Raw genomic sequence first — 117,096 nt, 5'->3', positions numbered from 1 at the left:
TATTAAAAAATCCAATCAATAACAAATATCAGTAGAATAAAAACAAAACATCCCCACAAATTACAATACAACTACTGCCTACTAAATACTAAGTTACCCTATAATACAAAACAAACCCTACCACTGTGCAAAGCAACACCAAAAAAAAGAAAAGCAAAAAAAACAACAAATAAAAAACCACAAAATACAGAATAGCTATGCTCGGCACAAAGCTCCCAAACAAAGGAATGGAAGCACTGTATATATGCCCATAATAAAGCAGGAGACCCCCCCCAGGGCCTAGGGCTTGACAAATCTAACAACCTGGTTAGACAAACCGACAAATCTATATCCAAATAACTCAAGTAGGGCTGCCATGTCTTGTAAAGATGTTCTGTTGTGTGGTGCACCATGTTTGCAAAAAGGTCCAAGGGAATGTGCTCCATAATTAATTTCCGTCATCCCAGCAAGCCTGGCGGGTTCTCAGACACCCAATTAATCAGAATATCCTTCCGTGCACAATATGCAAGAATATTAAATAGTTTCTTCCCATGCCCATCTAAAGATGGTAAATTTGGTAGACCTAAGAGGAGAGATATCGGCTCTACTTTGACTTCAGTCCTCAATACCCTCGCTATCTCTCTCCCGCCACAGCATTCCAATAAACACGGAGCCTGTGGCATGTCCAGAAGCAATGGGTAAGAGTACCTACACTTATTTTACATTTGGGGCACACTGAAGATGCCCCTTTTTTAAACTTCGACAGACGGTCTGGTACCAAATGACCCATGTGCAGAACTTTTAACTGCCTAGCATATGTCCTATTACACATTGAGATCTTTTGAATATTCGCCCATATGTTCTCCCATGTTCTCCTAGCTCTTGCTCCCAGACCTCATATAACCGGTTAATACCCTGCCATGCCCTGTTACCCAGCAGGCGATAGAGGGCACTAACCGAAAGGGTGCTTGTGGAATGTAGCAACAACCTCTCTGCTTTTGCTTTTGCTAGACAAAGGCTGTTCGAATATGGGGATAGGCCAGGGAAGTATTTAGCGTACCTGACTAAGAAAAAGCGTGCTCCCCAATCCATTATGTACGATGCTAAAAAGATTAATGAGGCTTTTCGGAGCTTTTACTCTGAATTGTATTGGTATGAAGGTTGCGAAGACAGGAGGGCTAAAATGGAGATCTTTTTTAAGGGCTATCTACATGAAAGTGATTTTATATCCTGAAATAGCCCCAAATGAATTGATACATTGTATCAAATGGGGTACGGAGGTCATCGGGTTTGATAAAAACAGATGGACACCATCCGCATACAGTGTAATCTTGTGTGCCCTCGATCCCACTTCCGGAGCAGTTATGGCCTCTGCCAGCGGCTCTATCACCAATGTAAACAACAATGGTGAGAGGGGGCAGCCTTGCTGACTACCCCTACCAATCCTAAAATTCCCAGACTTCACCCAGTTGGTGATGACCGTGGCCAGAGGGTGGTGATATAAAACCTTCACCCACCTACCAAAGACTCCACCCAACCCAAACTGTTCTAAGACATAAAAAAAATGGCCATTCCACCTGGTCAAATGCTTTCTCTGCACCTAAGGAAATCACCAACCCCTGAATCGATCATTGTTGACAAACTTGCACCATATTCAGCAAACTTCTAATATTATTAGGGGATCTATGGCCCCTTATAAAGCCTGTCTGGTCCTCTTTAATTATATGGGGCAACACCTTTTCTAATCTCAGTGCCAGGATCTTAGAATCTTGAAATCTCATTTTAATAGAGAAATGGGTCTGTATGAGGCACAATCCTCAGGAACCTTCCCCTTCTTAAGAATTAAGGAAATATTAGCTTCTCTCAAAGATGGTGGTGGGCATTCATGCATACAGGAGTGATTGTACATCTCCAACATTGGCCCTGACAGAATCCCTTATAAAATTCACCCAGGAGACCATCAGGGCCAGGCGCTTTCCCACTCTGAAGTTGCCTAGCTGTCTCCTGTATTTCCTGAACTGTCAAGGAGCATTAAGGAGAGTGGACTGTTCCAAGGTTACCCCTGGGAGGTCCAGGTTCTTAAAAAAGGTCTCCATTTTACCCCTCCTGTCTTTGCAACCTTCATACCAATACAATTCAGAGCAAAAGCTCCGAAAAGTCTCATTAATCTTTTTAGCATCGTACGTAATGGATTGGGGAGCACGCTTTTTCTTAGTCAGGTACGCTAAATACTTCCCTGGCCTATCCCCATATTCGAACAGCCTTTGTCTAGCAAAAGAAAGTTCTTTCTTTGCGTCTTGTGTCAGTATTGAATTCAAGGCAGCCCGGAGGGCCGTGATCCGCTATAGCTTAGTCACCGAACGCTGCGCAAAATGTGCCACTTCGGCAGCTTTCAACCACATCTCAAGTAGACGTTGCTGTTCCTCCTTCTGTTGTTTCTGGGTAGCCGAATAGGAAATAGCTAATCTCCAAGCCAAGGCCTGAGCAGTCTCCCATAGCATGGATGGACTACTAGCCGTGCTCGAGTTGATAGTCAAGAATTCCTGAAACTCCTTCAAAATGTATTCCACAAATTTGGAATCCTTAAGGAGAAAAGGATCCAAACGCCAGTGCCGCAAACCTTGCCCTTCGCTCTTGGCCTTAACCTCCAAATATACTGCCGTGTGATCAGAGATAGCTATATTCCCAATTTTACAACCCATAATCAAATCCAGAAGGGCCAAGGGAGCCACAATCCTCGTGTGACATTTATGTGGGTTTGAAAAAAAAGGTGAAGACCCTGCCGGTAGGGTGAAGACATCTCCAAATATCCATCAGCCCCAACTCCTTGCGTAAGTCAACCACCTGCTTGGCCTGCAAAGAAATAGTTGGGGGCCCACAAGGCATCCTGTCCACTCTTGTATCCAAAAGACAATTAAAATTCCCCCCTATAATAATGTGCCATGTTCCAAAAGCACTCAACTTAGAGAAAGCACTAATCAAAAATTTGAGGGGACGCGCAAGAGGGTAGTAGACATTTAAAATGCCATATTCCTCCCATGTATTAGGGCTTTAAGTATCACAAACCGTCCCTGCTCATCTTTCACCTGCTCTAATAATGTGAACGGCAGAGTTTTCTGGATAAGTACAGCCACTCCCCTACTTTTAGTAGTAAAGGATGAAAAGAATACCTGGTCATAACCCCACTGTTGTAATTTCAGGTGTTCCCCATCATCAAGATGGGTTTCCTGCAACAAAGTGATATCAACCCTTTCCCTATTAAGGCTAGAAAACACTTTTTTCCTTTTAACAGGTGAATGACTCCCCTTAATGTTCCAGGTGCGCCATTTAATAAGACACTTAGCCATATCCTCTTTCAGAGATCCTTGAACCCCTCGGATGGAGAATCCTGCTTACAAAGTGCCGAGTATAAGTAAATAAAGACTCATAGAATCGAAAAACTATATGCACAAAAACTACTCTATCATAACTATAAACAACTATTACTACCAAAAAACTAAAAAGAAAACCAACTATAAAACCTTGAATGGAAGACTCATCCCCCTGTCACTTAGGGGGCAATCACCCCATGCATCCCCTCCTTCACAGCTCCTTTAAACCCGGACTGTGCCCCAGCCTTAGGCCAGAAAAAAAATCAAGGAGATGATCCTTAAATCAACAGAAAATGACAAAGTCAGGATGAGCACTCCACCCACCCCTGGCTTCATGTCACCCCTACTTGAGACTAAAGGAGAAACAGAACAAACGATAAAAAGGGAGAGACAACAAAGAACATTCACAAAATTGCCCATCAGAAAATCCAGTTATTAAAAAAAAGGAACTTATTCCAAGGTCTTTTCCCCCCTTTACAAAAAGGAAGTTATTAGACCAAAAGAAAGGAATTAAAAAAAGGAAAAGAGAACATGGGGAAAGATAGAAAAGAGAACAAACATTAACCGTATTCTTCAGGCCAATCCATCTATTTTAAAGTGTCAACAAAATTTTTGGTTTTATCCGCTGAGTCAAACATATAAATTGAGTCCTCATGGCTGAAACCAAGTACTGTATGTTATCTCATGGAGTACTGGATGTCCAAGTTCCTCAGCCTCTTTTTAACTTCATCGAAGGATTTCCTCTTTCGAATTATAGCTGCAGAGAAATCCTGGAAAAACATGATTTTTTGACCCCTTGTACAGCAGTGCCTGCAGATCTTTTCCCAGGGATCTGGAAGCTTCTATGACTTCTTGCTTGTCCTTATATGAGTAGAAGTGCACTAGGACCGGACCGGAGCGGAGCGCTGCACTGGGCCTGACCTGTGCACTGTAACCTGATAAACCCTTCCAATCTGTGGCCTGCTGGACTCGATGTGAAGTCCCAAAAACTTTGGCAGCCAGTTTTCAAAGAAGCTGACTGACTGCTCACCTTCCTCATCTTCAGGGAGCCCGACAATTTGGAGATTTATCCTCCGACTTTGATTTTCGAGGTCATCGATATGGTTTCGCAAGGCCCATACCTCTCGCTCCAGCACCTGGATCCTACAGGATGAGGACTCCATTGCAGCTTCTGAAACCCTGGACTTCCTGCTCATGCTTCTGCAGCATGGATGCAATAGGTTGGACCTGGGCACGAATCTCCCTACGGATCTCCTCAATCGCAGCCCCAACTTTCAAGGTAAGTCTCTCCATCGCTGCAGCCAATTCCTGAGAGTCTGTAGGATCGGGGGGGGGGGGGGGGGGGGGGGGGTTCAGGAGAGGCTGCTGTTGCTGCAGTCTCTGGTGTGGTAGATGCTGCAGGGGAGTGTCCTCCCTGCTGCTGTTTGCGCGCTCCTTTTCCCTTTGGCATCTTTTCCACTCCCAAATGTTAACAAATATGTGATCTGTAATGTTTTAAACTAATAATTCCACCACATAAGTTGGCCAGGGATGGCCAAAAAAAAACAGTATGGCTTGGTCGTTAGGCAGAGCTGTCCACAGCAATTCTACAGAATCGCCGCCATCTTGCAGAGTTGGAAAATATTTTTAATGAAAACTGTGTACTTAGCTTTTTACCTAAACCTTGGAACACCTGTCGAACAAATCTAAATTAAAACATTCACAACATAACCTTATTCAGTACAGGGACGTTTGAGTTGCTTCTACAACAATTGACCATCCTCTGGTACCAGCTGAAAACTTCAGATGAAATTGCTTATTTTGAATTTCTTTTCTTTTGAAACCAATTTCATTTTTATGAAAACATTCTATGAATGTCACCACTCACATTGAAAAGCTTAATCGTTTCCACATAAATACAAATATCTCAAATGTTTTACCAAATGCAAGCTTCATCCTTCAATTTAATCAGACCACACAGAATCACAGTGAAATCAATATGCACTTACTACTGTGATGTAAGTAAAGACAATTAATGGACAAATAATTCAAATGTAAATTCCTGAAGTAATTTTCAGTGATCGAAAGGAAAAATAAGTCTGATGCTGACACTGTACTGAGAACTGCTGCTTCACCGTCATAGGTTAAAAACAAATGGGGAGGCAACTGTGTGACAGCAAACAATGAGGATTACTAAGCTTTGAGCAATGTCTGGTGCATATCTGCTCTGAGCTTGAATATTTGCTGCTTAATATTGAAAAAACAGGAAAGTTGTGAGCTCCCTAGTTTTCACAATATCTGAAATATTGTAACCATACCATAAAGAACATTTACAATCAACTCAAACTAAATCACGGAAAAACAATATTGCAATAGGTTTGACAGCAGCAGTTTAATTCCAGTGCAGTATGGATTCTGACAACAGCACAGATTTTGTAAAGGTATTAAGAGCATAAAAGTCAGCGCTTATTGATGTTACACCTGTGAAACGGATAGAATTGGAATTGCCTAACTGAGGTATATGGCAGCGAGAAAAGTGAGGTCCATTTCCTGCCTTTGATTCTGACCATTTTGCCTTCAGGGTGGAAATCCCACTCAAATGTTGTTCCAGTGATCCACAGCCCCGCCTTGGGTGGTTTACCGAAACAGCCGCCAATCCTGGCACTGAGGCGAATAGAGTTGCTGTTCTCCAACTACTGGTTGTCCTCAGCGAGTAGGATTTCCAACCCCTAATGTTATGATGAATTCAACCCACGAGCCAACAGATGGAATCTTATAAGACCTTGGGGGTCTCAGCTGCCGGCTGAAAGTTCTTCTGTATTCAACAGATGACTTGGAACTCGGAGACTGCTGCTGCTGCAGCTGGTATACCACCCAGCCCAAGCCGAGCATTGACTCTGGATCTTAGACACAGGTTGTGATGGTGGGTGGAGTCATGGGGAAATGGAAGAGGGAGGTTGACAGCAAGATCAGGGGTTTGATCTCAGTGGTCCCCTCATCTTTGCTCCCTCAATCAGAAACTCTCAAACAAATAAACCAGGATGGTCCCGCAATAGAAACCCTTGCCTGCTGTGTGGTGGGAAGAGCCAACAAATCAGGCATTCTTTGCTCACAGGGTGTCAATAGCAGCAGGGCAGCATGATCATCCACTGGCCTTCCCATCCCAGATTTAATTAGGTGGAGGTCCGAACTCTCCAGCCCTATTAGATGCTGCCCACCACTAAACATGAGGAATAAGATTTCAGACAAAATGACAGGTGCAAATGTTCAGTGAAAAGTTTCACACTAGAGCAGCAGAGGGCAGTCTTAGTTGGACTAAGTTAAAAATCACACAACACCAGGTTATAGTCCAACAGGTTTAACTGGAAGCACACTAGCTTTCGGACTATAACCTGGTGTTGTGTGATTTTTAACTTTGTACACCCCAGTCCAACACCGGCATCTCCAAATCATTAGTTGGACTAAGCTGTTTTGTTGAAGGGAGCTTTAGTTTGCACCAGAAAGAGCTTGATGCTAATAAGAATACTGTGATGTTAGTTGGCAGAGGGAAAAAAGACATTACGTTTCTCCACATATGCTGCATATTACAAGATACAAATTTCAAATCAAAAAAAGCAACTTAATGAGGGGGGATTAGCACTAACTGCTTTAACTTAATCAAATATAATTGCTCTCAATGTAGCAGCTTTGCAAAAATATCATCACACTGTGACAAAATGCTGCATAAACAGCTTCTTTAATCATAGTATACCGAATAGATACTGCAAGCAACATCATCAAAAAGATAATAATTAAAATTGTTCCAATATTTCAAGTGTGCAATTTTGATACTAATCAAACCTGCATTTGCATCTCTTGCAACTGATATAACATTATTATTAGAGAAGTTGTTTTTATATCTGAAACTGGAATAGGCTTTAAATTCTAGATATGGCAATGTTAGCAAACTCAATCAGTTCTGTTTTAACATGTAAACATAAATGTAAATAAAATAAATTGCAAGTAAGTTTAAGGTGCTTACTGATACTTAAGACAATGTATTATTGTGTTTCTCTGATGTACAGTAAAGAAATTAAAGGACTAAATTTCAAAATAAATCTTCTCAATAAAGTTTTCTCTTCCAGCCAAGAATACTGTAGGTATGGAAGTATTAAACTTAAATCTGTCATGTGGTTTAAAGACTAGCTGTTGAAAATAAAAACGTTCTTCAAGGAATTATATCTTTGAGAGAACATATATCTTCTGATTCCCACTATGTGCCAACCTACCATACTTATGCAACACAATGTTTCCTGAGATTTGTACATTTATTCCGATTTGTGGGCATCTTGCGTTGTATACTGCATCAACATTTCAGTTGCATCATGATACAGGTTTGATGTAGAACTGAGCAAGACAAAAAATAACTAAGTTGGATAAACGGTGCATGATCTATTCATGTGCAATTTATTTGGAGTTTGGAATTTTGAATTTTAAAACAATAACTTTGCTGAGTCTGAAAGGTTTAATATTTAATTTTAAGTATTTCCGTAATCATAGTGATTCCTTTTAAAGTATTTTGTGAGAGCTATCCTTCCGAAATGAGATTTTTTTGTACTTTACACCAAACAAGGTAGCCAATTATGCATCAAGAACCTTCTTTTTTTAAAGATTGGGCAAACAATCATTACTTAAAGACAGAGACCGTTCCATTTTTATTCCAGTTTTTGATAGTTCTGAAGAAGCCCTTCAATGACAATGAATGTGTGAAGCTATGCTCCTGAGAAAGGGAGATTTGTTAACATCAGATTACCTTGGAATAAGGAATCAGTACTATATCCAGACCAGAAGTGTTTGGACAAAACTCTGAAGAGGATTCTGAAAGCTGAGTACTTCTCAGTTCAGGTGTTTGATAACAGCGATCTTGTCTGCACCAAAATTTTCTTCACATTACCAAGAATAGCTTGATGCTGAATCTGGCTGACTTCATTTCCTCACATGTTCTGTATGAGAATGAATCCCAACTTCAAATCAGGAAGAAAATTAATAAAGGAGAATGAATGAGTGAAAAATGTTCCCAATTAATTCACCTTGGAAAGGTTTTTTCCTGGAAGTGGAGGGAGGGCATGTGTCAGGAAGAAGCATAGTATGTGATGGTTGAATGGTGCATGAGACCCAAGGGATTGTGTGGGTGCATGAAATGTGTCTGAAAACTAAGATGTTAAATTGATTATAGCAACATTGCCTCATTTAAGTAAAATTTATCAGATTTTGCCAGGCACCAAGCCTGATTCACTTATTGGCCAGCATGCTGGATCTGGAAATTTTAAGAGGTGTCAGATGAAGGAAACTCCAAGGATCTTTGAGAGCATTCTTGCTTCTCCTAGACAGGAAAGGGTTTCAAAGGACGGACATTTCTTTAATGTTCCATGGTGTCTGCTGGCATGCCAGACCTTATACCATGAATCTACTGTAAAGTTCACAAAAGAGTGGATTCCCTGATGTGATGTGAATATCACATCTTCCTAAATGTCTAACGTTAAATATGATACTGACCTGCCCAAGGGATGAGACTTATTGATTTCATGATTAGCTGCACTAGAAAATACCAGAGTATGAGATAGCATTTTCCATTTTTAAGCCCTCCTATGCAGTGATCTCACTGGGCAAGGGTGGGAAGATGGAATTAAAATCCCACCCAAGCAATTTCATCCTTAATTAGAAAACCTACAACATTCCTAACTGCATATATTAATCTAATTGGACTGCTTTCACACAAATTATTTGTTTCCCTTGTAAAACATCTGTGCACCAATGGCTACTCTTCTGTTCTCCTACACACAATGAAGCTCTGAAATATAACATATACACATATATACAAATGTGGCAATTTGTTTCTTCAGAAACCGAGATCATATCCCTTTAGGTCATAATGTTTTGTCAGAATTAGTTGCAATAGACTGGGAATGGAGTTTAGCAACAAAAATGGTTTGAGGATCAATGGCAGAGTTTTAAGATAATAATTCATGATTTACAATAAACCACTGAGAAAGAAGGATTCTAGGAAGGGATGAGCCAATTGTAATTACGGATAGCATCAAATTCCAATAAAATAAACTGTACAATGTGGAAAGGAATTGTGTTAACCAAAGGATCACAGAGTTTTAACACCAATAAAAAGTGATATAAAGGGGTGAAAACAAATGTCATTGTTCTGATGTGATAGGCTGAACATTGATTTGTGTTGAAAGTTTCTAGGAATGACCCCATTCAATAACATGTTGATTACTATTCCAAGAGTTTTTGTAAAGTAAAAATGCACAAAATTGAATGAGATTCTACATATGGGTAACAAATTGATTGATAGTTACAACAATATCCTCATATTACACCGAGAATGATCTTTCAACATGAAAGGAAATCATGATCAATTGCGTAGGTGATGGACAGAAATAGGGAAATATTGGGCATTTTTATTCCAATGGAGCATTTCTCATTGGAGCAAAGGAGGAGGAGAGGTGACTTGATAAAGGTGTACAAGATGTTGAGAGGCAGAGGTAGAGTGGATAGTCAAAGACTTTTTCCCATGACGGAGATGTCTATCATGAGGGAGCATAACTTTAAGGTAATTGAAAGGAGGTCTAGGGGAGATGTCAGAGGTAGGTTCTTCACACATAGAATGGTGGATGCGTGGAATGCACTGCCAGCAGTGGTAGCACAGTCAGATGCATTAGGGACATTTAAGTGACTCTTGGATAGACACATGGAAGATTGTACAATGAAGGGTGTGTCGGTTAGTCTGATCTTAGAGTAGGATAAAAAACTGGCATAACATCAAGGGCCGAAGGGCCTGTACTGTGCTGTACTGCTCTTTGTTCAAATGAATATGCATTCAGTTGGATATTTGATTGTTGTATAAAACAATGATCACAAACAGCACAATTGATGAAGGCCACATTGACAGAAGAATGTTGTCAGTATATCTCTAATTTGTTTTACCAATGGTAAATAATCCCAAATTGTCTGACACAGACAATTCAATAGAGTCTGGTATGATTTCAAGCTTATACAGCACATGACAAAAAACAATCAATAGCTGCGCATCACAGAGAGTTTAATATTGTCCTTGGAATGAAGGTTTGGTGATGAAATGATATTAAAGTGCAGATAGGCTGAAATTGTTTCAAGTACACAGCTCAGAGTAATACAAAATGGATGTTTTTTTCAGATTTTAGGAATATAAGTAACGCTATTCATCAGGTGGATGTTAGAACTATTGCATTTCTCAATATAATAAGCAATGGCTCATTGCAAAGAGGACTATATGTGATCGGGAAGACCCAAGCAAGCTAATAAGTTAGGATAGTGAGAGTAAGCTCGCATTTATATATAAATAAGTAAAGTCACCATAGACCCTGTGAACCATTGGGGTTCCCTCTCATTAGAAACAGAAGACTCAAGGTGAGTTTAATCTGAAAGTCACCTCACCTCAGGCCAGGTTGAGAAGGTGGGACTTTTATGGTGACCTCAGACATCATGGGAATTAGACCCACACTTCAACTTCACTCTGTATTGCAAACCAGCTAACTAAGCTGGAGGTAGATTTCAGTTGAAGAAAGTAATTTTGGGAGGAGAAATTAAGAAGCAGCATATATACTAAATAATAAATTAGAAGAAGAAATGTCAGGGTTCAAAGAGAAATATTTTAAAACCAAAATAATAAATTGATGACAAGCGATTCTAAGTCTTATAAATAAGGGCACACAAATAAGCAGAAAAACAGAGCCATACTATTGAGTTACGCCAGGTTTACACTCCTGTCTTACTGTAGAAAAGATGTCTTGACAAGTTCATTATGATACCAAATGTTTTTGTAAATAACACAAACTTAGGCTCTTTTCATTACTATGAAGATTCAAAAAGTTGCAGTGCTAAAATACAAGGTTTGAAGAGGCACATTGAGAAAAATGATTTTTACTTGTCACAGTGGTAACCGGACTGTCAAAAAAAAAGTTAAAGGCAGGATTAAAAAATAGAAAAGTTTAATATTAATTAACATTTAATTTAAAGGTTGTAAGAACTTTCAAAAAAAGAGGCAGAAGCAGATTTCATAAATGGGAAGCAAATAGATATTTGAAAAAGGAAATTTTTCAAAGGAATGTAAAAGGTACTCAGGGAAATAGATAAAGAGTCATGATACCAAATGGCCATCTCTGTGCCATAAAATTCTGATTTACAAGTTTTGTGTATTTTGAAAATGAATTGATTAAATCATTTTCATCTTCCTATGCATTCTGGGAAAATCATTAGATTTGCAGAACTGACTTAGTGGTCATCTTCTGAATAACAGATATCATTCTGCCATGATAAGCATCAGAGAACTATCCCTTTTGCTCCAGTTAAGTCCTCACTGCAATATTAAAAAAAAAATCAACACTGGATTAAAAAAAAATAGTGCTAGTACAGTGAAAGCATTACTGGGGAGTGGGGTTGCAAGAACAATACTAAACTTGCATGTGTTATGAAGATGTGAATGTACTGTCCCTTTAAGAAAGTTAAAAGTGAGTAGAACTACCTGACAGCACCAAGTGTGTTCTCAACAAGCTATAATGTAGCATGTGGTCCAGCAGTGAGGGTAGCTGGTTGCCGAGAGACAAAAACAGATTTGAATTAGACCAGTTTAAATTATACCCCAAAAGAAATACCAAACTCCAATCCAGCTTGAATTGGGTATATTGAAAATCTTAAAAACCAATGACACAATCTGATGCTTTGGGTGAATAAGACAGGGGAGAATTGAACAGTTGAGAGAAGAACTGCCAAGGCACCAGCATGTAAAGACTGCCCAAAAAATAGCTCTCTTAAAAGTACTTTACAGAGACACGCACGAGAATTTCTAGAAGCATGGCATTCCAACTGGAACTCTATCAACAAACGCTTTGAGTTAGACCCCATCGACCACCCCCTCAGAAAAAGAACCAGAATGACATCACCACAGGAAATGACATCACCAACCCAAAGAAACCCAAACATACAAATAATAAGCAGGAATTATCAGCAGTGCTTCGCCTGGAGGCCTACTGAAGATGTTACCTAGTGTGGTTTCAAACGTCTGGAAATGAACCTTCCAGCTCAGTGAGCAAAACCTACATCCAAAGTTATTAATTTTTATTTTAAATAATTCTTGGCCTCTCGAATTTTCACAGATTACTGCACAGAATAAATTTTTTTCTGTGTCGCTGGTTTACATTAAGCGAGGGGATTTACCCCATGTCATAACAGTTTGGGGGCTTGTCATCGGGATTTGAACTGGTTTAGATACATTGGAATTGATTTGGGGGTATGAAAATTCCCAGATTTAAACATTTGCAGGTTAGTGTCCCAGATCTTTAAATAAAATGTAAGTGAGGCAATTAGTTTACTTTTGTTGACTTGTGATTGATTAAACTTAAAGTGAGAGAATTGGCTCTTAAAATTGCGAAACTGGTTCTGGGATTTGAAGATAATTGTCAAACTTGGAAATAAAAAGGCCATACTTTTCGAATGAGCAAATAAGTCAGATTTGTGTTTAACCAAGGATAAAAGTAAAGCTGAATTGTAAGGGAGGTACTCAAACACATTGGTGCGTCAGAGAAACAAATAAATGCAGTAGAGGTAGAAAAAAAAACTTAAGTTACAATTGAGGGAAATGGAGTTAGAACATAAACAAAGAGAGGAAAGAGAAAGGGAGAGAGAAAGAGAGAGAAGAAAGGAAAATGAGAGAGAGATGAAAAAGAGAGAAAAGGTTCTTGGCTGAGCAAAGAGAGACAAGAAAGGAAGAGAGAAAGAGTGAGAATTTGAGTTTAAAGAAGAATTGTAGCTCAGGTTGAGGTTCTGGGTGTAGCTTCGCTCATTGAGCTGGAAGGTTCATTTTCAGATGTTTCGTCCCCATACTAGCTAACATCTTCAGTGAGCCACTGGACAAAGCACTGCTCGTGTTTCCTGATTTCTATTCATACGTTTGGGTTTCCTTGGGTTGATGATGTAATTTCCTGTTCTTTTTCTCAGGGCATGGTAAATGGGGTCCAAACTCTATTTATAGAGTTCCGGTTGGACTGCCATGCTTCTAGGAATTCTCATGTGTGTCTCTGTTTGGCTTGTCCTAGGATGGCTCGTTGAAATAATAGGAGAAAGTGAGGACTGCAGATGCTGGAGATCAGAGCTGAAAAATGTGTTGCTGGAAAAGCACAGGTCAGGCAGCATCCAAGGAGGAGAATCGACGTTTCGGGCATAAGCCCTTCTTCCTGAAGAAGGGCTTATGCCTGACACGTCGATTCGCCTGCTCCTTGGATGCTGCCTGACCTGCTGCGCTTTTCCAGCAACACATTTTTCAGCTCGTTGAAATAATGTCCTGATGCAGCTTTGTTTATGGATGTTGGGATGATTGCTTCTGTAGTTCAATGTTTGGTCCATATGTGTTGTTTTCCTGCAGACACTGATTTGAAGTTCCCCATTGCCTGTTCGCTCTACTGTGACATCTAGGAATGGCAGCTGGTCGTTGTTTTCCTCATCTTTATTGAATTTTATGCCAGTAAGGGTAATGCAGAGACTCGAACAAGCTCTGCCTACCATCCAGCCCAAACTTTGGATCTGCTACGTGAATGACACCTTTGTCATCACTAAATGAAACAAATTAGAGGAAACCTTCAAGACCATTAATAAGACCCTTACTAGCATTAAAAGAAAAATCACTAAAGAGGAGGAAAACAACAACAAATCTACACCCAGAGAGAATTTGAACCGGAGAATTGCGACTTAGTCAGCAAAGTCAAGTTAACAGGATGGAGATTAAAAGAGAAGGTAGTGATATAAAAATATAACATACATATAAAATATTACACAAGTATGTCAAATCTCTGCCACATTTTGATGAGAAAGATGTTGAAGTCTTCTTTATTTCATTTGAAAAATTGGCTAGGATTGATGGGTAATGCTAGTTCAAACTAAACTGATAGGCAGTGCTGGTGATGGATTTACTGTGCTGTCAGATGAAGAGGTTAAACAGGCTAAATTGGTACCAGAAGCATACAGACAGCAGTTCAGAAATACAAAGAAAGAACTAGGTCACACATGTTGAGTTTGAAAGAATTAAACATAGTCATTTTGATTGATGGTTGCGTGCTTTGAAAATAGATAGGACCATTGAGGCTCGCAGAAAGATTGTTCTGCTGGCGGAATTTAAAAACTCACTCTAGTGATGGGAAGAATTCACGTGGAGGAACAGAAAGTTCAGGAAGTGAGAAGGGCAGCAGAATTAGCAGATGAGTACATGTTAGTGCATAAGACAAGCTTCTGACCAGAATTTCGTCCTGTGAGGATAGACTTTGGGAGATGGGGAGATCCTACATTACGAAACCAAGAGACCACTGGTATGAATTTACCACAGGATATAAAAGAAGCCCAAGAGGGTGGACAGAAGGTGAAAGGCCTCAGGTGCTTTCGCTGTAGTGGAGTGGGACACAGAAAATTACAGTGCCAGTGGTTTCAGAAGGGCACTGGGAAAAGGTGTTTTCACTGCCAGAAGGTGGGACACAAAGACATAGTGCTGGTGGTTAAAGAAAGGTACTGTGGGAAAAGATGTGGTAAAAGAAGCTAATCCAGTGGCATTTGTGAGGTAGTAAAGGAGACCCCAAGGAGAGCTGAGGAACAGCAGGAGAGTGCACAGCCTAGGCAGGGACTGGGTATGGAGTTAGTACCTGATCTCTACAAAGAATCTGCCTCTGTGAGTAAAGTTTACTCAGAAATAACAGGGGGAAAAGGACACAAAGTTATAATTTTGAGAGATACAGGATCTAACCAGTCACCGATAGTAAGGGATGAGCAAATGTGCACTGTTTCTGATCTATACCCAAGAATGTGGTAATTTGTGGGATAGATGAATAGAAATTTAGCATTCCCCTATGTAAGATCAGGTTGGACTGCCAATTTAAGACTGGGGAAGTCACAGTGGGAATGATTGACATAGTGTCAGTTCCAGGAATTCAGTTTGTTCTTTGGAATTACTTGGTAAGATTCAAGGTGGGAGTGACACCCCTTGTTGTGGAAAAGCTGAGGGAAAACCAAGAGACTGAGGAGTTAAAACAGAAATATCCTGGTATTTTCCAGGACTGTGTGGTAACCAGATCCCATTACCATAAGTGACTGCACAGAGCGAAAAGTAAAAAGAAAGATGAAGGTGTTGAGGTTCAGTTAGCAGATAACCTGTTTGACGTAATGGTGCAGGAAAAACCTGAACAGGCAGAGGATCAGACAGAAGTGTTCAGTCCTGAAAGGCTAAAAGACTTGCAACAGCAAGACAAGATGATAAAAGACATATATGTGGATGGGTACTCTGAAAAGAAGGCAGAGAATATTCCGGAGGGTTATTGTCTGAAAAATAGAATCCTAAGATGGAAATGGAGACCATGGCAAGTTAGTGCAGAGGAGAAATGGGCAGAAGTGCACCACTTTACGTTGCTGGTTGCATACAGACAGGTGTTACGAGTAGTACATGAACTACCTGTAGGTGGTCACCTATAGGTACGAAAGACTCAAGCTAAGGTGCAAACGTTTTCTTATTGGCTGGAATGCACAAAGATGTGGTTAACTTTTGCCATACATGCCAAATGGTAGGAAAGCCACAGGTGGTAATTAAACCAGCACCTTTGTTGCCAATTCCCGCATTTGAAGAACCTTTCACGCAGGTTATAATTGATTGCGTACGTCCCCTTCAGAGAACTAAAACTGGGAACCAGTACTTGTTAACCATAACGGAGGTGTCTACCAGATTTCTGGGGGCAATTCCTTTACGGAGTATCAAGGCAAAAAATGTGGTAGATGAGTTAGTAGCTTTCTTCACATGGTATGGGCTACTCATAGAGATTCAGTCAGACCAAGGGTCAAATTGACTGCGAGGCTGTTTAAAGTGGTTATGGGTCGCTCAGGTAGACAACACTTTAAATGCAGTGCATATCGTACTGAATCCGAGGGACCTTCAGAAAGGTGGTATCAGAACTTGAAGACCATGTTGACAGCACACTGTCAGGACTACCTGAATGACTGGGATAAAGTTATCACATTTGTACTGTTTGCGATTAGAGATGCCCCAAACTAGTCTACTCAGTTAGCTCCCTTTGAGTTAATATTTAGTCATGAAGTGAGAGGCCCTTTGAAATTAATTAAAGAAAAATTGACAGGACCAAAGTCGGCGATCTCACACTTAGATTAGGTATTGGAGGTGAGAGAGAGGTGAAATAGAGTAGGTGAGTTAGCTAAACAGCTCCTAAACAGGGCACAGTGTAGAATGAAGCAGGTGGCAGATAAAAGAGACACAGACATTTTCCCAAGGGGATGACATGTTAGTACTGTTACCAGTGACAGGAAATCCCTTCAAAGCCAGGTTTAGTGGTCCCTATCAAAGGGAGAAAAAGTTTAGTCAGGTTAACTATCTTGTAAAAACGCCAGATAGGAAAAAAAAGGTACCAGATATGTCATATGAACATGTTGAAACTGTATTATATAAGAGAGAGAGAGAACTGGAGAAACAGGTGTTAGTTACTGCCCTGAAGAGTGAGGAATCAAATCCAGATGATGTGGATTTGGATGTGCCTCAAAATAGATTAAGAAATGAAGAAGCCTTTGTGGAATGGGATAGGTTAGTAAGCTATCTGTCTCAGGAGTATAGAAAACAATTGTAAGATTAGTTACTGCAGTTTGAGGACACGTGTAAGAATCAGATGGGGAGGACTAATGCTATCGTACATGAAGTAGACGGAGAGAATACTGCTCCGATAAAATAACATCCCTATCGGCTTAATCTTTTCAAAACCAGACAGGTCCAGGTGGAGGTGGGGACATGCTCAACAAGGACATTATTGAATCAAGCCAGAGACGGTGGAGTTAGCTGATCGTCTTAGTTCCCAAATTGGACGGGACTCAAATTCTGTGTGGATTATCTGAAGGTCAACGCTGTTACAAAATTGGACTCATATCCAATTCCTAAGTTGGAGGACTGTATTGAGAAAGTCAGACAAGCCAGTTACATCACCAAGTTGGACTTAATGCGTGGTTACTGGCAAGTACCTTTATCAGAGTCGGTGAAAGAAATTGTATTTGTTACAGCAAATGGGCTATATTTAAAGTTTTGCCCTCTGGAATGAAGAAGGCACCTGCCACATTCCAAAGACTCATGAACAGAGTTGTGGCTGGGTTAACAAACTGTGCAGTCAATTTGGACGATGTTGTGATCTATAGTCAGTGCTGGAGAGATCACATGGTAAGTGGCAGAGCTCTTTGAATGACGTGAAGCAAATTAACTAAAACTGAATTCACAAAAGCAGACGTGATGTTCTTGGGAAATAACATTGGTCATGGAAGGTTGACCCCACGGAAAGCAAAGACAAAGGCCATCGAGGAATTTCCATGATCAATCTTGAAGAAAGAGGTGCTTCGATTCTTAGGACTTAGCGGATTCTATCGGAGATTTGTTCCAAACTTCAGCCGTGTCGGGGCACCGACAACTGATTTGCTGAGGAGGAACACAAAGTTTCAATGGACAGAACTATGCCAGGAGGCTTTGGATTATTTGAACTCAATATTAACTACCAAATCAGTTTTAGCTACGCCAAACTTTTCAAAACTTTTTGAAGTTGCCATCAATGCCAGTAATATTGGAGTTGGAGCTGTAATCCTACAGGGAAATAAGGATGCGATTGAACTGCCAGTTGGTTACTTCTTGAAGATCACCATCCAGCAAACAAAATATTCCATGATCGAAGAACTACTATCGAGTTTGGTACTGGCCTTACAACATTATAATGTGTATATCACAATGTGGCAGAGATAGTTGTGTATACGGATCACAATCCTCTTACATTCTTAGAACGCTTTAAAGTAAAGAATATGAGACTATTTCGTCGGAGTCTTTTGTTCCAGACTTTTAATATAAAAATCAGACATGTTGCGGGTCATAAGAATGTAATAGCAGATGCATTATCGTGGATTTAACTGATAAAGTTTATTTGAGATTTGTATTTATTTCATGTTGGGAAGAAATTAAGGTGAACTTATATTGAAGTTATCTGCATGTTAGGTAATGTGTTTAAAAAATAGCAAAAAAAAAACAAAACCACCTTTTCATTATGATGGTTCATTTTGTCTTAAAGGGGGAGGTGTTATGAAGATGTAGGTGTACTTTTAAGAAAGTTAAAGAGTGAGTAGAAGTACCTGACAGCACCAAGTGTTCTCAACAAGATATAATGTAGCATGTGGTCCAACAGTGAGGGTAGCTGGTTGCCTGGAGACAAAAACAAATTTGAATTAGGCCAATCAGTTTAAATTATACTGCAAAAGAAATACCAAAATCCAATCCAATTTGAATTTAGTATACTGACAATCTTAAAAACCAATGACACAATCTAATGCTTTGGGGAGTATAAGATCAGGGAAAATTGAACAGTTGGGAGGAGAACTGCCAAGGCACCAACTCGTAAAGACTGCCCAAAAAACAGCTCTCTTAAAGGTACCTTTATCAATCAGTAACCTGTGAAGCTGAATCCCCAAAAAGAAGAAGAAGAAGAAGAAGAAGAAGACAGGAATACAGAAAAGAACCAAAAGCTGCCTGGTTTTGAGATAACAAGTTTTATTTTGTAAGCCGTAATTGGGATTTTTATTGGACCAGTATTGTGTGGCGGGTGGGGGTACAAGATAGGTTAGAGGAAAGAGTTGTAAGTCATTGTTAGTTAATTATTCTCTGTTATACTTTAAGAAATAAAGTTGTTAATTTTTATTTTAAATTGTTCTTGGTCTCTTGCATTTTTACAGATTACTGCGTGGGATAAATCTTTTGTGTTGCTGGTTTACATGAAGCAGGAGGGTTTACCCTGTGTCATAACACATGATATTAAAGACTTCACCTGACAGAGGAGCAGTGCACAGAAAGCTTGTGATTTCAAACAAACCTGTTCTGACCATAACCTGGTGTTGTGTGACTTCTGACTTTGTCCACCGGTCCAATACCAGCACCTCCACATCATGGTATTAAATGACATTTTAAAAAGTTTCAAACTGTGTTGGCATGATTAAAACAATAATACTTTGACAAGCTCGAACTTGCTGATGTAGATTTTTGTTCTCGGTCCAGACCCTGCCATTGCGTGACTTTCCAAATCCCGACTCCATCATATCTGATGCACAATGTGATTTTTGAAGATTCGGCCGTTTAGTAAACAGAGTATGCACAAGATGTCAGCTAAACTCTGGAGGTGAAGGGCAATCTAGAGACCTTCCAGTAGTAACACATTGGAAGCTGCACCAAGGACAAACTTTCAGGTCATCATTGTTGAGAAACAACCTTCTGTCACTGGCCAATTGTGACAGCGGATGCCAAGTGTGTTCCCCAGTTTACCGTCATAAAGGCTGCTTTCAACTCTTAGCTTTTGCAGCCTCAGAAGGAAACCTGTGGGCAATAATGGGAGGCCAGCAAACTATGCATGTCCTCACCTGCCTCGCTCGCTTTTTCAAAATTCTACCATTATTTTAGAATGATTTATTTTTAATTTAGAAACAATTAAATGCTACAATTAAGCCACAAAGCTTACTTACCTTCACTTTTAATGGTTTCCCATTAATCTTACTGAAGTGCTGTATTAAGTCAAGAGTAAAGTTATTAATTAAGTCAAATTGTTGATAGATTGTGGCCACTAGATTCATCTGAGTAATTGGTGAACTTGGAAATCCTGATGCTGAAATAGAAAACGAAGCATTGTCTTGAATTCACCATGATATTTAGTAAGAATATCCATGTAAAGAGATTTTTTTTATATACTGCATGCCAAGAGCATGCTGATGGGCTGGCAACTATCGAAACGTTATGGCACAGAAAAACGGCACTGTTAGAGGTCAGTCATTTCAGCTTTCGGACATTTCTCCAGGAGGTTCTCAGGAAAGTCTCCTAGGCCCAACCATCTTCAGCTTCAATGACCTTCCCTCCATCATAAGGTCAGAAGTGGGAAAGTTCGCCAATGTTTGCACACTGTTCAACACCATTCCTGGTATCTTAGATACTGAAGCAGTCCATGTCCAAATGCAGCAAAATCTGGAATATATCCAGGCTTGGGCTGGTAAGTGGTAAGTAACATTTACACCACATTAATACCAGGCAATGACCATCTCCAATGTAATCACTGCCCATTGACATTCAATTGTGGTACTATCACATACCCCACGATCAAAATCCTGGGGTTAGCATTGACCAGCAACTCAACATAAATACAATGGCTACAAGGGCAGGTTAGAGATCAGGAATACTGCAGCGAGTAACTCATCTCTTGACTCCCCAAAACCTGCCCACATCTTCAAGACACAAATTGGGAGTGGGATGGCATACTCCCCATTTGCCTGGATGGATGCAGCTCCAACAAAACACAAGAAGCTTGGCACCATCTAGGACAAAGCAGCCCATTTGATTGACATCAGATCCAAAAACATCCACCCCCTCCACCACCAATGCTCAGTGACAACAGTGTGTACTATCTACAAGATACATTGCAGAAATTCACCAAAGATCCTCAGACAGCACTTTCCAAACCAAGGACCACTTTCATCTTGGACAAAGGCAGCAGACACATGGAAATACCACCACTTGCAGGTTCTTTCCAAGCCATTCACCATTCTGATTTGGAAATATATCACCCTTCCTTCACTGTCACTGGATCAAAGTCCCTAAGGGCATTGAGGGTCACCTTCCAGTCCAAGAATTTCGGATTAGTGGTGCTGGAAGAGCACAGCAGTTCAGGCAGCATCTGAGGAGCAGTAAAATCGACGTTTCGGGCAAAAGCCCTTCATTATTCCTGATGAAGGGCTTTTGCCCAAAACGTTGATTTTACTGCTCCTAGGATGCTGCCTGAACTGCTGTGCTCTTCCAGCACCACTAATCCAGAATCTGGTTTCCAGCATCTGCAGTCATTGTTTTTTCCTCCAGTCCAAGGCAGGTCACTACCATCTTCGCAAGGGCAAATAGGGACAGGCAATAAATGCTGGCTAGCCAGTGACGCCCACATCCCATTAATAAATAAAAAAAAGCCTTTCATGTATGCGCCTGATGAAAAATAAATCAGCCACTGGAAAGACTAAAGTCACAATTTATATTTTTAAAGGCTATATTTCATTTGAAATACAACTGGAAAATTGAAGTATTCCTGCTTTGTTGCAGAAGATGAACCACTTGTGCGTTTTATTAGAACTCAAAATTAAGTGAAACTGTACAATATTCTTTTGCAGAACCTGAATTTGATACCTCAGAGACATACTGGCATCAGGTGTCTTTGGAATAAAAACTGTTCAGCCACAGTTGTGGATTGGCTTGTGTACCATTTTTCACAGGCCCGAGGAACCACTGGAACTCAGAATGTCAAAAAAAAGACCAAGTACATAATATTGTACTATCTTCTTCAGTGGTGTTTCTTTTCCACTAACAAAGGCTTTGCAAATAAACAGCTGTTAATCTCAGCTAAGACCTTTATCCAATTGACCAGCCAATAAAAATGCCCACAGATGGTCCACAATACCCCAGCTAAGGTCTAACGTTGGTCTGAAGGTCTTATACAAATTCGACAGCATGCCATTGTTTTTGTACTTGATGCCTCTATCAATAAAGCAGTGAACACTGTAAGCTTTATGGACTGCTCTTTCCACCTGCCCTGCCACCTTCAATGAGTTGTGCACATATAAAAGCCCCCCTTCCTATATACTCTTCAGAATTATACATCCATTTTATATTGCCTTCCAATGTTCTTTTCAATAAAGTGCACCACTTCACATTTCTCTGCATTGAATCTCACTTGCCATCTATCTGTTTACTCCACCAACTTGTCAACATCCTTTTGGAGGTCCATATTGTTGTGGATGGACCAGCCATCTCTGGAATGACCTAAGAAGTTGTTTCTAGAGTCCTACATGTACCTCCTCTTCTCTATAGGTATCTGCTGGCATCATTTGGTTTCCCCGAAAGGATAGAGTACATGGAGTGAGACTGAGCTCCCTCATTTCCCCCTTGCAACTTGCCATTGATGTAGAGCAGCTGTGACTACAGCAATGGAGTATAGCTCTGTGCACATAAATGAGCAGACACCGAGTATGCTAGACTTTGCTTTCCATGGAAGTTGCCAATCTATCCTCGGAGGCCGCCACACACATGCATGGTGGAGCCAGCATAATACTGATAAGGTCAGTGAACTTGCCCATGCATTGATTCAGCTGAGTACCTCCAACAAATCTGCTCCGTATTCCTGTGAATACCTGTGTATTTCATTAAAATCTTTAAGGACCTAGACCAGGGGTTCATCCTCAGCCTAGACCTGATCAGGTGCCTGGTCTCTGGCACTTATCAGAGTTGGAGACCTAAGGCATTATCGACCAGCTGTGGAGACATGCTAGTGATGCGCTTACCAAATTATACTCAAACCTAACCTAGAAAGAAAATCACTGAAATAAAAGTCTCTGAGCTGGTGGCATTTGCCAATGCATCCTCTGACAATGTAATATTATAGAACTTTAATAACTGCTCATGGACTGTATGAATCAACAAAAGATAAACTATTACATACAGAAAGAAGCAGTAATAATTCTGTCTGGAATAAGCTGTTATGGGACAAGTTTTTATACAGGGACCAAAAGCAATTCGCCATGTCTTGGAAAGGAGGGAGTTGAAATTACAATGGTCAGTGCATTAAGTAATGGAGTTGGGAAATTATGTTATGGTTGTACAGGACATTGGGAGGTCATTTCTGGAATACTATGTCCAATTCTGGTCTCCCTGCTATAGGAAAGATGTCGTTCAACTTCTTAGGGTTCATTTCCAAGAATGTTGCTGGGATTGGAATGTTTGAGCTTTAGGGAGAAGCTGAACATACTGGGGCTATTTTTCCTGGAGCACTGGAGGCTGACTGTTGACCTTACAGAGAGGTATAAGATCATGAGGGGCATAGATAAGGTGAATAGGCAAGGTCATTTTCCCCAAGGTAGGGAAGTCCAAAACTGGAGGGCAGAGGTTTAAGGTGAGGGGGCGGGAAAGATTGAAAAGGGACCTAGGAGGCAACTTTTTCATGCAAAGGGTGGTGCATGTATAGAATGAGCAGCCACAGGTACTGATGGAGGCTGGTACAATTACAGCATTTAAAAAGTATCTGAATAGGTACATGAATATGAAGAGTTGAGAGGGATCTGGGCCAAATGTAGGCAAGTGGGACTAGATTTATTCAGATTTTTTGATTGGCATGGATGAGTTGTACCAAAAGAGTCTGTTTCCATTCTGTACATCTCTGACTCTACATTTGAAAAAAAAACTGCTTTGACACTTGCTTGATAAACTGAATACTTTATTGCCACAAAGGACAAGGATTGCCCTGCAGAAGAATTTAAGGAGTTAATCACAGAATGCTGTGTCTTCAAACAGACAGTTAAGGCTAAATGTAACAAGGAACAACAAAGTTGCTTCTGTTAAGCTGTAGTCTCAAGGACTCCAAGAGAATAATCACTATTTTGGACAGAAGAACTTTAAGATATCATCAATATATACCTCATAGTCCTGATGGATGAAAATTTGTATAAGCATCAAAATCAGAACTCCCATTTTACAGAACTCCAGAGAACAACTTTGCATAAGGATTGAACTCTGGATATTTCCAGACAAACCCCTGTTGGTAGAATCGTGGCCAAGTTCCACCATTAATTGGGTAATAACCAAGTTGGGTTGGAGGCTTAACTTGCTTCATTGAGGCGCCTTATTTTTGTTGCTATGTGCAATAAAGTTTAAGTAATTGTTTCAGTACTTAATTGTGAGATTTCTTAATAAGTAGCCAAAGTAAATGTAACTTGTGATTTAACCACAACAGTGGCTTCCTCCTCAAAGCAGAGGTGGAGTGGAAGGTCATCTGTGTTGATATCTCTGCAGAGATCTGCTATTCCCTGTCCGAGAAGAGAGAGAGAATTAGTTCTCTAAAATAAATAAAAGCAGTTTAAGAAGCCATTCACACTGATGTTAATAGGAGAGCAGTGAAGCACAACACAATGAAGCTTAATGGGTTAGTTTGCCATTGAGTATCCTGTCTCTACATAGAATCCCTACAGTGTGGAAAGAGGCCACTTAGCCCAAGTCTGCACCAACCCTCCGAGTAGCATCCTGTCCAGACCAAGTCTTCCCTACTCTATCCCTGTATCTCTGCATAGGCAGTCATAATCATCTTTGGCTAATTCAAGAATCTTTTCCTCATATGGAATGAAGGCCCTGATATCCACTATGGTTGTGAATCAATTTTCCCTGCAACGAGACAAAGAGTTTCAGAATGCTTGAGGTGGACAAAAGAAATTATTGGTGATGTAGGAGCAGGAGAGGTTGGGATTGCCCTCAGGAGTCAGGAGGAAACACCGAGGGCAGGAATGGTCATTAGGAGGTTCAGTTGGCCAAGAGACATTAACTGGACATGGTGCATGCAATTCTAAAAGTTGCAGTCTATGAGCTTTGGTGCAGTGGCTAGGCTGGAGGGAGTGCTGACCCTGTGAATGCGAAGAGATGATGGTAGTTACCCTGGCAGGAACAGATGATCATTAACCTTCTTCTTGTATTGATGCAAATCACGTTTCATTTGGGGTACTGCTTTGAACTGGGCTATTATTTGGTGACTCAGTCTGGTGGCATGGCCTCTTGCGGTAATCCACTCCACTAACCTGTTCATAAGTACCTTGAGGTCCCTATCTTTGAAGTAGAATGCAAAGTCTCGTTTCCTCTGGGTTGAGTACCATAATGTGAGAGCAAGTTCCTGATTTGTAGTGTCTGAAGTGGTGTGTAGCTGGTGCCAGTAATATATAGGAAGGGTCAGGCAGTGGTGGAGCACTTGCACTTCTCTTGCCATGTGATTGCCCTGGAACATCATCAAAGATCCTGGCTGCATAATTAATAAGGTGAAGAATAGAAGAATCAGACAACTCACTCCAAGCCTGGGATGCCAAGAGACATGAATCTCTCTCAATACAACTCTAACTGCAAATGGGAAAATTATAGCCTTTATTTCTAACTCCTTACCTTCATTACTCTTACTTTTTCATTCTTCCTGCTTTCAAGCCCAAGTTTGATATAACTTAATCAATATATCTTTTACCCAAGGTTTTAACATTTTGGACCTTCATATTTGTTTCTCAATAGCGTTATAGAAGCTTAATGGTAAAACAATGAAAAATCTTACTATGATATACAAGCTCTTTTAAATCAAACAGTCTGCAAATGTTGACAAAGGTTATAATTAAGGATATTTGTCTGTCAAAATAACAATGTAATAATGAAAGAAAGTCTAAGGACCAGAAAGCATTTTAAAAAGTCTTTCCAGTTTTATACATTTTAATAAATTTGAAAACAGTATAAGCTTTCTCCTGATCTTTGTGTTGTAATGAAATTGAAATTCACAATCTGGAGACAGCTCACCAAATGTAGCTTACACTATGATTTGCATTTGTGAGGGTTTATCACCGAAACACAAGTCTGTGTTGTTTTTGGCTGCGAAGTAATGCAGAGCATGCAAGCCTACAGTGACAAAGTGTTCATGTTCAGGAAGACACTGTGACCTGGCAGAGCAGGAAACATGTAAGCATTTTGACAGACAATTCTCATTAACTCTCTGACAATAAACATGGGAAGAATATTTAAACATAATCATCTCTCTTTTTGGTGTTTCAGAAGAATAATATTACAGTATCCAGTCCTGTGTGCTCGCATTATAGGGAAATTTTGCAAGCATAAACACACCTCATGTAATTTGAAACTGTGATAACATTAGAACAGATTTTTCAATATTCATTGTTTTTTACTTGCACATTACTGGAGAGAATCTTCTAGCATTTTAAACACTGACTCTCTCAATAAACAAATATACTAATCAATATAAATTTATAATGAGCATTTTTGTAAATTAAATATCTATATTTCTGTTTAGGTATTCAGATGAAAAGTTTATGATATTGAATTACACCACCTTGTATGATACTGCACTGAACATAGAAGGGAAAAAATGCATCACAATTCATTCCGAAAACACCAGAGTGCACCAATAAATAATGTGAATGAATTAATCAGGCTCACTGATGATGTTACCTAGTATGATGACAAAACGTCTGAAAAATGAACCTTCCAGCTCAGTGAGCAAACCTACATCCAGAGTAGAGTGTGGCTGGTCTTGTTGACTCTTGTGCATGAATAGTAGTCATTTGGCTGAGACTGGAGGATGACTCATTCCTGTGAATCAAACTCAGCAAGTAGTTTGAGGGAGGTTTGAGGGATGTGCGAAGTATAATTGGGTTCTGCAATGTTTTGACTACTGGATAACTGTTTTAATTTTGACTCCCATTATTTATTCAAATTATTTATTGGTGCACTCTGGTACTTTCACATTGAATTGTGATACATGTTTTGTCTTCTACATTCAATACAAGGTGGTGTATTGCATGTTATAACTTGTCATCTGAATACCTAAACAGAAATATAGTTATTTAATTTACAGAAATGCTCATTATAAATTTATATTGATTAGTTTTTTTTGCTTATTTAGAGAATCAGTGTTTAAAATGCTAGAAGATTCTCTCCAGCAATGTGCAAGGAAAAAAACCTTAAATATTGAAAAATCTGTTTTAATGTTATCACAGTGTTCAAATTACATGAGTTGCGTTTACGCTTCCAAAATGTCCCTACAATGCAAGCAAACACGACTGAATACTGTAATATTATTTTTCTGAAACACCCAAAAGAGAGATGCTTACTTTTAAATATTCTTCCCATGCTTATTGTCAGAGAGTTAATGAGAACTCTCTGTTAAAATGCTTACATGTTTGCTACCCTGCCAGGTCACAGTGTTTTTCTGAACATGAACACTTTGTAGGCTTGCATGCTCTGCATTACTTCACAACCAGAAACAAAACAGACTTGTGTTTCAGTGATAAACCCTCACAAATGCAAATCACAGTGTAAGCTGGTGAGCTGTCTCCAGAATGTGAATTTCAATTTCATTACAGCATAAAGGTCAGGGGAAAGCGAATACTGCTTTCAAATTTATTAAAATGTATAAAATTGGAAAGACTTTTAAAAATGATTTCTGGTCCTTAGACTTTCTTTTGTTATATTGTTATTTTGACAGACAAATATCCTTAATTATAACCTTTGTCAACATTTGTAGACTGTTTGATTTAAAAGAGCTTGCATATCACAGTAAGATTTTTCATTGTTTTACCATTAAGCTTCTATAACGCTATTGAGAAACAAATATGAAGGTCCAAAATGTTAAAACCTTGGGTTAAAGATATATTGATTAAGTGATATCAAACTTGGGCTTGAAAGCTGGAAGAATGAAAGAGTAATGAAGTTAAGGAATTAGAAATAAAGGCTATAATTTTCTCATTTGCAGTGAGAGTTGTATTGAGAGAGATTCACGTCTCTTGGCATCCCAGGCTTGAAGTGAGTTGTCTGATTCTTCTATTCTTCACCTTATTAATTATGCAGCCAGGATCTTTGATGTTGTTCCAGGGTAATCACGTGGCAAGAGAAGTGCAAGTGCTCCACCACTGCCTGACCCTTCCTATATATTACTGGCACCAGCTACACACCACTTCAGACACTACAAATCAGGAACTTGCCCTCACATTATGGTACTCAACTGAAAGCAACTCAGCAAAGACTGAAGAAGGTACCTACCAAGTTCCTAAGGCTTGAATAATCATTAAAGCCCAGTCATGTTTAAATCAACCAGCAGAAAAACAATAGTGTCCAAATAATATTCAGTACTTTTATTCCTTCTGAAGAGCATCCCACCCAGACCCACCTCCCCACCATATCCCTGAATTTCCTATGGTTAGTCCACCAAACTTATACATCCCTGCATACTATGATAAATTTCACATGGCTAGTCCACCTAACCTGCACTTCTTTGGGCTATGAGAGTGCTCCACAGCACTTGGGGGAAACCTACACAGACACAAGGAGAATGTCGCCCAAGGGTGGAATCAAATGCAAGTCCGTGGTGCTGTGAGGCAGCAGTGCTAACCACTGAGGCACCATGTAGCCCAAGGAAACTGTTAAGAACTCCAACTCAGACTGGTGAAAACTGAGAAGATATTAGACAAGCTTATAATAGGGTGAGAAAATTGAAGAAAAGTCATCAGGCAGCTGAAGGACTTTGAGCAGGTCTGACCCATAGCCATAATGCACTGTGGGTGGGGTAAATTAGTGGGTAATGAGACTTCAGGAGTCACACCTTCTGGAGCCACTGGCCATATTCAGCCATTGTACTCCTGGAAGCTGTAGCACAGTTCTATTGTGGGTGCTGTCAGAACTACAACTAGACCCAGCGACAACATCCAGTGGAATCCAGGACCCAGGCAAGTAAGGAGTATAGAATGGGGATGGCTTGATGACGTTAGGGAGCAGTTACCGGGAGGTAGAACTGTGCCCTTTGAAGTCCACGTGAAGAGGAAGAAGGCAGTACTGTCTTTTGGGACAGGGTGCTGCCAGGGTATAAAGGAAGGCCTTCAAAGTCAGTACTCATCTGCCTATGCCAAATGTATTAGGGTGTGGGCAGACTAACATTAGGGCAAACGGAGCTTAAGAGGTTCAATTGATACCTTCAATATTTATTTGCCTCTGGTGGGTGTGCTGCCAGTTTTGACACCTGCATTTTATGGGGGCGAGCTAATGAGTGTGTGGGAAGGTGCTAGCACCTATCCATCCATCACGCCCCATATCCTTTGAAAGTATAATTGAAATACCATGAAGTCTCACATCCCTTTATCAAAAATACCTTGAAATTTTTCACAATTAAATCATACGTCTTAAACTATCAACTTTCAATTAATGATGTTGTAAAAGTGTAACAGATGTCTCATCATCCAGGAGTGCTCACAGTATGCAAAATAAAGTTGCATATTCATAACATAATTGTTGCCTAAATCCAATGACAATGACTAATTTCCAAAGGAAGTGGAGTGAAACTCTGTGGAAGTAGATTTACCTTGCTTCACCTCAGAATTAGTTGGGTCATAATCCTAGACCTAGATTTCACAAGATTAGTTTTGGCACAAACAGAAAGGGCTTAATCTGTATTGTAAATGCACTCACACAGCATTAAATAAGCAATGCCTGTTGACTGGTGCAGTAAAGTGAATAAAGTAATTATTGTACCAGAAAGCAGGATCTCAAACTTTTTCCAAAGCTCCAAATAAATATATACTTAATTTGTAAGAAACTGTAACAGTACTTATGTCTCTTTCTCCTGAAATCTTTTATACCAACTACTTCTGCTTCACCTTCACCAGTGCTGCTATCAGTCAGCATACAGTTCAGATTTTCAGGTTGTTATAATAGACATCCCAGTGGAAGCATAGTGGAAATGGAATAACTATCAATAAACATATCATGACATTTACAATATAATGTTAGCTGCATTACTCTGCTAAATATACAGGAAAATAAAATCATTGCTCATAAAAGGATCACTCAGCTTTCTGGAGTCATTAAAGACATTTAATGCTCAATTTGGCCAGTTTCTGCCAGTGTACTACTTCCATCTTCCTTTATGCTTTAGTATTATATGGGGAGCATCGTGCACACTGGATTTTCCATTTTAGTAGCAGAAATCAAACATTAATAATTTTCTTCCTCCAGCTAATTAGGAATTGAACAATAGACTAACATTAAGGCTTCATAAACAATGAAAAATGAATTAATTACATCACTGTTGGTTTTCAACTTTTTATGTTTCAGAGGATATGAAGCAAGGAGAAAAAATTGTTCTCTCTATACACTAAACAATCATTTTATATTAAATTGAACTAGAGGTTTGTTGTGAAGATATTTTATATCAATTTTAGAAACAGCCATCAACAATAATATACTTACAATTCATCTGTGCATTTCAACAAAACAATAAATAAAATTTTAAAATGTGATTATGTTCGGGTAAACTTTGGATTATTGAAAAAACAGTGCACACCCACCTATACCACAGATAGAGGGAAAGAAACTGTCCTGAAATAAAAAAAATATACATGAACTGAAAAAATAAAGTTTCCCCTTCTTTAGAGTTCCCTTTTTATATATATAAAAATATAAAAACAGATTAAAGAAATTATTCAATTCTAACTTATACAGTTCGTAGGTAATAGTTTGCAAATTTAATGCCTGAAAATTATTATTCAAACGAGATGAAAGGGTTGGGTGGAATGGACTACAAACTTCATGTTTAAAAAAAATTTCAACCAATGTCACTAAAGTATCAATCACATTGTAGTTTACATCCAAGTATTTGGGATTATGTCACAAATAGTACATTATGCAAAACTGCAAGATGAGCAACTATGCAGAGGTTTATACAGTAGGGCAACAGGACACAACTGCCCTTTCAAAGCTATGGTTTGATTTTTGCAATCCATTCTTATGAGGCTGATGGAGATTTCTGTCAGTTCACTAGTTCCAGACTTCAGGCATTTGTTCATAATTAGGTTACTATGTTCAATTTTAACAGGCAGCATTTATTTAATCCATAGTACCTTAGTAGGCAGTACGTAGAAAAGAAATAAGTCTTGTGCTAATTTTATTTTAATATTAGAAAGATTACTTTTTCAAAAATGTTCTTCTTCAGGATCAAACAGCGAATTCTGCTCCTCCCTTCAGAGTTCTGGGAATGAGTCGTCTAATTCTAATGCCTGAGAAAGGATTAATCCACAGAAATGAGGGTTGCCCTCCAAAAACAGTCTTCATTCCCTCCCATCGTAACTTCCTTTCCCATGTCGGTTTTTCATTTTTTAGCCGTTCAATTTCCTGCATGATAAACATAAAAATACACTGATGAAGTGTGACCATTCAATAGATAAACACTTGAATTTACAAAGCAGGGGTGGCACAGTGGCTCCAGCGGTTAGCACTGCTGCTTCACAGCACCAGGGTCCCAGGTTCGATTCTCACCTCAGGTGACTGTTCTCCCAGTGTCTACGTGGGTTTCCTCCCACAGTCCAAAGATGCAAGGGTCAGGTGGATTGGCCATGCTAAATTGCCCATAATATTAGGTGCATTATTCAGAGGGAAATAGGTCTGGGTGGGTTACTCTTTGGAGGGTCGGTGTGGACTGGTTGGGCCGAAGGGCCCGTTTCCACACTGTAGGGAATCTAATCTAGCTATACATTTTGCTTTTTCACCACACCTCAGCCTGTAATCAACAGGAGTTTCAACCTAGTTGTTAACAATTAAGATGGAATATTTGAGTATTATTGTTATAATCTAAACTATCTTTGCTCCCATTGAAATAATGGACCCCAGTGAAAATTGGGCTTGAGAAAGATTCATAATCGAAACTGGATTCATTTGTCTTCTGCAATTTTTAATGATTCATATAATTGGATTAGTTTGCATTCTTCAGGAAGTACATTGACATTCTAGATTTACTTATAATTAATATTTGAAAAATAAATCACCTTCAAAACCTGTTTATTATGTTGTACAATTCATCTTCTCCATTCTGTACAATAGAAGTGTACTTAAGATCCATATTGCACCCTGTAGTCAACGTTAAACTTTAAAGTACGAAACATATGAGGATTGTACTATGACACAGCTCATTTACAATGTTAATTGGAATATGATCTACTGGAAATAGCCATGGAATGGATAGGTTCATTTTTATTTGTCCTAAGACTCTTTCTTATGAGGACAGCAGGGTGGGTGAGAAGACAAAAAAAAAATCTGGATTCTAACATGGCACATTTGCATTGCAACTAACCATTCTTATATTCAGAAATAATTTTCCTTTGTGTGTTATTCTGATAGGAAACCAATGCTGGTAAGACTGTTTTACTTGCTTAGGGCAAATCATAATCGCTCAAAACACTGTGCATATCTACCCAGTGGAATAATGTTTCCATCCTGACTTATGCAGTGGTAGAAGAAATTATGGCACAGCAATTTTTCCACCTGAATGAAACTGGAAAATGCTGATTAGGACATGAAATTCTGCATGTTTTGTTGCTCATAAGATCAGCAATGCTAAAGCTAATTGTGCTACCACTTGGTTAAGATCAGCTGCCTCAGCATAAATCGTGGATTACATCTAAGATCCTCTTATACTGTCTAGCTCAGTACTCACCATCTTTGCTGACTGCGGCTTCCTAAACAAGAATGTTTGACTGACAATTATAACATTCCTAGTGACAGTCCTTTATGATATTTGTTTAAGTCCAGTGACTAGTGAAGTTGGTCACTCTCAATAAATACTGTTAAAAAAACAAAATCCTGCAGTCTAGCATGAAGATAATAACCTGACAGTTTACTGAGATTGATTCTAATGGATGTAATACACGATTAAAAGCAAATCAGCTCATATTATCTTTTTGGGGAAGGTGGACAAATTTGTAAGGATTTTGTTTTATAAAAATAGTTGTAATTTACAATGCTTTTGTTTGTCACTATGCTTTGCAAAATTCAAAGGTTGTATTTGTTCTTTTCATTAATTTTAAAAATAAGCTTTGACATTCCAATTACATAATGCTATGTTTTTGAGTGTTTTTATTCATTATAGAGCTTTTGAGCTTAAAACATGTCAGCACATAACATTGTGGTGCAGCACAATAGTGAAACTCATCTCTTTGCTCACAAAGGCACTTCAGTTAGATATTGAATTGTGTTTAGTAAATTGTTTTCCTCTCAACTAAAATAAGGCCTCTAATGCTAATCATCCCTATTGTACTGACACAGGAGTTGACTGCTGACAAAAAGACTGAGATTATAACTTCCTGGACCAGTATTACAACAAATGTTAATGAATGCACAATGCTCAACACAATTTGCAAGCTCTCAGACAGTGAAGCAATCACTGGCCCAATGTAGCAAGACCTGGACAAGTGATAAGTAGCATTTGGATGACACAAGAAACAGGCAATGACCATCACTGAATTCCCCCATTATTAACATCCTGAGGTTACTATTGACCAGAAACTGAACCTAGACTAGCAATATGAATACCGTTGCTACAACAGCAAGAAAGAGGCTAGGAATTCTGTGAAAAGTAACTCATGACTCCCCAGTGCCTGCACACCATTACAAGGCAAAAGTCACGTATATGATGTAATACTTTCCAATGCAATACTTCACTGTCACTGGGTCAAAATCCAGGAACCAATTCTGAATAGCACTCTGGGACTGCAGTGGTTCAAGAAGGCAACTCACCACTTTTTCCAACGTGATTTGGGAAGTTAAAAATCACATAACACGAGGTTATAGCCAGGATACAGCAATACTATAACCTGGCGTTACGTGATTTTTAAACTTTGTACACCCCAGTCCAACACCGACATCTCCAAATCATGAAGTAATTTGGGAAGACAATGAATTGTGGCTCAGCCAGTAACGTCCACACTCCATCATCAAGTTTAAACATTACACATCAGAAAAGCATCAAATTATACTTGAACTGAAATTAAAATAGCAATGCTAAGGGTAAAACATATTGTGCATAAATATCATATGGTTAAAAAATAGTTTAGAAAGTACCACAAATTCTCTCTATTTTGATGCCTTAACTTGGATTTATTTATCTAACATATCTGCTAATACAAAAAAAACAATGTATGTCAAAACTTCTAAAACTATGAGAAAACATACCGTCTCATCATTGCATATTGAGTGAAGCTGAGTGCCAAACATTACTGAGGTGAATGTAAGAAACAGGAGTCCCTCAAGGCACAAGAAAATGATTAGGATTACAGTTACAGGAGGTGAGAAGCCACTGCATTCTGTGGAGGAAAACACCTTATTATTAAATCAGCCTACAAATGATGCAATAATAATGCAATTCAGTGTTATCACTTTGCTTTCACACATTTAAATCAGCAGTAATTCACAAAAGCTTTAATAAGGTTATAAAATCTAAGCGATTCTCAGCTGAGAACTTTGGATTCTCAGCAGACGATTCTTCTTGCTCAACGTACTTTTATTCCTAAACTATCAACCATAAAGTCAGATTAGGAGATTCTTTTATGTATTGAGTATGTATACCAATTTCTATACTTTTATTTTCTGAGACATTCTGAAATATCAGGTGGTCTTTGTAGTTAATGCTTGTAATATTCTTTTGTATTTAACAGCTAATGAAATATATCTCAAGAAAAATGCATTTTTGGTACATTTAAGAGATCATACAATGCCACTTTTTTTTCCTGAAGTTATGCCAAGATTAGTACCAGTATCAGTTGAGAACCAAAGATACATACAGAACTTTAAAGTTCTTCAAGATATTACAAAGTAGACACTTCTATCAACATAATAGAAGTCATGATTTGGAGGTGCTGGTGTTGGACTAATAAGGATTAATAAACCTGTTGGATTATAACCTGGTGTTTTGTGATTTTTAACTTTATAATAGAAGTGTTCACTTTGTAATAGCTTGAATAATTTTCAGGTTCTGTATATATCTTCAATACCAGTATCAGTTGAGAACTAATCATGGTAGAACTTCAAGACAAAAAGAGGTTTTATATGAACTCTTACATATCCCAAATATAAATTTATCTTGAGATATATTTAATTAGCTATGAAATACAAAAGAATATTGATTGAGTTTCAGGCTGATAATGGTTAAAAAAATCCCTGGGTTATCAAAAACAAATGCTTTGTTTTGTTCATTACTGCGTACTGAAGGGGACTTAGTGTGTCTGAATGACAGTTTATCAACTAGCTAACATTTGCTCCATTATATCCTTCTTTAAAGCTACAGTAGTCAGTATTTCAATATAGATGCTGAACTGATACTTAGATCGAGTTGGAGCATTTCTCAACTTGGTCTCCATGTTTCAATTTTAAACCATCAACATTATTTCATATAATGTGCATTATAAAAGACAAATATTTCTCTACAGAAAATGATTCATCAATTGATGATTTCCTCTAATGATGTAACTTTATTCTGAAAATAGTTGAGACATTGTTAAAACATATTTCTAAAAACGAAATTTTTAGATTAGATTACATTACAGTGTGGAAACAGGCCCTTCGGCCCAACAAGTCCACACCGACCCGCCGAAGCGCAACCCACCCATATCCCTACCCCTACATTTACATTTACCCCTTACCTAACACTACAGACAATTTAGTATGGCCAATTCACCTGACCTGCACATCTTTGGACTGTGGGAGGAAACCGGAGCACCCGGAGGAAACCCACGCAGACACGGGGAGAATGTGCAAACTCCACACAGTCAGTCGCCTGAGGCGGGAATTGAACCCGGGTCTCTGGCGCTGTGAGACAGCAGTGCTAACCACTGTGCCACCGTGCCGCCCACAAATGCTGGGGAAAACTGCCTAGAAATGAGAAAGAAAATCAAACCTTTTTTTCAAATAGCCTAAATATTTCAATCTAAAGGAGTATTTAAATAGGTTCATTTAATTAAAGTATCAGTCTGCATTCCAACTGAAGAACGCTCAAATTTATTATACAGTAGTCAAGAAACAGAAAACAACATTTATGGTTATTTGCCTTGAGAAAACTTGTTATTTTGCTGTTCCTAAAAATTTTTGGCCTCCAAGACTAATCCTCTGTTTCAACTTTAATGAAGAAACTGCAAATTAACAATGTCACAAAGTATTTTAAGTGTATCATACAACTACAAAATACAGAATACGGCAATGAAATTGGTTGAAGCCAGAAGTGCAAATGGGCTGATAGTGAAACTTTTCTTTCCATTTACATCTCAAAGCAAACAAAAATTGCTTCTCAGAGGGAATTACTCTTCTGTATTAACAAGGTACAAAAAAACTGAATGAATGGGCTAGAACTTGAACTATGGCATTTCTGTATCTTTCCTTTTTGTCTATTCCATCAAAGGTGACATCTAATCTTTGAGCTGCGTGAGTATCAATTTGATAAATAATCAGAATCTGGTCAAAGTTAACAGCATAAATTCAGGCAGATATTCAAAACTGGCTTAAAAATACAATGGAAGAAGGCTAAGTACAAACAGAAAACAAAGTTAAGAATTGGACAAGAAGTCAGAAGTAAATGCAGCCATTTGTAAAGCAAAAGTATAAAACAATTTGTTTATTATCCTTTAATTTGGTGTTATATCATATCAGTTTTCCTAGTCATGAAGAAGTTGGTTACTTACCACTCCACTGCTCTCTGATACAGAAGAAAAATTGGAAGCCACACAGTATCAGTGCATGGACTGAAATCAGTGCTATGTACATCTGAAAATGGATGGAGAAACATAACGCTGAGTCATAATCAATTTCATTCTCAAGCATAATATGCCAGCAAAAGATCAGATCGATTTATTTCACTCAAAGATCAAACTGAATTCACTTCCCCAAAGCCCTTATTTCATTCCCTAGCTGGTTTAGCAGTAACATATATATGGATTCATAAAAATTAACACACTCTAATTCATCAACAGGTTAGCCAGCTCTATTACAGTAAAAATGTTTACTTACAATAATTGTTAGAAAATGGTAAAAATGTTTCAAATGTGAAACATATTCTGCTTGGTGATCATTTCTCAGAACCCAAACTGGCCAATATCTGATTCTGGCATTACTGCTGTACTTTAAAGCAAAAACAACCACTGTTCAATTTGTAGGGATCAAATGGCATTGAGATAGAAAGGTTGATAAATGCTGAAGAATGCAACTTTTGTTGGACACAGTAATAACACTAAGAATTCAAGTTTAACTTTAAGGTGCGATTTTGCATGAGTGGAAATTGGAGTTGGGCCACAATGTCTTTTCTCTTCAAGCCTGTCTCCCGAACATCACGTGACACTGTAAATTACCCCTACCGTATCAGCAGATCTTTTTCACTGCCGTAAGCATGGGAGCATTATTTAACCAATGGCTTTCAAATAACACTTCTAAATGAGACTGTCCAATTGATACTTGACAAATTACTTTTCAAATGAAATAAACAAAACGACCTCTATTTTTGGATATGCAACTTAATTATTCTGAAGCGACAGAGATATATACTCTTAGTGTCATCAGTTCAAAGAATATGTTAAGATCCTTAAGCACATTTTGCTCAGGAGGCACCAATAGATGCAGTTTAGCCCCTGTTATACATCCAACTGACACAATTTGAGAGAAAGAAAAACTGTTATATGGATTATTCAATTATGCTCACTAGAATGAACAAAAAACTGTAATCACACTATGATTTCAATAAAACATTCTAAGTGCTTCACAGGAGCATTATAACATAAAAATCTATAAGAAGCTACATAGAGTAATAGAGATGTACAGCATGGAAGTAGACCCTATGGTCCAACTCATCCATGCTGACCAAAATATCCTAAACTAATTTAGTCCCATTTGCCAGCACTTGGCCCATATCCCTCTAAACCCTTCCTATTCATACTCACCTAGATGCCTTTTAAATGTTGAAATTTTACCAGGTTCCACACTATCTCTGGCAGCTCATTCCATACACACATCCTCTGTATGAAAAGGTTGCCCCTTACGTAAACTTTTCCCCTTTCACCCTAAAGATATGTCCCATAGTTCTTGACTTCCCCCACCCCAGGGAAAAGACCTTGTCTATTTACCCTTTCCATGCTCCTCATGATTTTATAAAGCTCCATAAGGTAACTCCTCAGCTTCCAATGCTCTATGGAAAACAGCCCCCACCTGTTCAGCCTCTTCCTATAGCTCAAATCCTCCAACTGTGGCAACAGCCTTGTAAATCTTTTCTGAACCCTTTCAGTTTCACAACATCCTTCCAATAGGAAGGAGATCAGAACTCACAATATTTAAAGAGGACATTAAAGGTTGGTCAAGAAACTAGGTTTTGAGGAGAATGTTCAGAGGATGAAAGTGAGATTAAGAGGAGAAAAAGGTTTTAAAAAGAAGTTCCAAATGTTAAGGTCCTGGTAGTGATTTGTCAGAGAGATCTTGGACTGAAAGAGATTAGAGATAGAGAAGGAGAGAGAGCATCGTGGCACTTGGAGACAGGGTGAGAATTTTAAAATCGACCCAATTTAACCAGAAGCTAAGGCAGGGAAGTGTGCCATGCGAATAGGACTTGGTAAGAGTTAGGGCAAGGATAGTGGAAGCTGGATGATGTCAAGTTTATGAAGGGAAAAATGTGGAAGGCTGGGCAAGACTGTGTTGAAGTAATTTAATGTAAAGATAGAAAGCTTGTTTTCTTGAAAGGCTCAGGAGGAACTTACACTTTTGAAGAAACAAGAGTCATTGATAGTTACCTCACAACCACTTTCGAAAACAAGAATCAAAGCATTTACAAAAGTCAATTGAGAACATATATAAACTTCCCATTACATTCAAGTTGTAAGATTACTCAGCATTTGATAACAAGAGGTTGCCCTGAAACTACCATTTAAAGGTTATTGGAGTTAAAGTTAATATTCACACCTGGATGGAATTTCTTGGACTAAATGATTAAACTTTAAATAATCGATATAAGTCTTTAAAGACTATGCAATTTACCTATCCCTACAAAAAAAAGATTAATTTAATGGTTTCTTGTTTGTAATGACATTTCCAAAGGACAAATATAGATTTACTCAAACTTTTGCTTTATTTTAAAACCATGTGCATTACTCTATATTGACATTCTTACAACTATAACTGAGAAGCAATCATGGGATTTATAGAAGCATGTGAAATCTGGTCAAGCGAGCATAATTACTATTATATCCCAAATCTCTCAGGTTACAATGTAAATATTCACAGGAAGGAAACATTCTGATCACTTTATTTTCTTAAAAAGTATTACTGTTGATTTATTCAAAGTCTGTTCTTTAGAAAACAGAAAAAAAATGTATTCTTAGGAGGTGCAATTCTAAAGTGGTGAGGAACAGAGACACAATGCAAAACCTAGGCAGTCTTAGACCACTACTTTAACTTAAACTGCAATGGCTTTTACGTTATGGTGTTCCTTCTCAATCATCCTAAGTAGTAATGAATTAAGTTTCTAACTGGTTATTTTAGCAGTTGCTCTTATTGTAAACAAGCATTTATCTTGACTGTCTTTGCCAGGATTGTTTATACCTGAGGTGCTGGATAAGTCAGTTTCATAAGTCAGTTTCCAGCAACTCCATCTCTTAGTAATAATACAACAAAAATGTAAATCCTGCACTATTCATGAACAGGATATGTTAGAATAAAACACAATGTCATATATTGCAGAAGTAATGCTATTTACTAGAAACAAAATCTTAGTTACTTAGATTGAAACAAGGAACTATTAATAATAACATGGCCTGATTTCAAAAAATTAATATGGTGGAATTGTAAATTGTTATGGTCTGATGTTAAATGCCCAAAGTCTGCAGGAAAACATATTTAAACTTACAGTAAAAAGTACAAAGAATTTTTGATTGTTCTCTCCAACGCAATTGTTCACCCAAGGACAATGGTGGTCCATCTTCCGGATGCACCTTTTACAAATACTGATTTTTGGGAAGAAAGAAAAAAAATTACATAATTTGCCAAGAAATGTTACATGAATTTTCAAGCAAGCATTCGTTTTCAGGGGTAATCATTCAGCTTAGTTATTTTTGAAACAGCAATCTTACATTCAGAAAAGTCTGTTACATTATCTCCATCCAGAGTCAATTTTTTAAACAAATTGATGTTTAACGACCTTTGTAATTGATTTTCTACATGTTATGGATGTCATCCATAAATGGCAAGGGTTTTATGTAATGATTAAGGTGCTACAAAACACAATTCTGATTACATTTGTAGATGACATCAGTCCCAATTCTTACATATCTCAGAGGTCAGAAATTATCAAAACAAATCTAAATGAGCAAAAGGATCGTTGGATCATCAAATCAACTCAATGAATTAATTAAAACATAGGACTGCATGAGTTTGCAACAGAGCTTCAGTAATTCAATATAAATTTATTGCTCACATGTTAAGCTTTCAGGTTTTACTTCTAAATCTGCAGCTAAGTTGCTAACCTCACTAACCACAGACCTCACACAGACATTTCTTGAGATTTCTTTGAATAACATTTTGAGTTTCAGGGGCCTAACTTTTGGTTTCAGGGGCTTCCTTTCCACGCCCACTAACTCTTTTATAAGGTGATGCAGTCATGTAGCAATACTGCCTTTTCTATTTGCATAGATGTATGGGTTATTTGAACTCACACCGAAGCAGAATTAGAAGAAATCATCAATATCCTTTTATTAAACTTATCCTTTTACCAACTTTTCATTAAAGATAAAGCTGCAACATTTAGAAGGTGGATCCATTTCTGAGACACCACTGTATTTAAGTTGGCAAGAACAATGGCTGTATCACCAAGGTTTTTTCACCAAAACAACAGGAATACACACACACAAAGCATCTCCCATAACACATATCCTGCAGACTGAAGAGACCATAAACTGACTCCCCATCACATATATACAAAAACTTGTAATATTTTACTTTTTATTGCATCGCACATCTTTATCCCAGACTTAAATTTAAAAACTAATTCAGAGGATAGAATTTTCACAGGTCCTGAGTGATCTGGACAACGGTAAATCAGTTGGGAAAATATCATGAGAATGGAAAAATGAAATTCCCAAATTTGAGGAAGAAAAGTCCGATTCTTTGTCAATTAAGAAACTCAAAAATGAGAAACACGTAGCCTATTCATACATTTTAGCATCACACTATTAACCTAATCTCCGCTCACTTAATTGAAGTTTGATATCTCTCCAGGCAATGGAGAGAAACTGGATGGCACCAATTCTTGACATGAAAGTCTGAGTGGTACTTGACAGCTGCAGCTCGGCAGCCCCTTCTCTGGGCATCCAGATTAGGCAGCATCCCCCAATACTGCAGGGCACTCTCCCTGGGCCAGCAAGTGGATGCATTCTTTGTCCCAGAGGCTGGCGCCTAACCAGCTCCAACCTCACCACACTGTAGTAACATGATGATGCAGTGACAAAGTTACCCACTGCAGGACTGCACTCTGAAGCTCATTGCAATGTGTTGTCAGGCCACGTTGTGTGCAGGGACAAGCACCCATCTCATACATCAGACCAGGATACAGCTCGGGGGTCTTAACTGAATTCTTCGCAGTCATTCCCTTTATGCCTCCTCATTTAGAAATTAAAGATTCTCAGTACTGCTGTCTTGCCTACCCTTTTAGTGCAGTCACAAAGCCAGACAACTTGTCATGCTTGTCAGCAATGAGCAGTGAAGGAGTTCCTGTACTGCACTGTGTTATGTCAATACCAACAGCATGGTGCCAGTAGCTTGTGTGGCAAATACCCTGAACTTGCTTCAATCAAATAGCTACTTCACAAAAACTAAGGGAGTAATTCCTTGGATAAGTTAATGAAACTGTCGTCAGTCGAGTTCTAACACAGTCAGTCAAGGGCATGAATCAACATCAGTTTAGAGGTTTGGACACAGTCAGTTGGCTGATATGAGCATTCACGGTCAGGAGCTCCAGGAAGTCTAGCATATGAGGAATGGCTGAGGATACTGGGATTGTATTCGTTGGAGTTTAGAAGATTAAGGGGAGACTTAATAGAGACGTACAAAATAATACATGGCTTGGAAAAGGTGGATGCTAGGAAATTGTTTCCGTTAGACGAGGAGACTAGGACCCGTGGACACAGCCTTAGAATTAGAGGGGGTCATTTCAGAACAGAAATGCGGAGACATTTCTTCAGCCAGAGAGTGGTGGGCCTGTGGAATTCATTGCCACGGAGTGCAGTGGAAGCCGGGACGCAAAATGTCTTCAAGGCCGAGATTGATAGATTCTTGTTGTCTAGAGGAATTAAGGGCTACGGGGAGAACGCTGGTAAGTGGAGCTGAAATGCGCATCAGCCATGATTGAATGGCGGAGTGGACTCGATGGGCCGAATGGCCTTACTTCCACTCCTATGTCTTATGGTCTTAAGTGGGCTATAGCCAATCCTGCAGGTCTGGTGTAGCCAACCTGAGGGTTACTGGTAAGCCCATTGGGAGCTGTACTCAGTCAGGGGAGGGAGGTGGGCCATGGTAAGCCCCAGGCGTGTTATTGCTGAAAGCAAAGTTGATTTATCAGGCCCGCTATTATGATGGGCAAGTTGGGGAGATCAATTGGGTGAACTGGAGGCAGCATGCCGGGATCAGAGAGGATTACAATTATGAAGAAGACCAAAGCAACATACAAGAGTAGGTGATGACACAGCATGGGTACTGTGGGAGAGGGGAGTCACGAACTGGCACCAAATATGACAGTGAGGCATTGAGAATAATATCTGATATAAGGACGTTTTAGGCCTGGGGCTTACAGGAGTACGTTGGATGTTGGAGAGTAAAAAAGACTTGGGTTGGAACAGGGGCAAAATAAAAGCCAATGGAGTGGAGAGAGATGACAAAACAGAATGGACCAAGCATAACATTAATTAGATACAAAGAGTACAGCTTCAGGGCATCTACTCTGGATGTAAACCTCATGCACCAACTTTCCACGCTGACTAAAGATCCTGGCCAAAAGTAATGTCATTAAGTATTACAAATTAATCCTGATTAAGGCTGTGAAGCAGAAGTAATATTAAGTCAGCTGTGAAGTTTTAGCAAAGTTCCACATTTTAAAGCATTATAGTTTGCTCAAAGTTCAGGAGCTACCCACTTCTCACCTTGGAGTACAAAGTGTATACACAATTATCTTATATGTCATGCTGTCTTTTCTGAGTAATACTTGAGGTAGGGGAGGGTGCTGGATTGAGGAATTTCCCTTGTTTTGTACAATGCTCTCAATCTATTACTGTACATGTGCCCAATGATTTGTGATGTGTACTTCTGAATTAGGTCTGTGATTTAAAAGGTCTATGTAGTAGGATCTCATTGCTCTCCTTGCTGTAGGCCTCTATGTTGCATCGTTTGGAGGATGATTATTTAAATATCACTTGTGTATGCAGTGATGGCTGAATGATCACACTAATGAGGAGCTGCTTCATTTCTAATCTTGTCTACATAGACTATTGGAACCATCCTCAGAAGTTATAATTGTCTATGCCCGCTGCACTACAAGCATCCACAGAAACCGAGGAACACATGCACTAAAGCTCAGTACCAAGAGTAACCAACAGTGGTCACGGACTATCCTCCTTATGTAGAGGTTCCAGGCAATGGCACCCTCATGATGAGATAAAAGTGCTAGAGACCCATTATCACACAATTTTCCATGGAATGCCAGGCACATAAGGGATGGGGTGCTTTGCTTTACTCTGCAGGGAGCTGGCAGTTAGAACATCATAACATTTTGTCCAGAGTATATGCAATGCAACACCTTCATCTACTGGGGCTAACAACGGTCATAAGATGTCTCTTCAACACAAGGCTCCGATGCTCACTCAGGTATGGTGGTTTGTAGCTGTTTAGTTCAGAGGGTGGTGCCTGATTGTTGGATGCTTTCTCAAGACAAGTGGACAATGTTAACCAAAAAGGAACAGCACCTTCAACATCCCGCAGTGCAATAGCCTTGGCTGCCGAGTCATTTATCACTGACTGTAAATGTTTTGATCCCCTGTTTAGTCTCAACTTTGAATGCAATTCAGAGAATTTTTATTTTACAAGAAAAGCAAAAGTATATTACTATTACAATGTTACAAACAATAGGAACTTTCACAACATCTGATACTCCCTTGTTCAATAATGACAAAGTTTCATGCTAGTGTGGGTATTCCTTTACCAACAGATTCCACCACCAGAGCTTCTCCAGCACTTTTTGTGCTTGTTGCAGATTTTCATGAGTGGCTCGGGCTCTCCCATCAATCCTCCCACTGCCACAGCTTCCTTTTTAAAATGCTCACAGCTTCTTCAAACCAAGGCTGTTCCCTTTCTGCATTTAGCAGTCGTAGGCTCAAGATATGAACATGAATATTTATAATCCTCATTAGAGTGAATAATTAAATAATTAACTGAAGGGGAAAGTTTCCAAAGAACCTCATCCAAGGTCTCCAGCAGATCAGTGTACAAAGACAAGGTTGAAGCATCTACATCCACTTTCAAATCTAAGTGCAAAGTTGACAATTCATTCTGGCCACATTATGAGGTTTTAGCATCACTGAGGTCAGACTTCAGTTATTTGCATTCACTCCACAAAAGAAAACGTTGCACGCATTGGACACAGTAAAGGTTGCATGCCCTACTAACAACCTTGACTTATTGACTATAAGTCAATACCATCCACACTAAACATTTCAACAAGAGCAGCAGTCTGTACCATGTACAACATACGCTGCAGCAATTCACCAATGATCTTTTGGTAGCAGCTTCTAAATCTGTGACCTTCCAGAGCCTGAACAATTGAAACAGTCGTAAAGGAACTCTACAAGCTCTAAGTTCCTCTCCAAGTTGCACAGCATCCTGACTTGGAATTACATCACCATTCCTTCGCTGTCATGAGGTCAAAACTCTCAAGTTTCCTCCCTCACCACACTATGGGTGCACCTACATCATGTGGACTCCAGTGATTCCAGAAGCCACTTTTTCACCATTTTCCCATGGCCAATTCAGATGGATAATAAATGTAGGTCTTTGCAATGACTCTCACAACCTACAAACAAGTATACAGATATTATACTGCAAATCTAGTGAATGCATCTTAATAACAGGGTTAGGTGCAGCAACACTTAAAATCGAATAGAATAGCAAAGAGGCCAGTGGTCAGACTCCATATGAAGCATCAGTCAGCAGCTCCTCTGACCATTTGCTCAGCTTTGCCACAAATGCTACCTATGGTTGAGGTCAGCATTCAAAACAGCTGTCTGAGAAAACAACTGATTTTCTTCTGATGAAAAATGCATTTTAACATTCATAAATAAAGCCTGGTCTAAGGTTCAGGGAGGCCAGCAACTTTGCACAGTTCAGCAGATTTTACATTGAAGGACTAATGTTTATAAAAATTTAATTGGCAAACATGTTCAAAATTGACAAGGTTGAGCACATTATGATTTTAACTGGAGTGAAATGAAACCTTCTGAAGTCAGTTTAACTATTTTTTTTGTGAGTGGCTGTACTTCCTACAGACTAATGCTATTTACAAGTTCGCTGATGACACCATCATAGTTGGTCAAATCTCAGATGGCGACGAGACAAATTACAGACGAGAGATGGAAGACCTGGAAAAATGGTGTACTGAGAACAACCTAGCTCTTAATACCGGCAAAACCAAGGAACTCATTACTGACTTTCAACGGGATGTTACTCACGCTCCCCTTCCCCTTCACATTAACAGCACAGAGGTGGAACAAGTGGACAGTGTCAAACTCCTGGGAGTGGTCATCAACAACACGTTTTCTTGGATTCTTCATGTGGACGCACTGGTTAAAAAGGCCCAACAATGTCTCTTCTTCCTCAGGCAGCTGAGGAAGTTTGGCATGTGGCGAATACCATTGCCAACATTTATAGGTGTGCCTTTGAGAGCATTCTGTCTGAATGTATCACTACCTGGTATGGTAACTGTACCATTTAAGATCGGAGACAGTTACAAAGAGTGGTGAACTCGGCCCGGACCATCATAAAGGCCAAACTCCCAACTACAGAATCAATATAGCAGGCCTACTATCAAGGGAAGGCCGCCAGCATTCTCAAAGATCCATCCCATCCTGGCAATGTTTTTCTACAACCCCTATCATCAGAGGGAAGGTACAGAAGTCTGAACACACAGACCAGCCGGTTTTGAAACAGTTTCTACTCTACTGTTGTTAGAATACTGAATGGACTCTCAAATTCTTAGCATTCGCCTGTACCTGTGTTTTTGCTTTTGCTGCTGTTTACCTACTATTTGCTTTTCTAGACTACTTAACTACGTGATCTGCTTGTATTGTTCGCAGGACAAAGTGTTTCACTGTGCCTCGGTACACATGACAATAAATTAAATTCAAATTCAAAAACGTGAATGTCACAGGAAACAGTTATTGTCAGTTTAATTATCTGCTGAAATATTGGAAAATCTACACAATCACAGGTATTAAATTGATTCAAACAGCAGGAGGCACAAATTAATCACAGAATCAACAGGGCACAGTGGTTAGCACTGCTGCCTTACAGCACCAGGGTCCCAGGTTCGATTCCAGCCTCAGGTGACTATCTGTGTGGAGTTTGCACATTCTCCATGTCTGCGTGGGTTTCTTCCGGGTGCTCCGGTTTCCTCCCACAATCCAAAGATGTCAGGCCGAATTGCCCATAGTGCCCATTAGTCAGAGGAAAATGGGTCTGGGTGGATTACTCTTTGGAGGGTCGGTGTGGACTGGTTGGGCCGAAGGGCCTGTTTCCACGCTGTAAGGAATCTAAAAACATCTATTCTAAGTTGCTAAATGTCAAAAATCCTTAGACAACTACAAATGCACTTTCTTGTCTGTTCAAAGGATTGCCTGTTTCATTTAGAATACAATTACATAGCAAACAAAAAAAGATTTGAAACAAACATAGAAAGCAACAATGATTGAAAACTCCGAGACTGATTCAGTGATTCTAACTCAACATACATCTGAGTTATGAAACAGTTTTCCACAAACTTCCCTGTGCAATATTTGTAGACGTGTGAGAAAACAGTCTTAGCCACTATATTAACAGTCACTAGTAACATCACTAGAGCTAAAGCTTGCAGTTCAATGCTAAACTCAATAATAGCAGCTACAGTGAGATATAAATCTTTCATTACATTGGTGCTATTCTTAAACAGTAATCATTATCCTTTCATGAAATCCCCTGATGTGTTGGCATTGTAGATTATGAATATGTCTAGTTCTCAAATGCAAACCTATGCATATTAACATTTCAAAGAAATAGCAGCCAGCCATTAAATTGACTTAATTAGTTTACAATAGCAGGTGCCAGTTACAAGGCAAGCTAAATTATCTTTACCCAAATTATAGACATCAAGACTACTTCACATATTGGTAAAATATTTTTTTAAAGCAAGGAATGATGGTGTCACTAAGCATGGCTTGCCAAAATCCACATTGATTTTTCGTTAAGTATTTGAAAACATGCCAATCAACTGCATTTTTTTTTCATAAGATTGACTACTGCACAAAACAGTTTGATTAATGGAGAAAAACAACAAGAAAATGCATAATGTGTTTTAGCTTCCTTTCCTCCAGATCTTTGTACTCTTGGAAGAACCAGTACTCCCAAAAATACATTTTAAAAAAGTTCTCTACATTCTGCTTCCCACGAAGATATGCTGTCCATTTTCTATTTGCAGTATAGTAAAAGCAAGAATATAAGACCATAAGATACAGGAGCAGAATTAAGCCATTTGGCCATCAACTCTACTCTGCTATTTGATCACGGCTGATATACTGTGTAATCCCATTCTCCTGACATCTCCCTGTAACCCTTGATCCCCTTACCAAATAAGAACCTACCTACGTCCATTTTAAATGCACTCAATGACTTGCCATGCACAGCCCTCTGCACCAATGAGTTCCACAGATTAACAACCTTCTTGCTGAAGAAATTTCTTCTCATCTCAGTTCTAAAGGGTCCCTTCACTCTGAGCCTGTGTCCTGGCTCCTCATCTGTCCTGACAGCTTAAAAATCTTTTCCACATCCACTTTATCCAAGCCTCGCATTATTCCATATGTTTCAATCAGATCTCCCCTCATCTATTTAAACTCCACAGACCCAGAGTCCTCAACTGCTCATATGTCAAGTCCTTCATCCACAGGATCATTAGAATCATAGAATCCCTACGGTGTGGAAACAGGCCCTTCAGCCCAACGAGTCTACACCGACCCTCCGAAGAATAACCTACCCAGACCCATTCCCCTATCCTACTACTCTACATTTACCCCTGACTAATGCAACTTACTTACACATTCCTGAACACTACAGACAATTTTAACATGGCCAATTCGCTTAACTTGTACATCTTTGGATTGTAGGAGGAAACTGCAGCACCCGAAGAAACCCACACAGATATGAGGAGAATGTGCAAACTCCACACAGTCACCCGAGGCTGGAATCAAACCGGGTCCCTGGCGCTGTGAGCTACCGTGCCAAACTCCTCTGAACTCCTTCCAACAGCAACACGTCCTTCCTTAGATATGGTGCCCAAAACTGCTCACATTTTCCAAATGCTATCTGACCAGAGCCTTATACAGTCTCATCAGCACATCCCTGCTCTTGTATTCTAGCCCTCTAGCTGCTGCTGCAGCTCTGGCTAGGTTAGGGATAGGTTGAACATACTAGGTTCTTTTCCACTTGAAGATAACTTGATTGAAGTGTCCAAGATCTTGAAAGACCTTGACAAGATGCATGTGAAAAAGATGTTTTCTCATGCAGATGAATCCAGAACTAAAGGGCAATATTTTAAAATTAGAGTTTGCCCATTTAGGACTGAATTGAGGAAAAATGTTTTCTCTGTACACAAGGTAGTGCAACTCTGGAACTGAATGCCTCACAATACTTAGTTTAAAGTGGGGTCATTGAATACTTTAGTGCAAAAGTAGATTGATTCCCCTGCCTAACGAAACTAAGATTATCATAGGCAGATGATAATGTGGAATTCAAAATGTACACAGGTTAGCCATGATCTTATTGAATGGTAGAACAAGCTCGAGGGTCAGAAAGCCGACATCTACTTGGATTTTGCACGTTCTCCTTGAAAGATGTGGCAGATTAAGTGTTTCAAATGACATTTTATATTAAATAAATAAAAATCCTTGCTTTATATTATTTGGATACTTTGAGGTCCTGTCATCTGTAATTTGCTATCATTTACACAAGCAACAATAAATCTGAATTTCCCCTTAAGTTCACTTCTACAGAATGAATGCTAAAGTCACTGTGGATAATCAACAGTAATATCAAATAAATAGATATAACGGAATTGTCACATTATAATAATACTTGGGCATTATTACATTTACAGTAATAATTTGACTTCAAATTTGATTGAAATAATTAAACAGGAAAAATGGTCAGTTTCTGAAATCGGCTGATAGATAATTAAATGTAAAATAAAATTTGTAATGATTCAACAATTACTGGACTTTCTGTCAATAACACTACTGTTCTACAAGGAGATGCATGCTATAGGTCAAGAGTACATTTTCAAAGGAATGACTAACACATTAGTTGCAAGTAAATTGAAAGCTATTTTAAATAAAAATCTATAGATTGCACAATACCTGCAATGATGAGCTCGCTCTGGCTTAATACTGCAACATTTTGGGCACTTATAAATCACCTCCCCTGGTTTCAGCTGTAGACTCTCCATATACTCTTTTGTGGCATTGCCTTTCGGCACTGCACCCTGTGCAAAGAAACCATTAAAACTAAGTTAACACCACAGAACTGTAACTCAAATCAGTAGTTCATTACCAATCTTCATTTGAAGCAGTTTATAGAATTCTACATTTCCATACTCTGTTGGTTCTTTGTTTTTAAACTGGATCTAAAATCACAAGGACAGAAATTGCTGGAAAAGCCCAGCAGGTCTGGCAGCATTGGTGAAGAAAAATCAGAGCATTAATGTTTCAAATCCAGTGACTCTCCCTCGGAACTGATCTGCTCTGAAACGTTAACTCTGATTTCTCTTCACAGATGCCACCAGACGTTTTCCAGAAATTTCTGTTTTTGTTTCTGATTTCTAGCATTCGCATTTTTATTCAGTTTTTAAAATCATAAGGAGTTCAGTTTGGGTAGATGAAGAAAAACCGTCTCCAATGGCTGAAGGGGCAACAATAGATGGGACAAGTTTTATATGATTAGCAAAAGAACTACAGACAATTAGGGAAGAAAATGATGCAATGTGTTTAGGATTTAGATATTTTGTTCGATGGGTGAAAAATACAGGTTCATCAAGAACATTCAAAAGGTTACTTGATTAAATACTCGAAGGAGAAAACATTGCACAGATAAAGGGAAATTTTGGGGAGTGGGACTAACTGATTTATCTTTGAAAGCTATCACAGACTCAATGGGGAAACGTTTTGTGAAAGCGGACTTTATGATCCTAACACACATCGCGTGCGCTGATAAACATTGCTGAGATTTACTGTATAATTCTAGTATTCAACAATTTAACCATAACTGTATATCTTTAACACGATCTATCAACAGAACAGACATTACTATAATTACAGGAAACAAAGTAGGTTTTACAACTCCTACAATCTATAAGAACTAGTGATATATAATTACATAAATCATATAAACAGCCAATATTTAGTCCACTGTACCTGTATCAATTCAATGCTACAGTATTCTAAAATTAAACTCGAACTCTACTCATAATTAGATTTGCCCTCTGTTTCATTTAAAGAAGTTTTTCCTCAAAACGTTCCAATGGTCTCAGTTTTAACCAATGTTTATGTTACAGGTTCCAAGTTGCTTATCCCTCCCTGTGAAAAAAAAAGTTCTCCTAACATCTTTCCTCACTCTCTAGCATTCTTTTTGGCTTTAATGTATTTTCTCTAATGGGGAGCTTAAAATTGAACACGGTATTTTAACTGTGGCCAAAAGATATTTTGTACAATTACACTAATACATCTTCAATCTTGACTCTTGTACACACTGTCCCAACATATTAATTCCCAAAATCTGTACAAAATTGTTTTTACGCCTTTAAAGGCAGGAAATTACAATGGCTTTCCATTATGGATATCCTCCCATTGGGATGGTCTTCTATCTTAATGACCTTGTATAAATACAAGCTGCTCATGTTTCTTTTAAAACAATATTGCTTCACACCCACGAGCATCATCAATTTATCTCAACTATTATCAGTCACACAAATTCCTATTTACATTACAATACTTGTCCAATATTATTCAATTTTTCTAATATGTCTCTTGTCAGAGAGCTTATGGATAACTATCACATGATTGTAAATTTCTTACATAATTGCTATGGTTGAAATTAAGCAAAGTATTGATTTCTTCAAGTATCTTCCAGCCATCAATGTCTTTTATCTGATTTTTGGCTTTCATCTTTTACTACAGGTATTCAGGTTGGTTATCAAAATTGTTCATACTTATTTGTTATCACATCCATGATAGATATTCTGTGCTGTTGAAATTTTCAGACTCCATAAATTAGGTAAACTGTCCCATTTTAATAGAGAGGAAATTTTGACGCATTAGTCTCAAACTCCTGACAAGTGTTAATTGAGGAAGAATTTAATGTTTTTCTGTGCATATAAAACTATTCAATGATTGTTACTGAAATCGCATTCTGTAATAACATTGTACCAATACTATATATAACAGCATAGACTCAAAAATGGTAGCCACTTCTAAAACGTCAAAGGCAACGATTGGATCTTCCTTCAGTCAAAATAATTATTCAAACAAAAAGGCAATGACTTGTCTCTCAAAATGCAGTTTGAAGATATTTTTAGTCCAATGTGTTATTACACATCTCTGGAGTAGGTGAGATCTGCAACAAGGCCTCCTGGCTCAGCGATAGGGACACCACCACTGCACCACCAGACCCTTTTTAAAATGCTTGTTCTTCCTTTCATTTATGGTACATTCAGATATTAATTTCTATTTCATATTTTTTCAAATAAATACTTAATACTGCCAGATACTTTGTGTAGCAATCAGGCTGTAACTACTTAAATACAGGGTTGAACTTTCCCAGCACCTGAACAACCTGAGCAATGGCAAGTCAGTCGGTGAGAATGGAAAAATAATATTCTTGGTCAGATTTTTAAAAAAAAAATTTCTACCATAGGTTTCAAAGGCAGGACATTAATCTCGCTGATAAACCATCAGAACCAATTTGCATGAAGTAACATCTAATTATTACCTAATCTCAACTCATTTATATGCTGTTTGCTATTTGTCAGGCAGTGGACGGTAACTAGGTAGTGACAATTTCAGACACCAACTCAAGTTTGTTGCTTGCTCCTCCAGGCCTCTATCTTAGCCAGCAACCCTCAACATTTCAGGGCATACTCCATGGGCAGTGACTATATGACATTCTTTGTTCAAGGAGATTGATATTGGACACGTACTAGCCTCATAACATTATCACAGCACATCTTTAACTCAAGTAGAATGCAGGTTACCATTTCAATACTACACTTTAAAGTGCTCCAAACACCATATGTCGTGATACTTCTACCAAAACGCTTTGTGAACAGAATCGGATATCCATCTCATGCATTGGAAGAGAGTCCACCTTGGGTTCTTAGCTCTCACTCACTTGCACCTTGGATGCTCACAGCATCCCTGTCTTGCCTTTTTAGCCCTAGCCGTCTCATTGAGAACTTGCAGCCTCATACAAATGTGAGGTGATGCATTTAGGCAAGGCTAATTCTACAGCGAATTATACAATGAATGGAAGACCCTTGGGAAAAGTTGATGGGCAGAGATCTGGGAGTGCAGGTCCGTTGTACCCTGAAGGTTGCTGCATAGGTGGATACAGTGGTCAAGAAGGCATATAGTATGCTTGCATTCATCGGATGGGGTATTGCGTATAAGAGCTGTCAAGTCATGATAAAATTGTACAAGACATTGGTTTGGCCGCATTTAGAATACTGTGTACAGTTTTGGTCACCACATTACCAAAAGGATGTGGATGCTTTGGAGAGGGTGCAGAGAAGGTTTACGAGGATGTTGCTTGGCATGGAAGGTGCTAGCTATGAAGACAGGTTGAGTAGGTTAGGTTTATTTTCACTAGAAAAAAGGAGATTGAGGGGGGACCTGTTTGAGGTTTACAAAATCATGAAGGGTATAGACAGGGTGGATAGAGACAAGCTTTTTCCCAGGGTGAAGGATTCAATAATGAGAGGTCATGCTTTCAAAGTGAGAGGTGGAAAGTTTCAGGGGGATACACGTGGCAAGTACTTCACACAGAGGATGGTGGGCGTTTGGAACGCATTGCCAGCAGAGGTGGTCAAGGCAGGCACAGTCCATTCATTTAAGATGCGTCTGGACAGATGCACGAGTAGGTGGGGAGCAGAGGGATACAGATGCTTAGGAATTGACCGACAGGTTTAGACAGTACAGTTGGATTGGTTCAGGCTTGGAGGGCCAAAAGGCCTGTTCCTGGGCTGTAAATTTTCTTTGTTCTTTGACTGCTGTCTTGCTTTGCCTTCTAGTACAGACATGAAGCCTGTCTTGGTTGCTAACCATGGCTAGTCAAAAGGATGAGGTCTTGCTGCACAGAACCGTACTACAAAAATGTCACACCTATAGCAACTTACGTGGCAAACACACTGCTGCCGTACAACTTCAACCGATTGGTTATTTCTCAGTCTGAGGGAGTAGTGCTCAGTGAAAATCAAGGGGACCTGTTGTCAATCAGTGGGTACCTGCACAGAAGTTCTGATCTCAGTCCAGGAGCCTAGACTTGGTCAGTTGGGTGCTTAGACTATGGTCTAGGGGTCAGTATCATTAGAATTTGGGAAGTTGGCTAGTCAGTTCTGCACATACAGTGTAACGAGTAGGTCAACTGGGGAGCTGCATTGGTCTGATTCTCATCAGTGGGTGCTGACTTTCTAAGTCAGTTAGGGGGCGTCAATCTGGAGATCTGTTCAATGTAAGTCAAGAGGGGCTTTCAGGGGTTATTGTTGTGGTGGGTAAGTTTGGAAGTTAACTGTGTGGATTGAAGGCAGCTGAACATATAAAAAGGAACAGAATACGACAGAGCAAGAAGTAACTGTGGAAGGTGGTCATTGATGGTCACCACTGTCCTGGCTTTCATGAGGGGTCACTGCATAACAACATTTGCCATAGCTAACCTTTATGCATGGGGTTAAATGAGTAAAGTGAGGAAATGAACAGCTAAATAAGACAGTTGGGTGGAAATGTGGAGAAAATCAAGCTGATGAGGTTGACAGGGAGGGTAAGGCAGAAGGAAACATTGGGGGATGGGGGTAGAAGAGGAGAGAGAGCATGATCTAGACTGAGCCTGCAACTTACTCTGTGAAGCATTACCTGAGTTGTCTTCCATCCTAATCCAAATTATAAGATAAAAGATGGCTTTCACCACACCCTGAGGAAGGAAGTGGGCACTAGGTGTGAGCGATGCGAGACCTGACAAGGAGCAATACATTAAACAGACACTGTCTTAGTCTAAACTACAGACATTTGTTATCATGTAATTCTGCATGTCAACCTCAGCACTGAACAGTGATCTCGACTAAACGCCCTGACTATATCATTCAACATCACAAATTAATCCGGACTGTGAAATGTAAGTAATGCCAGGCAAGCTTGAAAGGTTCACCATAGTTCCACAATTCACAATCACCTTCCAAAGTTTCATAGGCTGCACAAGATAGCAACTCACTTCACTCACCATGGATTCTAAAACATCCACACTGCAATCCTACATGCAAAACTGCCTTTCTTAGTTAATGTGGAGAATAGAGTAAAAGGAGAAGTTCTCATTCTTCTACCACACATACAATCACCTACTGAATGAGCATTAATTTGCTTGAGCAGCATTCATGTGAATCATGTCAACAATGTAAAAGTTTAGGCCATCCATCTCTCTCCTTAGTGCAAGTGTCCATTTCCCAAACTTTTATTGAATTTTAATGTCATTTGTGTGTGCTGCAACCTCTGAATGATCCATATTACTGACGAGTTGCTTTGTTTCTGACAGAGCCCATTTGGATTATTTAGAATCGTCCCCAGTGGATTCAGGAATGGAAGCAGCTGTCAGCCCTTTGATCCATTACAACAAGACACAGATGAGGAATGCATGGGTTTGGATGTCCAGGACCAACATCAACCTTGAAGAGATGTTCTGAGGAAGGGTCACCGGACCTGAAACACTAACTCTGATTTCTCTTCACAGGTGCTGCCAGACCTGCTGAGTTCTTCCAGCAATTTCTGGAAAAAGCTTTTGTTTCAGCAGATGTGAAGCAGTCTCCCAATGCAGAGTTTCAAGCCACAGGTACTCTCATGCTGCAACAAAATGCATGAGATCCACAGTCACCTATCTTCAATGGAGAAGGGTTATGACATTCTGTTCAGAGGTGGTAGTCAGAATGTCGTGTCAAGATGTCCAGCTTATCAGCAATGCAATATCTTCTACCACTGGACCATCAAGAGTCATAAGATGTCTCCTCAGTTGTAAGTTACAGCCAGGTTGAAGGTAGGGTGGCCATGTGCCTCTGGAGTGTCCAGATAGGAGTCTGCTGGAGACCCTGTATGTGATTCCTCTTCCAGATTGCTGCCTGCAGGCACTGCACTGCCTTGAGAAAAAGGGATACCTACAAGTGAAGTCAAGATCCCTCAACCCCTATTACCTTGCTGTTAGCAGTGAGCAGCAAGGCTACAGTGATGGAGTGCAAACCAGCTTATTTCCAGCAGGCATTGAGTGTGCTGGACCTGTCTCTGTGGCAATTTTGAATGTATTTGTGGAGATAGCCAGACACATGCATGGTGGAGGCAGTACAGTACAGACAGATTTGGAGGACTCCTCTAATCTTTGATCTGCATTCCTTGCGTATCTCTGACACAGCTTTTGTATCGGTTGTTCATCTGAATTAAGTTATTAATGACCAACACCATGGGGTGCTCTCTCTGCTTGGGAGCTGAACAGGTGTCTGTTCTCTGACAGTGCGTAGTACCAGTGACCTGGGAAGTTTCTTCCTCGGTGTGACTGTGATGTGCTCACCAGAATGTGCTCCCAAGCCTAATCTAGCTACAGTACCAATCAAGGTGGCATCACTTGAGCTGTTGGAAGTTGTAGAAATAGCCAACGTGTCTTCGCAGGGTTTGTGTCTTCTTCCTCAGGTATGGAGTGGCTTCTCTTTGAAGGTGCAGACTGTGCGGATATTGCTGCTGGCTGAAAGAAACAAAAGACGTAACGGACTGCAAAGTAAGTTTAGGAGCGTAGGCATGTTAAGAATATGTTCATACTACTGGTGATGGGAGAACAGTGTAGCACTTGACAATGAATCTTACTTAGTTGCCAGCACATGGAGGTCTTAGTATTACCATATGAGCAGGCATTGTCCTCTCCTGGCAAGGCATGGGAGTCTATCCTTGCAGAGGGTGAGGAGGTGGATGTTGGACACCACCTGTCTTGGCTTTCTCTTCATTATTGTTGGCTGATTTCTCCTGGAATAATAAAAATGGAGGGATCAAAGTGAGATGAAAGTAGGTGCACAGTTGTTAGTGCTTGTGCAGGCAGGGGAAAGATGGTGAGGTATCCTGAGTGAGCGTGTAGGAATAGTTAGGATTCCAGTGAGTCTGGGGTGGGTAGGTGAGTGAGGGATAATGCTGCAGGCAGTAGTGAGAGTGATAGAGCATGAATCAATAGTCAGCGATGGGTGCAGGAATAGAGTCAGACTAAGTGAGAGATAGCAGAGAAGATGGTGTTACTTATCCTTGCAGAGCACAGAAGATCATGAACCTTCTTCCCATAGCATTGGGTATTCCACTGCTCCACTGACAGACCTGACTGGCAACCTCAGATCAAATTGGCATTGTTTGGTGCCATATCTCCTCTGGTAGCCCTGAGAATACTTGTCCACGTGGACCTTTAAAGATGATGCTGGCAAAACAGGATACCAACCTCCCCTTCTCAGCTATGTCCTTGAGATCTGTGCAGCAACAAAGTGCAAATTTCAGTGTCTGGTTTGCAGCTTTTGCCCTGGTGCACAGCTGGGATTTCAATATTGCACAAATGGCACAGATTCCAGAAAGTCCTGGCAGCAGAGAGCATTTAGGCCACAAGTAAGTGCAAGGTAGCATGAGAGTGGCATCATAGAGATGTTGTGCATACATGATGAGGTGAACAGTGGAGAATTGCAAGGCATCTCTCTAGAGTTCATAGAGAAAAAAAACTTCCATGAAACTCCTTGAAATTGACACTTGCTGATTTTTGGTAATATTTCAGCCCATGGTGTTTAACTAGTGTCATGCATTATATTAACAACACTTCAAAGCTTCAGTTCAATGTGAAATATTCTAAAGCACTGATCTTAATTTTGTGCAACATGACTCAATCAAAAGTTATCTGGGGAATAAGCAAGTAGAAGATGCCCACAGACAGCAAAACTAAAATTTCAATCATTTTTGAAAGTGCTGCACAATCTTCTGAGAATGTAGTATGAGTGGCAGCAAAGTGGGAAATGTACTCCCATGTTCAGCATGCCTTCGTTCCCCCCCCCTCCCCAAAAACTGTTTCCTATCTCTTCACTTTGGAGCACTTAACACTTGTTTTGCGGTGCTCTTTGCAGACTTACAATTGCTTTTCAATTTTATACATAAGATTATATTGAAGATTCAAAAGAAATACTGGTCAAATGCTCTGGGACATCAAAGTGTAATGATACAATTCCTAGACTTTCTAGTCTGAACTTAATTCAGTTCTTTTCCAATACTTAAGACTTGGCATCAAGATATTCTTTGACTTAGTAAAATACATGTTTACGTACAACAATTACTCAGGTTACATCTTTAAAGTTAATTTGTTGGAATCACAAAAAATATTCTTCAGTGACAGACACTTTGATAGATTCAAATTATCAAAATATGAATAAAGATACTGTTAAATTTATCACTGGAAAACTATAGTTTAGTCCCTGCACCCAGTCCAAATCTGAATAAAACTTCAAATTTTTGGGCTGGAATTAATCAATTATTCAGTTGAAAAATGATTTCTTATGTCCACTAAACAGTTGGAAACAGAAGACAATGCAAACTGAAAAAATTAGTAATTTTAATTATCTAAAACATGAGTCATGTCAGTTCACAGTAACTGCCAACATAGCAAAACGTTCAGTCACCATAGCAAGTTATCACAATGATTTTCAGGCAGGGAGGGGAAACCTCTAGATTAAGCAGAAAAATCATACAATACAGTATTTTCAATGGTATGAGGAGGCTTCACATTGGGAGCACTGACCGTGGTATAATCCATTTTGTATCTAACAGATAGAATCAAGTCAAATTTATCTGGAATCCTACCATTTCATGGAGGCAGCTGGCCATTTAAATTATTAGCTGCCTCGACCCATCTGATTCTGATGTCTCCAGCTTGGAGTATGGACAGTAGACCAGCTCAGAGCAGGCCTGTTCTCAAAACAATTCTTGCAGATAGCCACATTACAGTGCTGAGGTACCTATGTGGATATGGTTTCAAGGGAACTTACGGATGGGCTTAGATATCATTGGGTGCAAAGGACAGTATCCCTGACGGAGAGGGGTCAGATAACCTTTGGTCTTATTAACAGAGATGAAGATTATATGTAAAAAGTGCATAAACTGATTGGAACAGTCCAACTTTTCAAAAGCATCAAGAAATGTCAACCTGTAGAGAAATGGTGACCTGTCAACGGTATGTTTTTATGAATGAGAGTACAACATCAAACTCCAATTATCTCATGCCTGCACAGTACTTGTGAATGCTAGGTGAGTCAGCCTGGTAGGTGAAGAAAGGGTAGTGGGTGGAAGTCGGCACCATTTGCAAAGGGATCTTGGGAGATCATGGCGGTATACAGGACATTAAACAGAGAGTTGATATGGATGATGCATGAGGATTATATGTGGATTTGCTTGGGCGTGATAAATGAGAGTTGGAGGAATGTTTTATGTTGTACTCTTTTATTTTAACTTAGAGCAGTGCTGGAGGTCCTGAGGTAGGCTTTTTGCTTAATTTGCCTCGACAACTAGTAGCATTTTCATGTCCTCTTGGGTTGCCCGGGCTGTTGCCCAATGTAGATGGAACACACCATTTCCCCCAACCAAATACAGGAAGCATTAAGGATCTGTAAACATCTGTGGGGACATGAACAAAGGTTGGAGGTCAATGCCTCTGCACACCTAACCCTTTGATGAAAATCAATGCCAATGTTTGTAAGATTTTTATGCTTTGAGGATGATGATTCAATATAAGGTAAAATGGAGTCTGAATTCTGCTGAACAACTTTGGATGGCATACTTGTTTGAAGTTAAGGGAAACACAGATTGATTTGCTGAGATGATGATGCAAGATGTGTCATTGTCCACAAGAATGAACAAGTGTCTGTTCAGACTTTGGACAGATATTAGTCTCTAAAAAAACTAAAGGAAATCTTAGGAATGTTAGGCTTCGGGAAAAGTAGTATATTAAACTGTTGATTTCACTCAAAGCAGAGTGGAGTTGAGAAGGTAGATGAGAACTAATTAGCATTTCTAGATTAGATTAGATTTCTACAGTGTGGAAACAGGCCCTTTGGCCAAACAGGTCCACATCGACCCTCTGAAGAGTAACCCACTAAAACCCCTTTTCCCTCTGGATATAAAACATGTGTGACTTACAATGCAATGGAGATGGGCTTTGAGAAGGAAATAATTCATAACAAGGCATTGGATTTTTGATATTCAGGTTTTGTAAAATATCCCTGAAACTCTCAGACACAAAGCAGTCTAAAAGAATAAGGAACAGACCCCTGAAAACACGGGTGATGAGGCCGGCTCTCCCAATGCTTAACCCACAGAATGCAGGTGAGAGGTTATACACAGATTCAAGAAATTAAGTTTTAGAGATACTGAAGGAGATTTGAACATTTGCCCAGCTTAGGATAGAGAAATGGAATCTTTAGTGTGGACAATACAGCAAAAGGTATTTCTGGGGTCAGAAGATACCGACTGCAAAAGGAAAAAGTGGGCCACAGATGGTGGGATTAGCTTTGAACAGGTTTTGAAAGAATTAAGTGTTAAATTCATGGATGACAAAAATATAACTGCGGCACGAGATTCATAGTTTTTTTTTTCAAAAGCTAGTAGTTTAGAACATAAGTAACTTAATCTGTTCAGTCAATACTACTTTTGCTTTGTTTTGCTTATTATTTTATTTGCTGCCATAAAAGTCTTAAGACTTGAAATCTTATTGTGTGATCCTTTTCAGTCAGCCACTGAAAATTCAAATATCATTTAAAAGCTCTTAGTGATTCTGGGGATTGTAATAGAAGTATATACTGTTTACATCAAATAAAAAGTTGAGAAAATTTAAATCCATATCAGAACAATAGCAGTCTGATTATTCTTGAGTTTGCTTGATAATCAACAAAGCAAGCAAACAAATATTTACTGATTCACTGAAATTATTAACACGAATACTGTGAATAAATATTGAAATGAATTATGAACAAGGACAAGTCAAGATCTTGCAGGGCAGTACTAAATGGGACAAGGGAAATTACGTTAGGATAAAGCAGGAGCTAGGGAGCATTAATTGCAAGCAGACGCTATCAGGCAAGCCTATATTTGACACATTTGAATTGTTTAAAGACCTGCTGATAAGAGTTCAAGACCAGCATGCTCCAATAAGGAGGAAGGCTAAGGAGGGCAAGGTAAGGGACACTTGGATGACGAGGGAGATTGTGAATTTAGTCAAAAGTAAGAATATGTAATGTTTGGGAAGCTAAAAATCAGACTAGGCCTTTGAGGATTATAAGGAATGCATTCAAGCAGAGAATTAGGAGAGCAAGAAGGGGGCCATGAAATAATGTTGGCAAGTAGGGTTAAACAGAAGCCCAAGGCATTCTATAGATACATTAAAAACAAGAGGATAACTAGGGAGTAGGCAGGACTACTCAAGGATAAAGGAAGGAGTCTGTGCTTGGAAGCTGAGAATGTAGGTGAGATTTGTTTGGGGCATGCAAATATGCTAGCCATTTTGAGATCAAGAAAGAAGTGGCATTGGATCTCTTGAAGAGCATTAAAGTGCATAAGTCCCCAGAGCTCAATGGTATCTAGCCCAGGTTACTAAGAGAAGCAAGAGAGGAGATTTCTGGGACCAGGACCAAGATCTTTGTTTCCTTGTTAGCCATTGGAGAGGTCCCATAGGACTGGCGAGTAGCAAATATTGTTCCTCTGTTCAAGGGATAATCCAAGAAACTATAGACCGGTGAATTTCATATTGATGGTTGGAAAACTTTTAGAGAGAATTCTTAGGGATAGGATTTACGCACATTTGGCAAATCATGACCTAATTAGAGAAAGTCAGCATGGCTTTGTGCAGGGCAGGTCATTCCTTTCTAATTTGATTGAATTTTTCGAGGGCTGAAAAATGTGTTGCTGGAAAAGCACAGCAGGTCAGGCAGCATCCAAGGAGCAGGAGAATCAACATTTCGGGCATAAGCCCATTTTCAGGAATTATGCCCGAAACGTCGATTCTCCTGCTCCTTGGATGCTGCCTGACCTGCTGTGCTTTTCCAGCAACACATTTTCCAGCTCTGATCTCCAGCATCTGCAGTCCTCACTTTCTCCTAGTGAAATTTTCGAGGGTTCAAGATGATCAATGAGGGTAGAGCAGTGGATGTTGTTTACAGTAATTTTAGTATGACTTTTGACAAGGTCCCTCATGGCAGGCTCATCTAGAAGATTAAGATGTATGGGATCCATGGAGACTTGGCCACGTGGATTCAGAATTGGCTTGTCCATAGGAGACAGAGGGTAGTGGGGGAAGGGTGATTATCAGGCTGGAGGCCCAAGACTAGCGGTGTTCCGTACCAGGACCTCTGCTGTTTATGATATATATATAAATGACTTATATGAAAACATAGATGAGTGTATTAGTAAATCTGCAGATGATACAAAGATTGGTGGAGTTGTGGATAGTGTAGAAGGTTGTCAAAGGAAACAGCAGGATATAGATCAGTTGCAGATATGGGCAGAGAAATGGCAGATAGGGTTTAATCAGGACAAATGTGAGAAGGTGCACTTTGGGAGATCAAATGTTAAGGAAAAGTATACAGTTAATGGCAGGACTCCGAACAGCATTGGTGTATAGAAGGATCTTAGGGTTCAAGGCCATAGCTCCCTGAAAATGACCATGCAAGCAGAAAGTGGTAATAAAAACCAGCAAAATCATCTCCTTTTTAACCAGTCCTTTTCCCCAATCACTATGAAATCACCAAAATCACTGACGTATTCTCAAGTTATGGCTCCATTATTGGTTACTTGCCTAGGGCATCATTCTTTATATGTGAAAGCAGATGGAAAGGCCAACTGCCTTAATGTTAGTAAATGTATGTACAAAAACACAAGTGGCTAACTGTCAATATGAAAGAGAAACCTTGGCTGACACTTGTAGCCATACAGATGTTGATTTTAGTCTCCCCAGTACTTCTGAAGCTGAAATCAATGAACCTGACACACATTAAGATCGTAATCCCTCAATATGTACAACTGAACACCATTTTATCTGAAGGCATTTGCAACAAAATTTGAATATAGCAATAACTGTTAATATTTCAATTGAGTTTATTTGATACAATATAATCTACTTTCATTCCGTATGTACTTACTGGGTCTGTCAACATTGTTCTCAGATGGGATGAAAGAGCCAGCACTGCCAGACTATTAAATACAATGCCATTTATCAGTGAGTACCAGTAGTCTTTGGAAGGCAACAGCATTACAAACGTCACAACAAAGTCTGCGTATAAAACCAGTAGCCAGGTTATGACAGCGCAGACCATTCCACATCCATCACGAATAAACCAGATCCGATCCACGACTTCCACATTTCCTGACGAGCACTCAAAGTCATCTTCGGAGCTCAGCAGAGGATGATGGTCAACATCCCGAAATCGGTGCCCTGACGACTGCATGATCTGTCAGTCTCACCTATTATGAAAAAGCCAATTGTGCACAAAGGCAAGAACAGAGTAAATGTCAATGTTTCTGCTTGTCTCCTGTCTTAAAAACATTATCTGACATTTAAGTTATGAACAGTTTTTATCTTAGGTTTTTTTAAAGATGATCTCCAATTTAATATTCTAAGAAAGTAGTCTCATAGGATATACTTCAAATGAAATCCTAATATTTGTTTTAAAAATTTAATATTTACTATTTCTCTTTCTTATACTGACGTTTTTAGATAATGAACCCATTTGTGCTACATATCAGAAACAGTAGAAGACACTTGAAATTAAATCTCCAAATATGTGTAACAAATAACTAAGAAATATTGCTGCTTCACATTTATGGAAAATAAATATAACTGTAGATCAATAAAGCATCAGTGTACCTTCAGCATATTATTCCAAAAAAAAGTATAAACATATTTACTTCAATTAAACACTCCTTACTCTGGCAGAACACAAAATTATCTTTGTGTTTTTGTGATCATGCACAATGGGTCTTCAATTTTTGACATTAAGATTCAGGAAGAGAGAAAAAAAAGTGAACATTTGAAACAATACTGGGGTCCACAGAGCAACTCTATTTTGTCATCAAAAGGAAACATTGATATATACATTTATCCCTCTTCATTAGGATGAGATTTATACTCTAGCTGACAGAATTTGGAAACTCAATCCTTCAAAAATATCTCCCATCCAAGGTCAGTAAATTGGAAAATTTATGCAAGTTAAATATACTCTGGCGTTTGAAGGTCATTTGTAGATATATCTAGCAAGAGGAATATTCTGTTTAACATACACTTGGTGCCCACTCACGAAAAAATGTCCTACTGATATCTTGTAACCTATTCATATCAGAAATGTTTAGAAAAACAAATTAAAATTCCATTTCTTCTTAGATTATAAGTCAATTATTCATTTGATTTATATGAGCTAAGATGATTTCACCTCTGCAAACCAATTTGACATCTATTTTTTTTAAATCAAGGTTTACTTGAAATCTTTGCTCTCATTATAGCCACTAATTATGAACTCTATAACAAGTGCAAGTGGAGTTAAATTTACTCAGCAGCTTTAGTTACTAAAGAATAGATTCTTTTTAAAAATTACATGATAAGTGGGGCTGTTTCACAAGTCAACACATTAAGAACAATTCTTACCTAAATTCCTCAGGTTTTTCCATGAAGTTTTTCTGCATCAAAACTGCTTTTCTGAATTATTTTGAAAGACCTGCGAGAATATAAACAATAACTCTTATTCACTGTCAATTATTAAACATTTATTCCTCACAGCTGACTTAAAATATATCTGATCTTTTATGAAATCCTGGATCCCATTGAAAAGCATGAACATCTCCTTCACTTATAATCTGTATTCAGCTCATGTAGCTTACTCTTCTTAATGCTTAGGGTCTTAGGTCAATAGTTAAGGACTTCTAATTTCTGTCGACATGATCTTTGCACATGTTCAGACAGATATTTGAAAATTTGCCCTTCATAGACAAATAATGTTATGCAGAAGTAAAATAAGAACAGCATGTTAAATTGTTAAAAAATCTCACAGCACCAGGTTATAGTCCAACAGGTTTATTTGGAGGCAGTAGCTTCAAAATGCAGATATAGCTGCTTTACTGAAAAGTGTTGTGCAATTTTTAACTTTGTCCACCCCAGTCCAACACCGGCTCCTCCAAAGGATGTTAAATTGTGTTTTACCTAATCAGATTTCTGTGTAAACAAGCTGTGGCTTTCATTAAGGGACTTACTTTAAGCAAAGATGGGAACACCAATGAGAGAAACTGAGTAGCACATGGCATTGTGTAGCAATTGGTTAATTGAGGAGTAGTAATAAAATTGACAAGATGAGTAGTTATTAGGAGTATTCTATTATTAGGAAACACAGCTGAAAAATCCACAGTCCTAAATGGAATTTCACATTTCAGCTTGAAAAGGTATAGTAATAATGTAAGATGGAAGAGAAAAACCATTATCCCAGACGCACCCTTCAAAGAGGTTGGCTAACTTGTTGAGGTGGAATGTTTTAACCTTCAGATGTTTGGTGCCCAAAGTTGAACACAGTATCGCTGCTAGAGTCTGATCAAGCATCAGTAGAACTTGACAACAGATTTTCAGTAAAGCAGCTTTATCTGCTTCTTCTTGTTTGCATTCAGCACAGCTGAACCTTAAAATTTTAGTGCCTGCACCCAAACAGATTTCAAAAATACTTTTAAATCTCACTACCTTTCAGGTGATAGGGATTTGCTGTCACTGGGCACAGTTCACATTCCAACAGATAAAACAAGTGTGTCAAATGCCGCCAACAGCAGTATGTTGGATTTCTGTAAAAAACTAGAAATCTAATCAAGAAAACTAGAAATCTATCCTGAGACAAGACAGAGGAAGAGACAGGCATTATTGTCATCTCATTGAATCTATTGGATTATATGGAGTATAGTTATATTGGAACCAATAATTATACAGTAATGAAGATGCCACTTCAACTGAAATATTAAGGGAGAGAATGGTCTTGTTAGCACTTATTTTTTGGGTAACATTAATTGTGCTTTGGAGTTTCAATACATCTTCCATGATGTATCCATCCCTGTGGAACTAATTGTAAAGGATGCCGCACTGGTGGAGGCCCAGACATTCGTTCACTGCATGTTTAATGTATCCTTGCAGAGCAGGCAGAATGCGATGTCAATCTGCACATAACACAAATCTGCAACCAGCAGGGCCAATTTGGAGGTGACTGCTCCAACTAATAACCACTATTTATCTTGCACTGACTATCATCTATTGGTTCCCAGTGACACACCACACACACACTGTGTCTCTACGTTACTGAGAAGGCAGAATTTAAGGATCGTGAAAGGGGCACATCCACTTACCCAAATAATTACAGGCTTTCTGGGTTTTCAAACCAAGTACCTAGTGAGGATATCAGTGCTTCTAGCCAATCATAGGCTGGAAACTGTTCAGTACCACCAGGATCAATAATCCACTATCATTTTTGTGCTCAGTCTTCCATCAGGGTCAATATTGCAGCCATGGAAGTGACACAAGTGGAGTCTGACAGGAGATCCCAAGGAAGGGAGAGTCAGTAAGGAGGATTGACTGCAAGGGCGGGGTAGGTGCAGGGAGGTAAATTACCTGCCTCCCTCCTGATTTTAGTCCTTTGATCAGGATTTGTTGTGTCGTTGCCCTATTATGGTGAGTTTCTGGCTCCCTACTGAGAGAATTCCAGAGGCTGTGGGATGAGGCCCTTTCTCCTTTCTTCTCATCTGGAATTTGACTGGGTGGGGGGGAGGGGGGGGGGGGCCTAGGAGTCACCTCTGAGGGATAATTTATTACAACCATATACTGTTGGTATTTGATCTGATGGCCACAAGTGTGAAATACACTGACAGTGCTGTGTCTTTATCATCACTGCCATCTTGGTGTTGTATCATTGCCTGTCCAGGCTGACCCTTTGGTGTATCCAAAAAGTAAAAAATACAAAGTAAAGCTGAAATATAGGGAGTAGGGAAGCTAGAGATGCTACTTGTACCATTTGCAACTTGAAAACCAGAAGATCACTAATGATAAAGGGTAAGTGGAATATGAAGAGGATTAGGTGCAAGAATACAGTCACCTTAAATGGTTTCAGATCTGTCGCTGGTCATGCATTCAGTAGCGGGTGCCGCAAACACCACCTCCTCTATAGGGTTCAGAACATGCAAACCACAATATCCCTCCTAGATAGAACTTAGGGCACCTCCAGTTATATGCTACCTTGCCCTGCAAAAGAGCAGCAAGTGCGTCAGTGTACATCAGGCAATCTGGTTGATCTGGCTCTTGTGATTGAACAGCTGTCAGTAAGAGACACTTGTGTGTTGCGGACATGAGTATTGTAGCACTGCTAAGTGTGTGAGGATGAGGTGAAGCATAGAAATATTAGGTAAGAAGTCCAATTGTTAAAAATTTACAGTAGGCCAGTGATGAGACTGTGATAAATTAAGGAGTGACCATGGCTACAATTGGAAATGCTGCAATAAAGCATTTGAAGATATGTTTATTGATCCTGACCATTTTATCCATATCTTTGTGCTTAACTCCTCATATTGTTCTCCAATATTTCTATTTCTCAATATATCCTCTTACAGCAAGAATATATCTTTCCTCCCCGTTTCCACCAAAACCTCAAATGTTGCATGTAAAAAAACCTTGCAGCCTGCTTTCTTTCTCCTGTTTCAATACTTACTCTATTCCATGTCAGATCCTGTTTCACAATGATAAGCACCAACTCCAGCTACAATGCACCTCTTCTTTACAAGGTGCAGGCTAGCTTTTAAGTGCTGCTGCTAATAATTCAATATTGGCCTCATGCTGATGCATCCACTCAACGTACAGTTTGGTTAGCAGTGGCTACAGGCTGATATTTTTCAATCGAGCCAGCAGCAGCACAAACTTCATGCTGCTTTAAAGGTCACGTCTATCATGATTTCATCTTTTTTCCAAGGGCTTTCAATTTAGCTCCTACAATATCCTTTCACAATCATTTTCATTGTAGTTATTTGTTAATAATAACCTACTAAAAATTGGGTATCAACTTCAAGTGAAAGATTGTGGGCTTCATTGGCTTGGACATTGCCCAATCCTAAATGCCCTTGAGAAGGTAGTGGTGAGCTGCCTTCTTGAACCTCTGCATTTGATACTGGTGTGCCCAGAATGCTGTTAGGGAGGGAGCTCCAGGACTATGAGCCAGCAACAGTGAAGGAAGAGTGATGCATTTCCAAGTAAGGATGCTATACAGCTTGGCAGGGAACTTGCAAGCATTGGTGCTCCCATGCATCTGCTGCCCTTGCCGTTCGAGACGGCAATGGTCGTCAGTTTAGAAGGTGCTGTTTAAGGAGCCTTTCTGCAGTGCATCTTGCAGAGAGTACATACTGCTGCTGATGTGAGCTAGCTGCGGAGAACGTCATTGTTTAAAGGTGTGGTACCAATTAAGAGGATTACTTTTTCCTGGGTGATGTCAAGTTTCTTGATCCCCGAAAGACTAAAACACTTAGTAGAAGACTCATGCCACTCCATTCAAGAATTCCTGAAGACCAAAGACACTAAGATAGAAGAGAATGAAATAATGGTCTCCTTTGACATCACAGCCCTGTTCACATCCATCAACATCAACCTGGCCAAGGAAACAACTGACTACATTATTAGAAGAACCAAAAGGCACATACACCAAATACCACCAACTTCATCAGCAAAGATAGTATTGTCAAGCTAGCAGACCTTTGCGTTACCACCCACTTCACCTTCAACAACAAAATCTACAGACAAACCAATGGAATACCCATGAGATCTCCGATATCAGGTTTCTTAGCAGAGGCACTAATGCAGAGACTCGAACAAACAACTCTGCCAATCATCCAACCCAAACTTTGGGTCCGCCACATGGATGACACCTTTGTCATCACTAAATGAAACAAATTAGAGGAAACCTTCAAGACCATTAATAATATCCTTACTGGCATAAAATTCACTAAAGAGCAGGAAAACAACAAATGCCACTCCTAGACGTCGCAGTAGGGAGAACAGCCAATGGGGAACTTCAAACCAGCATTGACAGGAAAACACCACATACAGACCAAATATTGAACAACAGAAGCAATCATCCCAACATCCACAAACAAAGCTGCATCAGAACATTATTTCAATGAGACACCACACACTGCAGCACAGAGAAACTATAAAGAGCACAGGAAAATCACTTATACAGTGTATTCAAAAAGAATGGGTACCCAATGAACACAGTCCGCCAATTTCTGAGCAACAATCCAAACAAGCAGACAAAACAAATCCAGAAGCCCTAGCCACTCTCCCCTACATCAAAGACATCTCTGAAATGACTTCCAGACTTCTCAGACCCCTTGGCATCATGGTAGCCCACAAACCCACCAACACACTAAAACAGCAGCTAATGAACATGAAAGACCCTATACAGACAACAAGCAAAACTAATGTCATTTACAAGAGTCTGTTCGAATCTCTACATTAGTGCCTCTGCTAAGAAACCTGATATCGGAGATCCCATAGATGTTCCGTTGGTTTATCTGCAGATTTTGTTGTTGAAGGTGAAGTGGGTGGTAACGCAAAGGTCCACTAGCTTGACGATACTTGCAAGAACTGCAACAAACACTACAGTGGACAAATAGGCAGAAAACTAATCACCAGGATACATGATCAACTAGCCACAAAATGACTTGACCCACTCTCACTCGTATCCTTACATACGGATGAGGAAGGACACCACTTCGACTGGGACAACACATCCATCCTAGGACAAGCCAAACAGAGACACGCACGAGAATTCCTAGAAGCATGGCATTCCAACTGGAACTCTATCTACAAATACATTGACTTGGATCCCATTTACCACCCCCTGAGAAAAAGAACAAGAAATGACATCACCATAGGAAATGATGTCACCACAAGAAATGACATCGCCGACCCAAGGAAACTCAAACATATAAATAGAAAGCAGGCTGCACCACCAGTACTTCACTCAGAAACTCACTGAAGATGTTACCTAGTATGGTGACGTAATGTCTGAAAATGAACCTTCCAGCTCAGCGAGCAAACCTACATCCAGTTTCTTGAGTTCTGTTAGAGCTGCACTCATCCACTCATACCCCAACCTGTCTCTTGTAATCATGGACAGGTTTTCGGGAGTCGGGTGATGCGTTACTCCCTGCAAGAATCCTAACCTCTGATCTGGTCTTGTAACAAGTGGCAAGTGTAGTTCACTTTCTGGTCAATAATAACCCAAGGATGTTAATAGTGGGGATTGAGTGATGGTAATGTCATGAGGCGATGATTAGATTCTTTCTTGCTGGAATACTGTTAAGGAGTGTTCTCGCAGTGAAGAACGAAACAAATACGATTCGTCATTTATATAAAGTGGAAAGAAATATTGATTTTTTTTTCCCCCTCTGTGCTTGGAGAGTAGATGTAATTTTGCATTCAAACCACTGGCCATTTTCAAGCAACCCTTTAAAGTTGTCTGATTGAGACTACAACGAGGCAAGGATGAAAGCTTGCAATCCTTATGGTTTTCTCAATTATACTGTATATGATCTATAATCTTAAGTTTGTATTAAGTCTGAAAAACTGGAGAGAGGAAAATAGCTTTGATCCAAACAATATTAGGTTTATGACAACTACATCGATGAATCTAATCATGTTTCATACAGATAGAATTAGGTTCCATTCTAAAACTTTCAACATTATAAAAAATTGTGGTTCCCTGGCCAGCAATGTAGAGATTGCAGCTGTGTACACAGACTTGGTTGCAGTGCTCCATTTGCTGTTCAAATACTTGTTAAATATTTAACGTTAGCAAATAGCTGATGGAACAGTTGGCCCTTTGCCAATTGTCAAGGTTAGAAAAGTAGTTTAAATTTTGGCTGCTTGCATTGTTTTTAAATTTTCCTGTTATAGTGAAGCTATTGCAAATTTGAGAGGTAAAGGTCTGCCACACAGTATGTAATAAGGCTGCACTGGTTACTCAGGCTCATTGCCCTTAAAAATTTAGGATTTGATAATTAATTGCTTTGTTTCTGTGGGGCTTCAAAAGTCAAGCAGGTGGCACAGATAAGATTCATGCACAAAGCAAATTAGGTTCTTGTTCTAGAAGCACCACTGATGAGTAAACTAGGTTCCAGCAGATTTTATGGCTACATTCTTTGGTGACTGCCAACAAGCCACCAGATCAATTTGATTTCCTGTACCACAGTGGTATTTTAGCTCATGGTTGCTAGTCCAATGCTATAATCAATCATTTACAAAACTCTTTTACCAGAAAGTCTATGGATACAGATCAAAAACACTTCAGACTGCTATTGTGTGTGAAGCATAAAAACCAAAAGACCTGTGGATACTGTAAATCAGAAACAAAAATGGAAATTGCTGGAAAGGCGCAGGTCTGGCAGCACCTGTAGAGAGAAATCGTTTGGGCTCAGTAATGTTTCCTCAGAACTGTGTGTGCAGCTATTTGTTGATCATAACTCAGCATGTCAGGCTCCATTTTTGGCACTGCAGCCTAAATAATGGTACAAATTTACTTTAAATACAAAGTTCTACAAGTAATCTGTTGTTAATTTCCTTTTGCTAGACACATTTACAGTCAAAACAAGTGAAAAAAGTGAAAATTATTACATACAACCTTCTTTAACTGACAATATTATTTCTCAGTTCTCAGGTAAAATTCAGAAATGTGATATAAAATATGTAATTATCACACAAGTAAATTACGAAGCATAAATTCCACATTCAGGATCACATGGTCAATTTTAGACAGCAATAGATAATATAATCATTAACATGATGAGCAATCACACTGAAATTCTATGGGTTTGTTTAAAGGTTATACTAATTATATTTCCAAATTAAAATTCTTCTCAAAATTATGCAAATCCTATATTTTCTCAATTATATTCCAATAAACGACTCACTTTTAAATCGTTTTGCACTGTAGACACCTAATGCTCATGTTCACTTCTGCTTCCAGCATTTAAACTGCTTTTCACTGCCGATAGTTTTACCCAATCAAATTTGCCCTCAGCCACTGGAGATTAGTGGGAGAGAAAAGAAAATAAAAGTCATGAACTGATCAATCTTTCTGTGAAACATAGGGAGCTGAAATTAGATTGAAGACCAAAATAAGATGGCAGTCTGCAACTTAATTTGGACTGCCATGGATTAATGCATTCGATTTAAGCTAATTTCTAATTTCAAACATTTTCAGTTTACCTGAGGCACCCACCTTTCTCTCCATCAAATTAGCTAGTGTCTAGAACTGGGGGGCATAAGGAACTGTGTTTGGAACAATTTTAGTTCATGACACCCACGAATAACACAACACATTTTCTTTTTTCTAGCTGTATGCTTATGTGTTCTACAATAAATTTCATTTTTGATCACAAGTGAATAATCTACAAGTTCATTTCCATTATAACAATGCACCCTACTTCTAATCTCCCTATTGCAATATATTATGGCAATATGAACTTTTTCTTCATTCTCAACATGTGTAAGATCAGCATTTGTTGCAAATTTCTGGATGAACTGACAACTTACTTCTGTTACAACCAGGTGAGGCGGATGAATCACCTTCCCTCTTTAAAACCCCTCAGTCGGTGACAACCAATAATATTTTTAAGCACGCAGTTATCATACTTCAAACATAGCTCACTAGAAAATGAAGAAAACAATTGCTAATGTTTCACCAAATGAAATAAGAATGATAAAATTATAAACGACTGACAGCACGAAAAAGTGTGACATCAAACCCACACAAACACGAGCGTTAAGTTTAAAAGGAAGTATGTCTGGTCTGGACAATGATAATTAAGGCCATGTTATTTCAATGTCCACAGCATCTTTGAGATGTTAAAGGTTACACTTGGTCAACTATTGATGTATACCCACAGCTGTAGCTGAATCTGTGGATATCTTGATGAATGGTTGCATTCCTGAGTTTTTTTTTGTCACCAGGCACTATTTTTCCACAATGCTGAGAGATCAAGCAGGGAGAGGGAGAGGAAACAAGCCTTACAGGCTTTGTTATTATGGATCCACGTGCTTCTCTCCGCTTCTGGAACCTAGCTTCACTGTCTTTCAAAACAGCTGTCAGACAAGATTTTTGTCTCTCGATATGCAAAATCTCCATGCATGTGGAAATTAAACAGGAGATGCAAAATTCATGATGCCAACTTAGTTGGTGGGTTTCAATATCTTTATATAAGTATTATAATTTCAGTGCAGATGTCTTTGTTTATTCCACATAGGTGTCTCAAAGATTACCACTATTTGTAGTCAAATGAATACTGTAGCCATTTTCGATCTACGCTTCTGACTCTAAAACATTTCAATCCATGAAAGGAATCAGTTACAACAATTAGGTGGCGATAATACAAGAATCTATATTTACTATTTGTTAACCACTATTTAACACATGTTAAAAGGACTGGAATCTAGAGCAGCCATATTAGCTAAGGACAGTGGGTTGCATTGCCTAAAAGATATTCGTGAACCACCTGGATTTTGACCATTCAACACCTTTCTGGTGAGTGTAAGCATTTCTAACTCTTATCTACAAATTTCATTTCATATAAACTAAAAGCCTTATAAGTTATATTGAGGGATTTCAACTAATGTTCTTCAGGTAATTAATCCAGCTCGCTGGAACACGCGTTCAGCGACATACAGTAGAATTTTCCACAGGACATTGGGTGGAAGGGTGCACAACTTTAGATGAGTCACCATTTCTCATTCAACTATTCTGGAAATGTTGAAATAGCATTTCAAATATGAGGCATTCCATACAGTTCAAAGCAAATGTGTTCTCCAAAGAAAAGGCAAGGGGATCATATCTCAAGACATTCTTTGGATATCAAACATCATATGGAATACAATAAGGTAAAAAGTAATTGTCATGTCAGGTACCAAGAGTTCGACAGAGAGCACCAAACACTATTGAAACTTTGAGGGTGAAATAAAAAGGAAATTAGAAAAGCAAATGAAGGATGTAAAAATGAATTGTGAGGAAGGAAAACCCAATGATGTTTTATTAACATCTAATGATCACCAGAAAATTGAAAGAAAGAGTAAAGCCATTGAAAACCAAAAAAGGTTCACTTGCACATGGAGGCGGAAGGCATTGTGAAATAAACATTTCACAATTATCTTCACAGTAACTGGGGGAACAATGCAGATAATACAGTTGAGAAGAATTGAGAAACTTTGAATGGTATAAATACACGAAGACAGCAAGGGGTTTAACAATTTTGAAACTGTCAAGACACGAGGCTTTAAATGTATCCCAAGCTAGGAAAAGAAATAAGCACAGAGCAAAGGCGCTATCCCCTTTTCCAGTCATCTCTTGGTCCAGGCATGGTGTTAGTAGATGAGTAGAAAATTTCCAATGTTCCATTATTTAAAAAAGGAGGAAGGTACAGAACAAGTAATTACAGCCTTGTCAGCCTAATCTGAGTAATGGTCAAATTATTGAAGAAAGTTCTAAGGAACAGTATAAATGCTTCAGAAATGCACAATTGATCAAAGATTGTCCATGGAATTGCTACAGTAAGGCTTATCGGAATACAAATTTTTTGAGGGAGTAACAAGTGAGGTTAATGAGGATGAGATGTTTAAACTATTCAATGTATATTTTAACAAGGATTTATTTTAAACAAAGTTCCCCATTACAGATTTAATACAGGTATGGCTGATTTTCTGCTTTAACTCTTCTTTACCTCATACTGCCTCAACTTTTGATAGCAAGATATCAAACAATCTATGCCAGCCCTGGACATACTTAATGACAGAGCATCCACAATGTCTGGGATAGAGAATTCCAAAGATTCACAACACAAAGTAATTATATTTCTGCTCATCCATGTCCTAAATGGTCAACATTTAATCTTAGGGCTGGGATACCATTTTTAAGACTGTCCAGCCAGAGGAGACAGCCTCTATACCACACTCATTCAGAATCATGCACATTTCAATGCAATCACTTAAAAACTTCACAGTATAGGCCAAATTTAATTAGCGGGACATCATTGGCCAACTCACTCATCCCAGAAACCAATAGAATGACCATTCATTGAACCACTTCCAAGGTAAATATTTTATTCCTAAAATATTGAGCCTAAAAATGTGTTGTGTTCCAGGTGTGATCTCATCAAGCCCAGTACAAGTATAGCAAGGCTTCCTTATTCTAGCACTGTAACTCCTTTGCCTTCCTTATTGTTGGATGTACCTACATGGTGTTGTTTCATATGCCCTGTGTGAATACACTGGAGTCTCTTTGAAAATGAATATTAGAAGTTTGACAAAAACAAAAATGCTTTTTCTATTCTTACTATCAAAATGATTAACCCTACACTTCCCAAGAAGTGAGGCTTTTGAAATGAACAGCAACTATGAGGCTAAAATGATTTTTGGACATTAAGCATTCAAAGAGCCTAAAGCAAAACAACTTTACTGGAGATGTGTTGTCGTTCCAGTAAACAACACCATAAACACATTTCTGAAAGATATCCTGCTGGATGGTTAGTGCTTAGCACCTACTTTGATCCTGCAAGTCTGTTCTGGACAGACACTCAGGTGATGATATTTCTAAAACTGAAATCAACACTTTCCATCAAGTTGAGGTATCCCTAGTTCCCAACCTGACAGTTCTGTAAAAGACTTCAGCTCCTTCTGGGACAGAATGAATGAATGTTGGCTGGGCTTATATGCTTGTGACAATGATCTCCATTTCTTAATTAGATTTCAAAATGTGTCATTGTTGTGATGTCCAAAATTGCAGTTCTTTTTAATATGTATGAGCGTCACTGTCATTGTAGACTAATATTTCAACTGCTTAAATCTCTATTGTTGGAGAAGTCTTCTGATTTACCAGTAGGAATTATCTTCCCCCCCATCAGTGTAAAATAAAAGGCTGTTTGCCATTTGATAATGGCTGTGCTAAGTGATGGTTTCATGTAATACATGACACCTTGTAATAAGTAAAAGCCTATGAAAAAAAACTCAAGTTTTTGAAACATGAATGCTAAGACATCTCATGAAAAGCTCACACCTCCTGGGATTCCCAAAATGGCAAACCAAAACAGCGGTGGCTGCTACAGAGCTCACCCCATTTTCCCCAGCTCCTGCCTGCTTTCTGACAGTCATGGCAATTTTTGAACCTTGAAATGGGGTCACAGCAGGACAAAGTTCACAAAGCACTGCCAAATGACAAATTAAGTGGCACTTGAAATTGCAGGAGCAAAAACAACTCTAAAATATGACATCCAGAAAAGCATTTTCCCTTCACAACTTACAGTCCCATTTTGCTTCTTTGAAAAATCACAAGCAAACTTGGACAGATTACTCTCATTCTCTTCATCTATCATCTACACACAATATACTGCGAATAGCTGAGATTCCAATGCTGATTCTTACAGCACTTGCTAATTACAGCTTGACAATTTGGAAATGTCGCTTTATCGCTTTATCACAAAACCCTGATTTGCATCCAGCCATGCTATTATTTATTACCCCAATCTCTAAGTCTTACCTTATGCATTAACTTTTTACCCAGCACCATTTCTAACTGGTAAGATTGGCAGCTGAGTAATAAATGACATTCAACAAGAAGTTGGAGGCAACGCAAACAAAGCAAATGAATATATCACAAATAGTAGGATACAGAGATATGTGGTGGAATAGATATATTTGGGGTGCCTATACAAACACCCACGAAGGACAGTTAAGGTTGTTAAGTCATACAGGATATTTATCTTTATTAACGAAAGAACAGGAACACCGTTAGAACTGTACAAAACAGATTGAGCAAAAGCTAAGGAACTGCCACAGCTAGCAAAAAACAGTTACAGGATAGTTAAAGTTGCTACATTATAAAAATAATTTGACTACAATACATTGGGTACAGAGGAGTTTACAAAAATGTTACCAAGAATACAAATTTTTATCTATAGAAGATTAGGTAGGTTGAGGCTATTATCTTTTGGAACAGAGTAGAGATTTAATAGAAGTGTACAGAATTATATAGAGACTTGATGGATTGGACATCATAACACCAGTTCCTTTAGCAGGAAAGTAAACCACCGAAGATTATAACGGGAGCTGAAAGAATTTGTAAAAAGATTAAAAGGGAATTGAAAAGAATTGCTTTCAGTCACTTAGAGGATGGTGAGGAACTGGAACTCACTTCCTGAAAGGGTAGTAAAGATAGACAATGCTGTTGGTTTGAAACAAAAACTCACTTCTTTGCAAAAGAAACTGGGAAACACTCAAAATGCCATTTTCTATGGTCACAAAAACTGTAAAGTTGGTGAAGGTAATACAGTTTTGTTCTAACTGGCAGGGACACAATGGGCTAAAAGGATGTCCCTGTGTTTCATTTTTAACCTTCTGGGATATGAGCATTCCTCAGACCTCTCGTGCATCCCTGATTTTAATTACTGCACCGTTGATAGCCATTCTTCCAGCTGCTACGATCTTAAAACACTGGAATTCTCTTCTTAGATTGCTCTTTCCTCCTTGAAGGTGTTCTTTAAGACCGACCTCCTTGATCAAGTTTTGGATTATAAGCCTAATATCTCCCAAGCGGTTCGTTGTCAAATTTTGATTATGTACTTGTGATTTACTGTGGGATTTTTTACAATGTTGAAAGAGCTACATAAATGCAAGGTGTTGTTGTTGGTTTTAAATGATGTCATGAATTGAGTGTTGCTCACGGCTGTTCCCATTCATGATGTCACTAAAAGGCCACAGATTTCCTGTCCAAGTTATTGTCAGGCTATCTTTAGGTTTAAAGCATAGGCAAAATAACAGGTTCATGGCACACTAGTAAGTGCACAAATGTGACCTTTTAATAATATCTTGCATTCTTCAGAACTCAAACTACTGGTGATGAAGTAAATGACATCCTAGTTGCCCAAAATTTAACAATTTATCTTTTGCTACAGAATATTTTACAGTAAGTAGGTACTCTCCCATGAAACATACTTAAATCAGTGGACAGGTTTCACATGAAGTACTGCTTTCAGCTTTGAGCACAGAATCTCAGGAATTAAGTACTTTGTAAGAAGCATATCAGCATTCAAAGGGTTACAGAGGTTCAACTTGACTTGTATTCCCTCAAGTGTAGAATGTTAAGAAGTGATTTAGTGAAGTATTTTAAATGACACAGTGACTTCACAGAATAGATACAGAGAAACAATTTTCTCTAGTAGAGAAATGCTGAACTAAAGGGTATATTCTCGAAACTAGAACTAGACCATGTAGAAATGAAATCAGGATGCATCTTTCGTAGAAATGGTATTATAATCTGGAACTCACTTTTCCATAAAGCTGTGGGATACAAAGTCAAATTAAATTTTAAATCAAGAGACGAATAGATTTTTGTTTGGTAAGGGTATCAAAGCCTCAAGCAACAATAAAAAAAATGAATGAAGTACAGATCAGCCAAATTCTAATTGAATGAAAGAAACACTCAAAGATTGAATGGTTTATTCCTGTTCCTACATGACCAATAAATAATTTACAAATTAAATTCAACAGGACCTGCAGTCTTATTTTGTCATTTTCATATCTTATGTTGTTCCAGGCATTATGTCCCTCTTTAACTTGTAGCAACTGCAGTAATGTTTTTCAAGTTAGAATAGGTTAAGAACCAGAATACAAAGGAAATGAATTGAAAATTGAGATCACATTATTATGGTCAAAAGGCTCAATATAAGAAAGAACTCATAACACTGTCACTTGTCATTATACAATCCAATGTGCCTGTGGCTAAATGTTTTTCCCAACAAGGATATGGGCGATACCAGCTACAAAACAATCAGAATTCAGCTGTGCCTTTGTCAATGGAGGGCTGTCAAAAATCACCACTTTGAAACAAAGTTAGAAGATAGTCAGATCAATGATGAGTCACTCGTGTGTTTTTCCATTAGCCCCTAAATACCGCTAAGTCCCTTACTTAAATCAGATTAACTACCTTACAAGTTTATTCAAAAATGCTCTTTTTAGAATGTTTAAAGCCAGTACCTTTGTTTGGTGGAAATTTAACATCCTATAGAGCTACAAACAAAATATAGCACTGCATTGCACTGTAATTACATAACAATTAACCTGATCAATTACATATTTTAATCACTAGAACAGCATCTTTAGAGACAGTTATTCAAAAATCACAAACATTGCTAATATTGCACACCCAAATGCATGTCTTGGTTACCATGAGAAACACCGTCAATAGTTAATGCTCGGAGTAACATGTAAATTTTGGAGGTCAAGAAAAAAGAAATGGCAAATCAAGCTGTAAGGGAAAAAGAAAGACTGTTGTCTAGAGATATGTATAGTAGAAACTTACTGGCTCAAAAGCTGTACAATGTGATAACCAATGCGATAACATTCAAGGTTTCAACATTTAAATTCTGGTCTTCTTGATCAAATTAACATACGGCAACAATGTACGATGAAGTTTAACTTTGCATTATCAAATAGTCACTTGAAGGAATCAATGTGGAAACGACAGTAATAGAACACTCACCTTTAGATATTCCGGGCAGTTTTGTTTCCCAAGTTGTCTGAACAATCTTCATTATAATAGTACACTCCAGATTTCTGTTAATCAGTCACAGATGAATGTTTCATATAAATATCCACACAAGGAGGCAGTAATCCTTCATGATACAACTCTAATGGTACCTACATAATATCAGTGTGGTACACAAAGAATGAACAATTTGTATTCTTATCCAATGGGAGGATAGCATACAAGTCCTTATTATACAAAAACTTTGTGACATCAGGTCCACTCACTGGTATAGTATTGTGATTTAATTATTATTTGTATCAGTCACTGTATTATAAATAATTACATAGTCTACAAAGGAACTTAGACATCTCTCTCATTGACAGAACATGAGGACTGCAGGTACTGGAGATCAGAGTTGAAGTGTGTGGCAACACATCTCTCTCATTGAGCCAAACAGCACGGAAACAGACCCTTCAGCCTAAGTTGTCCATGCTGACCATGCTCCCTAAACTAAACTATTCCCATTTGCCTGCATTTGACCTATATCCCTTTAAAACTTTTCTATCTGTGTGTCTGTGCAAATGTCTTTTAAATGCTGTAATTGTAATCGCCTCTATCACTTGCTCGAGCAGCTTGTTCCATATATGCATCACTCTCTGTGTGAAAAAGTTGCCCCTCAGATCCCTTTTAAATCTTTCCTCTCTCACCTTAAACTATGCCACCCAGTTTAGGACACCCTACCTTGGGGAAAAGAACTTGGCTATTCAGCTTATCTATGACCCTGATGATTTCATAAACTTCTAGGGTCACCCCTCAGCCCTTTATGCTCCCGGGGAAAAATGTCCCAGCCTCTCCTTATTGTTCAAATCCTCCAGAGTTGGTAACATCCTTGTAAAACATTTTTGTATCCTTTCCAGTTTAATATCAGTCTTCCTACACCTGGGTGATCAGAATTGTATTTAGTATTCAAAATGTAGCCTTACCAATGTATTGTACAGCCTTAACATGACATCCCTACTCTTGCACTCAACGGTCTGACCAATGAAGCAGAGTGCCAAACTTCTTCACCACCCAATCCACCCATGATGGCACTTTCTTGGAGCTATGTACCTGCACCCCTAGATCCCTTTTTGACAACACTTCCCAGGGCCCTACCATTAACTGGTTTGTCTCATCAATATGCAACACCTCAAATGTATCTAATCCATCTGCCATTCCTTAGCCAACTAGCCCAGTTGATCAAGATCCTGTTGTACTCTTGGATAACCTTCACTGTCTATTAGACTGAGTTAGCTTGAGTGGCACCACTTTGTATGTGAGACAAGGCAAGGAACTGCTACTGTGTGTACACACTAATACTGATTGCTTTGCAAAATAAAAACTGAAAGAAGTGCAGATGCTGGAAATCAGAAACAAAAACTGAAATTGCAGGAAAGGCTCAGCAGGTCGGGCAGCATCTGTGGACAGAAATCAGAGTTAGCGTTTCAGGTTCAGTGACTCTTCCTCCAAAAGGATTGCTTTGCACTTGCGTCCCAGGGAATTTACCATAAAGTTTCTTTTCTCCTTTCTGGTGACACTGGAGCAGTATTGATGATGTTTTGCTTTGTTTTGTTTGATTGAAAGGTGTTTCTTCCCTACAACAGTGGTCCCCAAATAGAGTTAATTGTGTTGATGCTTGTTTGATGATCTGGACTAACTCTGTGTCGCTATTTTTTGGTCTATTAAAATATAAATGCACTTAGTGTGAATGAGCTGATGCAGTTGCAACTCCTAGGTGTGGTCTCACACATGACTAAGAATGCTTAATTGTTTGAGGGAACAGAATCCAAAGTCTTCAACCAGTGATGTGTAAAAGAAAAATCTTAGTGAATTATTGTAATTATTATCACAAGTGAGGCTGGCGAGAAAGTGACTGTGAAAAAGCTGATAGCCATTGCTGCAAGTTACTCATGGAACATAGTGCAAGTGGGGAAATTATGCCAAACTAATTACATGACAAGTATTTTTTAATAATTCATTCATGGGATGTGGGTGTCGTTGGCTGGGCCAACATTTATTACTCAGTCATAAATGGCTTTTGATCCGAGTGATTTCCTGGGGCCATTTGATTTTGATTTTATTGTCACGTGTATTTTACAGCAAGAATTCAATAAAATAGTGAAAAGCTTTCATTTGTCGCCATGAAATGGTGCCATTTTGAATAATTTAAAAATAAGGAAAAAAGAACCTATAGCTTGAAGAGAGTCCATTAATCCTGAGCCAGCTCATCACCATCAATGACACCTGCGCCACCATCCCACTGCAACCACTTTGCCGCTGTCTACACTAGACTCAACAAACTCTGACGTCGCTGATCCACAGGCATCATCTTTGCCGCTGGGCTGATACTCCACCGCCGCCTCTTGCACCAAACCAATCAGTATCAGAGTCACGTCTCTCACTGCTGAGCCCTCCTCATCGATGTTGCCAGGATGCTCTTCTGCTACTGCTTCACCGCCACCAGCACCAGATCCCATCAACAATGAAGTCTCCGATCCTCAGGCCCCATCTGCTGTTGGGCCTACCTCACTGATGTCACCTCTGTCAATGCCGCAGCCACAAATTCCAGGTCCTGTGCTTGCTCCAGAAAGGGGCTCACCCTCCTCCACAATGGGTCCAGCTCAAGGTCCATGTGCTGGGGTCTCACTGCTGCCCATACAGTCCAAGCTCAGGACGAGTTAGGCAAATAAAAAAAGTGGGTAACAAAATAAAAAGCAAAATGTTTGGAGCACATGAGTTCTGACACAGGAGGCCTACTCCACTGCTATCTTGGACTGGAAGGTAGTTTCAGAGGGTAGTTAAGAATCAACAACACTGCTGTGGGTCTGACCAAGTAAGAATGTCAAATTTCCTTTCCTAAAGGACATTAATGAACTAGAAGGGTATTTATGAGAATTCTGGATTAGTGGTGCTGGAACAGCACAGCAGTTCAGGCAGCATCCGAGGAGCAGTAAAATCGACGTTTCAGGCAAAAGCCCTTCATCAGGAATACAGGCAGAGAGCCTGAAGGGTGGAGAGATAAGTGAGAGGAGGGTGGGGGTGGAGAGAAAGTAGCATAGAGTACAATAGGTGAGTGGGGGAGGGGATGAAGGTGATAGGCCGTGGGGAAGGTAGAATGGATAGGTGGAAAAGAAGATAGGCAGGTAGGACAAGTCATGGGGACAGTGCTGAGCTGGAAGTGTGGAACTGGGAAGAGGTGGGGGAAGAGGAAATGAGGAAACTGTTGAAGTCCACATTGATGCCCTGGGGTTGAAATGTTCTGAAGCAGAAGATGAGGCGTTCTTCCTCCAGGCGTCTGGTGGTGAGGGAGCAGCGGTGAAGGAGGCCCAGGACCTCCACGTCCTCGGCAGAGTGGAAGGGGGAGTTGAAATCTTCTGGACCACAGGACGGTGTGGTTGATTGGTGCGGGTGTCCCGGAGATGTTCCCTAAAGCGCTCTGCTAGGAGACGTCCAGTCTCCCCAATGTAGAGGAGACCGCATCGGGAGCAACGGATACAATAAATGATATTGGTGGATGTGCAGGTAAAACTTTGATGGATGTGGAAGGCTCCTTTAGGGCCTTGGATGGAGGTGAGGGAGGAGTTGTGGGCGCAGGTTTTGCAATTCCTGCGGTGGCAAGGTAAGGTGCCAGGAGGGAGGGTGGGTTGTGGGGGGGGGGGGGGAGGTGTGGACCAGACCAGGTAGTCACAGAGGGAGCGGTCTTTGCAGAAGGCAGAAAGGGATGTGGAGGGAAATATATTCCTGGTGGTGGGATCTGTTTGGAGGTGGCGCAAATGTCGGCGGATGATTTGGTTTATGCAAAGGTTGGTCGGGTGGAAGGTGAGCACCAGGGGTGTTCTGCCCTTGTTACGGTTGGAGGGGTGGGGTCTCAGGGCAGAGGTGCGGGATGTAGACAAGATGCGTTGGAGATAACCTTTAACCACGTGGGAAGGGAAATTGCGGTCTCTAAAGAAGGAAGCTATCTGGTGTGTTCTGTGGTGGAAGTGGTCCTCCTGGGAGCAGATACAGCGGAGGCATTGGAAATACGGGATGGCATTTTTGCAGGAGGTAGGGTGGGAAGAGGTGTAATCTAGGTCGCTGTGGGAGTCAGTGGGTTTGTAAAAAATGTCGGTGTCAAGTCGGTCGTCATTAAAGGAGATGACGAGGTCCAGGAAGGGGAGGGAGGTGTCAGACCCCACCCCCACCCTCCTCTCACTTATCTCTCCACCCTTCAGGCTCTCTGCCTGTATTCCTGATGAAGGGCTTTTGCCCGAAACGTCGATTTTACTGCTCCTCGGATGCTACCTGAACTGCTGTGCTCTTCCAGCACCGTTAATCTCGAATCTGGTTTCCAGCATCTGCAGTCATTGTTTTCACCTATTTATGAGAATTGACTGTGGTTGCTACTTGGCTATCTTTTATTTCTTGATTTTATTTCCATGTGCCATGGAAGAAGATGGAAAAATTACCTCCAGCTTTGAGAACACACACCAAATGCAATCATTATGATTACTAGCCAGAATTCAGTTTACTGTGAAAATGACACTTGTGCTTTTTTGATGTGCTTTTAACATTGTGTAGTGTACTTGTGTGATACTCAATTCATTTGTTCATATTGTTCCCACTACTACTGCCATCAGTGGCTCCTGCGTTTAGTTTCTCCCAGCATAATGTACATTTTTAAATAATCCCTCCAGATACAACTGAAATCTAAAGGCCAAAATTTGTAATTGTCATGTTGAGTGTTATCACTGTTCAAGTATTCAAAATTATGCAGTAATAGAAGAATAGTTTAATAGAGCAATTCAATATCAAGTCATGAATAGTTCATAAACACCACTTACATGGAACTATGTAGAAAATAGAGAAATAAGCATTCAATCTAACCACTATATTTGTGTTTACGTCCCACACCACCAGTTATCCTAATTTCATTGACATTCATTCCATGATATCTCTTCATTTCTTGTCTTCTACTATCTAAACAAGTCTTCAATGCTGGTATGGTCCCTATACTACTTCAAAGAGTAATTTCAGTAATGTACCTCACAAGCATGTATACCATACCTTACTCTGCTCACTATAATAACTCACTTACATAGAATGTTGAACACAGTCTATTTACTATGTTCCATCCCATTACTTTAAACGTTTTGATCAAATCATCTCATTTGTTTCCAATACAAACAGTCCCATTTTTCCTCAAACCGGGCTGCATCTTCATGAAAACAAAAGCAATGCATTTTAAATTCTAGAAATCTTAAATAACAACAAACACTGGAAATATCAGCAGGTCTAGCAGCACTTAAGGATGGAGAAATACAGCTATTGTTTCAGTCAAAGATTTGCATTGAACAGCATCTTACTGCCTTTGCATAGTAAGGAAGCCAAGATTTCATGAAGTCCATCAACCACAATCTTGCTAAGGTTTCCTCTCAACTTTTATATTTTATACCTCTGGATCTTTGTAATGGCCACAGTTACTTGAGGTTCTGCTTTTAATGTCCTCCTAACCAGAACCCTCAATTCCTCTGTTCTATGAACCTCATCAATAATATAATTATTACTATTCAAAGCATTACCTGTCATCCCTCATTTACAAGGTAAAAACAATGACTGCAGATGCTGGAAACCAGATTCTGGATTAGTGGTGCTGGAAGAGCACAGCAGTTCAGGCAGCATCCAAGGAGCATCGAAATCGACGTTTCGGGCAAAAGCCCTTCCTCAGATCCTTGGATGCTGCCTGAACTGCTGTGCTCTTCCAGCACCACTAATCCAGAATCCCTCATTTACAGACATCAATTCCAACTGTCTCTTTTCCACCCTTGCCCATCTCATCAATATTCTCTTACCACCTTTCCTTCCCAAAATAACATACTGCCACAAAGTTGAGCTATACTTACTGCAAACCTGTCCAAGTTTGCTGTCATTAGTGTGTAAAACGGAAAGGAGCCTCTGGAGTCCACACACATATGTGGTGAAATGAAGAAATCCAGTCAGCAGCAAGTACTGTCCTTTTCTGCTAACTGCCAAGTTTAGACTATTGCACCTCTTATTGTCTGCAAAGTACGGCACCATCTCCTCTCGCCCCATGTAAAAATCACTATGTGGAACAGAAACAGTTGATGAACCAACCTGTGCAGAACACAATAATCCACTTTCTGCCACATCAAAAATCTGCTTTAACACCCATTCCACCTTACCTGCACTCTCTCCTTATCAAATGCTTTCTGAAAACCCATGTACAGTATATCCTCTGCACTTTCCCAGTTGCCCAGTCTGTCATCTCCTCAAAGAAAAGTAAGTGTGATCTTCCTCTGAAAGTCATGCTTGCTGTTGCCATTTTTTTTAAAATGCACCTAGCTATTTAGGCTTTTCATGTTCTGTACGTTTAAGGTCATATATCAGGAGAACAAAACAATACAACCACAGGCATTTGTTCCAGAAAGAATACAAAACTTCACATGAACTCCATCATGCTGATTTGTTTAAACAAAGCAATGGATATCCAGCGATGATTTCACAGCTCAAATGTAGTCTCAATGTGCAGATAGTAGATATTAACTGCAGCTGCAATTGATGATTTTTGATGTCAGTGGGACTCAAACAACATTACTCTCTTGTATTCACTCCCACGTACCAACTAACCACTTTGTTGACTTACAGCTTGATCTTATTTCCTAGGCAGCGTGTGATAGATATAATCGGCATTTTTCTCATTTTTATAACTGATATAAAAGCTGAGTAGGTAGCCTAAATTAAATAATGATTTTCCAATTGACAACCAACTTAAAAGTAAAACTTTTTTTTAAACAAGGTTTCTATCATACCAGAACATGTCCTGAAAAGCATGTTGCAGAATTTCATTTTTGCTTTTTCAAGGATTTCAGTGCTAAAGGAACAGAAATAAATAGGTTCACTGTAGCATTCTTGTCTCGGAGTCAGATGGTCATGGGTTAACCACATCATCTCTGGTGACAGTCCAAGAAGAGCACGAAGAAAAATACCTGGCTATGTTTGTTGCTCATGGATCTTAGTGTGCACAGATTATGAACAGTATCTACAATTAAAAAGTACTCATCTGACTGCAGGCAAATTGGGTCATTCTATGGCAAAAACTCAACTGCCAGCCTCCAACTTGGATGCAAAGGCTGCTGACTGCTGTGGTTTTTCTCTATTTGGAAAATTATTGGACACACCGTGGGCTTGAGTTTAATTCAGCTGGTCAAGTCGGCACCTGATGACAGAGGGCTGATAAAAGGCTCTCAGTATTGAAGGAACAGCAAGATGCCTTTGCAACTAGGTGAGGAGTAGGTGCCCCAAGATAGAGATGCCCTCTTTCCAATTTTATTTTCAAACTTAAAAGATTTGTCCATAGCAACTAAGCTAGTAACTACTCCTTAGCGTGGCCTGCAGCTGCAGAAGATAAGGAATGTCTCTAAACAAACATGGAACACTGGACATGTAGTCTGCAGCTGCAGCACTGCCATGATGTGGAGGATCCAGTGTTAGACAAAGTTAAAAATCCCACCAGGTTATAGTCCAATAGGTTTATTGTAAGCATTGGCTTTCAGAGCTCCAGACAGGTTCACTGAGCTCCCAAGTTTCTGGGCACATGGAGTCCTACAGGAAATTTCCTAACAAGGCCCAACAAAAGGCTTATTATACCATTAATTAGGCAAATCAAAGCAGATAGTCTTGGCCCCCAGCCTCCTCCCTCCTCAGGAAATATGGCCCAAAGTGGTTTAGAACCTGATGGCTGGTAAGTCAACTAGCAGCACAAAATTCCATTCCTGTCCATTTCTGTATCTGCTCTAATCAAGGCCTTAAAAAAAAAGCATCAATTCTATTTCATTTTAGAATGTTAGCAGCCAATGTACAAAAACTGACACACTGTCAGGTGTCATCAAGTCATGGATAGTGTCCCGAAAACTAAACAGTAACAGTTGAAAATGTTCTATCCTATTCAATACAGGTTCGGTGGCCTTAATCGGTTCTCAGGACAAGTAGAAATTACAGTGCAATTTATTTTTCAAAGAATATTCAAAATCCTTGTGCTGTCAAACTGTAGAGAATCCTGGAGATAGCGTGGTCTTACTTTTGGATTTCTGTGCAGCTCAAGAAATTAATATTTCATTTGTTCTCTAGCTTGGAAGCCAGCTATAACTATATTCTCTGTAACATAGAACTTTATAGTAAAATGATGTACTAATTTTTTCCCGTCATTTAACAATAAAAACACAGACAAAATGAAATGGGTTTCAGACAAAACTATAAAAGTTGCTGTTTTACAACAAAAGCCAATTAGAAACTGCAGTCGAAGTTGTGAATTTGAGAAGTGAACTGTCCTCAAGTTTCCACTTAAACTCCTATCCCAGTCATCATACATGTAACCCACTATTTTCAAGAAAATTATTGATATATTTGTGAGTGGTAACTTTATAGTAAAGTTTGCGTAATATGGATGGAAATGCATTTACAAGAGAAAGACAAGTATTTTTTTACAATAATACCACTTTAAAATGACTGAAAATGATTTTTAAAAATTTATAAAACTATTTGGGTTGACTTCTATCAGCGATTTTTAAGCTAATACAAAAGATTACAGAAATGTGATATGCACTTCAAATATCTTAATAATTTCTGTATGATTGGTGGTAGTGTCCTTATGTCTCAACCAGAAGGTCGAGATTCAATCTCCACCTGCCTGAGAGGTGTGTCATTACAGGTTTGAGCAGGTTGATTAAAATAATTTTTACAAAGGAATCGTGTAGCTGAAACTCTAACCCAAATTACAAACCATCAACAGAACCCAAAGCTACGTCAATGTCCAATGTACAATCCTGCCTGTTCTTTGACATTTGGTGATGCCAGGACAATTTGTTAAAAACAAATTTAGAGTTCCACTAAGTGAAGAATACATTTAATGTATCAGCTATATAGACAGGTAACTCTTGAGATCATCAACACACTGGCAGATGAAGCAGCAGCAACAGCTGATTAGTTAACTGTAAAATACTATCAATGAAAATCAACGTAAACATTTTGAAAGAAAAGTTGGAAAGCAATGTGTCAAAAGAACTCTGTTCTGAACGCTGTAAATGTAACAGCGTAAGTTTTAATTAGTCATAGTCAGGTGAAGAGAGGGTGGATAAAAAGTGCAGTATTTGATTTCCCCTCCTATTGCTGATTCGATATTTTCCTTGATTTTATTGTACTATCAGGTTTCAAAATCAGTGAAATAATAGTTGTGATTTAGTTTCTTAAATCTGCAAAGCAGCTATCACAGCCAAATAGTTAGCATTTCAAAGAAACCAAGAACGAAAGGGAAAGCATCTGAATTTAAGTCAATAAGTTTACGAATAATACAAAGATTGGTGGAGTTGCAGATAGTGAGGAAGATTGTCAGAGGGTACAGCAAGATATAGAAGAGTTGGATGTATGGGCAGAAAAAAATGGCAGATGGAGTTAATTTGGACAAATGTGAGGTAATGCATTTTGGAAGGTCAAGTACAAGTGGAAATTACACAGTGAATAGCAGGACTTTGAGGAGTGTTCATATGGCTCAGAGGGAAGAGTACGATCATTGAGCTAATATTGACACCGAGCCATTACATGCTAAACACGTTATGTCACCCTATATTCACATCAGTCTTCACAGAAAGAAGTTCACATAAGACCACAAGACACCTTGGAAATCTTCATAAATACATTTTTAGTCGCTAAAAGCTACAAAATTCTGAAGGTACTAAGGTCCTTTAGTTTTAAACTCATCATGCTTTTAAGGCAACTGCAAATCCTGATTGAAACAACACTATAGATTCACATTACAGTAGATCATGATAGCCCTTGAGAATGTCAATCAAAAGGTATGATTTGGAGATGCCGATGTTGGACTGGGGTGTACAAAGTTAAAAATCACACAACAACAGGTTATAGTCCAACAGGTTTAATTGGAAGCACACTAGCTTTCGGAGCGATGCTCTTTCATCAGGTGAAAATTGGTAAGACATTCTCAAGGGCTATCATGGTCTACTGTAATGTGAATCTATAGTGTTGTTTCAATCAGGATTTGCAGTTTCCTTAAAAGCACATATTCCATGAAATAAATGTTAGTTTCGCATTTCAATGTCTGTAGCTAGTCACTTGACTTGAAATGCATCACAAGTTACTTTCATACAATTCAGTCACAGTCTTTACTGTCACAATTGAATAGAAACAGATTTGCAAAATTCTGGTTGGCCAGTAGCAATTCCGCAATGAATAACAAAAACAATTCACAAAGTATATGCTTTAAAAACAGGATCTGGTATTTATAATTTCAGTTTCTTGTTAAACTAAAGAATCCAGTTCACAACAATAAAGAAAACTAATCTCTCCTTGAAGTGCAGAAAACCAGCTGGTCATTATATTAAATATACGCCACAAGAATGATCAAATCCATTCATTCTTATTTCCCATATCCTTTCATCTTCAACTACCACCAATCCTTAGCTGCAAAGTTCTAAAGCAACTTAACTACCCCTCTCAGGGCCACATCAAAGTTACAACAGGAACATGATTTTAAAACTGTCTGTTACTGATGGGTACAGCAAAATGAAGCAACATTCAAAATATTATACCATCATTTTAATTTAGAGAAAACATGGCTCTCAATTTTCACTGCTTTCAGAGTATTATTGGGTCGCACCCATTCATGCTGGGTATCCACCCTGTTATTCAAAAAGATTTGCTGGGTCTGGGGATAGTTGGTAAAACAGGACATGGGAGTAGGGTGGTGGAAATTGGGCAAAGGAAGGCAGACAAGGAAGAAAATAGAATGGGAAGAGAGAAGCAGAAAAGGAAATAGAGTAAGACAAAGCCTCTGGCCAGTTGCTCTTTTGCAAGCGATACAAGACAAGGGGACCAGGAAGGGGACCAGGAAGTAACAGCTTATGAAATCCAGAAGAAGCTCAATCAATGGCTCTGGAAATGTACTGTGTGTACCTTGTATTGAAAGCAGGCATTTGAGGCAGGATTTTCCATTTCTGACAAGGGGAGTGGAATCATGAAATTTTCTAATTTGGCAGATCCATTTCAGAAGGAAAAAAACACCCATTCAAATTCAATTTTCACTCAGGGATAAGGAGGGCAGTGGGAACAAGCATGGGATGCAACTAAAGCAATTTAAAGACAGTCACAAAAATTGCACTCACTCCTCACACCACAATGTATGACCCCCACCCAACCTCAAATGAATACTAAGTTGAGAGTCAAGACTCCCATAAGAGGTTTCATTTATTGATATAGCAGGAATAAAGGTAAGTGTTGGCTGATTAACAGTTTATGATAATTTGATAAGCTGTTTACTCTGATGTTTTGTCAATGATTCAATGCATGTTTGAACAAAGTAATTAAATGTTAAGTGCTTAAAGCTGCTGATATTGAAACTTTTACAGTCTAGTTGATTGACACTTGTTGTAATATGAGTGGCCTGCAATGAAGCCAGGTCAGAAGAGCAGACTTGCTGAAAGCATCCTTAAATTGTGGGGGCTGGGTGAAAATGCTGGAATCCAGTCTTGTCTGCCATTTTTTAAATCCATCTTTGGCTTTCATTCTGACATGAGTCGAAGAGCGTGGTGCTGGAAAGTCTCAGCCAGTCAGGCAGCATCCGAGGAGGAGAGTCGACATTTTGAGCATGAAGGTCTCCAACCTCGGCTCTACTGCTTCGCGGATTCTGCCTGATCGGCTGTGCTTTTCCAGCACCACACTCTTCGACTCTGATCTCCAGCATCTGCAGTCCTCACTTTCTTCTTCTTTTCATTCTGACATGGTCAAAGATATGAAAATCTGGATCTTGGTATGTGAGGTGGATGGAAGCAGGTTCCAAAGTGGGAAAAGCCAGTCTCCATACAGCAGTCTGATGTTGTAATGTTTTGTAGTGATCAGCTACTGAGAGCCTTGCTGGAAGTAGGCATTCTTTTCCAGATACATTCCTCTTTAGTGAGTTTTGCGAAGATTTGCAGCGCAGGTTGAGGTTCTGGCTATAGGTTTGCTCACTGAGCTCGAAGGTTCATTTTCAGATATTTCGTCACCACACTAGGTAACTTCTTCAGTGAGCCTCCGGATGAAACACTGGTGGTGTAGCCGGCTTTCTATTTATATGTTTGGGTTCCCTTGGGTTGGTGATGTCATTTAGAGTCATAGTGATGTACAGCATGGAAATAGACCCTTCGATCCAACCTGTCCATGCCAACCAGATATCCCAACCCAATCTAGTCGCACCTGCCAGCACCTGGCCCATATCCCTCCAAACCCTTCCTATTCATATACCCATCCAAATGTCTCTCAAATGTTACAATTGTACCAGCCTCCACCACATCCTCTGGCAGCTCATTCCATACACTTACCACCCTCTGCGTGAGAAAGTTGCCCCTTAGGTCTCTTTTATATCTTTCCCCTCTCACCCTAAACCTATGCCCTCTAGTTCTGGACTCCCCGACCCCAGGGAAAGAACTTTGCCTATTTATCCTATCCATTCCCTTCATAATTTTGTAAACCTCTATAAGGTCACCCCTCAGCCTCCGACGCTCCAGGGAAAACAGCCCCAGCCTGTTCAGTTTCTCCCTGTAGCTCAGATCCTCCAACCCTGGCAACATCTTTGTAAATCTTTTCTGAACCCTTTCAAGTTTCACAACATCTTTCTGATAGGAAGGAGACCAGAATTGCACCGATGGTGTTGTCATTTCCTATGGCGATGTAATTTCCTGTTCTTTTTCTCAGGGGTGGTAAATGGAATCCAAGTCGATGTGTTTGTTGATAGAGTTCCGGTTGGAATGCCATGCTTCTAGGAATTCTCATGTGTGTCTCTGTTTGGCTTGTCCTAGATTTCCTAGGCATTCCAACTGGAACAGGAAATGACATCATAGGAAATGGCACCACCGGAAATGACATCACCAACCCAAGGAAACCTAAACATATAAATAGGAAGCGGGCTACACCACCAGTGCTTCATCCAGAGGATCACTGAAGATGTTACCTCGTATGGTGATGAAACATCTGAAAATGAACATTCGAGCTCAGCGAACAAACCTACATCCACCTTCCTCTTTGTCAAATATTTACTCTATTGCTTCAATTTTGTGTTCATTCTCCAATGCTGGAAATATGAAATGGAGTCAGGTGCATAACAGAATTTCCACTTCAATTTATGTTTACTGGGGATATGCAGCACTCCTATTTGGAAGATGGCTGTGAAAGTGTTCAAAAAATCTGTAAAGTACAGCCATTCACCCATCTCCTTTGGGAAGCATGCATCCTAATCTCACATTCTTATTAATATATCAATTAACACAATGACATATTGCACAATTTGTTTGAAAAGGAAAAATAATGACTGATTTTTGGTCACTTGCACAAATCTGTTACATTTATTGGCTTCACTTTTAATCCAATCTACAATGTTCAAAGATCAAAGCATAATGCAGTCGCTACTTCCAGTTATGAAAATGATGCACACTATACACTATATTCATAGCATCAAAATGAACTTAGAACAGACTTAATCACAATATGATAAATAGCCCATATGGATCACATTCACAGAACCACTTCGTATCTTACCAAATATTAAATTCACAAGCTACTTTTTTTTAAGACTTACACATACATTTTATAGCAAATTAATCTTTCATTTCAATCATATTCAGCTACCCCTCGTAAGTAACTATGGTACAATCATTAGCTTTCTTGTACAAATGTCATCACATCTCAAGGAGATGGAGACTACTGACAGGTGAAGTTCACAGAGGTTGACTGAACACAATATAAAAACTGCCTGCAGCTGAAACTGTAAATTCTATCATAACAGATCAGCAGATGTGATTCCTTAATAGATTTTCTTTTAAGCAGCAGCACATACAGAACATAAATGAATGAGCTGTACCAAGTGAATAATTCAAATCATAGGTGGGCATACATATCACAACTAAAAATTATTCTGTGCAGACTAATAATCCTTCAAATGACTTGTGCTTGTACATTAGGAATGATTACATTTACTACAATTTATTGTTATTGTGCTAACTCCTAACTCCAATTGCTCTCAGTGTGGATTCACTGAGAGACTGGAGAGAGAGAGAGATAAGAATGACATTGCGCACAGGACAAGTCGGTAGTATTGAGTGTACAAAAATAAGAAAACTTTGTTAATTCTTGAGGCAATGTTCTTTAAGGGCATACTTGAAAAATGCAATCTCCAAAAATAAATACTTAACTCGTTCTTATTCAAGGCTGTTAAAGTAACCTTGTCTGCAGCAAACATTTGTAATCTTAGTTTAAGGTTGACAATAAGTCATAAATCTTAGTTTCTCTAATGTTGTTTGAAAAAAAAACATCCATAACCTTAGGTCGACCATGTCCAAAGATTCAACAGTGACTTTTTTAGCACATGTTTTCTTTTGGCAAGTGTCTTCAACATACCACCAAAAGGAAAACAAATAAAAATGTGCAGCATAAATAGAATTCAGTAACTCAGGCTCTCTGGATCTGCTTTATTGCATTTACCACAACCAGAACCCAGCAGGAACATGTTAAACTCGACTGACAGCCACCCTTCCCAATCATTTTTGCTGCAGGCAAGGCGATGTTCTTGCACAACAAATGTGGAAAAGAAAGCTGCAACATATCCATCTTTGTCTCTCCAGATACACAAGGCAAATATTACCAAGCAATTAGAAAGAATTTCAAGAAAAATCTTAGATTTTCAAATAAGATAATATCTGTAAAAGTATAATTCTGAACATTGCAATTCTATCCAACATCAGCACAACATTCTTTTCAATACCACACATTGTATAACATTCACACTGGAATATATATCCTCTAGCCCCACATTCCTGAAAGATGTCAGTGCTCTTCAAATTCTGGGATCCTGTGCATTTCCAATTATAGGCACACCATCATTTGGAGCTGTGCTCTCAATTGCTGAGACAGCAAATTTTGGAATTCTCTCCCCACACCTCTCCACCTCCTTAATCTGCCTTCTTCAATTAAGACTTTAATTCCGACATCTTTGACCATGTTTTTGGTTACCTTTCTTTTGATATGGCTTAATGTCATGTTTTGTTTATTTCCTTAGTCTAAACAACAACTTGAATTAAAATAATGAATATAGTGCTTCAGAGCATTATAAAACAATCACCAAATGATGATAGGGTGAGCTGGTAGAGTTTTCTTATTTCTATGGTGTTTCCAAATAACCAGGATAAAGCCAGTAAAGTTTATCAAATGGTATTTTGTTTCAATAAACATAAAAATGAGATATATTAAAAGACTTAGCTATAGTGCACACTCATTGCAAAACTCCTATTGACATCCTGTCAAGTTCAACAACCCACTTCACAGTATCTCCCAATTTGCCACAAGTAACAGAGCATAGATCTGTGCGGCAAGTCTCCATCACATTGCTTTGTGACAATGCAAGTTAATAAAGGACGAGGAAACTATTTACAATGAAAAATATTTCATCGAACCAGCTATACTATGCTTTAAATATTTCACTGATCATATATAATCAAAAGAGTATTTATAAACAGAAATTTTATTTCTACTACAGTCAAGGTTTAGTGGACAGCAAAGAAGGTTACCTCGAAGTACGATGGGATCTTGACCAGATGGGCCAATGGGCCAAGGAGTGGCGATGAAGTTTAATTTAGATAAATGTGAGGTGCTGCATTTTGGCATGACAAATCAGGGCAGGTAATATACACTTAATAGGAAGGCCCTGCTTAACAAAAAAAGACCTTGCAGTGCAGTTTCATAGTTCCTTGAAAGTGGAATAGGATAGTGAAGATGACATTTGGGTATGCGTGTCCTTATTGTTCAGAGCATTGTATAAAGGAATTGGAAGGTCATGTTGAGGTTGTACAGGACATTGGTTAGGCCACCTTTGGAATGCTACACTCAATTCTGGTTTCCCTGCTTTAGGAAGGGTGTTGTGAAATTTTAAGGAGTTAAGAAAAGGTTTACAAGGATGTTGCCAGGAGTGGAGGTGTTAAGCTGTAGGGAGAGGTTTTATAGGTTGGGGCTATTTCCCCTGGAATGTCAGAGGTTGAGGGGTGACCTTATAGACGTGTATAAAATCATGAGAGGCATGGATAGGTTGAACAGACAAGGTCTTTTGCTTGGGGTGGGGGAATCCAAAACTGAAGAGACACATTTAAGGTGAGAGGGGAAAGATTTAAAAGCAACCAAAGAGGCAACTTTTTCACACAGTGGTGGTGCGTGTATGGAATGAGCTACCAAAGGAAGTGGAGGAGGCTGGTACAATTGCAACATTTAAAAGGCATCTGGATGGGTTGGAAGGGTTAGGAGGGACATGGGCTAAGTGCTGGCAAATGGGACTAGATAGATTTAGAATATTTGGTCGGCATGGACAAGTTAGGCCAAAGGGTCTGTTTCCATTCTCTACAGCTCTTAGCTACAGCAAACCCAGATTTCTCAGAGGAAGACTTCATTTTGTTTTCATCAATAAAATCATGTAAATCTCTATTCATATTAATTTAATTTTACAATCTATTGCGCACGCTGCTTCAAGATAGAATTACAGATGGTTAGAGAAATGGGTAATATTTTCCAACAATGCTATAATGTATTTTCCGAATCTCATGCTCTTGCTTGTTCCTCATTCTCATTAATATGAACCGGTCATACAATTATTCAATAGTTATCCACTTAAAGGATTTCATCAATGCTCTATAACACAGAATTCCACATTTCAACTGATCCTCGTGCACAGCCATTCACCTGCATTGTTCTTTCGACTGCAGTTTTTTCAGCAATAGCAATACTGGCATAAGTGGTGCAAAAGATCCCAAAGAATGTTAAGTGCAAATTTGTGCTCAATGCATTCAGGTTTGCACTAGTTTTAAAAACATTGCCCTGGAAACACGCACTGCTCACAAAATTGCCAACAGGCTCTATGTGAATTAATCATTATCGAACATTTCACTAATTGCACTCATTTGCAGGTCTTGGAGAAAGCACCCAAAATTAAATTGGAGCTTTTGCATGCAAGAACACTGTAGGTACAGCTTAGAAGATTTTGAGTGTTTCTCTTCAATTTACAAAGGAATTTATTACTTTACCTTAATCTGACTAGGAAATAATTTTTGCATAAATTTTAAAAGACATTCTAATTTAAAATTACGTTACACGTAGATGGGTTTTCACTTACTAATAAAAAATAAGGATTTAAAATCAAACCATTATGTGTTAATCAAAAATCATTCTTAAATATATTAGGGAATATATTTTCATACATTTTTTAAAATCTGACATTTCAAAATACTTCGCAATTGCACTGGTTCATTAGACAAATTGCAAAGGAGTGAAGAGGAACCATCTGGGCAGAGACTTGATGATCAAAATTGATTAAGGCCAACTGCAAGATCCTGGAAATTATGGACCATTTACCAAATCTTGGGAATCTCCTCTCGATGAAATTCATCATTTCCTTCAACCTACCAGCTCCGAATATAAGAACCAAGATCATAGAGATCCCCACATTTCTAACTTTCCCAGCGATTTGGACACAAATACTAAGCATCTCAGAAGGACTAGACAAACACCACTAGCGGTGTCCTAACAAGATCCTCCAAATCTGGGAGAATGAAATGTGACACAATAACACGGTCCTATCCCACGCTAATCTGCTCAGCATTCAGGTGCTGGAGAATCCCCCCCGAGGACAGAACAATGCTTTAGGGATGTCCTTAAAGCATCCCTGAAGATGTCAAACATCCCCAGTGACTCATGGAAAGTCTGAGCTTGTATCTAACCAAAGTACAGAAGGCATATTCAGGCAAGCACCAACACAGAGAGACTTTGCTAAGAATGTGCAGAAGCAAAATCAATGCAGATTCTGAGGGCGCACACAAACCTTCAAACAGCCCACTTACTCAAACTTTTCAAAGACCATCTCCCTGCATACAGCAAGAACACAGTCTGCACATTGTGCACTGAATTTATTAGCCATCTTTGAACTTATCAAACCAGTGTAGAAATGGAGAAAGTGAGGACTGTAGGTGCTGGAGATCAGAGTCGAAGAGTGTGGTGCTGGAAAACACAGCTAGTCAGGCAGCATCCGAGGAGCAGAAGAGTCGATATTTCGGGGATAAGCCCTTCAATAAGGAATCCTTTCCAGCACCACACTCTTCGACAGTGTAGAAATAGATCACTCTCAATCCCAAAACTGGTTCAGTGAGACAGTTGAAATATCGGACACAATCAAAACCAAAAAAGCCTATAGCATTTCATGCATGCATGCATGCATTGGTTCTTTGAAAGATCCATCCAGTTATTCACACTGACCTGAGCCCTTCCCATAACTCTGCAGATGGTTCCTGAAAAGGACTTCAAACCACTCTGTTTGCAAATGATCAAACAAGATGAATGACTGGGTTCCATAACGCTTGTAGGATATTTTTAGGTCCAAAAATAGTACTAACCGGGCAAATTCAATAAAAATGCTGTCAAGTTAAATCAGGTTAGAAATTAGATGTTCAATAACCTGAAGGTCTTGGTCATGTACAGTATGAAGATGATGTGTGCAATAAATTAATTTCAATATAGTGAGGTTACAGATATGTGAATAATGTTGTCTTTAAATGTTGAAAGACAAACATTCAGTGCATCACTGCAGAAAACAGGACTCAAAGACAACAAGCCAATAGGATTGGAAACTGTCAGAAGTTATTTTTTGTGTGTAGGAACAATGTATAGCAAATGTCATGGTTCAGTCACCTTTAGGTTATTTGCTTGTGTTAATTTTTAAGCCTTTGCATTTAGTCTTCATGATCTTCTACCATATTCATGATATACAACATTCTTCTAAAATGTCATCCATGATGTGCAGATTGCTGGCCAATAAGGTACATCGATCATTGTTAAATGCTCACTGCTAAATTACTCTCTTTTTGCCAGATAAAGGTTGGCATGGCCCACAACTGATAGTTCAATAATACTGATTCTTAGTGTAAATCATGAAGTTACAGCACTGTCCATTGTTATTGCATACTGTTGGTTTACAAGAGCAAATTACAACGATTTATGCAAGAATATAATTAGGCAGATAATATTAAATTTAGATTCACTTGAATAATGCTGTGGTAAAATCTGTTTGCTTCCCTTCATAAAATTTATACAGCTTGCAAAAAGTGATAAACAATGGAATTATACACTTGCGTGCACACTGAGCACATTATAACCTCAATTGTTTGCCAAGGATTCGTTTCAAAATGACGATTTCCCCCTGACCCAGCTGCTCTCTCCTCACTGTAGACACCTGAAAATATTGCAATTTGCTGCTGAATTTCAAGATGCAGTGAGCTCCCCCTCACCGAGACGTTCACATTTTTGACTTCACATCGGATCCAGTGTTCAACATGAAGCAGCACAAGCGGTTTATAAAAAGGGGGAAATGCCAGTAAAGTGGATTACTCCAGGATCAGGAATATAACCTTGGGAAGCTTCTTTTAAGAGGAGAACCATAATCATTATAAGAAAGATCGATATAGAAAAGACCTAATTCAGCACCACTGCAGGTTTGAAGGTTATCAGTGAGGGTTTAAAGAATGGGGAATGATTTAAGTTTAATTTTTATTTGACAGGATAGTGGCCTATGCCCGACTCAAGTCAGGCCGGACAGGGGGAGATGCAGAGAACGACAATTAAAAACATGCTTTATAAGCACCACAAGATCTTCTTACCTGTCTCTAACATTAAGAATGGAGAGGAAGGGGTCAGGAGAGGAGACGGCACGGAAATTAAGTTAAAAGAAATGCAGCGCCCTTCGGCGAGAGTTTCCCATTTTCCGAGCGAGCAAACTCCGGATCTTGCTCCTGCTCCTTGGCACCGCGACCGAGCTCGAGCCTGAACCCGAGCACGAGCCGCACTTCCGCGAGCGCTTCGGGAACCTTCGGAGACACTCGGGGGCGACGGGGGGGGGGGCAGGGATCGGAGAGATTCGGGTAGACTCGGGCGGCGATCGGAGCGATTCGGAGAGACTCGGGCGGGCGGAGATCGGCGTTTGGCCGCATTTGGTTGTGACAGTTCGGGGAGTGGGAGGAAATTTTGCAACAAGCGTGATTTGCTGGGTTTCAGAAAATGTGAAGGTGTAAGTTAAAGAAAGGTGCAGAAAATCTAAAATTTCCAGCATCAACAATGTTTTGCTTTAACAAGAACTCGGCTGTTGTGGAAAGAGAGAAAATGAAATCAGTGGATTGGAGATAAGGGAGGTGACACTGACATTGCACACACTGATACAGGCTGTGCCTTGAGTTCATTAAAGCAACAGGAAACAAAGATCATGCAAGGAATTATACGTCAGGTTGAATTGCAAGAAATGTTTGCTGCTGCTACAAATCGATGAGATTACAAAGACAACTGCTGGTGCATGTAACAATACTATGATTTTAAGAGGTGTATTTTGTCTTGGATATTTTAATGAAGAATGAGATAGAGGTGCCTATCCATTTGGTCCAAGCCAATAAAGTAAACAGCTTTTGAGGCCTTGATTTTGTTTTTAATGTTGGAGCAATAGGAGCAGGATGAAGGAGTGGGGTCAAGTTCCCACAGAACCAGAAATTTTAGTTTAACTTTCAGTGGTTGTTGGGGTCTTGAAGCTGGGATGTGGAAGCTGTTATTTCTCTCTGTGTGTTCCAGCTAAAAGCTTGGGTTCTTTTCCTGCTGCTAGAATTGCATGGAGACAATCTATTTTACTGAATTTGCCTTTGCCAAGGTTGTATTTATGGGATGTTGCAACTACGCAGAGCAGAGGAAAATCACCTATACAGTGTACTCAAAAAGAACGGATACCCAATGAACACAGTCTGCCCATTTCTCAGCAACAAACCAAAACAAGCAGACAAAACACGTCCAGAAACCCTAGCCACTCTCCCCTATTTCAAAGACATCTCAGAAATGACTGCCAGACTGTTGGCATCAGGGTAGCCCACAAACCCACCAACACACAAAAGCAACAGCTAATGAACTTGTGATTTGGAGATGCAGGTGTTGGACTGGGATGTACAAAGTTAAAAATCACACAACACCAGGTTATAGTCCAACAGGTTTATTTGTAAGCACTAGCTTTTCAGGCGGGAGGCACTGCTCCTTCATGATGAACCACCTGATGAAGGAGCAGCACTCTGAAAGCTAGTGCTTCCAAATAAACCTGTTGGTCTATAACCTGGTGCTGTGTGATTTGTAAGCAAAGGAACTTGAAAGACTCTATCCAGACACAAGCAAAACTAATGTAATTTACAAAATACCTTGCAAGAACTGTAACAAACAATACATTGGGCAAACAGGCAGAAAACTAGCCACCAGGATATATTACAACTAGAACTCTATCAACAAACACATTGACTTGGACCCCAGTTACCACCCCTGAGAAAAATAACAGGAAATGACATCACCATAGGGAATGATGTCACCACAAAAAATGGCATCATCAACCCAAGGAAACCCAAATATATAAATAGAAAGCGGGCTACACCACCAGTGCTTCATCTGGAGGCTAACTGAAGATGTTACCCAGTATGATGATGAAATGTCAGCAAGCAAACCTACATCCATTGGTTCAAATTATTATAGTCTCAAAAATTACTCTTCCACCTTCACAGAAATTTGATTTAACGTGCAGAGAATCCATGAAAAGTGAAATTGGAAAAGAAAGAGTGTGGATACATATTCGCTACACTGGAAGTTAAGGGAGTGTTTTGTACTAACATTGCTTCTCAAGCTAACCTTTATAAATTAATTATTAAAAGAAACTGAAGTAAACCTGGCCAGATTCTTGGATGCTTAAGAAGTCAATTTGGACATTATTTTTTGAGATTGTTGGTTTGTTCACTGAACTGGTGGTTTTGGTCTCAGACTTTTCATCACTAAGCTATGTAACATCATCAGCGGGCCTCCGGTGAAGTGTTGATGTCTTGTCCCGCTTGCTGTTTAGGTGTCTTGGTTTGTTGTGGTGGGTGATATCCTTGCCAGTTCTGTTTCTGAGAGGTTGGTAAATGGGGTCCAAACCTATATGTTTGTTAATGGATTTCTGGTTTGAATGCTAGGCCTCTAGGAATTCCTGCACATGTCTCTGTTTGACTTGTCTCAGGATGGATTTGTTGCTCCAGTCAAACTGGTGTCCCTCTTCATCTGTGTGTATGGATACTAGTGATTGTTGGTCATGTATTTTGGTGGCTAGTTAGTGTTCATGTATCTGGTGGCTAGTTGCATGCTGGTTTGTCCAATGTAATGTTTGGTGCACTCCTTGCAGGGTATTTTGCGTATCACTTTGGTTCTACTGGTTGTGGGTACAGGATCCTTTAACTTCATCGGTAACATATAGATTTGGACCTCATTTACCAACATCTCAGAAACAGAACTGGAAATGGCATCACGCACCACAACAAACCAAGACCTATAAATAGCAAGCGGGACAAGACACAAATGTTTCACTGGAGTCTCTCTGATGATGTTACCTAGAGTGGTGATGAAATGCCTGAGAACAAAGCCACCAACTCAGCGAGCAAACTGATAGCCTGATCCACAACCTGAGCTACAAATCTTCTCTAAAATCTCAATTATCTTTTGAGCATGGCACTAGCCGAAAGTACACGTGCAATTGGTGATCAAATCAGTCCATGTCAGTTCCTGCTCATTGTACTCTGAATGCAATTTGATTCCAATATTCACTAACTGAATTTGTGATGAGCTGGTTGGGCTCTGTGCTTGGTCCTGATATTGCAAATACAGTTGTCAAGTCAATATTTGACTTGCTCCTGCAATAAGTGTGAATAGAACGCAGCTAAAGCCATAGTGTAGAGTGCTGTTTCCAAGAAAAGGAAATTCAATTCTTATCTATTTTAATATCCACTTCATGTTTAAAAACAAGTAGATCTGATGACAACGCAAGGCTTACTGTACTTGTGATTTACTTACTGTACAAAATTTATCCCAGCTAGAATTCTTATGTTTTATATTTGATTATAAGGCAATATCTAAGGCTACATGTAAGGTTTATCCCACTTCATACTGTGTAATTGACTTAAAATGCTACAAGTTTTAAACTAGTTATATGTTAAGGCTGTCAGTGATATCTCATTTACAACATAGATTGGTTCTACCACACTGCTTTTACAATAACTCATATTTATATTGATGCAGGAGAACATTTCAAAGTATCTTAGGAGTGTTACGAAACAACATTTGACACTAAGCCACATGACATATTAGAGAAGAAAACCAAAAGCTTGGTCAAAGATGAAGGTTTTAAGGAGTAGCCTTGTAAATGGAATAGGGGGCGAGAGAAAAACAAAGAAGGAGGGAGCAAATTTCACATCATATGGCCTAGACTTCTTGGAAATGCATATATAAAAATTAGATTGTTTGAGTGAGTTTACCACACAGCTATGTGCTCTTCCAGCACCACTAATCCAGAATCTGGTTTCCAGCATCTGCAGTCATTGTTTTTACCTATGGATGGATATATCCAATTCATTATCAACACACCCAGCATTACTTGCTTCAGACAGGAAGCCCACGATTTGGCAATGAAACATGTAGAAACAGAAAAGCTCATTTCCTCTTGAACAAGCCAGCAATTTCAGGCATCTTCCAGCAATGTGAGTTTCTGTCCAGATAGCTTTTTAAAATATTCTAGAAAGTGGACTAATTCATGGGTTTTGAGCCTGTTATGACTATATATGTGGAGCTTTAGCTCTATCCACCTCCAAGGCCCCTGAGAAGAACTTTCACATTATTTTGTCATAAAGCAAAAGCTTGACTGGCCTTTATTTCCTGCACGTTTAATCTTAGAGGATTATAGCAATGCAGTTTGTATCTGTGCAGCACCTTTAACATAATAATATTTCAATGTGCTTCATTTCAACTTTATCAAAGGAAATTTCACCCAATGCCGTATAAACTGACATTAAGAGAGAGCAAGAAATGCAAAGAGATTTAAGAAACAAATTCCAGAATTTAGGGCCAAGACAAGTGAACTCACAACCATTAGTGGTGGAATTGTGAAAATTAGGAATGTATTAGAATTGGAGGAATGTAGAGGGTTGTAGGGTTGGAGCAGACTTTAGAGATAGGGAAGGATGAGACTGTGGAGGGTTAAGAAAATAACTACTGCCATTTTCACACCCAGTTGTACCAGTCAAGGGGTTGTTTTCAATCATCCTTTACTCTGCAAAGCATAGAAGGAAAACAATGATAGACAGGGAAAGACAGATGGTGTGGTTCACAGACTTCATCTTCTCAGTACATTCAGTGCTCTGAATAACTCCATATGCACCCCATTAGGAATGGTTCTCATTTGTGTCTACAGGAAATTACACAGTGGGGTTCCGAGGTGGTCAGTATTACTTTTTCTGATAAATATTAATGAACTTCACTTGGGTGTACAGGGCATAGTTTTGCCTCTGAAGGACGGATTTTACAGTGTACTGTGGTACTCCCGAGTGCTGCACTTCATTGTCAACCTAGATATGTGCCCATGTTTCTTGAGTGGTACATGCACAAACAAATGTACAACAGACAGAAAAGAATCCCACCTCCATCCACCTATTTCACTCTCAGCTACCTTCTCATCAGCTCCACTCCCCTCCCATTTATCTCTCCAGCCAAAACCTCCCACCCCACCCCCAGCTCCTAGCCTCATTCCTGATGAAGGGCTTTTGCCTGAAACGTCGATTTTCCTGCTCCTCAGATGCTGTCTGACCTGCTGTGCTTTTCCAGCACCACTCTAATCTTGACTCTAATCTCTAGCATCTAGAGTACTGACTTCCACCTAGAAAAGAATCTATCATTGACCTCACTCCCCATACTATTTTTCTTTTGATAATACTGAACATCTTGAACCCCTAAGTGCAATTTGTGACAACTGGCAACAAATTTTCAGGAGGAATTAATTGCACAGCTGAAGAGACTACAAGAAAATATTTCCTTTGACCAGTCAAATTTTCTAGGAAGTTCTTTAATTTGACCTACAGTAGCTTTATGTAATTACTGACTAATTGTGCAGGCATTGGTTGAACCCTCCGTGATGCTTTCAACTGACATCATTTTATAGCAAAACATAGAATTATAACTTTACAGTTCCTTTTATTCATGAACAGCAATAGCTGGATGTAGAAAGTATCTTTATAGAAGTTTAAAGTGAAATTAGTGCAGGCAAATTAGGCAGTCTGAAAGCTGTCTCTGTTCTTTGAATCTTAAATTGACAGCTATGCTAATTCAGGCTCACTCACAGAGGTCCCTAAGATATCATATTTCAGCACTAACAGCACTATCGACAAAACTTGCATTTATACTTTTATAACAGAAACATGATGACATTGAAATGTTTCAATGAACTTTTTTCATGAAATTAGCTAGTTTTTTTGTATGGGCAATGACATTCATTGCAAGACTGGAAGATACTGCTAAGATTGGAACTAAGTTAAAGTATGACTCAAACAGTGAAGAAAAAGATCTGACTTGTTTATGTTTTAAGTTCAAATATTCATCCAGACACACAGAACAACCATGGGGAACAAATATGCACCCCAATATGCCAACATTTTCATGCACAAGCTCAAATAAGACTTCTTTTCTGCACAGGACCTCCAACCAACACTATACACCAGATGTATTGATGACATTTTCTTCTTCTGACCCATGATGAGGAGTCACTGAAACAACTACAGGGTACATAATGATATCAACAAGTTTCATCCCACTGTCAGACTTACCATGGGCTACTCTTTAGTATCTGTCTCATCCCTGTACACATGCATCTCCATCAAGGATGGGCACCTCAGCACCTCACTCTACAGCAAACCCATAGATAACCTCATGATGCTACATTTCCCTAGCTTCTACCCAAAACATATTAAAACAGCCATCCACTACGGACGAGCCCTCCTCATACACAGGATCTATTCGGATAAGCAGGAATGTGACGGACCCTTGAAAGTGCTCAAGGATACCCTCATAAGAACAGGGTATGATGTTCAACTCATTGACTGCCAGTTCTGACGTGCCACAGTGAGAAACCGTAATGACCTCCTCAAGAGACAGACACAGGCTGCAATAGACAGGGTAGCCTTCATTGTCCAGTATTTCCCAGGAACTGAACGACTACGCCATGTTCTTCACAGTCTGCAACACATTATTGATGAGGATCAGCATCTCACCATGATCTTCCCACGCCTCCACTTCTTGCTTTTAAACAACCACCAAACCTTAAACAGATCATGATTCGCAGCAAACTGCCTAGCCTTCAGGACAACAACACTGTACAACCCTGCCACAGCAGCCGCTGCAAGACGTGTCAGAGTATCAGCATTGGTAACACCATTATATGTGGAGACAGCTCCCACCACGTTTGCGGCAAGTACTCATGTGACTCGGCCAACATGATCTGCAGGGAAGGATGCCCTGAGGCATGGTACACTGACAATACCGAGCAAATAGATGAATGGACACTACACAATAATCACCAGGCAGGAGTGTTCCCTCCCAGTTGGGGAAAACGTCAGTGGTCCGGGACATTCGGCCTAGGACCTTCGAGTGACTATCCTCCAAGGTTGACTTCAGGACAAGCAACAATGCAGAGTGGCTGAGCAGGAGCTGATAGTAAAGTTTGGTAGCCATGTCCTCAACCTTGGGTTCATGTCACAGTTCAGGTGACATTACTGCACGATACACTCACACACACGCACACACTCCTACATACTCACACACCCATGCAAAGCCTCCCTCACACATAAGCTCTCTCTCATATGTGCACACAAATACCCCCTGCACTCACACAACACACACACCCTCTTACAGATACCCCATCACACTCACACACACACACACACACACACACACACACACATACTTAACGAAACTTACACATACACATACGTACACACACACTCTATCATGTGCACTCACGTGCACACTCAATCTGTTGCTCACATGCACACACATATAACCTTATAGGGTGAATTTGTTTTTTGTAGAATTACATGAATCCATGTAAAACTATACAGAGGTTTGTCAGTCTGACATAGCATTGGAACACAGACAGACTTCACACCTATTGTTTAAAAAGCTGAGCTATTTTGAGAATATAATTTAAAAGAAGTTCTGGGATTTACATATCAAAGGACAGAAACCAGCATATCCCATTATAAAAGATGAAAGTTTTAATCTCAGATTGTTTACTATATCACATCTCCATGACACTAGACTCCTTTGGCTATACATTCTGTGAGCATGAACTTTAATTTCCGCAACCACCTGATGAAGGAGCGATGTGCCGAAAGCCAGTGCTTCCAAATAAACTGTTGGACTATGACCTGGTGTTGTGTAATTTTTAACTATTCAAGAGAAAAGCTCAGGCTGACAGTATGGTTTCTCACTAAGGATGCTTTGACTCGAGGGTCTCCGAAGATAAAAGTTTATCTGGTGTTGACTAGCCATAACATGCCATTAAAGGAGCAGAAATATTAGGCCCAGTGGTACAGTACTGACAGGATGGAGAAGACATTTAATGGATCTAGAAACTGAGACTAGGCAAGTATACACCTGATGCATTTGGCTTTGTTGATTGAAGATAATATTGGTGCATTCACACCATGCAGACCATCAGAAGCAGATTTAAGATTCTATTTATCGACAATAGACAATAGGTGCAGGAGTAGGCCATTCAGCCCTTTGAGCCAGCATCACCATTCATTATAATCATGGCTGATAATCTTTTCAGTTCTTCATTTGTAGAGTCATAGAAATGTACAGCATGGAAACAGACCCTTTGGTCCAACCCGTCCATGCCAACCAGATATCCCAATCCAATATAGTCCCACCTGCCAGCACCCGGCCCATATCCCTCCAAACCCTTCCTATTCATATACCCATCCAAATGCCTCTTAAATGTTGCAATTGTACCAGCCTCCACCAGTTCCTCTGACAGCTCATACCATACACATACCAACCTCTGCGTGAAAAAGTTGCCCCTTAGGTCTCTCTTATATCTTTCCCCTCTCACCCTAAACCTATGCCCTCTAGTTCTGGATTCCCCGACCCCAGGGAAAAGACTTTGTCAATTTATCCTAGCCATGCCCCTCATAATTTTGTAAACCTCTATAAGATCACCCCTCAGCCTCTGACGTTCCAGGGAAAACAGCCCCAGCCTGTTCAGCCTCTACCTGTAGCTCAGATCCTCCAACCTTGGCAACATCCTTGTAAATCTTTTCTGAACCCTTTCAAGTTTCACAACATCTTTCCGATAGGAAGGAGACCAAAATTCCGATAGTGGCCTAACCAATGTCCTATATAGCCACAACATATAGTCCCAACTCCTGTACTCAATACTCTGACCAATAAAGGAATGCATTCCAAACGCCTTCTTCACTATCCTATCTATCTGCGACTCCACTTTCAAGGAGCTATGAACCTGCACTCCAAGGTCTCTTTGTTCAGAAACACTCCCTAGGACCTTACCGTTAAGTGTATAAGTCCTGCTAAGATTTGCTTTCCCAAAATGCAGCACCTCGCATTTATCTGAATTAAACTCCATCTGCCACTTCTCAGCCCATTGGCCCATCTGGTCCAGATCCTGTTGTAATCTGAGGTTGTCCACTACACCTCCAATTTTGGTGTCATCTGCAAACTTACTAACTGTACCTCTTATACTCGCATCCAAATCATTTATGTAAATGACAAAAAACAGAGGGCCCAGCACCAATCCTTGTGGCACTCCACTGGTCACAGGCTGTTGAAGACTATAACTCAGATTGGTGGTGCTTTCCTGTTGACTAGGAATCTGGCTAAACCCTGGAAAAGTAACTGAAATTCTCTATGATGATAATAGATTTAGAACTTCTTGACTAAGATTGATGAGAAATGTGCTGGATTGAGTGTGGAATTAATTTAAAAGATCTGTCTGTGTTTCATCTATCATTTAATGTGTAATTTATAGTTTGTAATTTACTACACTTTGTTTGATCATTCTTGTTTTACTTATGTTCATTTTGGGTTTTAGAGCATTGATGGTTGCCCAAGATGATACTTAGTATTTGCTTTGTTTGACTCTTGAAAGTGATTCTATTTTTAAAATGCTTTTGATTAAACTTAAAATGTTGTGGTTTTATTCAGTAAATAATTAGGATTTTTGTTCCTTTCTTTCATAGTAAAGCAACTACTAGTCTTGACAAAGACTATTCTGAGACAATAAATGCTCAGATCTCCAAAACATAATCAGAAGACAGAAGATTGAACTGTTAGCACGATGAGTGAAGCTTAAAACTTCATCTTACAGTTTGTCCACAGGCTGAGATGATGTTAATGACAGAATTACAAGTTGAAATTCTTGTTGAATATCCATTTTACTGATACACCTTTATCATTTAAGATTGGAATCAGGAAACATTTTACCACACAGAAGATGCTGAATGCACAGAATTCAGCCCAAAAGACTTGGATGTGGATGAATTGAAACTTTCAAATCAGCGATCATTAGATTTTTATTTGAGAAGGGTATCAAAGGTCAAGGAACAAAGGCTGGTAAATGGTAGTGATGTACAGCTTAACTTTGATCTGATTGAATGTCAGAACAGACTTAAAGGACTAAATAGAATACATAGACACTGTAAACCTGTTCCTAGCTTTCTACAACTAAAGTAAAAATAGTCAGGCACATCACCAAATTTTTCTGTTACTCTTTCTGATATCTGGATTGGATTTTATGGGGTGTACTGTGTGATTGTTCACCACCCTAAGTCAGTCAGAAAACAAATGACAAGCAAAAATCCTATGTTAGCAATGGCAGTGCGGGACTTCTGATCCTAATTGAATCAGCAGCAGCTCCTATAGTCCTGGCACTGACAAGACCTTGGTTGTAGGCATTGCCAGTATTACAGGAAGACCTGTGAAGGGCAGCCAATGATCCTGGACCCAAGATAAGTCAGACAAACTGAGCAGGGAGGATTATTTATGTACAGTGGTGGGCTGCTGATTTTGAAGCCAGCCCATTCTCTGAATTATGGGAAAACGGTGGTCTGAGCACCTGACCCATTTCACTTGCCCACTTCCATTGAAAACACAGTGAGTGGGGACAGGTAAAATTCAGCCTGTTTTTGTCTTTCTCATGTACACAATAGATTTTACACCTAAATATACTGGCAATTAAACACAAATTAACGTGATAACGTATATGTATCTATATAGACACAGAAATTCACATAATGCAATCTTTACCAATACTTTATATATTTACTCGTTAAACATGATTATCAAAAGAAAGCAATGGTAAACATAGGAGTCATAGAGTCATAGAGATGTACAGCATGGAAACAGACCCTTCGGTCCAACCCGTCCATGCTGACCAGATATCCCAACCCAATCTAGTCCCATCTGCCAGCACCCGGCCCATATCCCTCCAAACCCTTCCCATTCACATACCCATCCAAATGTCTTTTAAATATTGCAATTGTACCAGCCTCCACCAGTTCCTCTGGCAGCTCATTCCATACACATACCACCCTCTGTGTGAAAAAGTTTCCACCTTAGGTCTCTTTTATATCTTTCCCCTTTCACCCTAAAACTATGCCCTCTAGTTCTGGACTCCCCGACCCCAGAGAAAAAGCTTTGTCTATTTATCCTATCCATGCCCCTCATAATTTTGAAAATCTTTATAAGGTCACCCCTCAGCCTCCGACGCTCCAGGGAAAACAGCCTGTTCAGCCTCTCCCTGTAGCTCAAATCCTCCAACCCTGGCAACATCCTTGTAAATCTTTTCTGAAACCTTTCAAGTTTCACAGGTAAACTTTCCTAGCAATTGTTAAGTTTAGAATTTAAACAATATCTGTTAAAAGAAACTTGGCAACTGTGTAACCTCACATTTACATTGTGAGAGATTCTGCTTTTGTTGAACTCCGATAAACTAAAACATTAATCCATCTTTCCCACTCAGATATTAATTGCCCTGTTTTGAGTTTTCAACAATTTCTATTTCATGCAAATTTGATTGCTCTATTCAAATTATTTTGGTACTTTTGTTTTATTCATTGATGCAACTTTAAAGAGATCTGCAATCTGATTCCTTGGTCAGTTCACCAAAAATAATATAGGGAGGGATTATTTCAGTAATCCAAATTTAATACTGATCAGCTTTACCATTTATCTCTGTTTGTCCTTGACAAAGTACAGGTGAACCATCTTATTTAGCAGCTGGAGTTTTGTGGTTAGTCTGCTATTATTTAAGGAGTCCAGAATTTTAACTTGAGTAATGGTGGAATGTAAGATGATGGTTGGTGTGCTGATCAAGCGGTCTGCTTTTCCCTAGGTACTTTTATAACCTTTCTACATGTAAGTACAGACTGCATCATTATTTGAGAAATTGAAAAGGAAACTGAACACTGTGCAATCATCAATAATGCAAGTCAGACATTTCCTGGGTCTGAAAATTTTGTCCCTATATCAAAGGCACACAACAACTTGGAAACAATTCCATTTAAAGTGGTACAACTTTATTGCATTACAAAGCAATAATTACATACTCCCAATGACACTGGTTGCTGAGAAATCCTTCAAAGCAAGATCTGTCTCAGGTGGTCAGTCCATCAACAGGTCTCTTGCACAATTTTGGAGCCTGTGACCAAATTTTTGACCCAACTGCAGGAACTGTCAAGAGTTTTTATACTCTTTTTCTTATTATGACTGTGCTATAATAGGTAATACCTACTTTGGGTCCATTTGCTCAGTTTTCAATTACATCACTGATTCAAAGCTATCCCAGATGTGTTTTCCAGCACTCCTTCTTCAAGGCTGTGCTTGAGTATACACAGGTGGCCATCTGGAATGTCACTTCCAACTCCCTCATCTTTATGGCCATAGAAAAAGTGGGGTACAGTTTCTTAGCACAACCCGAACAGAGGTTTTTAAAACTACTTCGCAAACTTGGGCAAACATTGTAAACCTGCCCAATACGTTCTAATCCTGTCTTCCTGCTCTTGTACCCATGATGCAGTTCTTCTATCAGGATATCAGTTTCTTCACTGCCCAGCCATGAGACAATGTCCCATCTCGTGAAACTTTAAGACATTCAGTTACACTCAATCATAGAAAAGAAATAAAAGCACGGTTACATAATTGCAAGTGATTAATACAATGCAAGAGTAAATAATAAGTTAGCTTGCAGAGCTTGTACATGTGCATGTGTGTCTGTCTGTGTGTGTGTTTGTCAATGTGTGTACATGTGGTTGTGTGTGGATGTGTGTCATGTGTGTTATGTATATGTGTGTATCTTGTGTGCATGTGTGTGTGTTTGTCAATGTGTGTACATGTGGTTGTGTGCGGATGTGTGTCATGTGTGTTATGTATATGTGTGTATCTTGTGTGCATGTGTGTCTGTCTGTGTGTGTGTTTGTCAATGTGTGTACATGTGGTTGTGTGCGGATGTGTGTCATGTGTGTTATGTATATGTGTGTATCTTGTGTGCATGTGTGTCTGTATGTGTATGCCCTTGCCTGTATATGAGTGTCTAAGTGAGTGTCTGTGTGTGCATGTGTACGTGTGTGTGTGTCTGTCAAGGGTGTGATGCTGGAAAAGCACAGCAGGTCAGGCAGCATCTGAGGAGCTGGAGGATCGACGTTTCAGGCAAAAGCCCTTCATCAAGAATGAGGCTTTCAGCCGAGAGGGTGGTGAGATAAATGGGAGGGGGGGGGGGAAGGGTGGGTCTGGGGGAAAGGTATTCTGGATTAGTGGTGCTGGAGGAGCTCAGCAGTTCAGGTAGCATCCAAGTAGCTTCGAAATCAACATTTCGGGCAAAAGCCCTTCATCAGAAATAAATTTATTCCTGATGAAGGGCTTTTGCCCGAAATGTCGATTTCGAAGCTACTTGGATGCTACCTGAACTGCTGTGCTCTTTCAGCACCACTAATCCAGAATCTGGTTTCCAGCATCTGCAGTCATTGTTTTTACCTGGGGGAAACGTAGCTGAGAGTGCAATAGGTTGATGGAGGTGGGTATAATGGTGATAGGTCAGAGAGGAGGGCGGAGTAGATAGGTGGGAAGGAATATGGACAGGTAGGACAGGTCAGGAAGGCAGTGCTGATTTTGAATGTTAGAACTGGGATAATGTGGGGGGAGACGAAATGAGGAAACTGGTGATGACATGGGGTTGGAGGGTCCTGAGGTGGAAAATGAGGCATTCTTACTCCAGGCATTGGGTGGCTGGGGACTGGCAATGGAGGATGTCCAGGACCTGCATGCCCTTGGCAAAGTAGGAGGGGGAGTTGAAGTATTTGGCCACTGGGCAGTGGGATTGAATGGTGTGGGTGTCTCAGAAATGTTCTCTGAAGTGCTCTGCAAGAAGGTTTCCTGTCTCCCCAGTGTAGAGGAGGCCACATTGGGAGCAACAGATACAGTAAATGACGTGTGGAAATGCAAGTAAAACTTTGTTGGATGTGGAAGGCTCCTTTGGTATCCTGGATGGAGGTGAGGTGGGGAGGTGTGGGTGCAGGATTTGCAACTCCTGCGGTGGCAAGGGAGGGTGCTGGGAAGGGAGGGTAGGCTGGTGGGGGGCATGGACCTGACAAGGGAATCGCGGAGGGAATGGTCAATACGGAATGTGGATAGGGATCGGGAGGGAAATATATCTCTGATGGTGGGGTCTGTTTGTAGGTGGCAGAAATGGTGGAGGATGAGCTAATGTGTATGGAGGTTAGTGGAATGGAAGGTGAGGACCAGGGGGTTCTGTCCTTGTTTCAGTTGGAGGGCTGGAGTTCGAGGACGCAGGTGAGGGAAATGCATAAGATGTGCTGGAGGGCATCATCAACCATGTGGGAGGGAAATTGCGGTCTTTAAAAAAGGAGGCCATCTGGTGTGTTCTGTGGAGGAATTGGTCCTGCTGGGAGCAGATCAGGCAGAGATGGAGGAATTAGGAATAAGGAATAGCATTTTTCCAGGAGGCAGGGTGGGAGAAGGTGTAGTCCAGGTAACTGTGGGAGTTGGTGGGTTTGTAGAAGATGTCAGTATTGAGTTGGTCACCGTTTTTGGAGATGGAGAGGTCCAGGAAGGGGTGGGAGGTGTCCGAGATGGTCCAGGTGAACTTACGGTCAGGGTGGAATATGTTGGTGAAGGTGATGAACTGGTCAACCTCTTTGTGGGAGCACAAGGTGGTGCTGATACAGTCTTTGGTTTAGTGGAGGAAAAGGTGGGGAATGGTGCCAGTGTAACTGTGGAAGATGGACTGTTCCATGTAACCGATAAAGAGTGCACGTATATGTGTCTTTGTGCGTCTATGTTTTTGTGTGCATTTGTGGGTTAGCTTAAAACCAGCCCAATTTTGACTTTGTCTTGGTGGCTGTGCCACTGCTAAGCGGGATCTGTTCATTGTTCGAGGATGCTAGCCTAAGGAATTCCTGCAGTTCTGTCCTAGTGCTGTGTTGATTAGCTCCTAACAACCAGAGCCATCCTTCTTTGTGATATATTTACTCAACCCATGGGAAAAGGTTTTCTTCAAACCCCACTGTTTAAGGTCATTAATATTGAATTGCTTCAACCATTAATTTCAGCCACCCACTCATAGATATTAGAGTGGCCAAGTACATATTAATCCATCTACCCAATCACTGACAAGAAACATAAAAGCAATGCAAGCCTTAAGATGCCAACTGAAGTACTAAAATAAATACAGCAAAAGCTGCTAGAAATTACATAGAATAAACATTGATTCACATTTCTTTTCCAGATCCAAAGAGTACAAAGCATAAGAACAGATGAAACTGGAATCACAAGTGGATTTATTTTAATAACTATTTTGACATGGTTGTTAATGATATTTTGTAAAGAGTAACAGAAGTTTGAAAACTCTTTATGAAGTAAAAGAGTATTCTCATTCATCTCTTTCATCTAAACTGAAGAATGATGAAACAATTAAATTGGTGGGAGGGCAAGCTTTATTAATTAATCTAATGTATTGAGTCAAATATGTAGTACCTTTACACAGTATGTATCCCCTTGCAAATTCATTCAGGTGGTATATCCAATTTAAACAACAGAAACGTCTGTTCATTTGTAAGTCATTTCTAGCTGGGTCTGTTACAGCAAAAAAGGAAGCCATTTAGCATAATTAGTCCTACTTCCCTGTTCTTTCTCAACAACCCTTCAATTTTTTATTTTTCAAGCATGAACCCAATCGTCTTCAGAAAGCTCTAATTGAATCTACTTCCACCAGCCTTTTGGACAGTCATTACAGAATTTAACAACACAAAGTCCCATCCCTTAGCCATTAGTTCTTTTGCCAAATTACTGATTTAATGGGAAATTGACTACACCCTTTGGAAACTGATGGAAGTGAGGTCGCAGGTAATCAACTCAATCAGTAATTGCAGACTCTTTAACTTTATGGACAAATCCTTTCTCAGCATTAAGAATCACAATGTACCCTAATAAAAGGCAAAACAAGAATTTAAAGCTATGCTGAAAAAGGCAACTTTATATGCATGAATTAAATCTTTCATTTTTCAAAAGTTTGACTCTAATTGGAATTAGGAAGTGACGTCTTGGTTTCTATTTTATAATTTGAAACAAAACACCTTAACAGTGCAAAGGTAATGTATTGTTTGTTAATACAAATGGATCCACCTTTGTTCCTATCATTTCAATTTGTCCACAAATGTATAAACCATCCCAAGGCACAAAAACATTTTTGGATCTGAATACAGAGAAAAGGATACATCCTTAAATCCCTTCAAATGTGTGATTGTTCATATATGGCTTATTATAAATATATATAAATCGCTGGTAACATACGATGTATGTCCTGTGAAGCTAATATTGTGTGTACCTATGTGAACCACATGTTATGAGAGAGGGAGATGGAAAATGGGGAGAGAGAGAGGGAGAGGGAAAATGGCGATAAAGAGAGAGAGAGCAAAAAAGAGAGGGTAAATGGGAAGTTAAAGAAGGAGAGGGAGAGGGAAAAGATGTGGCAATAGAGAGAGGGAAATACTGTGAGAATTTGGAGGGAGCAAGGACAGCTCAGCAGACGCTACCTGTAACAGATTTTTCGACATCCAAACCTGTTTCTACTATATACATCTATCATTATCACTCATTTTCCATCCAGATGCCTCTTTTATTATTGTTAGCTCTCCCTTTGTCTTTTACTCTGGAGCCCTCACCATCTGTTTCACTCCATCTTTGTCAACAGCACAAAAAAACACAGCCTCTACTCAGTTCTCATTGATCTTGAAATGTTAACTGTTTAGTTTTCCCTTAGAAATATCACACTTAGAATTTTTAGTTCACGTCTCCAGCAGCCATATTATTTTTATGATACTCTGGGACAACAGTGTAACAGTAAGTGAACAGAAAGATAGGACCTTGAAAGTGAATCTAGCAACAAGTAGATAGATAAGAATGGAATCAGGCAAATACAGTCCCACTCAGCTGCGTGGCATTGGAGGAGGAAATTACAGCTAATAGTTCTCAAGGACGGTGCATATATAGGATAGTAGCACAAATGAAATCACGACCTCAAACATGCTGATTAAACTATAGAGACCACTGTTAACAGCATTGCTCCATAACTCACTGCTGCATTGAGCATCTGCAGACATACAATCACTGTGCTCAATATGTAGATTTTGTTTTAATCACATGCATTCACAGTACCAACAGTGGGTTATGAATTCAAGGTCACGCCAGTAAGTAAATAGATCCTTTAGGTGTGATAAAGTATGTACTAGACCTGAGCAGACTTGTTTCATGCAAACAGTTCATGATGTGTGGTAATCCATATTCTCCTGCAACTACAGCATCTGTGAAGAATGGATCAAAAGGACTGGTGGAAGCTTGTAATTGTCCGCAACAGCATTTAAAAATTAAACAACAGTATGGTTAGGAAAGATTATAGAGTGTACATTATGATGGCTGATTTTGCTTATGACAAATGTATTTGGTACAGGTTGGCACCTGTACATTTTGGACATCGTCTCTGACTAAACAATGACCATTCAACTTTTTGCATTATTCATTTATTTATTTTCATTTATTTATTTATATATAATAAATTAATATAGTTACATGCTTCTTCTTGGAGACATCATCTAAAAGCAGGAGATCAAGCTCATCCGAATGCTTGCTAACTCCTGAAATTTTCTGCTTCATCTTCCATATTAACTCTCAGTCTGAGCCTAAGGATTGAGTTTTCCTCAGCAGTGGTTTTGACACTCAAGGTGGAGCTGTGCATTTTCACTGCCTATTAGTTTGATATCTGGTTTTGGGACAGGGCCATTACATATGAAGGTGAGCTCTGAGATAATGACTCTATTCTACAGGTAGAATTCATATATTCACTGTTCTGTTTCCAAAATTACAGCTGATTCCTCACAACTCTCAGCCTCATAAAGTAGTTAATATTAATAAAAGCAAATTACTGCGGATGCTGGAATCTGAAACCAAAAGAGAAAATGCTGGAAAATCTCAGCAGGTCTGGCAGCATCTGTAAGGAGAGAAAAGAGCTGACGTTTTGAGTTTAACTGACCATTTGTCAGACCTGCTGAGATTTTCAGCATTTTCTCTTTTAGTTAATGTTAACTTCAAACTAATATTGATACAGTTGAAACTATGTTTCATGAATCTCACAACCCCTTTGCCCCTCTGCGTCAAATGTTAACAACCTCTTCATTATCTCAGCTGTTCATTTCACCACCATCTTCATAAAAATGCATGTTTTCCCCTTCACAATATTCTTCAGTTTTGCCACTGTCCTGCTTTATTGTCACCAAGATTATATTCTGTTACTTCAAGAAGTCACTTCAAATGTTCTGCCTACTTCCATTGAAGCTACAACTCATTCAGACTGTTTTTCTTTTGTTATGTTAGAAGCCATTGAAAACCTTTTACGGCAAAATATTGGGTCTGGCTAGGAGTCTTGAGCTCCCTGTTTCTTTGAATCAACCTCACAACCTTTACCTTCACATTTAAATGGATCCAAATCCTTACTCCACTTTCAGTGATCCCCTAGCACCACATGTCTCATCTGA

At 39.4% G+C, this 117,096-nt stretch overlaps 1 protein-coding gene across 8 annotated transcripts; it reads right to left on the bottom strand.

Moving 5' to 3' along the window:
* Nucleotides 1-23,731: 23,731 nt before the first annotated feature.
* On the bottom strand, nt 23,732-98,936 carry zdhhc7 (zDHHC palmitoyltransferase 7). 8 transcript variants are annotated; one of them, XM_072595923.1, is made up of 11 exons: nt 98,773-98,936; nt 79,019-79,092; nt 72,031-72,144; nt 71,406-71,518; nt 64,075-64,144; nt 62,576-62,897; nt 49,497-49,621; nt 39,707-39,803; nt 36,507-36,588; nt 34,009-34,139; nt 29,859-31,176 (listed from the first exon to the last, which is right to left on the bottom strand). In XM_072595923.1, exons 6-11 carry the CDS (start codon nt 62,879-62,881, stop codon nt 31,000-31,002), a joined length of 918 nt encoding a protein of 305 aa, XP_072452024.1. In that variant the 5' UTR covers nt 62,882-62,897; nt 64,075-64,144; nt 71,406-71,518; nt 72,031-72,144; nt 79,019-79,092; nt 98,773-98,936; the 3' UTR covers nt 29,859-30,999. The 8 variants fall into 8 exon arrangements, with proteins under 8 accessions (XP_072452022.1, XP_072452024.1, XP_072452023.1 ...); XM_072595922.1 differs by lacking the exon at nt 71,406-71,518; XM_072595921.1 differs by lacking the exons at nt 71,406-71,518; nt 72,031-72,144; nt 79,019-79,092 and adding an exon at nt 23,732-24,290 and having other exon boundaries at nt 30,974-31,176.
* Between the last annotated feature and the right edge of the window lie 18,160 nt (nt 98,937-117,096).

The sequence above is a fragment of the Chiloscyllium punctatum genome, chromosome 26 (assembly GCF_047496795.1).
Source record: "Chiloscyllium punctatum isolate Juve2018m chromosome 26, sChiPun1.3, whole genome shotgun sequence".
NCBI classification, from domain to species: Eukaryota; Metazoa; Chordata; class Chondrichthyes; order Orectolobiformes; family Hemiscylliidae; genus Chiloscyllium; species Chiloscyllium punctatum.
Note: the sequence above shows the minus strand (reverse complement) of the source record. Positions and strands in the feature narration are given on the sequence as shown.

Excerpts from the sequence above, each read along its gene's own strand:
- zdhhc7 (XM_072595921.1), bottom strand. The coding sequence starts at position 62,881 with ATGCAGTCGTCAGGGCACCGATTTCGGGATGTTGACCATCATCCTCTG. Across the intron at positions 39,804-49,496 it reads GAGCGAGCTCATCATTGCAG|TATTTGTAAAAGGTGCATCC; the intron begins GTATTGTGCAAT and ends CCCAAAAATCAG. Across the intron at positions 31,177-34,008 it reads CAATATGCAATGATGAGACG|GAAATTGAACGGCTAAAAAA; the intron begins GTATGTTTTCTC and ends TTTATCATGCAG.